Source organism: Arvicanthis niloticus, chromosome 1 (assembly GCF_011762505.2).
Source record: "Arvicanthis niloticus isolate mArvNil1 chromosome 1, mArvNil1.pat.X, whole genome shotgun sequence".
Lineage (NCBI taxonomy): Eukaryota > Metazoa > Chordata > Mammalia > Rodentia > Muridae > Arvicanthis > Arvicanthis niloticus.
The window spans coordinates 106956060-107096602 of NC_047658.1; the positions used below are offsets into that span (position 1 = coordinate 106956060).

A 140543-nucleotide genomic window follows, 5' to 3' on the forward strand; every position below is an offset into this window, starting at 1 on the left:
ACCACCTCCCTACTTACCCAACTTTATGTTCCCTCTTTCTTAAAGAAAAACAAACAAACCCACAAACACCTTGACAAACAATGGCTTGTAGTGGCTCATCATCAGGTAGGCAGAGGAACTGTGATCTTAATGGTGATGTGTCCTCTTGTCTACACATTTGCTAGTGTACCTTCCAATCTCTTGATGTGAACTTGCTTGTGTGGTCATTTCTTAGGTAGGCATGTTACCACAGGGAGGCATACCCCTCTGGCATCTGGGGACAGGGAAAACATGTTTTTAAGTACTTTGATCAAATTGCCAAGCCTGGCTACTGACAATAAACTGATCTAGGAAGGTCTCAGCTCTTCATCCAGATCTTCTGTGTGAGGCAGAGAAAGGCCCTTGATGTCCTTCCTTGGCAGCTATAGCCATTCAGACCTTGCTGGGAGGAGACTCCTTGTCCTCATATCTTGGATTGTTCGGATACCAGCTACAGGAAGCCCCACAGTATTGGTGCTCTCTGGGCTTTGGCACAGTGGGTAAGTGCTTGCTCTGGGTGCCAGATGACAGCTCTGATGTGGGGGGAGTATCTCAGGTTGCTTGAAGGCTCTGGCCTCAGAACAGTGTCACCCTGAGTTAGAATCCACAAGAAGCCTGAAGGCAGAGACAGGTACTCTGCCTGCTCTGGTATCGTCAGCCTGGGGAACTGTACTCCCAAGGAGATCTGGCATGGAACTGTCCTCTCTTGGGCTGTGGCCCCTGATGCTAACCTGTTGGAGCCTCCTTCTTGGTGAGTGTGTGCTGGCCTTGGGTGTCAGGGACACACAGGAATATGAAACATAGGTGACAAGCGTTCAGGAATGGCACAGGCTGGTGATGACTAAAGTGCATTTGTTTGAGTGTGCGTGTGTTTGTGTTCATTTCTTCACTTTTATTTAAGCAAAGTGACTGATGTTATTGCAGTGCAATGTTAATGGTACAGAAATTTGAGGAAAAAGAAGAATTTGGATGAATGGTAAAGATGAACTTTACAAAAATGGAAGACTCTCAATGAAAACCTCAAACATTTGCTCCCTGTGTTGTGTTCTTGCCCCTGAAGGTACATCTGCAGAGGATTCTGTGAGTCTCATTGGGAGTTTAAATTCCTGTAGTGGTAACTTGCATGTGCAGTATGGTGGACACCAAGGCCTGGTGTGTGGGGACCCAAGTTGGGGCCTGAAGGAAGCTTTAGTGATCTGCAGACAGCTCGGCTGTGGCCGTGCACAGTATACCTACCAGCATATTTTGAGACCCGAAGAGACAGAGGCCCCTAGGCTTTATGGTATCCAGTGCCATGGTGAGGAAGCCACAATTTGGGAATGCTCCCCAGGGTCCTGGGGACCCTCTGATGGCTGTGAATGCCAGTGTATAGTGTCAGTTTCTTGTTCAGGTGAGTCAGCTAAGGACTGGTAAGATCTTGGTCTCTAGGACCTCCTTCTGTGCTTTGGAACTAAAGGAATTGAGACAAGTGTCCAAGGGAGGAGGGCAGGTGTGGCCCGGTGTGAGTACCTCTCCCTACAGATTCTCGGGTGAGAGATTAGGTGAGAGCTTCCATTCTCTGTCCTGAGAGAGCTCAGCTCCCATCCTCTCTGGACCCTCTCTCAGCGTCTGTTTCTGAAGGCTACTGCTTTCCTAGCTCAGCTACAAAGCTCTATTTTTTTTTGTCTGTCTTGGAGCACTTCAGGGAGCACCTTAGGGCTTGTATATACCCTCTTGGTATTTGGGTTACAACTCTAACTAGGGAGAATTACCTAATGCTTGAGACAGGTGTCCTGACCAGGCTCCTTTGGCACCCACTCTATCTACTGTGTGTACTCATATCATGACACTAATCCCAGGAGGATGATAGTGTCACCTCTGTCATGCCAGGGAACAGCAAAGGGTGGTGCCAGCACCAGGAGTTCTTTGTATGCTACTTCAAGATGAGGATGTTAGTCTGTATATCTTGGTCACTTTACCATGTGAACAGGCTTCCAGGACCATTTTTTCCCTTTTGTTCTACTAGAGGGTATCGTACTAGAAGCCAGGCTGGGCAGCGGTGGCAGTCTCTGTACTGGGACTCCAGAGGTGCTGAGTAAAAACGTCCTGCTCCAGAAGTGAGTTGATGAAGGAGGAAGCCAATGTCCTGTGCAGGCAGTTGGAGTGTGGCACTGCTCTGTAGTGGTCCAGAGCTTACCATGGAGTAGACACTGGGAATCAGGAAAAGAAATTTGTGGCATGCCGGGGAGTGGAGTCTGACATTTTTCATTGCAAGTTCAATACAAATTTCCTAGAGCAGTGTGACCGTCCAGCTTACACCCAGGTTGTATGCACATGTAGGAACATCATTTGCTGATAACTGTTTATATCCAGGTGTTGGATGTCTGTATATAAAGAATGGACTCACCATCTACCCCTCAGGAAGAGTCAATGGAATCCTGTCCTGTTCATCATGGATGACATTAGTCCACGTTATCACTGAGAAGTGGTTCCAGGAGGCCTGGGGTTACCCCAGTGGGCATTTATCTAGCTTGGTCTTCTGCATTCATGGTTCCTGTCCGGTCTGTGACTTGAGTAAAGGGAATTGAGAACAGTATCTATTATTCTCTGTATATGGGGAACAAGAGTCCTCATAACCCCAGAAACCAAGTGCAGAGGCGTGTTTATGCTCAGAATATGTGTGGAGTCAAAGGCTCAAGGGCAGACATGCAGGAAATCAGGTTCTTTGATCTGTAGACCCTTGCACTTGCCCTGTGATCCCTTATGTCAGGGCTAATGAGAGTGGTCCTGTATCTGTCCACACCATTCCTTTTAGGGTAGATGACGACAGTCATCAGGTCATATCATCCAGAGACTGCCATGACCTTAGTTGCTTCAGTCCAGCATTTGTCCAAGGACACATGGAGGTCTGGTTGGTGGGTTGTGAGCATCCCTGTGAGAGTTCCCTGGAGGCTCAGTGAGGACCGACCTGGGGCACCATCTGCAGGCTGACTTGGACTTGCTCGCAGCTCACATGGTTTTCCAGGCGCTGGTATGGTGTGGCTGTATCCATATCTGGGAATTTCCAGTTTGGCTTGGCTCTGTAGAAGATGGCTTTCCACTGTGTAGACAATGAATCACCAATGTCTGTGGGGACAGCTACATGGGTGACACACAAGGCCTGTGTTCTCTCTCTCATTTTCCTCTCTAGTCTCTTATGTATTTTTCACCTCAGTCTTTTGGATAAGTGTCTGTTCAGCTCTGGCATCAACTTGAGAGACAGGCTGCCTGTCATTTGGGATATCAGTTGTTTTGCATACTCTGCATGCTCATCTTTTGTTTTCACATGCCTCACAGCCCCATCTTGACCCTTATTATTTCCATCTGTAAAATGACAGCTTCAACTTCCTTGATTAGGTGTTTGCTATCTGTTTACTTCCTTGTGCTTTGGTGTCACATCTAAAGCTTGACTTTGAAAGTCCAAAGTCCTGCAGCATCACCTCCTGCTTTTGGTCATTCAGCACAGTGTTCAGGGATATGGTGGGTGTTGAGTTAACTTTTGTTCCTGGTGTCTAGAGGACCAGTTCTACACATTCCATGTTCATACTCAGTTTCTCCAGAACCTAACTCAGGACATTGGGCTTTCTGAACAAATGGCCATGGGCCACTTTCAGAAACTTGATGACTGTGTGTGAGACGATTTTTGCACTTCGGTTTTGGTCCACAGATCTCTGTGTCTACCCTCAATATGTATTACACTGCTTAGTTTCCTGTAGCTTTGTGGTAAGGTTGGAAATAAAGGAGGATATGTCTAGCTGTTCATATGGCTTACGTTTCTGGGAATCCTTCATAATCACACGAATACTAGGATTAACTTTATAAATGTCCGAAGTGATGCTTGGATCTTTCATTGGTTTAAAATGGTGTATGTATGTGTTATGAATTATTAATGTAGGTGCACATGGGCCACAGCATGTGTGGAAAAGTCAGAGCACATCTTTTCAGTAGTGGGGTTTCCCCCTCTACTTTGTTTTGAGGCAGTGGCCCTCTTGTAGTGACTGCACTTCTGATGTGTGCTCCATGCTGGTTCCTATAGACGTATCTGCACATCCATGTCCATTGCTGCTCTGTTCACAATAGCCAGAAAGTAGAACCTGTCTAGAGGTCCTTCCGTGGATGAATGGATAATTGAAAATGTAGTTCATATACACAATGAGGCATTATCCAGTTGCAAAGAAAAATGAAATTTAGAGGCAAATGGATGGAGCTAGAAGCAGTCATTCTTAAAGATCAAAGACAACAAGCAGCACATGGTCTCTCTCATGTATAGATACTAGTTTTGAGTCTTTGACATGTTTAAATTGGAATACTCACAGAAAACAGAACACTAGTAAGGGGCCAAAGAGTGAGGCTTCTAATAAAAAGATAGAATGCAGATGATAATCATGGGAAAGGGGAATAATAGAACAGGAAGTGATTGGGAGGACGTGGTAGAATATATATGTATATGCATATGTATATGTGTGTGTGGTTATGTATCATATCTACATATATTATATATACACATCTGTATATATGACTATACATGTATATATAATAAGATATATATCTTTTCTTATATAAAGATATATATCTTTTTTATATATAACCCCATATATATATGGGGTTAACCATATATATAACCATATATATATATAAAACCATATATATATAAAAAACCATATATATATAAAAAACCATATATATATATAAACCATATATATATATGGTTATAATGGAGTTACCCTACTACAGGAGGATAATGCCTCATCCAGACATCATTTTCTAGCAAAGAAAAAGCCTTGCCCCAGATATAGGATATCCTCTTTCTAGTTATTGATTCCTGGGGTCCCATAGGCCCATCCAAACACTATAGTCTATTGCTATTGCTCTTGGTTACCCTACAGAACTTGAGGATAAGACACTGTTTCTGAAGGCACCACGTACAGGTCATTGAAAAGTCAGTCTGGTATCAACCAGGAAGCTTCATTTTTTTCTAGCTAGCTTTCACAGACCTTAAGTGTTTTGTAACTTTTAACAATGCCACTTTCCCTGCAGTGATCACAGAGCACAGTACTTATTCTCTCTTTATTATTATTATGTTTTTCGTCTAACAGTGGATATGGCTTATTCTTTCTTTTCTAGATCCTTGAGTCTTATGCTTAGGTTGTTTGGGATTTTTTGCTGTAAGGCTTCCTTGTTAGATTGTTTCATGGTATCTACTGGTGTTGGTATTTTCTTTTGTGTTTAAGAAGTTATTTATTTTACCTTATGTGCACAAGTGTTTTGCCTGTTATGAGTGTATATGTATTATATGCATGCCTGATGTCCATGAGTTCAGAAAGGGGGCGCTGAGTCCCCTGGAGCAGATGTGTGTGAACCACCATGTGGGTGCTGGGAACATAACCTGTGTTCTCTGCAAGAGCAACAAGTGATCTTTATTGATAACTTTTTTTTTCTCAACCCAGTACTTACTTCTTATTTGTTTCTGTTTTGAAGAGGGATTAAAACCCAGGGCATTAAGCTGAAAACATACCCTAACCCTGAGCCACATCCCAGCCCACCACAGGCTGCCTGTAAAGTGTCTCCTGTAGTTTTAGTATTTGTACAGTGTGCTATGTTGTTGATTCCTACTTTTATTCCACGAAGTCCACTGAAGAGATTGGTAAGAATTTTCACCGTTAGGATTTGTGGTCTCAACCCTGGTGGTCTTTCCTGTTGTCTACCCTGGACTACATCCTGTGTATGACAAGAAGAAATGTTTTGTGAAGCTGTTGAATAAATTTGTCTGTAAATGCACAACAGTACCATTGATCTATCTTTTACATTTATCTAAAGGCTTCCTATGATATCTGAATCATCTGTTTCTTATAAAAGTAGAATGCTGACATTCACATTACAATTATATTGAATTCAATTTCTGCCTTTAGATTTTGTAGTGGCCCCCTTTTAGAGTCAGGTCATCTTGTATTGGGTGTGCACACATTTGCAATGGTTAGAACTTATTGTTGGGCTTTTTTCATAATTTTTGTTTCATTTTTTATGCTTTTAGTCTAATGCCTACTTTATCCAGTATAAATTCAGTGATGACTGCACACCTTTGTTAAGTTTCTTTAAAATAGTTTCCTGAATTCTTTGTCAGGGAGTTTACAGGTTTCCTCACATTAGGGTAGATGTGTTTCCTTGGTGATGTCATGTTAGTTAGCCTTTTGTGACCTCATGATGATATTTCTGCATCTGATGGGTTATTCATCTCTACCCTTTTTATTGGGTGTTTTCACAGTAATCAAGATGTTGTCCTTGTTAGCATTCTGTCTAAACTCCACCCCAACAGTTACCTGGCAACAACCAGGTAGGCCTGTCCCACTATAAAAGGGGATGCTTGACCCCTCCTCTCTCTCTTGCTCTTGCTTTCTTGATCTCTTGATCCCTCTGTCCCCTTGCTCCTTCCCCGTTCCCTTCCCCCTCTCCACATGCTCATGGTCAGCCTCTACTTCTCTTCTTCTTCTTCTTCTTCTTCTTCTTCTTCTTCTTCTTCTTCTTCTTCTTCTTCTTCTTCTTCTTCTTCTTCTCTCTCTCTCTCTCTCTCTCTCTCTCTCTCTCTCTCTCTCTCTCTCTCTCTCCCTCTCTCTCTCTCTGCCTCTACTACCCTCTTAACTCCCCTCCCCATGCCCTGAATAAACTCTATTCTATACTATACTGGTGTGTGGCTGGTCCCTCAGGAGGAAGAGATGCCTTGACATGGGCCCGCTGAGACACCCTTCCCTCATACCTCGCCGCACACACCTCCACAGAACATACTCTCTTTCTTTTTTAATAAACACATCAATCCTGGCAGAGTTTTCTATTTTTGTTGGTTAAGGTGTACTGGCTACAGGTGAGTACTTTAAACTCAGGGCATGTCTATGGGTATAAAATGTCAGTGTTTGGGAGTTATAGTCACTGTGTGACTCCCTCAGGCAGGTTTGGATGCACCTCTGGATGTGGTGCATCTGCCTGAGGCTATTCAATCTTCAGACTTTCTGAAGCTCTTTGAGGACATGGACATTTCTACGAGGTAGCTGGTTGTGGCATAACACATCCAGTCGTGGATGGAGATTACTGTCAATGTCTGATGGTTCAGGTTTTAGGCTTCACTGATTGATTGTTTCTAAATGGGCACCTGTTAGATTCTGAGGACTGCACCTGCTCATTACTGCAGTCTTAGTGTGACGTGCCCCCATACGCTCATGTGTTTGAATACTTAGTACTCAACTAGCAACACCGCTATAGATTATTTAGAATATGGAGCCTGACTGGATAAGATGGATTACAAGGGGAAGGTGGATCATGAGGTTTTAGAGCCCAGACTCACATCCTCTTTTCTCTGCTTCCTTCTACTTTAGGATGCAATGAGATCTCCTGTCTCACATTCCTGCTGCCTTCCTTCCCCTCTATGGGAGACTGTATCTCCTTGAACTTATACCCAAATACATCATTTCTCCCTTTATCATCCTTAGAGACTTGCTCACAGCGAGAAGGGAAACGATGAATAGTCACACAGTGCCTAACCAGTGCCCCAGTGTTGAAGGTTGGGTGGGTGTACACAAATGCTTGCTTCTCAGGCACCGTGAAAGAAGATTCTGAAAACAGGTCCTCAACTGCTTCTTATCACATGCTTCCTTCCCAGGAACCTGTGGGAAGTCTGTTGTGTCTCAGGGTGTCACAGGTGTCCCGTGGTTTGCTCCTTTCTCTCTCTCCCTTGATTTAGTCTTTTGGGCGGGGCTTCTTAAGCTGAATTTCCTGGCTGGGCTCTAGATTTATTTAATTTTGTAAAGCAAAGTTTTTTTTTTTTTTCCCAAGGGACAGCATCTGCTTTATTGCATATAAACAACGACATATATAGTGGAAGCATATCAACTGTGATTGGTTAGCACACTACCTCAGATTGGATATTGAACATTTATACCACTATGGTCTCTACATGGAGACATGGAGACATGGAGACATGGAGAGTGGTGATTCGCCCACAGGCAAGCCACTGGTTTTTCATGCTACTTCAGAATTCTGTGTTCTGACATCTTGAGCATAGTGTGCCATGCATCTGATCTAGAAGCACAGTGTGCCAAGTAGGCTGGCTTCCGGGTCATACCTGCATTTTTCTCCTACAAGTTGTAATCTTTCATTGCCTTTGCTCCTATTCCTGCATTCAGGTTCCTGCCCCGGTTTTCCTTAGTAATGAGCTTATAAAATGTAAGGTGAAGTAAATCCTTGCCTTCTCTAGTTAGTTTTGGTCATGGTGTTTTATCACAGTAATAGAAACTTAATAATGATACTTTTCTACATACTTGATATATAATAATTCACTTACAACACCACAAATTTCATAAAATAGATAATATTTCTATTAGAACAATTAATAGAATTTATAACAATTTACATTTTGAAAATTCATAGTATAACAATGTAATACTATACAAAGAAGTTAAATGATATTTCAATGTCACATAACTAGTAATGGATCAAACCAAGTTCCAGATCCCAACAGGATGGTATGCAAGATGCAAATTCACTTTCATTATATCTAAGAGATTAGTATTATAGGCAAGAAAATCATAGAAAATGATATGTGCTTTTTAATGGTATTATAACATACCCAAGATGCTTTGGAAACTCTTTTGAGAAATTATCATTAGAACCACTGGTTTGTAGGCACATCTTTTTTTTTTCTTTTTTTTTTCTTTTTTTAATTAGATATTTTATTTACACTTCAGATGGCATCCCCTTTCCCCATTCCCCCCCGCACCCCCCTTAGGAAACCCCTATCCCATGCCCCCTTTTCCTTTTTGCATTTATACACTTTTTAAAAATAATGTTAATCATAGGCTTTATAAGTTTGGAATTGTTCAATCAGAGGTGTAACCCACTGACCAACCTAGATATAACATCTATCTTTGACTGGTGGAGATACTTGAACCTCTGCCTCCCTGTCTCCCCCCTCTTTCTCTCTTTCTTCACCTAGCTTCTCCTCTCTTCTTCTCCTCTTCTTACTCCTTTTCTTCCTCTCAGTACTCCTCCTACCTTAGCTCCTCCTACACATCACCCTTCCTGTTAAAATGAAACTTTTCTCTCAAAATACAATTAGAACATAATTATGCCAATTTGTACCAGTGAGGTACAGGATAGTTCTAATACCCAGTCCATCCTTTTGTTGACTAACCAGCTCCTCTGTCATCTATTCTAACTAAAACATGTAGTTCTGAACCTGGCTTTAGGATGAATGTAAGCTGACGACCATCCACTCAAGTCTTTTCTCTTAAGGTCAATAGCTATATGTTTTCAACCCCATCAGAAATCCAGAATGACTGAGTTAACTATAATTGTGGGAAGCACAAATCATAGTTTCTAAGACTTAGCCAATTTATAGAGACCTCTGAACACCTGGACACTCGCTCTACTTCAAAACGTTGGAGCATCTGTTCTTCTGCCTTCTGGCCCAGGATCATCTGACAGACCTTAGTGCTGCAGAAGTATTAAGGGCTGATTACTCTGTCTAGGCAGATATAATCAGTCGACTATTCTGCAAGTGTGTCCTTTTCTGGACAGTAATTTGTCTGTAGAAGGAAACTGGCAATTCTTGCCTAGTGGCTGTCTCACCACAACTGGAGTAACTCCAAGGATGCTCAATTTCTTCTTAGAATTCAATATAGGAAGCTGTCCGGAGCAGACAGGTCTCTAATGAAAATGAACATCAATACTGAAATGTTTGTCATGTCAATTCTAAGGATTTCTGATGTTTTGAAAACCAGCTATCCATGTAAGATAATCTGGACTGTTGCCTGTTAACTCCACTCAGCTATTTCTAAATAAAACATAGAGAACACCCTTATAATAAACTCCAAGCCATGAATTTACTATAGTCCCTTAACTCACAGGCTGATCATCTCAAATCAGTTAAAAAAGTTAAAGAAGGACTGGGTCTAAGCTTTGTATTCCTAAGTGTGTTATACTGGTACAATGCCTATGAGAGTAACAATATTCATCTCACTCTTATATCACTAAGAAGCTCATGCCAATGAAAATCTTAAAATTTGTAAACAAAATAAATTGGTGCCATTTAAGAATTTATATCTTCATCTTGATATTAATTATACAGATTTCTACTAATAGGTTATGGCTATGCAATAAACCCTAGCTAATCCTCTCTATTCTGACAAAACCACTACTTTTCCCTAGAGAGACAGCCCAACATTTACCACCTTAGTCCCCAAGCCCAGGGAATAGGGGCGCTGACTCATCATTAGCTTCTTCAAGCTGATTATGGGCGTTGAGATATTAGAAGAGGAGTGGGGGGGGGGGCGGAGAGCAAGTTGACAATCCTCTGATGCTGTGTCTTCGCTGCCTCCAGATGGAATTCCCGGACCTCAGAGGTTTGAGCAGGTCTGCCGAGCTTGCTTGTTGAGTAGATACACCAAGGCTGATCATTCTGCAATATACAATTCTCAAAACAACTTTTAGTATCAAGATAGTTTTTTTTTTTAAAGAGGGCTGACATTTTATTAAGAATGTTGGTTCTAACCGCTTTTCTATTTTTTCCCCTCTTTTATTGGATATAATATTTACATTTCAAATTTTATCCCCTTACCATATTTCCCCCACCACCCAGGAACCCCGTATCCCATCCCCCCTCCTCCTGCCTCTATGAAGGTGTTTACCCACGTACTCCCAGCCCCCCTCCCCACCCTCAGATTCCCCCCCCCCAGTGCTCAGCCTTCAGGGTACCAATGATCTTGTCTCCCACCTACGCCCTACAAGGCCATCCTCCCCTACATATACAGCTGGAGTCATATTTCTCCATATTTGGGTGGAATGTATTGCTAGATTTTAAATATGTAATGGAGTTTTTAATCTCATTTTTGACTGTTCAGTGCTAGTATACGAGATAATTGTTATCTAAATAATTTACATGTCTGTGTTTATACGTATCCCAAAACTTTGTAAGGTAGTGTGTTACCTCTGTTACTCTTTGTGAAGGCCTCTGGATTTTCTACATTTGCGTTCTGCTCATCTCCGAATAGATTTTTGCTCTGTCTAGCCTGGGCAACCATCTTCTTTTGGTTTCTTTTGAATTGCTCCCAGTGTTCAGTGGGTACTGTGAACACAGGCAAGCTTCTCATGTCCCTGATCTTAAGACCAAGGCTTCCAGTCTTAGTCTTGGATGCTTGAGCACAGGCTAGCTGCAGTGCTTTCTAAACACACTTTAGTGACACATTCTGTTTTGTTCCATGTTTTTGAATAATTTAAGGATATCAACTATGTTAAGTACACAACTTGAGATAATCATTGCCTTTCCCTTTGATGTATTAATGCTTTGTATTATGGTGGTTGTTTTTATGTATTGAATCCTTTGCCCTTCTGAGATAAATCTTTATTATTAGTTAATTAATTAACTTTTAAAAAAGGATTTTATTTATTTTACATATATGAGTACACTGTAGTTGTCTTCAGGCAAGCCAGAAGAGGGCATCAGATCTAATTGCAGATGGTTGTGAGCTACCATGTGGTTGCTGGGAATTGAACTCAGGACCTCTGGAACAGCAGTCAGTGCTCTTAACCACTGAGCCATCTCTCCAGCCCCAATTAATTAACTTTACATCCCACTTATTGCCCCCTCCTGGTCATCCCCTCACACAATCCTTCCCCCTCCCCATTCCATTTTCCTCTGAGAGGATGGGGCCCCCTGGGAATCCTCCACTCTGGTACTCTGTGGGGTTAGGTGCATCCTCTCCCACTAAGATCAGACAAGGCTGTCCAGCTAAAAGAACATATCCCATGGACAGGTAATAGCTTTTGGGATAACCTCCATTTATTTGGGACCAACATGAAGATCAGGCTATACATCTGCTACACATGTGCAGGAGGCCTAGGTTCAACCTGTGCATGCTCTTTAGTTGGTGGTTTGGACTCTAAGAGGCCCAAGGCTCCAGGCGAGTTGACTCTGTTGGCCATCCTGTGAAGTTTCTATTCTGTTCAGGACCTGCAATCTTTCCCCCTACTTTTCCATAAGAATCTCCAAGCTCCGTTCACTGGCTGTGGATATCTGTATCTGTCTGAGCCAGCTGCTGTGTGGAGCCTCTCAGAGGACAGCCATGCTAGACTTCTGTCTTTAAGCATAACAAAGTATCATTAGTAGTGTCAGGGATTGGTGCTTGCTGATGGGAGGGGTCTCAAGTTGGTCTGGTTATTGGCTGGTCATTTCCTCAGTTTCTGCTCCATCCACCATCTCTACATTTCTGGTAGACAGGATAAATTTTAGGTTAGAAGCTTTGTGGGTGAATTGGTGTCCCTATTGCTCCACGGGGGTTCCTGCCTGGCTACAGGAGGTAGCCTCTTCAGGTTCCATATCCCCAATGCTGTGACTCAGGGCTAAGGTCATCCCCATTGATTCTCGGTGCCTTCCTTATCACAGGCCTCTGTCTCATGTCCCCACCTCTCTACCCCTGTCAGCTGCAGACTTCCATTCATCTGAGATAAATTGTAATTGGTCCTGGTACGCCATCTTCTTTGCAGTTGATTTCTGTTTTCTTCAATGTCATTGGGATTTTTGCATCAGGATCTTTAGGATGCTAGTCTGTAATTTCTTATTAATTTAGGATCTGTAATTTCTTATTATTGTGATGTCTTTGCCTGACTTTTCTAGCAGGATAATGCTGATGCATATACAGAGTCCGAGAGCCATTTCTTATACATATGTTTAAAGTTTGAAAACTGTTGATATTAATTTTCCTTTAAGAACACAGTAGAATTCATCCACGAAATCGTCCTGCTCTTGCTTGTCTTTGTGGGGAGAGTTTAGTATCAATTTTCCTACCAATGACAAATCTTTTCACACTTTGATTTCCTATTGGGTCAGTTTTCATTTGTGGGTGTTTTTTTTTTTTTTTTTTTAAATTTGGAATTATGGTTTTTGTTTACATAATCTCTCTTCTTAGTGAAATGCTCTTCAAAATAGCTTCACACTATTATCATGATTTTTTTTTAACAATACCAGCTATAAATCACTTGCTGTTTAGTGGGCTTAAAGTTCAGTTAGACATCTGTTGGTTACCCTCAAGATGAGTGTGTCGGTTTCACCTTTTGGCTGACTTGCAGGGCTGTTCATTTTGTAATTCACAGGCTTTGCTGCTTACAATCAGGACTATTGATTGCTTTTGTCTCTTGACAGCTTGAAAAGCACCTTCTGATAGTATGAGAGCCAATTCTCAAGGAAGGGGATTCTGGGTCAGATCCAGCTCAGTTCCTCTAGGTTCTACGTCTGAAGTGTGTAATGCTTTTAGCAATAAAGGTCTTATTTTCAATTTCTGGGAGGCAACCAAGGCCAACAGCAAATATTGTTTGGGGGAGTAGCTTGGACTTTCCTGACCAGATTTCCCATGAGTGCAACTGGGGGTTTTGTTAGATATTCTATGGCTCTCAAGGGCGGAATTTTGTATTTATTTTGTATGTATTTTGCCCACTTTTGATTTTGATAATGTGGGTTTTTAAATCTCTATTTTTTATTAGTCTAACTAAAGTATCATGTAAATGCTTTTGATGTTAAAAACTTTGTTGGTTTCACTAGTTCTGTGATTGTTTTGGTCTCCATATTACTTGTTTCATCCATAATTCTTATAGTTTCTTGTTTCTAGTAGCTTTGGGTTTAGTTGGTTTTTCTTTATTCTAGTTTTTTGCATTTGTTAATGGTGTTTATTTATTTTTTATTATTTATTAAATGATTTTATTTATATTCCAAATGTTGTCCCCTTCCTGGTTCCCTCTCCCAGAGTTCTTCATCCCAACCCACCTCCCCTGTTTCTGAAAGGGTGCTTCCTTAACCTCTCAACTCCCCCTCACACCCCCAGCATTCCCCTTTCCTAAGGTATTAAGTCTCTATAGGACTAGGTGCATCCTCTCCCACTGAGGGCAGATAATGCAGTTCTTTGCTACATATGTGCTCAGATCTTCTGGATGTGGAGTTGCAGGTGGTTATGAGCTGTCTGATGTGGGTGCTGGGAACTTAAGTCAAGTCTCCGTAAGAACAGTTAAGTGCTTTTAGCCACAGTTATCTTTCCAGTCCCATGATTTGATTTTTTTGTCTCATTAATTGTCTGAATTATTTTAAAATGTATATATTTTGTCTCATGTATCTCTCTGCTATCAATTCCTTTTTTTCATTATGTTTAACATAGGTAGTTTTCATTTAAACCATATTTTAATTTTATTCATGTGTCATGTGGTCTAGCATGTGATGCATGCTGGGAAGTCTTCTGTGTGCCAATCAGCCTCAGATGCTTGTGAGGGTTGCTGCTGTTCTTTACCTCCTGACCAAGTTGCCTGTGGTTGTTCTGTCTACTGAGCTAGCAGCTCTCTATGTCTGCAGTTGTTATTGCAGAACTGTATGCACCTCTTACTTTCCCCAACAAATCCTGTCTCTATTTCCCAAAGTTCTGTGGTTTATGTGCTGAACGTTGTTATTTATCATTGGTGAACTGACACATTGATCAGTTCATAATGGTACTTTTAGTCTCATACCACAGTGTTTTCCTTACAGTCTTTCTGGTCTGGTGTCACTCAGTACTCTGTCCTTTCACTATCAACTTATTTGTGTGTGAATATAACATGAATCTGTTGTAGATAATATATAATATTTTTGTAACATCCTGGGATTCTTTTCCTTTGATAATTGATTTAATTAATTTTCATCCAAAGAATTGCTCCCTAGACATTGATATGTCTAGTGCCATTTTGTTGTCTGTTCCTGCATATCTTACAAGTTTTAAACCCTTTTTATTTCTTCTATGATTGCATTTTGTGTTTATTGAGTTTTTTGAATGCTAGATAGTTTCAGAAATTTACCTTTCATCATATTCCATTTTATTTTTTTATTATTTAAAAGTTATTTCATTGGCAATCAACATTATATGTATTTTTGGTATACTATGTAGTTTTAAAATACATATGTGATGTTCTGTTCAAATTTGGTAATCATATGTATCTAATCAGAAATATACCATTTTCTTTTGGTGAATGCATTCAAAATTGTCCCTATGGCTTCTTTGGAAATGTATGACACATTATATATGGTATCCTTATTGTTCAGTAGAATAGCAGAACTTCTTTTTCTTCATTAAATTCAACTTAGTGCCCATTGATCAACTTTTCTACGTCTATTCTTTCCTGACTTTTCCAGCCTTTGGCACATACAATGCTAACATAAAGTTCTATGAGATAATTTCTCATACTCTATGTGTGAATTATACCAGCAGTGTTTGCCTTTCTCTGCACGTTTTTTTTTTTTTTTTCACTTAACATAATGATCACCAGTTCCTGACATTCTGGAAATGACATGATTTCATGATCTCATGGCAGAATAGTGTTTGTATGCATTTATCTATTTATCAGATGATAGATGGTTAGGTTGGTTAACTAGCTTGGATCTTACTGATAACATTGTAATAAACAATCGAGAGTAGATTCAATATATTTGAAAATTGTTTTCCTAGAGTTATTTTACTACTACAGTTTATGCTTTTAATTTATATGATACACTCGGAGTTAACATCAACTTGACTTCCATAATTTTACAATATATGTTTTATTTATATATATCATATATATTCTGTTCCTGTATTATTTATTTTCCCATTATTTGTTTAAGTCATTTTCATAAATTATAAGTTCATATTTTACATCTTTAAATTAGGGTTTATGCATTAATCTTTTATATCATATAGGAGAAAAAAAAGTTGCATTCTAAAATCACAGAAATAATAGCACCTGTGCTTTCTTATGCACATATATGCCAGTGTTCTCTTTTTTTTTTTTTCACGTAACTTCAGGATGTTCCCCAGGACCCTTTACTTGGAGGAGGAGTATTGCTAGTGATAAAAGAAGAAAATAGTTGTTTGACTTTTCCAGTTCTTTGGATTTCTTTCCCTACCTCTGTTTTTTGCCTTCTTGATTTTGATGATACATTGGCTGTTAGTCTTTCTGTGAATCTGGAATACATGAACAGCAACTTCTCTGTTGCTGCATCAGGACTTTCTGTTTTTCAATAGTTTAAAATATAACATCTGTAACATCTGTAGCAGTATCCAATTAAGTACTCAAATTGACCCTGGCAGCTACAGCAGTGCATTCCTTGATACCCACCCAGATGTTCTGAGTTCCTGAACAGAACACACACACACACACACACACACACACACACACACACACACACACACACCCTTTATATTTTGATATGTCTAAAACAGCTCAGTGGTTGGGCTGCTCCATAATCTACATGTGACTAATCCATTTCCCTCTGATATTCCCGAGTTATTACTCACTAAATCCTATATTCCATCTTTGTTGCCTTGGACCCAGACATGCAGCCCTCTTGGGTGGTGATCCCTGGCTCCTGCACAGTGGCTATGCTCTCTGTCCCACACCTTCTTAGGTATGGCATCTTTCCTCTTCTACTCCTGGCATGGCGGATCTCCTTCTCCTCCTTTCTTGGTTCCTTGCCCAGGAATCCTTAAAATCCTGCCTCTGTGAGCCCTGCCCAGCCATTGGCTGCTGGCAACTTTAATTATCAATCAGAACTAACTGGGGACAGGTCCCCCAGTGTCTTATGTGCAGATGTGTGGATTCTTGCACGAAACAAGAAACAATTTTGGAGACCCAAATTAACATATTAGCAGCATTAGACCAAATCCAGAGGATGAGCACATTGAAGTTGTTTTCATGGAAGAGAGAAGGGCCTCCAGAATTCCAAGAGCCCGATACATAAAGGGGACCATGACAATGTGGGAGAGTCTGAAAAAAGCCTGGAAAGGAAGTGAAAGATTCCTGATTCTGGAAAGTGTGTCTGTTTCTTTGGATCCATTCCACTATTCTGGATGTATTGATACTAATAGATTCTTCATAATGACCAGCACCTACACTTTACAGACCCAATTGCCAATTCTCTGTGTCCCTGACTGATAACATACATCTCTAGGCTTTGACACTGGGTTGTATATCATTCCTTTCAAGGCTGGTTCTTAGACGGGAGTCAACTAAGTAGGCAAAGCATTACATTACATCCTTGCTCTTCCTTGGGTCCTTCTGAGGTGTGTACACAATCCTTTTAATTCCTGATTCCTTAATGGCTATCATTGTTAGTCCTTTTCAGAAACTCTTGATTTCAACCATGGCTCTTGTTCTAGGTCTCTCTTCTCTTCCTGACCTGAAACATTTGCTCTCACTTGTGAGCAAGGGTTTTGGGTTACCCACACATCCTTCTCTTTACAGTCCTTTTGTGAGTAGAAGTTGACTCCTGATGAGGGATAGTGCTGATCTTCCTGTCTCCTCCAGGCATGGCTTTCCCTAGTGCAGTGACCTATTGATGCAGTTGAGGCTTTGCCATTTATGCCTTCCTTGTCTTTTGCACAGCACACACTGGAAGATTAATTTTGACCAATAGGATCAATCTCCTTCAGATAAATTGCAATCATACTTACTCAAGATCACATTCTCTATGTCCAGAGTAGTTTTAGACCAAATTGTCATGAGACCAAGCCATGGTCACACCTTGTCTTCATGTCTCCATAGTCTTCCTACTGATGACTACTGTGTGTGATCTTCTTATTGAATGACAGCTTTATGAAAAACACATCTACATTCCTCCCCAACTCAATTATCCTCTCTGGGAAGTATGTTTCCTGGTGTTCTCTCCCTGTGCCTTGTGGGCCAGGTTGCACATTTGTGTTAGTATCTGTTGTCTTAGAAGCATGGGTCACATTAAGTTCTGGCAAACTTTGTATTCTACTGGCGCTCAGATTGTAACAGTGACTCTCATATTGTTGCAGTAGCAAATAGAACCTTTTGGTGTTTTGGGTGAATAGACTGCCTGGTTCTTCTGAGAATCTTGGTCCCAGTTTTCATACACTGTTAGGTACTGTCAAATGTGATGTTAGGACAATGGCAATAGCATGGGAGTTGGTGACCAAGTTATGGCAGCTCAGTCAAAAGCCTGAGGTTTCACTGAGGAGTCCCAGTTAGAAGGGGATATGCCTTCACTATCTGCCTTCACTACCTGCCTTCACCATGGCTGGGTCTTGTCTCCTTCCTAGGGGTGGATAGCAGATTTCTCTTCTCCCATTTGTCTCCCTGGCTATACTTCTCATTCTTTCCCACCTAGAAGCCCCATAACCTCCCTGAACACCTTACTGGGAGTTGATCCAGCTTCTTTTCAGTTGGAAAGTTTACAAATATCTCTCCTTTGTTAGCTGTATTTGTGGGAATTCCTGTGGACCTCTGGTGGGGTGAACTGGCAGGAATCCTATGAAAAACTTTCAGAAAATAAGAAAAAGGTAAAATGATAAAAAATTTTAAGTCTATTTACTAATGACTAACAAATCTTGGAAAGATCCTGGTCCTTAGCGAGATCTTCTATTTGAGGGAGAGAACAATACTTGCTGTCATATGTTACCATGGTTTCATGGGGCACAGCCATTGAAGCCTTGCTGTATGGCTTCTTGTCCTCCTTACACCTGGTGTCGCACTGGGTACCAGCTGCAGGAAGCTCCACACCACTGATGCTTTCTGGGCTCTGGCACAGTGAGCGAAAGCCTTTTTGAGTTACAGATGATGTAACTGATGCTCTGATGTAGGGGAGGCTCCCACAGTGCTTACAGGCACTGCCCCTAGAACAGCATCACTCTAAAGTAGAGCCCGCCTTTTGCCTGGAGACAAAACAAGTTCCTGAATTGAGACTATCAGTTTGGAGAGCTGATGCTGCAGCAAGATCCAGAATGACGCTATGCTCTCTGGCTCTGTGGCTTCTACTGCTAACCTGCTGGACCCTCCCTTCTGGTGAGTGTGCACTGCTGTTTATAGATCCTGTATGTGAGGGACACAGGTGTGCAAATATTGCCAACCAAGGTCAGTGACAGAATAGCCCTGCTGACATCAGATGCCTTATTTCTTTATGCTTGTTTCGGCTAACTAAGGTTTCACTAAAGCAGCCATTTTGATTCTGTGATAGCTCAGAATATTCATAGTGAAGGAATCTGAGAAAAAGGAGTAACCGTGACAGACAGCAAACACGAGCTTTCTCACTAAGAAGTGTTTTGAACGAAATTCTCAGCATCTTCTCCATCTAACTCCTGTCTCATCTCAGAAGGACTGGTTGGGGAGAATTCCCTGAATCTCATAGATGGTACAAACCAGTGTGATGGTCGTCTGCAAGTAGAGCACAGTGGGCAGCAAGGCCTTGTGTGTGGTGACCGCTGGGGCATGCAGGAAGCTTCGGTGACCTGCAGACATCTTGGCTGTAGCCATGCACGTTCAACCTTCCAGTATATTTTGAGGCCTGAAGAAATGAATTCACCCTGGCTGTATGGTACCAAGTGTAGCGGTGAGGAGGCCACCCTCTGGAAGTGTTCTCTAGGGACCTGGGGACCCCTCAGTGACTGCAAGTGCCAGTGTGTGGTGTCAATAATCTGCTCAGGTGAGTCAGATGAGGGCTGCTCAAATCCCTAGTCCTACCCCCTCATTCTTTTTTGCCTTGTAAGTAGAGGCATTGAGACAAGTGTCCAGGGGAGGTGGGGTATGGTCAGCTGTGAGCACCTTGTCCCCAAAGAGTCCCAAGGAGAGAGACCATGGGGGATGCTTACCTTCTCTGTTCTAAAGAAAATCAGGTCTCACTTTCCTTGTTCCTCTCCTCAACAACTTTTCCTGTATTTTTTTTAAAGTCAGCTATCAGGCTTGTATATCACTGCTTTACTTATATCACCTCATGGAACATCTTGAGGTCCTCACACACTGTCACTGTGCACTAGGCATAGCTCAAGTCAGGGAGACTCACACATTAGTTTTTGAGGAAAGAGTCCCCGTCCCATGCGATCCTTTGAGTTGCTGCCTTTGATGTGCACACCCGGTCCATGAGTGCATCCTGGGAGGATGGGCTTCCATTTGCCTGTTATTTCAGGGTAGTACTGAAGGCTGGCGAGCCCTCCAGGGATCCTGTGCGTATTGCTTCAGACTAAAAAGTCACTCTGCAGATCCTGATCATGTACCTTTGGCAGAAGCTTCTAGGAGTTGGTTTTTCCCCTGTGCCACCAGGTGCTAACTCCCAACAAGTCAGGCTGGCCGGAGGTGCCAGTCCATGTGCTGGGTCTCCTGAGTTGTTGAGTGGGTCTTCCCTAGTCCTGAAGTGTGACCTACAGAAGGAAGAGGCAAGTATGTTGTGCAGACAGCTGGAGTGTGGCACCGCTCTGCAGTGGTCCAAAACTCACCATGGAAGTCAAGAACAGAAATTCGTGTCTTGCCAAGGAACAGAGACTGACATTTTCCACTGCAAGATCAATGTGAACTTTGCAGAGCAGTGTGACCTTCTAACCTACACCCACGTGGTATGTACAGGTAGGAATGTCCTATGATGAGTTTGTTAGTGTGGATATTGGGTATCTGATTATGAAGAAAGGGGATCAGGCCTCTGCTTCACAGTACAAGGTCAAAAGAATCCCTGTTCATCATGGTTGACACCATAATGGTGTACATTGCTACTGGGAGGCATTGAGAGACCCCTGGCTGTAGATGGTTTTGTTCTGCCCAGGGTTTCTTTCCAGTCTGGACCTTGAAGTTGAGGGGCTGTTAGATCTGTGACCATCTATCCTGCCTACTGAAACATAGTTGCCCATTTCTTCCTTGAAGTAAAGAGAGAACATGCGTGGTCAGAATCTGCATGGAGTTCACTCATGATTTGAAGGACAGCAAGAAGATAGATCCTTGGTCTGCAGACCTGAGTACTTTTTCCATTTTGGTCTCTGTGCCAGGCCTGGCCAGATTGTTCTGTGTTCTACATCATTCCCCTCTGGGTACTGGATACCAGCCAGCAGTTGACTTCACCTCAGTGGCCTGCAGGGAGCCTGCCTGACCTCCGTTCTTGCTGTTCAGAATCTTTCCCAAGAATACATGGAATCCATTTAATGGGATGTGAGCACATCCCACCCATCATGTAAACTAAATCTGCTCATGGCTTGCCTGCTCTTCTGGGAGCTGAGTTTTGAGGTGGCCACACTCACATTCAGAAGTCCCTACTTTGGCCTGTATGGCGAGGCCTTCCACTGTTTTGTTACTGACTTGCTAATGTTGCCTTGTCTGAGAGAATGCGGAACTATTGTGACCATAACCATAATTCTGTATTCACCTTCTCCAAGGCCTGAGTCAGCTTACAGTCTGGTGGGCTAGAGTATGGTGTTGGTTAAGTCCAGGGTCTGGTTGATGGACTTTGTTGTCATAGACAACTGAACAGTCAGCCAGGGAGAACATTCTCTGTTCTGGAAGGTTTCTTTTGACCTCCCACTCCCTTCTTTTCTAGCCTTTCATGTTTGCCCACTTTCGGACACATTTGGAAAACTATCTGCTCATCTCTGTCACAGATTTCAGAATAGGGGTTAGGGTTTTTGGGTATTATTGATGGCTTGGAATATCCTACATGGCAGACCTTGTTAGCACATGCCTCACAGCCTCACCATGTACATTCTTTCCCTTGGCCTGAGGTCCTTTTGTTTACATAGCTCAACTTCACTTCATTCCAAACAGTTTTCTGCCTTGTGCTTGTGCTTTGATGTCAAATCTAAAGCTTGACTTTGCAAATCCAAAGTCCTGTGGAATCACCGCCTGTTTTCTGTCAAGACTGTTGCCCTTAAGCACCAAGTCCGGGGCTATTATAGGTCTCAGATTCACATTGTTTCTGATGTGTGGCATACCGACTACATGAAACCTATATGGACGCCCTGCTTTCCCAGCACACTGGAACATCATTCTTCCTCCACGAGTAGCCACTGCCTCTTCTTAAAAATGGATAGCCCATGAGCATGGGAAATGGTTTCTGCACCTTTGACTCTACTCCATTGATCTCAATATCTAGCCTCATGCCATACCACAGTGCTTTGCTTCATGTAGCCCTGCTATAAGTTTAAAACAAGGAAGCAAGTGTCTGGTCATATATATGGTTGTAGGTCTTTGGGAATCCTCATCTCTATGAGAATGTTAGGATTTGCATTCTAACTTTCCAAGCACCTGCTCTGGTTTTGATAGGGATGACACTGCATCTGCAGACTTTTAAGACCATGTCCCCAGCTCTTGATATGAGGCCCGTGCCCCTCTATGTAGGTTTTGTGTGGTTTTCTCTAAGAAGTGTATTCTGTAACTTAATTAACATATATTGAGTGTCTGTATTTAAGGGGTACAGTCTGACATGGCTAACCACATTCTAATGTGTGCTGGTCAGGTCAGGGTAACTGGCATATCTGTCACTTCACACACAACTTTTTTTGTTCAAAACATTTAACACCTTATCCACTGGGTATTTTGAAGTCTTTCACTAGTTGTGGTCAATTATGGTTGTCCTACTATTTTAGTCCAGCTGTTTTCTGATATCTTTAACCATTCATTCATTTCCACAATTCACAAGTTCCCCACCCCCACTACTACTTATTTCTATCTGTTCTCTTGGCCCTCTGGTAGCTACTATGTGATTCTATCCTGCTGTTTGATCCACAGTTCAGCTTTCTATGTAGATGAATTTACAGTCTTTGTTTCTCAGTGACTGGCATATTTTACTTCCTTAGCTTCATACATATTACATCAAATGGCAGAATTTTAATCTTTTCAGTGGGAGGTCTCTCTCTCTCTCTCTCTCTCTCTATATATATATATATATATATATATATATATATATATATATATATATATCACATATTCTTTATGTTGCTGTCCTTCAAGAGACAGCTAGGTTGACCATCTTCTGGCTACTATAAATTTTGTTGAGATAAACATGTGATAACTCTTCCATATGCCAATTTTAGTACCTACTCATTGTCAACCACAGGGGTTTCACTGAGTCTAGTATAATTTTATTTCCCATCTTCTTAGGAAGTCCCTCCCTGTCTTCTATGTGGCTATACTAATTTTAATTCCTGTCACTATCTGAGAGTTCTCAACTTCCACATACTAACCAGTACCTGAATAATTTTTTTAGTCATTGTTCACTTTATATGCTTTAATTAATCATTTTATTTGTTTATGTTTCAAATGTTATCCCCTTCCTGGTCTCCCCTCCATGAACCTCCTCTCCATCCACCTCCACTTTGCCTCTAAGAGGGTGCTCCCCCACACACCCGCCCACTCCTACCTCACCACTCTAGCATCCCGATTCTTTGGGGGCATCAAGCTTCCACAGGACCAAGTGCCTCCCCTACCACTTTTGCCAGACGAAGCAGTACTCTGCTACATATGTAGCAGGAGCCATAGACTGGCCTATATATACTCTTTGGTTGGTGGTTTAGTTCCTGGGAACTCTGAGGGGTCCTGTTAGTTGATACTGTTGTTCTTCCTATGGGGTTGCAATCCCCTTCTGTTCCTTTAGTTCTTCCCCTAACTCTTCCATTGTGGTCCTTAGGCTCAGTCCAATGGTTGGCTGTGAGTATCTGCATATGTCTTAGTCAGTGCTGGCAGAGCTCTCAGAGGACAGCCATGTCAGGCTTCTGTCTGCAAGCATGTCTTGACATCAGCAATAGTGCTGCAGTTTGGTGTCTATGGATGCAATGGATTGCATGGTGGGTGGTCTCTGAATAGCCTTTCCTTTGTCCCCTGCTCCATTTTTGTCTCTTCATTTCCTTTAGATAGGGACAACTCTGGGTTAAAAATTTTGAGATGGGTGGCCCTATCCCTCCACTGAGGGCCATGTTTATCTACTGGAGGTAGTCTCTTCAGGTTTCATCTTTCCACTGTTGGGTATTTCAGCTAATGCCATCCCCATTGGGTTCTGAGGCTTTCTAGTGGTTCTCTAAGTTGCCCACCCCCCACTACTACTTATTTCTATTTGTTCTCTTGGCCCTCTGGACTTCTTTCCTGTCTCTTCCCATACCTGGTCCTGCCCCACGTTTTATCCTCTCCATCCCCTCTTCCATCCAGGTCTCTCCCTCCCTCTCCCTCCTGTGATTATTTTGTTCCATCTTCTGAGTGGATTGAAGCATTCATACTTTGACCTTATTTCTTGTTAAGTTTCATATGGTCTATGAGTTGTATCATGGGTATTTTGAGCTTCTGGGATAATATCCACTTATCGGTGAGTACATACCATGTATGTCCTTTTGAGTCTGGGTTACTTCACTCAGGATGATATTTTCTAGTTCCAGCCATTTGCCTGCAAGTTTGTGAAGTCCTCATTTTTAATAGCTGAGTAGTATTCTATTGTGCAAATGTACCACATTTTCTGTATCTATTCTTCCATTGAGGGACATCTGGGTTGTTTCCAGCTTTTGTTTATTATAAATAAAGCTGCTATGAACATAGTTGAGCATGTGTCCTTGTTATATGTTGGAGCATCTTTTGGGTATATGCCCAGGAGTGGTATAGCTGGGTCTTCAGGTAGAACTATTTCCAATTTTCTGAGGAACAACCAGATTGATTTCCAAAGTGGTTGTATCAGCTTGCAATTCCACCAGCAATGGAGGAGTGTTCCTCTTTCTCTACATCCTCACCAGCATCTGATGTCACTGGAGTTTTTGATTTTAGCCATTCTGATTGGTATGAGGTGAAATCTCAGGGTCATTTTGATTTGCATTTCCCTGATGACTAAGGATGTTGAACATTTTTTTTTAGGTGCTTCACAGCCATTCAAGATTCTTTAGTTGAGAATTCCTTGTTTCACTCTGTACCCCATTATTTGATTGGGTTTTTTTTTTTGTTTTGTTTTTTGGAGTCTTAACTTCTTGAGTTCTTTCTACATTTTGGATATTGGCCCTCTATCGGATATATAGTTGGTAAAGATCTTTTTCTAATCCGTAGGTTGTTGTTTTGTCTAATTGATAGTGTCCTTTGCCTTGTAAAAGCTTTTCAGTTTCATGAGGTCCCATTTGTCAGATGTTGATCTTAGAGCCTGAGCCACTGGTGTTCTGTTCAGAAAATTTCCTCCAGTGCCAATGTGTTCTAGGCTCTTTCCTATTTTCTCTTCTATTAAATTCAGTGTATCTAGTTTTATGTGGAGGCCCTTGGTCCACTTGGACTTGAGCTTTGTGCAAGAAGATAAAATGTATTAATTTGCATTCACCTACATGCAGACTTCCAGTTAGACCAGCACCATTTGTTGAAAATATTTTCTTTTTCCCACTGTATGGTTTTGGCTTCTTTGGTCATAGATCAAATGACCATAAGTATGTGGGTTCATTTCTGGGTCTTCAATTCTATTCCATCGATCTGCCTGTCTGTCTCTATACCAATACTATGCAGTTTTTAAAATTACTATAGCCCCATAGTGCAGCTTGAGGTCAAGGATGCTGATTCCCCGAGAAGTTTTCTTATTGTTGAGAACAATTTTCACTTTCCTTGTTTTTTTGTTGTTCAAGATGAATTTGAGAATTGCTCTTTCTATCTCTGTAAAGAATTGAGTTGGAACTTTGATGGGGATTGCATTGAATTTGTAGATCATCACCCACCAAAACCCTGCCCTCCCAAATATTACTCCCCTTCTGCCCACCCCTAAATCCCCTTTTAAATGAACTGTAAACTAGTCCTTGTTTAGTAAAATTAGCCCATCATTCTTTGTCTTGGAATAGGACAGTGTGAAAATTTGCTTCTTTACAGTTAGCATGTCAATTGATAGTGACATTGTTCAGGTCTTGTTTATGCAAGGTCTTGTTTATTCCAAGAAAGGCAGTGATACAGGAGACTTCCAGGTATTCTGGCTCATACAATTGTCTGTCTGCTCTTCCTTGATGTTCACTGAGTCATAGATGTAGGAGCTGAGCTGCTGATGTATATACTGGCGCTGGACTTCCCACAATCCATTAGTCTTTGTAATGTGTTCAATTGTGGTTTTTCATAATGGTCTTTATTTTCTGTAGTGAAACTTTTTTCAATGATTGGGTGTAGCTACACTCATCGGTGGTTTTAAGAATAAGATTTAGTATGTACTCAAGAAATTATAAACTAACAAAGTGGCAGCAGTAGATTTCCTTCTAAGATCCATGACTTCACTAGCCATAAATAGTTAGCTAGGTTTCTCCTACTATGTATGATTTTTCTCTTGTTGAGTGGGCCATACATCCAATTAGACACCTGCTACTTACTACTGATATTCAAGTGCCACCTCTCACACCTTTACAGACATCTTGCCACGCTGGTCATTGGTATAGTCATGTGTCACATATGGGTTGGACATTAGTTGCTTCCTTCCCTTGGCAGCTTTTATAATACTTTGTAGTATTATGGATTCTAGACCACAGGAAGGGGACATTCAGTTTAGATACAGCTCAATTAATCTGAGTTTCTGTGCTCTAAATATGGGGTGTCATTAGCAATATAGGCTATCTTCAACTTCTGAGAGGTGTCAAGGACAATAGCAGCAGGCTATTGTTTTGGGAGTAATTTGAAGAGTAATTTTGCTATTGTTTTGGGAGTAATTTGAAGAACCTTGACAAATTACCTGAAAGGGTGTGTGTGTGTGTGTGTGTGTGTGTGTGTGTGTACCTGGTACAGTTCTTGTGGGGAGTATAACTTTGCTTAAGATACCTGTATCATCTTCAAATCTTTATCTATCTATCTATCTATCTATCTATCTATCTATCTATCTATCTATCTATCTTCATCTCCCTTTTTCTGTATTGACCTACCTCCCTTCTCCCCAGTTAGGACCTATCTTCCTCCGACTTTTTTTTTTTTAATTTTCCCTTTCTCTAGGTTTTATATGTGTGTGTGGTTGGGAGGTATGTTTGCCTGGTTTTAGTAGAATAATACTGACTTCATAGGATGAATTTGGGAGTGATCCTTTTATTTCTATTTTTGAATAACTTAAGACATATTTTGTTGTACTTGACTATCTGGTAGAATTCTACTGTGAATTCATCTGGGATCTGCTTTTTTTTGAGGGAAAGCTTCTTTGTGTAGCCCTGGATGTTCTGGAACTCACTCTGTAGTTCAGGCTGGTTCGGAAGGACTCAGAGATCACCTGCCTCTGCCTCCTGAGTGCTGAGATTGAAGGTGTGCATCACCACTGCCTGGCTTTTGAGTCTTTTTAAAAAACTAACTAGTTTTTTTTTTTTTTTTTTTTTTTTTTTGGTCATGTTTCTTATTTCTGTTTCAATCTCCTCCCTTGTCTCCCTTGTTATGGATTTGTTTAGACTATGATCTTTTCTTGCTTTAATATTGGTAATTTGAATGAAGCAAGAGATTCATTATTTCATTATGATTTTCTAACTTATTGGAGCTCAGATTTTTAAAAAAGTACATTATAATATTCTGAATTTCTTTGGTGTCTGTTGTGATGTTTACTTGTTCATTCCTGGTTCTGTGACTGGTTGTCTTATACTCTTGACATCATGGCTTGCCCACGTGATGGACTGTATTACTTCTTATAGTGCAAGCCACACTCAACCTTTTTAAAGAAAGGGTTGCTTTTGATGGATATTTTTATTATATTGTATTTATTAAAAATCTTCTTTTCACACAATATATAGATCATATTTTTCTCTTTTTCAGAGTTTCTCCTTCTTCTAGATCCCCCTGACTTTCCTACCCACCTAACTTCATGTTTTTTCTGTCACTGCATCCATCTCCAACAACACTAAACCAAACTATAAAATATTCAAATAAAAACCTAATAAGACAAAACTACCAAAACCAAACAAAATGAAACAAAGAACCAACAAGCCCCCAAGGGAGTCTATTTTATGTTGGCCAACTACTTTTGGGCTTGGGGCCTGTCCTAGAATGTGCTAGGTGTATCCAGTGATACTCTGTTAGAGAAAACTGATTTCCCCTTTCTCAGCAGATATTAATTCCAAATAGCTTCTTGTTAAGGTAGGATGCTATGTGTGCTTCCCCTTCTCAGTGTTGAGACTTTGCTTGGTTTGAACCTGTGCAGGTCCCGTACATGCTGTCAGAGTCTCTGTTCATGTGTACATCAGTTGTGCTGTCTGAAAGACACTGTTTCCTTGGAGTCAACTACCACCACTGGCTTCTACAGTCTTTCTTCCTTATCCATATGGATCCCTGAGCCTCAGGGGAGGGATTTGATGAAGATGTACCATCAAAATTCTCAAAAGTCTGTTATTCCTTCTATATTTTCAGTTGTAGGTCTCTGAGTTACTTACTGAGGGGAGACGATTCTCTAATGAGTGTTGAACAATGCACTAATCTATGGAAATAGCAGTATGTTATTTAGAGTCATTCTATTGATGTTTCATAGTAGAATAATAGTAATAGGTTTTCTTCTAGGCACAGGTCTTATCTAGTTGATGCTTCTTAGCCACTTTGGCAGTGTGGCATGGATCTATCTCATGCAGTGATTCTTCGATCCAATCAAATAGTGGTTGGTTAATCCTAGGACATCTATGCCATTATTGCACCAGTACATCTTGCAGATAGGCTGCTGTTGTACATCACAAGATTGGTAGCTAGGTGGAATTGCTGATTACATTTGTTCTCTGGAAGCAAGCAGAGTACTTTTTAGTACTGTGAATACTTGTCAGTGGGGGGTGAAGCTTCTAGGTGGGCATCAGCTCGATTCCTCTGTTTAAAGGCATAAGAAAGCAGTGTCTTCAGCAATATATCCTTACCATTGGTTGTGGAAAGTAACCAAGAGTCTTGGCAATAGCCTGTGTTGTTTGGGGGTGTCAGTGGGATCCCTTTGATTAAGTGTTCAACATGATACAACCCATTTCTGGCACTGGGGATTTTACTTGGTAGCATACAATATTTCATTAGGTCATTTGCCATTATAACGGTGAATTCATTTAGATTATTTTTAAAAGAAATATATATATATATATATATATATATATATATATATATATATATATATGACTACACTGTAGTTGTCTTCAGATGCACCAGAAGATGGTATTGAATCCCATTACAGATGATTGTGAGCCACCATGTGGTTGCTGGGATATATATATCAGATTCAGGGTACCTTATCTTATTTAAGAATCCTTGATATATTTGGAGTTAATATTGTGTAGGGTAATAAATATGCAATTGTTTGAAGTTTTCTACGTGAAGACATCCAGTTTGACCAGAACTAATATTTGAAGATGCTGTCTTTTCTCTGGTGTGTATTTTTGGTTTTGTTGTAAAAAAAACAGGTGTCCATAGGTATGCAGAATTATGTCTAGGTCTTCAATTCAATCCCATTGAACAATGTGTCTGATTTATGACAATATCATGCTGTTTTTGTTAGCATTGCTCTGTAGCACAACGTGAAATTAGGAATGCTGATATCTCCATCAGTTCTTTTATTATTTAATATTTTTAAAGCTCTTCTATTTTTCTTAAATTTGTGTGTGTTTCCATATGAATTTGAATATTTTTTTCAAGTTCTGTGAAGAATTGTGTTGGAATTTTGATGGAGGTTGCTTTGAGTTTGTAGATTGCTTTTGGTAATATATATATATATATATATATATATATATATCATATTAAACCTTCTGAGCCATGATCTGATTCTTTAATTTCTTTTTCAATGTACTAAAAAGTTTTTATTTTACAAGTCTTTCACTTTTCATTCACTTGGTTGGAGTTATCCCAAAATATTTAATTTTTTAGGTCATTGTGTAAGGTTCTGTTTTCCTGTTTTTTTTTGTTTTTTTTTTTCAGTTTATATGTCATTTGTATATGGAAGGGCTACAGAATTTTGTGTGTTAATTTTATATCTTACTATTTTGCTGAAAGTGTTTATGAACTGTAGAAGTTTCCTGGTGGGTTTTTAAAGACTCTTTCATGTGTAAAATTACATCATGTGCTAACAGTATATTGTGACTCCTTCCCATCCTATTTATGTTCTTCCTGATCACCTTCAGTTGTGTTATTACTCTAGCTTAGACTTCAAGTATAATAGTATTATACTTGTAGAGAAAGTAGACATCCTTGTTTTGTTTTTGATTTTAGGAGAAACATTTTGAGTTTTTTTTTTCCCATTAGGATGATGGTGGCTATTTGCATACTAAATTGCTTTTATTTTGTTTAAGTTTTTCCAGGACTTTTATCATGAAGAGATTTAGATTTTGTCAAAGTTTTTTTTTTTTTGTTTTTGTTTTTTTTTTTTGTTTTTTGTTTTTTTTTTTGGAATGGAAAGAGATGATCATGTGATTTTTGACATTTAGTCTTTTTATGTGATAGATTATGTTTATGATTTATGTATGTTGAATTATCCCTGCATCTTGAAGATAAAACCAACTTGATAATCTTATTGTGTTCTTGAATTTGGCTTGCAAGTATTTTATTGAAATTTTGCATCTATGTTCATAAGGGATATTGATCTATAGTTTTCTTTTTTGTTGTTGAGTCTTGGTGTGGTGTTGATCAGTGTAATAATGACATCAGAATTAGGAGACATTCCTTTAGTGTCTATTTTGTGGAATCATTTGAGGAGTATTGGCAGTAGTTCTTCAAAGATCCATTTGTTTGCTTTTTACTTTTCCTTTGCTTGGAAAGATTTTTAATTACTGATTTTGTTTCCCTAGGGGTTATGGGTCTGTTTATTGACCGTGACTTAAATTTGATGAATCATATATTTCAAGAAATTAATCCATTGTTTTTAGGTTTCAGTTTGTTTAAGCACAGAGCGTTTGAAGTATCCCCTTATGACTCTGGATTCCTCAATATCTACTGTAGTATTTCCCATTTCATCTCTGATTTTACTAATTTTGATCTTCTTTGTTTCTTATAGTTAATTTGGCTAATGATTTGCCAATCTTATTCATTTTCTCAAAGTACCAACTTTTTATTTCATTGATTCTTTGTAATGTTTTGTTTGTTTGTTTGTTTGTTTGTTTGTATTTAAATCATTTTCACCCTGAGTTTGGTTATTTTTTCCCATCTACTCTTTTTTTTAATCTTTTATTTTTTTATAGTCCAGTCGTTGACCCCTCCTAGTCTGCCCTCCCACAGTTCCTCATCCCATTTCTCCTCCACATCTCTAAGAGGATGTTATCACCCAGGCCTCTCTACTCCTGGGGCCTCAAGTCTCTCGAGGGTTAGGTGCATCTTCTCCCACTGAGGCCAGACCAGGCAGTCCTGTATATGTGTTGGTGGCCTCGGACAAATTCCTGTATACTGCCTGATTGGTCATTCAATGTCTGAGAGATTTCAGGGGTCCAGGTTAGTTGAACACCATTTATTGAAGATGTTTTCTTTTTTCCATTGTATATTTTTGGCTTTGTTAAAGATCAAGTGTCCATAATTGTGTGGTTTTATTTCTGGGTCTTCAATTCTATTTCATTGATTAACATGTCTGTCTCTGTACCAATACCATGCAGATTTTATTATTATTGCTCTGTAGCACAGCTTGAGGTCAGGGATGGTGATTCCCCCAGAGTTCTTTTATTGTTAAGAATTGTTTTTGCTATCCTGTTTTTTTTTTTGTTTTTCTATATGAAATTGAGAATTGCTCTTTTCATGTCTGTGAAGAATTGTGTTGGAATTTTGATAAGTATTCTGTTGAATCTGTAGATTGCTTTTGGTAAGATGGCCATTTTTACTATATTAATCCTACCAATCCAAGAGCATGGGAGATCTCTCCATTTTCTGAGATCTTCTTTGATTTCTTTCCCGAGAGACTTGAAGTTATTGTCATACCGATATTTCACTTGTTTGGTTGGAGTTATCCCAAGATATTTTTTATTATTTGTGGCTATTGTGAAGGGAGTTGTTTCCCTAATTTCTTTCTCAGCCTGCTTATCATTTGTATAAAGAAAGGCTACTGATTTATTTGAGTTAATTTTATATCCAGCCACTTTACTAAAGTTGTTTATCAGCTGGAGAAATTCTCTGGTAGACAAGCAGACAAGCTGATAATCTGATCATCTGCCACGTTGGAAAGTGTAGGCTGGAAAGCCTTTAAAAAAAATCATTTTATTTGTTTACATTTCAAATGTTATCCCCCTTCCTGGTCTTCCTTCCAAAAACCGTCCACCCTATTCCCCTCCCCTTTGCCTCTAAGAGGGTTCTCTAGATCCTGCAACTTATTAAGAAGGTTCTTGATATATCTTTATATTAGCTCAGACTTCTGTCAGCACAACTGAAGTTCATTATTCTTTGCATATGAAACAATTTAGAAGAAGTAAACGAAAAGCAATGCATACGCCACCTCTTAGAAACAAATGCTTGAAACCATATGGTGTAGATTTATTGAGAAGTTTCTTCACAAAAAAGCAGACATGAGCTCACAGGACAATGTCCATCAGTGCATATTGTGTTTTCCCCTGACATTCAATTGCTCATAATGGCTCATCAGTAAGTAGACATATTTGCTATGTGAGAAATGTTGGCTTTATACCCACTCAGTTGCTCCTTAGTTTTTATACCCACCTCATAGTATGGACTTTCTTATGTGGCTGCCTTGTAGGCAGGCATGTTTTCATAGTGAGTCATGCATCTCTGATGGCTGTGCCCAGGACAAATATGTTTTCAAATTTGGGGATGAAATGGCTAAGATCTTCCAAGATCATGATATACTGATCTTAGAAGAACTTGGGTATTCAGATAGAATTTCTGTTTGAGGCAGAGAAGGTTCTTGATGTCCTGCTTGGTTATGGACTTAGCTGAAGCCATTGTGACCTTGTTAGGTGGAGGATCTCAGATCTCTTTACATCTGCAATGGCATTGGGTACTGCTGGAAGCCCCAGGCTGCTAGTGCTGTCTGAGCCTTGACACAATGGGTGAATTCCTGCTCTGAGTAACAGATGGCTGTTCTGATGTGGGGGAGGCTCAGGGGTGCTTATGATCTCTGGCCCCAGAATAGTATCACCTGAATTAGAGCCCAAGTTCTTCCAGGAGGCAGAAACAGGTATCTGCTCTAAAAATATAACTCTGTGGAGCTATAGTTACAATGGGGCCTAGCATAGCACTATCTTCTCGTAGCTGTGGACCTTATTGCTGTCCCACTGGACTGTTTGTCTGTTGAATACCTACAAGTGTCTTCAGGCTCTGAGTATAAAGAACACAGGTGTATAGAACACTGGGCCTATGTTCAAGGATGGCATAGTGCTGGTGACACATGATCCCTCATTTCTGCTAACTTTTGTTTCCTTAACACAACTACATTTTTTACATGCATATGTGTGCACGGTACACATTCATGTATATATGCATGTTTGTATGTGCATGAGCGTGTGTGTGTGTGTGTGTGTAGGCTAGAAGTTATATTGTGTGTCTTCCTCAGTTGCTTTCTACCTTATTTTGGTGACAAGATCTCTGACTGAACTTGGAACTGAGTAATTGTATAAGCAAGTTAGCTAGCAGGCCCCAGGGAATATTTCCACCTTCACTTCCCCAGTATGTATCACTGTGACTGACATTTTATGAAGTTGCTGGGGATCTGAACTTGGATCCTTGTACTTGTACAACAAACACTTTATTCACTAAGCTATCTAAACTAAACTAAACTAAACGAAACTAAAACACAACTGTTTTAATGTCATCACGATGTACAATACTAATGGTAGAGAAATTTGTGAAAGCAAGGACTTGGAATTTTCAATGAGAACAATATTTTTAGCCATTGAACATTCTTAATGAAATCTTTAGTCTTTTCCTGAGTTCTAATCCTTGACTCCGAAAGACCAGATGGAATTGATTCCCTGAGTCACTTGTGTGTTACAAATCAGTATGAGAGACACTTTCAGGTAAAGTATAATGGACAGCACAGACAGCAATGGAGCCTTCAAGAGGCTTTAGTGACTTGAAGACAATTATGCCTTCTAGAATATTATAAGGCCCAATAAGGTAGAGGTATCTTGCCTATATGGTACCCAGTGCCATAGTCAAGAGGCCACTCTCTGGGAGTACTCCATGGAGGCCTGACAATAGCTGTGAATGCCAGTGTGGTGGTGATGGTGGTGATGGTGGTGATCTGTTGAGATGAATCAAATGGAGACCATGAGCTCCTTATTTCCTGGAACTCACTCTTTGCCTTGGCACCAGGGTCACCGAGGCAAATGCCCATGTGTTTGGAGGGAGGGTCCGGCCATGAGTGAGCATCTCCTCCTCCTGGAAGCCCTTGGTGAGAAACCAGTGTATAAGGAACTTTGCTCTCCTGATGTAATTGTCATCTCTGAGGCTTACTGCTTCAGCTTTCTAACTTAGGCCTTGTGGAAACTTCTAGCCTTTGTACAATCTTCTTTAGGCCTAGAATGTTTTCAGCCTCTGAGATTCCTGCTGAGGAAGCTTATCCTTTTTGTTCTTTCCGAGCTCTGGCTGGCTGGTTAGCTCATCTGTTCTGTCTCAAACTCCTCTCCAAGTTGACTGATTCAATCTGCGTTTTCTCTCTCTGCCTCTCCTGAATTGATCTGCTTGGCCTCATATAAACTAGTCTTCTGGCTCCTTCTCATTCTCCGGCTTGTTCTGTCTTCACCTGTGTCTAGCTTGTTCTCTCTCTGCATCCCGTCTCTGTAAAACTCTCCTGGTAAAACTGCCTCCTCTTTTCTCTCTTCACTGCTCTCTTAAGTAGCTTCCCTTTCCTCTCTCTCCTCATGAGAGTTGGGCATATCCTATACAGTTAAATCTTTCTCTGATTCATCACTTTGCCACTCAATTAGACAGCACTTTCAAACATGAGTGCTTCCTTCTACAAACTAACGTTACCTTCATTGTTTGAGATTCAAGGTGTATGCTAAGGGCTGAGCCACACCACAAGTAGAAACTTTTTTTTCCAGTAAATAACACAATCTCGGAGGTCACATTGTGACCAAACATCCTGCAACAGATGAGGTGGGAGTTTTCCTTCTCTGCCCAAAAGGAGTTCCACTCTCATTCTCGTCTTCACTGAACCCACTCTTGCTAACTTTTCATAGGCTTTGTAGTTTCTAAAGTCTACCACCAAGCATACATCTTACTGTTGCTATCATAACTTCAGGGAACACTTGGGGTTTCTACACTGTCACTCTCCACAGTGCGCATCAATGGTCAGGGAGAATTAGCCAAATGGGTGGTTGAGCCAGTATCCTGAACTAGGCTGCCCTGGCCATTGCCCTCCCTGCTCAGACCATACATATCCACTATGAGAAGGTTGACTGCATTGCCTCTAATGCTCAGGAATACAGAAAGAGTGAGCTCTGTCCATGTTTCATACAGCTGGAGAAGTTAACAGCTGACCCTGGGCATGCACCTGAGTCAGAGCTGTCAGGATTTGTTTTTCATCCTGTGTCACCAGATGGTACCTGTCTGGGTGGCTGGAGGGGTCAGTCCCTGTGTTGGGTCTGCACATGGGTTACACATGGCTCAGTTCTGAAGTGTCACTTGCATAAGGAGTGAGGGGGGGCAAATGTTCTGTGCAAACAGCTGGAATGTGCAACCGCTCTGTAACATTTCGGGCCCACCATGTCACAGGCACCGGAAGGCAGGAATGGAAAATCATGAGCTGCTTGGGAACAAATCTGACACTCTGCAGTGCAAATTCAATGTGAGCTTCCAAAAGCAGTGTTACTTTCCAATCAATACCCAGGTGGTGTGCAGAGGCACCGATGCTCTACCCTGAGCTCTTTAGAGGTTAGATATTTTGAGACGCAGAAAGAGTATCTATCTGCTTCCAGACAAAGAACCAATGGAATGGTTTTGCTTACCATGTGGTTGACACCATTGCTACTGGAAAGTGGTCCAGGGTGGCTCTGAGACGTCTTTGAATAGTGTCATTGTGGTGGGTGCTCTGCCCATAGCTCATCTACTCTGGGGTTGAGGGGTTAGGGCAGTGCTCATTTGCCTTGCCCATGATGACATGGGGGCTCATGTCTCTCTAGAAACAAAAATACTAGGAGACCTATGTGAGGGGTGAGGAACTTCAAGGTCTTTAGTCTGTAAAACTCAGAACTTGCCTTGTGGGCTTGCCTGGATCAAGGCAGGTTGCCCCTGTCCTCCTAGACCATTCCTCACTGGGGTATTAGGTGGCAGCCATCAGGTTATTTCTTTCCAGTGGCCTGACCTCAGTTGCTTCACCCAGTGTCTATCCTCAGGTCATGTGGAGGCCCGGCTGCTAGGTGGTACACACCCCTGTGAAGGACGCCTGGAGGTTCTTCGAGGACTTACATGGGGCACTGTCTGCCATGATGACCTGGATCTGCCCATGGCCCACGTGGTTTGTAGGGAGCTGGGGTGTGGCACTGCTGTATCCATACTCAGGAGTTCCCACTTTGGCTATGGATCAGGGCCTGTGTGGACAGAGGCCTTTCGCTGTGTGGGCAATGAATCACTGCTGTTCCATTGTCTGAGGGAGCCTGGACACCAGTGTGGCCATGATCAGAATGCTGCACTAACCTGCTCAGGGGAAAGTGAGTCAGGTCACAGCCTAGAAGGGTGTGCTGATGTGGGGTAAGCAGGGCCAATAGTCTGAGTGATGGGCTGTCATGACGGTGGATGAACAGCTCTGGGTGGGTGCTCAAGACTTGTGTCCTCTGTCCCAGAAGTTCCGTGACCTCTTTTTGATGTTTCTCTTCTCTCCTGTGTTTGCTTTTCTTTTCCAGCCTTGGGGAAAGGACTGCTCAGGTGTACCAAAGATTTCTATATACTTGGGCCCCACGCTTTCTTTTGGTTCATTTCCTCATTCCCATCAGTTTGTTGAGATTCAGGGACAGTATCCATTGTCCTGACATTTCTTAGGTTTTCTCATGGTCTCTATTAGTTCTGAACAGACTGAAGATAATAAGTTTAGGATTGTAGAGATCCTTTTTATGTGGTATATGCCTTTTGGAATTTCTTTTCATAGGTAAATAGTTATTGAGGTAACAGAGAGATTTTCTTTAGTTACCAGAAAAGAAACCACAAAACAATTCTTTTGTAGGTTAATTCTATATTGTATTCCACTGACTGGAAAACAGGGCACTTGATTGCCTAATGCTCATGCCTGCTTGTGTGGAGCCAACATTGAAGGCGTGCATCTCACTAGAGATGTCCTGTATGCAGTTCAAAAAAATTTGGTATTTCCAATTTTCCCAGCATGATCCTTGGGTTAGGGAAAGTAGAGGTGTGAGGGTTTGGGGAAGAAGAGATGGAGTTATTTAGGCCAGGACACTGGAGCTGCCTAGCTTAGCTTTCAATACTTGCAGTGTGCAAAGCCACTGTCCTGCTAGTTTGTGTGTGCCCAGCTTGCATATATCCTGTCTATAAGGAACTCACTGTGTGTGGGTGTCTGCAGCTCGGGTTGTGGAGGGGGCTCTGATTCTAACTCTCCCTTAGAGTTTCGACTGGTCAATGGCAGCAACCGCTGTGAGGGCCGCGTGGAGCTTTTGGTACAGGATGCCTGGCAACCCCTCTGTGCTGCCGACTGGGACTTAGCAGATGCCACGGTGCTCTGCCACCAGCTCAACTGTGGCTATGCAGTGGCCACACCCCAAGGAGGCCACTTTGGAAATGTGAAAGCTCCCATCAGGACAGATGTGTTTCACTGTCTGGGGACAGAGCCCCACTTACTGAGCTGCCCAACAAGCACCTTAGGGGCCCAAGCATGCGCAATGGGGAATTCAGCCTCGGTTCTCTGCTCAGGTGAGTGTGGGCAGCCTTGGGAAGGAGAAGTTACCAGGACTGGTGGATAAAGGTGTGAGAGGTTCAGGAGGGTGAGAGGTAGGTGGGGATGTTTGGTGCGATGGTCCTCTACCCTCCAGAGTTTCTCCTTGTCAGGTCTCCAGGATGCCCTGAGGTTGAGGGATGGACAGAGCCACTGTGATGGCCGAGTAGAGGTCTTTCTGGACGGCGCGTGGGGGCGTGTGCTGGACAATGCCTGGGACCTGCGTGATGCTGCTGTGGTATGCAGGCAGCTCGGGTGCGGAGAGGCACAGCTAGCTTATGACGCTCCAGCACCAAGCCATAAGACAATTCCTGTGGGGCTGAGCCTGGTGCACTGCTTGGGCTCTGAGACCCACCTGATCCAGTGCAAAGTGTCTGTTTCTATGCTGGTTCATGCAGGGACTTTGCGGGATGCAGGCGTGGTATGCTCGGGTGAGTGTGGGATGTCCACTTGCCTCCATCCCCTACCCTGTTCATGTAGTCCAGTGTATTCTGACTGGGTCTCTCCACAGGGAGCTTGCACATACGATTGGCAGCGGGTAAGAGCCGCTGTGCTGGGCGTGTTGAAGTGTTCTATCAGGGAGCATGGGGCACCGTATGTGATGATGCCTGGGACCTGCAGGACGCCCATGTCGTCTGCAGGCAGCTGGGTTGTGGCCACGCCCTCAGTGCCCCTGGGGCTGCCCATTTTGGAGCAGGAACTGGGCACATCTGGATGGATGAACTGGGCTGCCTGGGTGAGGAGGCTGCTCTGTGGGAGTGCCAGTCAGGAGGCTGGGGCCAACAAGACTGTGGTCACAAGGAGGATGCAGGCGTGGTCTGTTCAGGTAGGTGCCACAGGTCTCATTTGACATGACCAGCTGTCCCTAACTGTGCCTGTCTGACTGGCCCCTCTGTCTGCAGAATTCATTGATGTGAGGTTGCAAGAACACAGTCAGCCATGCACAGGACGCCTGGAAGTTTTCTACAATGGGACTTGGGGTGGTGTCTGCCAGTCTCTGGATGCTGCCTCCCTGAGAGTTCTGTGTGAACACCTGGGCTGTGGGTCCCAAGGGCAGCTACTGGCCAGGCCAAGGAGCTCATCTACGATTGAGACAATCTGGTTAAAATCCATTCAGTGCAGGGACAAGCATGACAGGTCCTTGTGGCAATGCCCCTCAGCACCGTGGAATAGTCATTCTTGCCTCAGAGGAGAGGAAGCCTGGTTGATGTGTGCAGGTGGGCTGTGCTGTGGGGTCCACTGGTGCTCTGGGCTGGGTATGGCTCATATGGAACTACCTCAGGCGCCAGTTGCTTCCTGCTTCCCTTAAAGACACAGGGAAACAGTGTGGAATTCTCAGGGTTTATGGATATCCCTTGAAACATAGATTCTCTTCCTTTAGTCACGGGGAGACAGAAAGCACATGGGAAAGAAAGAATTTCTTAGATTTTAGGTTCCTGAGCTTGTGACATTGGTATGATTCTTAATTTTCCACACAGAAAAGGCAGAAGTTTCTCAGGATATGGAGCAGATTTCCAACTGTTCATCAACTCTTAGCTGCCCAGGTAACTCTCCCTCCATAAGTTTCCCAAGAACCTATCAGCCAGAAAGCACCATGCACTGATTGTTGACCCCCTTTCCAGAGGAAGGTGCACTTCGTGTGTTTGGGGGTGAGGATGGCTGCTCTGGACGAGTGGAGCTTTGGCATGGAGGTTCATGGGGCACGGTGTGCGATGACTCCTGGGACCTAGCCGATGCAGAGGTTGTATGCAGGCAGCTGGGCTGTGGCCCAGCCATAGCCGCCTTGCAGAATGCTGCCTTTGGCCCTGGTTCAGGGCCTGTATGGCTGGATGAAGTGGGATGCCGAGGCAGTGAGCTGTCTCTGGGAGCCTGCCAGGCAGAACCGTGGGGAGACGGAGACTGCTCTCACAAGGAGGATGCTGGTGTGCGGTGCCTAGGTGAGTGAGGCAGCCAGCAGGGGTGGGAGGAGGGGTGCCAGATTGGTTTTTTTATTTGTTTTTTTTTCACCTTTGTTCTGCTCAGACAAATTCTTGAGCACAGGACCCCAGTGTTCAGAGTCCCACTGGTGTTCCAGGGACAGCTGCCACCCTCAGCTCTGCACAGCTCCTGCTGACCTATCGGCTGCCACCCACAAAGGATGGGCCGATCTGTGCTGTTGAGGGTGGTTGATACTTCCCTGACCTGTATTTCTTTTGCAGGTACCCCTGGAACCATGGCATCGGGTAAGTGGCTCTTTGTTAATCCTTCTTCTTATCCTTTATTACCTGGACAGCCTGCAGCGACACTCTTTTCTGACCTTTCCTGAGAACCTCTGAGACTACATGCCGTGGGCACATCCTCTGTATCAAGTATAAGCCTATGGGGTTGAACTTCTAGTCTGTGAGAGAACTGCTTATCTCTACCATGCCTGCTGGATGGGAAAACATGGTGGACCAAACTCCCAGGTCATGAACAGCTGCTTCTAAGAGCTTTTAACTTGGGAACTGTGTGATGTTACTGGAGTATGCTGTATCCCTTTGGATAGCATGCCCAGAGAAGAGCAGAAGGAACACTGAGAACACCACATGGACTTTCTGGGCCTGAGCACTTGGGCTCTTTCTCCTGAAGCATCTTTCCCAGTAAACACAGATCATCTCAGAGCAGCTACTTGTCAGTGTAACACTGATGCCAAGCTGTCCTCAGTTGCTCTGATGTCTTCCAGGCTCAGTGCCAGCCTGTCCCAGGCAGCCCAAAACTTAGTAGATAGTTCTCTACCTGTTTCTGCACTCCACAGGCAATTCTTCTGCTACTCCACCTGTTGCTGAGGTCTGGACCATGCCTGAGATTGCCTGTCTGGTCCTTGGCTGCCTCTTGGGCATAGTCTTTCTGGTACTGGCTGCTCAATGGTGTCACAGCAGAGCCATTGGCATGGGTAAGAAACATCCTGGTTATGGTTCACAATAGTGGTGGAACAGGAGTCTGGGGGAAGCTCTGAGAGACTCAAGCCACTTCAGGCCCTCTCTGTTCTAATTACCATCTTGAATGCTGGCAGACCTCCATGATAGCCAATGTTGAGTTAGTATCTGGAGATCCACGAGTTATTACGTTCTGGAGGAGCCTGGACTTGTCTACTGTGCTGAGGACATTCTGCATATACAGGGCCCCATTGTGTCGCCCAGCATTACCTGTACTATGCTGAAGTGAGATCTTTCAGAGATGAGATGTGAACCTAAGACCCACAAGCCTTACACTAGACCTTTGAGCATGTGTCCTGAGCAGTGGTGTCCCAGTAAGGACACTTGTGCTCAGGGGCTTTTTCCTGTACACTGGTCCTCAGCATACATGAGGGTCACAGGAACCAGAAAGGATAGATGGCTGGGTCTACAGTTGTGCTTAATTTGAAAAGTTCTGGTGTGATCTCTGCAGGTTCTGAAGCAATGGGGGAGCTTCCCTCAGAGGCTGTCTATGAATACATTGAAACAGTCCCTATGGATGAAAAAGAGGAGCCAGTAGCATCCCAGAGTCCGGTGCAGGATGAGGATTATGATGATGCAGAAGAGCCCCTGCACAGCCCTGGGGAAGATATGGAGGCTAGGCACTGTTGAGCCTGACTGGTGTGTGCCTCTGTTCCTTAAGGTCTGGGGCACCTTTCCTGCTGTTCTGCTCTTATAAAGAGGTTCTATTGAGCTAGCATTTAAAGGATCTGGGATCTAGTTCTCTGAGTCCTAGACCATCACTTCTGCATTTACTTTAAATTGTTGTCCCTTTAAGGATGGTCTTTAGAGCCTTCTGCTGAGTAGACATGTAATCAGTTTGGACTTTGCTCTTCCTTTGGGTCCTTTCTGACTTGTGCACAGTGTCCTTTTAGCACTTGACCTGGTGTCTGCCAGAGATAGATAGATAGATAGATAGATAGATAGATAGATAGATAGATGATAGATGATAGATAGATAGATAGATAGATAGATAGATGATAGATAGATAGATAGATAGATAGATGATAGATAGATGATAGATAGATAGATAGATAGATAGATAGAGATCCCGATGGGCAGGGAGTGTAGATTTAGTGTGTGAATCAATCTTACTGTTGCACAGTCCACTTTCTAGCTCACCCTACTGTGTCTGTATTCTGCCACAGAGAATCAGGTGCTGAAGGTGCCTGGTACTTAGAATTAATTCCCAAGGCCACAAATGGGAGTCTCTCTCTTTAAATATAGATGGGACTGTTTGCTGCCTGAGTGCTGATGTTGATGCTGAAGTTGAAATGGAAGACCGTGCTGACTCCTTTCCCAGCACTAGATGATCTTGAGGTCATAAATATGTCCAAAGTATGGTATAATCCTGAGAGACTATAGTCTTCCCTGTCCCCATTTACCAAACTGATGTCATTAAACTTCTTTAAACTTAAAATTAATTGTCAGTCTTGCCTAGAACTGTTATCACATTTAACCATAAAACTTGTTCTCTTCTGAGCCTCAGTCACTGCCTGACTTTATTATTATTTTTAAATTCATATCGATTTTATTTCGTCTCCACGCAGTGAGCTAGTGAAGGGCATGTGGAAAAAGACTATACAGATACCTATTTGAAACACAAGAGTGGCTTCAGGTTTGTCCAATTAGTTTCTCTCGTTTGGGTTGTTCTAGCTATATTCTCCACTACCTGATCCTGCAGATCTTCGCATCTATGGCTTTTCTAAAAGGCTGGAACTTTATAAGGGAACGACTCTATGTTACTCATTGTAGCACCTAGCGTAGTACTGGAGCCAGCCAAATGTCATGCCAGGACAATACTGCAGTGGCTTGGATAACCCCAAGGACATGTGCTAGAGTCTGATTTCTCCATACTTTTGGGAGGTAGTGGAGCTTCTAGGATGGGAGGACTTGTAGGAAGATGTGAAGCCATTGGAGTGTGCCTGTGAAAGGAATATGGAGGCTCCAGAGTCTTCCTCTCTTTTTGCTTTCTTTGTAGCTATCATTAAGTGGGCAGCTGTCTTCTACTAGGCATGATGCTTTGCCTCATCAAAGGATCAGAGGCAATGGGGCCTAGTAATTATGGGCTAAGTCCTTCAACACCACGAGCTCATATAAATGTCATTCTTTGATGTCTATCATCTCAGTGATTTTCACACCGACAGAAAACCAAGCATATCACGAATTGAACAGTCTTCTAAGAGAGATGCTATCTGCTTTCTTCTTTGGCCATTGCCTGTGTCAGATAATAGTGTGAGCTACATCACAGAGACATGCACAAGAAAGTAGGATCCAGTAGCAGACAAGTGTGTTGCAAGTATCAGCAGTGTTCCCGAGTTTCTCAATAGCCATATACATCATTGCAATAAGCAGCAGGAGCTTCAGATACAAGCCAATCACCTTCTGAGTGGACTGACATTGACTGTGGGACTTAGCTCTGTGAGGGGCTGTCTATTTTTCTTGAAACAAGGCATGCAAAGCATAGAGAAGTTGACTCAGTCCTCTTAGCCTAGGACCACTGGCAGCTCTGGGCTCCAAAGTTATAAACACCCAGTGCAATGAAGACACATATTCAGGCTCCTAAGGCTGCAGCAGTGCCCACCTCCTTCTTGTCTTGGCTTAGGAGACTGCAAACTTGGCCTTTTCCTGTGGTAACTAGCTCAGAAAAAAACACATCTAAAAGATTCAGAAGGCAAAAGAAAAATACCAACTAAGACTTTCCTGTGTTCCCAAGCAGTGGCTGTAGAACTGCCTGACTTTATATTTCACTCATGTGAGCAAGCTTTCAGTGTTCCCCACCTCTCTTTTTATTACAGTTCTTGTGAGTGAGTTCTCTTTTATTACAGTTCCTTCTGAGGAAGCACAGATGGTAATCTTCTGTTGCTGCAGGCTTTGCTTGCTCCCAGCATATGCTGGGTGGAACACTCATGCTGTGGCATAAGCCTTTATGACTATATTTTTACAGACAATGTCTTAGTCAGTGTCCTGTTGCTATGAAGAGATGCCATGACCATAACAGTTCTCATAAAAGACAGAAGAAAGAGGATCCAAATTAATAAGATTGGAAGTGCAAAGGAGAACAAAACAATAGATACCAAGGAAAGCTAGTAGTCCACCAAGCTGAGGGAACTTTCTGATCTTTACAACCTACCAAAGTTAAATTAAGTTCAATAAGCAATTTAAACAGACCCAGATCATTAGTGAAATAAAATCATTAATTTAAAGACTCACAATTTAAAAAGGTCAGGGCCAGATGGATTCAGAGCAGAATGATACCAAACCTTCATAGAAAAATGAATGGCAGTACACCTCGAATTATTCTTCAAAATAGAAACTGAAAGAATATTTTCTGATTCTTTTTACAAAGCCATATTTACTATGTATCAAAACCACAGAAAGACCTGACAAAATAGAATATTATAGGCCAATTTCCTTTATAACCATAGATGGAAAAATTCTCTTTTAAATATTTGCAAAATAAATTTAAGGACACATCAAAAAGATTATCATGATAAAGTTGGTTTCATCTAAGACAGTTGTGGTCAACTTTTCTAGTGTTGTAACTGTTTTTTTTTTTTTAATTATTTTAATTATTTATGTTTCAAATGTTGTCCCCCTTCCTGGTTTCCCCCTCCACAAACCCTGAAACCCACCCCCTTCCCCTTTGCCTCTAAAAAGGTGCTTCTCCACCCACTCACTCACCCATTCCCACCTCACCCCTCTAGCGTGTGCCTTCTCTGGGCATCAAGCCTACACAGGACCAAACATATCTCCTCCCACTGATGCCAGATAAGGCAGTCCTCTGCTATATATGTATGCTCTACATATGCCCATGTATGCTCGTTGGTTGGTGGCTTAGTCCCTGGGAGTTCTGAGAGTTCTGGTTCGTTCATACTGTTGTTCTTCCTATGGGGTTGCAATCCCCTTCAGCTCCTTCAGTCCTTCCCCTAACTCTTCCATTGGGGTCCCTGTGCTTAGACCAATGGTTGGCTGTGAGTATTTGCATCTGTCTTAGTCAGGTGCTGGCAGAGCCTCTCAGAGGACAGCCATGTCAGGCTCCTGTCTGCAAGTGTATCTTGGCCCCAGCAATAGTGTCAGAATTGAGTGTTTGCAAATGGGATGGATTCCAATGTAGGGCAATCTCTGGATGGCCTTTTCTTCAGTCTACTCCATTTTTGTCCCTGCATTTCCTTTAGACAGAAATAATTCTGGGTTCTAAATTTTGAGATAGGTGGGTGGCCCTATTCCTTAACTGGGGGCCATGTCTACCTACTGGAGGTGGTCTCTTCAGGTTCTATCTCCCCGTTGTTGGGCATTTGGGCTACTGTCATCCCTATTAGGTCCTGGGAGCCTCTTGCATCACTGGTGTCTGGGACTTTCTAGTAGTTTTCCCTATTCCCCACTCCACACTGCTGAATATTTCTATTTATTTTCCTGGCCCTCAGGAATTCTTTTCTGTCTTCCCCCGCAATATATGATCATGCCCTCCTTTCCCCTTTCCCACCCAGACTCCTCCCTCCCTCTGCGTCCTGTGATTATTTTGTTCTCCCTTCTAAGTAGGTTTGAAGATTCCACACTTTGGCCTTCCTCTTGTTAAGCTTTGTATAGTCTGTGAGTTTTATTGTGGGTATTCTGAGCCTTTTGGATAATATCCCCTTATCAGTGAGTACATATTTATCTCCTTATACAAAGCTCAAGTCCAAGTGGATCAAAGTCCTACACATAAAACCAGATACACTGGATCTAATAGAAGAGAAAGAAGGCAATAGCCTTGAACACATTGGCATGGAAAATTTTCCTGAACAGAACACCAATGGCTCAGGCCTTGAGATCAACAGTTGACAAATGGGACCTCATGAAACTGAAAAGCTTCTGTCAGGCAAAGGACACTGTCAATAGGACAAAATGTCAACCTATAGATTGGGTAAAGATCTTTACTAACCCTACATTCAATAAAGAGTTAATATCCAAAATATACCAGGAACTCAAGAAGTTAGACTCAAGAAAACCAAACAACCCTATTCAAAATGAGGTACAGAGTTAAACAAAGAATTCTCCACCAAGGAATTTTGAATGGCTAAGAAGCACCTAAAGAAATGTTCAACATCCTTAGTCATCATGGAAATGCAAATCAAAATGATCCTGAGACTCCACCTTACACCAATCAGAACGGCTAACATCAAAAACTCAGGCAACAGCAGATGCTGGTGAGGATGTGAAGAAGGAGAAACACTCCTCCACTTCTGGTGGGATTGCAAGCTGGTACAACCACTTTGAAAATCAACCTGGCAGTTCCTCAGAAAATTGGAAATAGTTCTACCTGAAGACCCAGCTATATACTCCTGGGCATATGCCCAAAAGATGCCCCACAAGAGCATGTGCTCCACTATGTTCATAGCAAGCAGCCTTATTTATAATAGCCAGAAGCTGGAAACAACCCAAATGTCCCTACACAGAAGAATGGGTACAGAAAATGTGGTACATTTACATAATGGAATACTACTCAGCTATTAAAAACATGGACTTAATGAATTTTGCAAGCAAATGGATGGAACTGGGAAATATCATCCCTAGTGAGGTAACCCAGACCCAAAAGGACATACATGGCATGCACCCACTGATAAGTGGTTATTAGCCAAAAAGTGTTGCAACTCTTTAACAGTTCTCCAGGTTTTGGTGACCCCTGCCATAAAATTATTTTATTGGTACTTAATAAGTGTAACCCTGCTACTATTATGAGTCATAACAGAAATATCTTATATGCAGCATATCTGATATGTGACCTTGTGTGTTTAGCAACACACAGGTTGAGTACCAATGATCTAAGAGACCCACGTATGGTTCACCATACATAAATCAATAAATGTAATCAACCACATAAACAGACTGAAAGACAAGAACCAATAGATCATTTATTTAGATGAATAAAAGGATTTGTGACATCATCCAACACCCTTTCATAATAAAAGTCCTAGGTAGACTAGGAATTCAAGGGACATACTTTACCATAATAAAGGTGATTTACAATAAGAACACAGCCAACATTAGTATAAATGGAGAGAAACACAAAGCAGTTTCACTAAAACCAGGAATAAGACCAGAATGTCTGCTCTTTCCAATATCATACTTGAAGTCTTAGCTACAGCAGTCAGATAATTGAAGGAGATCAAGGGAGATACAAATACGAAAGGCAGAAGTCAAAGCATCTTTATTTGCCAATAATATAGTTCTATACATAAAGACGCTAAAACTCTACAAGCAAACTTTACAACCAATAAACACTTTCAGCAAACTAGCAGGATATAAAATTAACACACTAAAATTAGTAATCTCCTATATGCAAATCACAAACACACTAAGAAAGACGTTAGAGGATTAACATGGTGTTTTGAACAGGAATGGCCCCAGTGGGCTAATGTATTTGAATGTTTATTTATTGGGGTTGCATTATTTGAAGAGATTAGAAAGATTAGGAGGTGTGGACTTGGTGGAAGAAATGTGTCACTTGGAGGTGGCTTTGAGGTTTCAAAAGTCCATGCCAAGTCAAGCCTCCTTCTTTCTGCTTACATGTCAGGATGTAGCTCTCAGCTACTGCTTCAGCATCTGCCCACATGCTACTATGCTCCCCATCATGATAAAATGGACTAAACCTCTGAAACTATAAGCAAGTGCTCAATTAAATGCTGTCTTTTATAAGAGTTGCCTTGGTTATGGTGTGTCTACCCAGCAATAGACCAGCAACTATGACACAGTACCTTTCATAATTGCCTCAAAAGAGAAGAAAGAAAGAAAGAAAGAAAGAAAGAAAGAAAGAAAGAAAGAAAGGAAAAAGGAAGGAAATCTCTTTGTAGACAAGTAAGTGGAAGACATGTGTAATAAAAACCTTTAAGAAACTGAAGAAAGAAATTGAAGATTGATTATGCTTATGTATCATTAGGATTACAGTTATGAAAATGGCCACCTTACCAAAAATGATCTATAAGTTGACTGCATTCTCCATCAATGCAGTTCTTAAAGAAATTGAAAGAACCTGAGCCTAGATAGGCCAGGAGACTAGGGAAAACCAAATACTATTGTTCTGCTTAAGGAACTTCACAATAAATGACTCCTGAGGGCATTCTGCTCTACCCATAGGTCAGCATATTACACAGCCACCATCAGAGAGGCATCCTCTCGCAGCAGATGGGAACTAACACAGAGACCCACCACTGGATTGTGCAGAAAATGGGAGACCTTTGAACACTCAGGGCCCAGGGAGTTATGCTGAAGAGGAAATGGACAGTTTTGACTTGAGGGTTGCAACAGAGAACACTCAGACACAGCCTAAGAGCCAATTGAAAGTCAGATAGCTGGTGGCAACACGTGGGTATTTGGGGCCCAAGCATAGACCAGAGCTTTTCTCAGGGTCAATATTTAATCAAGTAAACCATGTTCTAGCTGGAGAGCTCCAAGGTTCCTTTCCCAGCACTGCAAACTAAGCTGATAGTTACAAAAGCAATATGCAATTGGCAAAAGTAGGTCAGGCCAATCTTTGCTAAAAGACCACATCCTTGAGTTGTCTTTCTTCCTGGAACTGTCTTTCAGTCCCCCCCCCACCTTACTGGCACTTTTCTTGGCAAGATAAAATTCACCTAAGGTACCAAAAATGGAGTCACCATAGTCAACTTATACCTCTTGTCACAGTTTGTAAGAGTCAGAGGTGGTGGATGACTCCAAGGAGACATTGCTTCGCAGACAGAGCAAGGCTGAAGCACAGATGAACTCAAACTGTGACAGCACACTCAGGTCCTGGTCAAGCCAAATGGAGTCCCACTCTGCAATGGGCAAGTGGACAAGGGCTCCCAGTCCTAAGCAAGAAGCTACATGCAATTCCTACTTGCTGGGGGTTTTCTCCTATGGAGTATCACCGGGTGTATTAACCACACTCCTGGTAAGCCCCATGCCCAGGATCGTTAACCAACACAAATGGAACTCAGTGGTAGTTTTATAGCCCTTTTTTCTCATGTTGCTTTGTCTTAGTGTTCTTTTGCTTGTATATTCTAGGTGCCATTTTTTTGTAGTTTTTTCACTAATTGATTAATTAACTAATTAATTGACTTTACATTCCAACCACAGCTTTCCCTTTTTCCTCTCTGCCCTTTCTCCTCAGAGAAGTGGAGGCCTCCCATGGATAGCAACCCTCTTTGGCCTATCAAGTTGCAGAAGGACTAGGCATATCTTCCACTGAGGCTAGACAAGGCAGCCCACTTAGGGGAAAGGGATCTAAAGCAGGCAAGAGAATCAGTCAGCTCCTGCTATTAGGGGTCCCACATGAAGACCATACTACAGATGTGTTACATATGTGTAGACGGCCTACGTCCATCCCATACATGAACTCTGGTTGGTGTTTCAGTCTCTGTAAGCTCCTATGGGCCCAGGTTAGTTGATTCTGTAGTATTTTGTGGGATTTTGTGTGTGTGTGTGGGGGGGGGGGTATGTTTCTTGTTTTTGTTTTTGCTTTTACATATTTGCTTTTTAAAGAGAGAAAGAAAAGGGGCACAGATTTGGGTCAGTTGGGAAAGGAGAAAATGTGATCAAGATATATTGTATAAAAATGTATATTGTGCATCTTCTCTGACTAAACCCAGACCCAGCAGTCCTCTGCAGTATATGTGTTGGGGGCCTCATATCAGCTGGTCCATGCTGCCTGGTTGGTGGTCCAGGGGCAGGGAAGAGGTACGGGATGTGGAATAGTAAGAGGGTAGACAGGAAAGGGAAGAAAATTTGGAGTTTAAAATAAATAAATTTATTAGTTAAAATTTTATATTGTATAAAAAAGATTTTTTTCAATAAAAAATCACATAAGAGATTTTTAAAGTTTGCAGTGACCACTCGTATAACAGTGTGGGGATGCTGCTCTTTCTGAAGTCAAAACTCAGACAAAGCTTTAGTTTCTGTGATGAGGACAGGACCATTCAGGCTTATATTTATCCAGAAGTTCAGTCCATTGACATCTGCATTGTGTCCAGTTGTGGTTTTCTGTGATGATCTCCATTTGCTGTGAAACGAGAAGTTTCTTTGGTGAGGGGTCATAGCTACATTGATCTGTTGGTATAAGGGTAAGAATTTGAATGTAGTAGAGAGTCAGCTTGTCTAGCAAGGTGGCACTAGTACAGTCTTTTCTCAGACTTATAATCTCACTAGTCCCAAGAACCTGGTTATGTTTCCAGTTCCAGGTGACTAAGTCAGGGTGTCTATTGCTGTGAATAAACACCATGACCAAGGCAACTCGTATAAAGGAAAACATTTAATTATGGACTTACTGACAGTTTCAGAGGCTTAGTCCATTATCATCATGACAGAGAGCACGGTGGGAGCATGGCAGCACACATGGCATTGCAGTGGCAACTGAGAGCTACATCCTGATACAGAGAGAGAGAGAGAGAGAGAGAGAGAGAGAGAGAGAGAGAGAGAACCAGGGAACCAGGTATGGACTTTTTGAAACCTCTAAGCCCACTACCGTGACACACTTCCTTCAACAAGGCCACACCTTCTTATCCTTCTCAAATAGGGCCACTGATATGTGGCCTACTTAAAGCCTTAAATCATGGTATTAGAAGATACATTGCACACTGCCAAAGGAGAAAAGTAAGCACCAGTCCAGGTTCAAACTCTTTGATCTAAAAGAATAACCTGCCTGCAAAAGCAATAGTGGCCCTCGGCTTGTGGGAGTAACCAGCCAATACCAGGCTTAAGGCCTACTCCATGAGATGAAACCTTTACTCAATGCTGCTTGGCTGGCTAAGAACCTGACACTTGATAGGCAGGGACCGAGGGGAAAAATAAAATACACTGTTTTACTAAAGGAACTTAGTTATAAATGACTCCTAACAATGGTCTACTATACTCATAGATCAGTGCCTTGCTCAGCCATCATCAGAGAAGCTTTCTCCTTTAGCAAATGGGACCCACAGCCAGACAATATACAGAGAAAGAGATCTTGGAACACCCAGCTCTAAAAAGAATGTCTCCATCAAGTCTCTCTCCTCAGAGCTCAGGGAACTCTGTGTGGGAGGAGGTGGTAAGATTGTAAGAGCCAGAGGGGATGGAGGCCACCAAGACAACAGGGCTGGCACACATACAAACTCACAGAGACTGAGGCAGCACACACAGGGCCTACATGTGACTGTACCAGATGGAGTCCTAGAGCTGAAAGGAGAAGTGGACACAAGCCCCCATCCCTAACACAGAAGCTATGTGCAATTGATAGACAATCTCAAATGAAAGATTAGTTTTCTCCAAGGGAGTTTCACCAAGGAAACAAACACATGAATGGGTCCCACAACCAATAGGAAATGAACTCACAGTCTGGTGCTCACCAGGAAAAGTTAGCCACAAGAGGATCGTTGGAAACAAAGGATTGAAGATTGACCTCAGGAGAAGGATCCCAGGGAAGCCAGCCCAGGCTATGCCATTATTACATGGAGCTTGGTTTGCTGGATGGGACTGGGAACAGACAGCACAGCATAATCACCTACACCCCTCTTCCTGAAAACCCCTCTGGAGCACTGTGGGATGGAGTAATGGAGGTGGTACATAGTGTGTTTTGAGTGCCAGTAAATGTTCGTCCTGGACTATTTTCTGTTTTAGAACATTCTTCTCTGGAAATATGTAAAATTCAGAAACCTGAAATGTCTTTTCATGCTGCCTTGAAAGCTGGATGAGAGCAGTCTGATCATACTGTGTGCCCTTCATGTGGCACTCCTCATTGGAAGGTCCTGTCCCATCACCATCAGCCTGGCCTTAGCTTCTGATTCATAACTCATACTCAGGGACTCCTTCACCACACACTAACTGGTAGAGTCTAGAGTGGGAAGTGACAAGAGCTCAGTACACAGTCGGGATGGCCTCAACCTTAGTGACCACAGCTCCATCTCCTATCAACAGGAGGCTGCTTTCTCAGCATTTAGGGTCTGGGGTACTTACACTGGTATGGAGGAGGGGTTACTTACAGGAATGTGGAGGAGTGGTTACTTACAGGAGCTGAAATTTTGAAAAAGGCTGCATCACCAAAGGTCACCACAGGTTGGTTGACAGCTCACAAAATTTTGGAACCTGGAGAACACTCCAAGCATCTCAGGAGGTTGGAAAGTGTTCTTTCCAATAAGTCAGTAGGTCTAAACCTATTCCAGGTACCTAAGCTGGTTGCATCTTCTTCCAGCCAGCTGGTCTGGTCTCAGAGTCTTCTTTACAGCTTTGCTTGTGTGATGGTGACTCTCAGCAGAATTTATTACCTATTAATGGACAGGAGGGGCCTTGTGAATCTGATTAGTTTTGGGAATTTACTGAAGATATTTCGATTTTGCCCATTAATTTATTTATTCACTTTAAATCCCAGACATTGCCCCCAACCCACACCTTGAGAAGGAAACTGCAACCATGACATCAGCCCACTATGGCTCCAAGTAAGAATGACTTGTGTTTACATAGACAGTGGTGACTCTCGTTATTGGCAGTGATGCTCCTGGACTGACAGGAAGCATGTCCTACATTGTGAAGGAAAATGTTTGCAGATAGACAGATGGGAACAGGCACAGTGAACAGGGTTCATGGGTAAGACTGAGCCAGTGGGGAGCATTGCTGCGTTCTATGCAGGCAAGGGAAACATTGTTGAGGTCTGGATTTTTACCAAATAGTACATGCTGCTCCATTCTCCAATGGTGAGCGTTTGCCCGCCTGTCATGATTAGACACCATGACAAAGGGAGTTCACAGCAGGGTCTCTTTGGGTTGACAGTTCCGGAAAAATAAGAGTCAATGTATTCTTGATGCAGAACAGCAAGGAGCAGGCATGGAGGATGGAGCAGGCAGCTGAGAGATTACATCATCAACCATGAACACAATGCAAAGAAAGGAAACTGGAGGCATGGCAAGGCTATAAAACACTAGAGCTCACCTTCAGTGATGTAGACCCACACATCCTAAACCTCCCCAAACAGTGGTGTCATCTGGCAGCCAGCTGTTCAAATACCTGAGCTTATGGGAGTCATTTGTTGTTCAAATCAACACATCATCTGCCCCTGCCTGATCCCCAGGCCAGGAAAGACCTTCTTTCTCTAGGTTTCAAGGTTGCAGTTGACACTCCTAGGCTTTAGTGGTTTCCTTGAAGTGACATTTGGGTTTTTGTTTCCCAGAAAGCTCTACCAGAAACAGTTGGCCTCAGTGATGCAGATGAAGGAGAGATGATTAGTTTTATTTATTTTTGACAAAATGCTACTGTTTTATTTTGTAACACTAAATATTTTAAAGTAAAATTATAGACACACGTCTTGTTGACTTGGTTGCAAGTCTTGCCACCAGCATTAGATATCCTAAGTTCCAGGTCTTGCTCACAGAGCACCCTATCCTATCACTGGGTCCTGAGTTCCTTTTGGAAACCAAGACAAGTAGTTTCCCTCAGTACTAATAAATAGATGATGAAGTATGCACATGTCCTTAATACTTTATTACCATAATGTAAATTTAGCAAGCCCACAGTCACTCTCCCTGCAATTAGTAAACCCCTTGTTTGTATTTTTCATTCAATATATATGTATATGTATGCATTTATGTATATATGTATGCATATATGTATTTATGTACATATGTATTTATGTAAATATGTATATGGGTAAATATTTTGCATGTATATATGATGTACATATATACATATATATTCATATATATGTATACATGTATGTGTATATATATGTATATATGAACATATGTATATATGAATATATGTATGTATATATGTATATATGAATATATGTATGCATATACATATGTACATTTGTATATTTGTATATATGTACTTATACATATGTACATACACACAGACACATACATATATATTTGTTTCAAGTGCCAGAGACCAAGCATCACAACAGCTGAGATACAGACATGGAGTATTGCAACCTCAGCTCTGATTCAATGATAAACCTATATAGGAATTCCTCCTGGGGGGGGTAGGATTCAAGATGGTTCTTTTCCTTGAGGATTAAAAAAGTCTCTAAACTCACATGCATACCTTCATGAAGGTATACTGAGGTCTCAGCCATTTTCCCGAAACAGTTGAGCTGTCCTGATTTATGGGTCTCACAAGGAAATAGTCAGATTATCTCTCTGGCATTGGTGATGTAAACTAGATGCTCTTGCTGGAAACTCAGGCCAGTGAAGAAAAGATACTAAAACTAGCACAGTTCACAGGTGAGAAGCCATAAAGGAATTAGGCATTTATATTAAATGATTGTGTGAGCCAAACACACATTGCATGGAAGCTAGTAATTTTGTAACACACTTACTCTTGTGATGTCTTTGTTGATGTTTTCCCTAGCTTCCAGCAAATACAAACTTATGGATAAATCAGGTCCCATGGGGGCACACCAATAATCCCAGGACTATAGAGGCTATAATAAGGGGATCTGGGGTTAAAGACCAACCTGAACTATACAGTAAGGCTCTGTCTCAATAAAAGCAAGACAAACACAAAAACAAGTCTACAACTAGAATCACAGAGAGTATCTGGGGCTGAGTGGAGCCTGGCTAGACCCAGAGGAAGAAACAAGGTTTTACTGGAGAGGGATCTTATGGAAGGGAGGCTAGGATTTTGTCCATGTGGGACAACCAACCAACCCTTTGATTCAGGTTGGCAAGCTATTGGAGTGGCACACAATGCGTTTTCCTGCACTGGATGCCAAGCTTTGGACGCTCCAGTAAATTGTAAGATAGGATTGGCTCTGGAGACAGCCATGCATGTGTGTGGGGTTGCCTTTCTACTTTTCAAGAGTTACTATGATCCAAATCTGATGCCTACTCCTCTGGAGCTCAAGGAGTGAGCCTAGTCTATGTAACTTTGTATCTTTATAGGTGTTTCAAACTATTGACTATTGATGTATTAGCCTTCAGAGATTATAACTAAATGTGGTCCCAAGAGTTCTTTATGTCCAAACTGCTGGAAGAGACAGCACCTCTACAAAGAGAACAAATTGGCCCCCAGAGACTGAAACCTGGCATTGAACAGCCCCGTGTGTACCAGCCCTCGGCAGCTCCAGGACATCAACAAGTGGAGCTCCTGTACGTCACAGCAACGGGATGATCCAAACCTGAGCATCCCATCCCACTGAACAAGGACGGCCCAAGGTCATCCTCAGATCAGTTCTAGTTTAATTCTCATAAGAAGGCAGTCAGATGTAGCCCAGACAGGCCTACTTAACTCCATGACAGATGTGTATACTCCCCTGACGCAGAGGGATGGAGAGCAGGAACTCCTCCATCAGTGTGTGCAATGTCAGTCCTTTTACTGTGTGTTACGGATAAGGACAGGCTGCTGTGTCTTCTGCAGGAGTCCATTGAATGTCATCAGACTTGCTTTCATAGAGCCTTCATGACCAGTGACCCCTAGATTTCCTCTTCTGGGACCACTTTCCTATTTGGGGTTGGCGAGGAGATAGTCCCACAGTTGCTTCATAAATAAAAATGAAAAATGTAGCTCACTGTGCCTTCTCGAGGAGTCAAAGTATTCTGTGATGTCATACCTGAGATGAAGTGATGGTGGTGGTGGTGCTCTTGCTTCAAGGTGACATAGGACAGGCCAACGCATGTCTATGAATAAGGTCTGTCTTGAATAAGGTCTTGAATAAGGTCTGTGCACCTTATTCAAGTTCTTGACTATACAGCCCCTCCCTGCTGATTAGCTGTTGCTGTTAACGACCTTCACTGCATGTGACCATCACAGCAGCCAAACCTCCACATGCCTTTTCACAGGCAGAAGACAGTGTCCTCACCAGCCCCACTGGCAGTTAGGTCCATGGCCACACTACCACCTCTCACTGCTGGGCTGTCTGGGTACCGTGCTCTGTGGATGACTGCTGCTCCTGTCAGTGAGGGGCAGATGACCAGTTTTCCACAAACTAATTAGCCCCAGTTTTGGGGCTTACACACTACAAACATGGTTAATTATTTTGGATCATGCATTATCCCTAAACCAGGTTTACAGCCTTTGATTACTTATTAGTTTTATAACTCAATTTCATCTCTTTATGGAAAATTGGCTAGAAAGATCAAATTGAAGCTCTTATATCATCTTAATTGCTCACATCTTGAGTTGTGCTACAAGTGTTGAGTTTGTTGTTCTGTTAAATGGGTGACGGTTTGGGAGAGATTGAGAGTGTGTATATTGAGGACTTTGAAAAATCTGGAACTTAAGGTGGCCTGTGGTCATTTGGTTTGTGGAGTTTGGATTATTTTAGCTCCTTTGGTCTTTGTAATGACTGATTCTGAATGGGTTACTTTCTACACTCTTTTGTGACTGCAAAGGATAGTTCACTTCTGTGGTGCATCTTCTGGCTATGAAGGGAAGTCAATCTGCTGCTAAGGTCTCATGCCACAGAACATAGTGGAGTTCAAGTCCTGTACACTGTTGCTGACCTTCACTTCTACAGTCTTCACACAATCTCTCCTCATGGGAAGACTTGGACACTGCAGTGAAAAGTTGCATCCATTCAGGGTCAACCTCAACCGTGATTTACCACAGTGACTATGCACTCCCCAGGCAATGCATGAGAGTGGCCCACTCTCTCTGACCTCACACCATGATGAACTAACTGGTCATTCAGTGTTGGTTTATTAATAGGACTATGTCACAGCAAGATGATGTAATGATCTAATGATGTAATGATAAAATGAGGTGAGGGAAACCTATAGGCTATGCTGAGGAACAGTTTGTTAACAGGAAATACATCTTCCTACATGGATCAAGGGTACATAACTCTCAGTCAAGCTGTCTTGAGGGCATCCCGAGAGTCGAAATCACCTTGGGGTCAGTGTCCTAGGGCTGTGCACATGACCTCAGGCATCTGCTTTCTCTATGCCTTAGAGTCCTGGTGTCTCAGCTTGGGGACTATGGCCTGTAGGGACTCCTGTTTACCTCACTGTGGGTAATTGCTCTCTGAGGGCCACTCCCTAGCAATCTCAGTGTCCACCCCTTGGGGCAGATCCCACTTTAAGGTCAATAGAAAACAAAGGAGTCACAGGGCTCTAACTTTGTGGCCACACTGTATGTTCTCCATGACATGTAGACATCGTGGGTTTAGATGGGTAGCCACAGACAGCTTCTCCTTCCATGTGAGTTGCTCCTTCCTCTATTCACATCTTCCCTTTGGGTACCCATCTTCTCTCCTACTCTTTCCTTCCTTCCTCCCTCCCTCCCTCCCTCCCTTTCTTCCTTCCTTCCTTCCTTCCTTCCTCCCTCCCTCCCTCCCTCCCTCCCTTCCTCCCTTCCTTCATTCCTCCCTTTCTCCCTTCCTTTCCTCCTCTCTTCCTTTCTTTCTTTCTTTCTTTCTTTCTTTCTTTCTTTCTTTCTTTCTTTCATTCCTTCCTTTCTGTGTCTTCTGCAAGGGAGGGATGATTCTCAAAAGAGATTTGGTTTTGTTTTGATCTATTTTAATATATAAAAATGAAAAAAAAAAACCCTGTTACCAGAATCACTTTGATTCATAGTTACAGTTTGAAACTTTAAATGCATGGCCCTGTACGGCTGTTTTATGACCTATCTGGGCTGTTGATCAGTGAACAGAAATCTTACTCTGTGGCTTGGCTCTGAGGCAGATCTGGGTCTTTAGAGAGACATGGTGGTTTCCTGTGGATCTGGTACAGAGTTCAGGGCTCAGAGCCACCTGTGGCCTGAATAGTTATAAGCAGACAGGTACTGAGGCTGAGATGTAGACAGAGAGGATTTGGGGGTTTAGTTGAGAAGCCCTGCCTTCTGTATAAGGCCCCTGGGTATCTGCATGGAATGGTGACAGATTACCCTTTGCTTTTTGAAGGACAATATGGGTTCTGAAGCGTCTATGGGTAGCTTAGCTCTTCAGCAGAAGGAGATGGGTTATCAAAAGCTCAGGCTCTGCTCTCAAGCTCACCCTGTAGGAGAAAGGCTTTGATCTGTGCACTCACAGGGAAAGAATGTCTTCCTTGTTCAGCACACACCATGTGAGTTCTTTGTTTTCATGTAGCCAACATCCCACTCATGGCATCCCCAGGATGGGTCTGGGCCTGCTCATCCCCATCAGATAGAAAGGGGCCGAGCTCTGTCTGCATGCTGATCAGTCCACATCCTTCTGTGCCTGAGAGGCACATATTCAGGAGCGTCCTGGATGACTAGAGACAGATATGTGTATGAGGTGAAGGGAAGACAGACTTGAAGCTGGGTAGGAGTGATAGCCTGGAAATTTGGGGCCTGGCTTAAGGTCAGGTCCATGCCTTTCTAGCTGTGTTTTGGTACTGGCATACCCAGGCACCTTCTCTGGCAGGCACAAGCCTTTCCAGATAAGTGAATGATACATGTTGTCCTCACTGGGTTTATCATCCTCAAGGGAGTGACTTAGAGTGGCCATGTAGACATAGACAGTTGTGGTGTTTACAAAAGGGATGTAATCATTTCCCAAGAGCTAGGGTTATATGTACCACCTGCATGCCATTCTGTAACAGCTTTGTGTTCTAAACCTATCCAGACGCCCACTCCCTCCCTCCCTCCCCCAAGCATGCTTCCCAGAACTGTTTTTCTGCCAGCCTCTGAGAATCATGATAAGAATCCTTGTTAAGGCTGGTCTTCTTTAAGTCCAAAAAAAAATCTTTTCTGAGGAAATGATTGCCCTTTGGTACACCTTAACAGGCCAGCATACATGCTTAGAAGAGCTCCAGTTCTCAGAGCATCATAGGATATGATCTATGTCAAAGCAAACAGAGGCTGTAGAAGGATACTGCCCATCACAGGCAGGGGTTCCTTCTGTTCTGGGTCTACTGTGTACAGAGTGGAGAGTTCATACACTGTCACACTGTGTTGATAGATGATGCCATCACTTGTACAGCAACAGCGCCCATGAGAAGCACTCCTACTCACAGCTGGCTGGATCCTGTGTGAAATGATGGCTGCCCCACACCCCGTGTCTCCTTGACCATCCATTGCTGTGTAACGCCCAGTAACTCCCAGGACTCACTGTCAAATGGCAATAAACAACTACACAACTGTGGTAGAGTTTGTCCTGCAGGGACTCTCTGGGGATCCTGGGCTTCAGGCTCTCTTCTTGGCCTTTTTCTTGCTTCTTTACATCCTGGCTCTTTCAGGAAACACCCTCATCATCATAGCCATCAGCCTCAACCCAAGTCTTCACACCCCCATGTATTTCTTCCTTGCAAACCTGGCCCTGTTGGATATCGTCTGCACATCCACTGTTCTTCCCAAGCTGCTGGAGGGTCTGGTGGGTAAGAGCACCCACATCTCTTACAAGGGATGCATGACCCAACTCTTCTTCCTGACCTGGTTTCTAGGGGCTGAGCTGCTGCTGCTCACTGCCATGGCCTATGACCGCTATGTGGCCATCTGCCGCCCGCTGCACTACAGCATGCTGATGAGCTGGCCCGTCTGTGTCCTGCTCGCAGGCAGTGTGTGGGTGATCAGTGCAGCCAGCACATCTGTGCACACTGGCCTGATGGCACGACTCAATTTTTGTGGCCCCAATCAAATTCGTCACTTTTTATGTGAAGTCCCAACACTGCTGCTTCTGTCTTGCAGCCCAACCACCCTCAACAACATCATGATTGTCATTGCAGATGTGTATTTTGGTGTGGTCAACTTTCTGTTGACTATGATATCCTACAGCTTTATCATCTCCAGCATTCTGCGCATCCGCTCCACAGAGGGCAAGAAGCGTGCCTTCTCCACCTGCTCTGCCCACCTAGTGGTGGTCATCCTGTACTACTCCACTGTCATCTACACCTATTTGCAGCCCGGCTCTGGATCCTCCTTGGAGAATGGCAAGGTTGTTGCCTTACTGTACACAGCAGTCAGCCCTACGCTGAACCCCATCATTTATTCTCTGAGGAACAAGGATGTCAAAGTAGCCCTCAGAAAGTTATTTCCCTGTCTCCATTGAGGAGGCAGAGGCACCCATGTGACTTGATCGAGCTGTTGATGAACTATTTGGGGTCCATGACTAAAAATCTGATGTCATGTCAGAGAACAGAAAGGCAATTTATGTGGCAGATGTACATGTACTGTGCTCCCTTGGGCGATCCACTGGTAATTTCCTTTTGGAAGTGTGGACATCCAGGTTTGAGGCAGGCCGTGTGTTTATATCCTGGGTAGATATCTCTTATGTAGAGCCTTTTGGTATCATGCATTGGAGAAAATCACCCAGACCCCCGATATTGGACTAACTCCTCTTAGTTTGAACTTGAGAACTGTGTCTGGAGGTACCATGGTCCTTACCCCTCTGAGAGGAGAGAGAACAAGCAATCTGCTTCTCATACCAGCAACACCCAGGAAGGTGTGGGTTGACTCATCAGTTCCTCTTTAGCTGGGATGCTTTGCCATCATAGTAGAGGATGCCAACTGTTTCATGGTTTGGACAGAAGCTTTTGCAGACTGAGTAGGTATTCAGTCTCCCTCTGGCCTCTGAATGCTACTGTCCACAGCATCCTCCTAGACTCTCTTCTCTCCTCCACACAGTTTCCTCAAAGCTATGATCAACCCTGTGTTGTCTGATGCTGTTGCTAGCAGTACCCAAGTGTACAGCTGCCTCTGAATCCATTGGTATAGATGGTTTTTAAGACCTTGATTTCCTTGCTAACTGCTTCTTCCAAAACACTTGTTTATTGACCAACTGCAGGGCATGTCATGATTGCTTTCTCACTGTAAGGGCATTCTCATGATCCTGGAAAGCCTCCATGAATGGACCAATACCCTCCACTCAGCCTACAAGCACACATGCATAACAGCACCTGTCAATGTCATGCTGTTCATGTTCATCAGAGAGCAGGCTACAGGATCCAACTCTTCTTTTTTCTATCAAGTAGGCTCTTAGAATTATACGCAGGTTATCAGGCTTAGCAGTAAGCACCTCTACTGGCTGAGACATCTCATTGGTCCTACACATTTAGTCTTGAAATGTGTTTTCTAGCCTGTATCCAGGGTTTTAATGTTCTCAGTGCCTTACTGAAAGAGCTCAAGCACAGTGAATTGGACAGGATTTAGCCGGACAGCTGTGATGTTGTCCCCATGGCTCTGCTGTTGAGTTCTTGCTCTATATCCACTTCCTAATTTATTTATCCAAGTGCTCTTCTTTTTTACTCATTTCAAAGCACGTTGCAAATATCAATTCACTCTTCCTTACATATTTTTAGATGCATATTAGAGACAATAATTTGTTTATAGGTTTTCCTGGCTTGGGGCTCTTAAATTAAAAATTTTCAGACAGTGAAATGGGTGAATCAGAGTATCTTTTACTGAGTTTTGGCAAATATACACAGCTATGTAATGCAAGAGTGGCAATGGTAGCCTTCAATGTAGGACATTTTACCCAGGGCTGGTCAACCTGTCAGACCTGAGGTCATCAGTGCCCTTTGTGGTAGTCATTGTTGTCATGATATTTCAGCTGCAGGTCAGTTTTGTGTGTTGTAGAACTTTGTACAAATGGCATCATGCAACACACATTCTTTGACATGTGTGCTCTTTCATAGCATAGTGTTTTTTATTTTTAAATTTTATTTATACGTATGAATGTTTTTGACTGAATGTATGTATGTATACTACAAGCATGCCTGGTGCCCTTGGAGGTCAGGAGAGGGTGTTGGATCCCCTGGAATGAAGTGACAGATGGCTCTAATCCAACATGTGGGTGTGGGACTAGAACCCAGTTCATCTTCGTGAGCAATAAGTGTTCTTAACTGCTGAGCCATCTTTCCCTCTCACAACAGTATTTTAAAGATTCATTCTTGTTCTCATGCATGTTTAACAGGTACTGTGTTCTTTTCTATTTTGGTGAGCACTAGGTTCTAAGGCTATAACACATCTTATTATCCAGCTTCCATAGATAATCATACAAATCCTCTCCATGCTTTTCTTTCTCCCTAGTCTACATCCATGCACAACAGCATGAGTGACTGTGAATGGTTTTGCAAGGTGTCAGTGTGTGGCTTGCTGAGTCTTGTAACAAAGTCTTCATCGGGGTTGTACTCATCACACTCTCAACAACAATGAATGGGATTCTACTGCTTTTACCAGCACCTGCATTCACTGATAGAAAGAGGCTCAGAATTGAAGGCGACTCAATCCTAACTTCTGCTCAGCTCCTGAGAGGCTCTCTGCTGCTCTAGGACTGACACTGGCATTGAGGATGGCCTGCACTATTTTTCTTTACTGCAGAGGATCAGTCCTTCCTACAAACTACCCCAACTACTGCTTCACACATCTGTTCTGCCCCCATGCTCATTAACACCCCTGTTGATTTATTTGATGTGTAACTTAGGGAGGCGTTACTTAAATTCTAAATATTTAGGCATTTCCCAGTCAGCACTGTTACTTGCAAGGAGTCATGGATTTGACTTGGTCTAGCTTCCTTCCAGTCAGTTGCTCCTTGAGAACCCTGTGCCTTTCAGTTCCTGATAAACTGAGGCACTTCCCCAGGTGTGAAACATTCAGGCTCTGTGTTCCCTAGAAGTCAGTGAAGCTGGACGGGACAATTTGTCTGAGACAACAATGTCATATACCCTGTAAAGCTTGCAATCACTATATCCTGGCAACTACAGTTGTATTCTTCTTGGAAACTGCCACTATATTCTGTTTCAGATAAGGGTATACAAAATCTGATTGTTTGTAGTAAACTTGTCTCATCATCAGTTTTGCTGAGACTCCTCCATCTTGGTCTGGTTTTTATCTCTCTCTGACCATATCAGGAGATCCTGGCTCAGTTAAGTGCTGGTAAGTACAGTTGGCATTAAACCTGCAACCCTATCTATCTATCTATCTATCTATCTATCTATCTATCTATCTATCTATTTTATCAGTATACCCTTTTAATTGTGTTGAGACTTGTTTTATGGCTGAGTATGGGGTAAAAGTTCAGAGAAACCTCATAAAGTTCCTGTATCCTGTCATTGTGTGTGGCACTCATGTACTGATAGTTCTTGCTGATGTCTGTCTTCTTGTTCTGTTCATTACTGAGATGACTGAGATACTCCACTGTAATAAACCAGTTTAATTTGCCTTGAACTTATATCAGTTTCTCTTCCAGTGTCTAATGGTTCTGTTGCTAGGTGCAGAAGTGTTTTTGGGTTCTTCTGTCACAATGATTGTTTCTAACTCCATGTTAATACTTTTCATCAAGAAATAAGTTCCTTTATTCACGCTACTAACTTCTGCTCTGAGATTAACACTGTTATTAATGCAGTTAGTTGCTCCAACCTTCATTTAACTGGTAGTGTGATGTATTTTTCATTATTTTACTTCCAGACTAATTTATTTCTATATTTTAAGTATATATTTTATAGACATCATATAATATGGTTATGCTTTATTCTACAACTTGAAAAACATGCAATAGTTGATTTAGATACTCTGACTGTATTTAATGTAGTTATTTCATTTATAAAAGCTAACTTCAATGTGTATAGACATCTTAGTGACTGTTTTTTCAGGACTCAAAAGTTGTTGCTCTTTTTCATAATAAGAAGCATGTCTTTCTTTTTCTGTATATGACATGCAATATAATTATCTTTTCTTGAAAGCTTGTATTCTTTTGAGTTCACATCGTGCACCCCAGTCTGACTCATCTCCTCATCCCTCTGTATCTGCCCTCTGTCCTTGCAACATCTCTCCCTGCTTGTTCTTCCTATGGGGTTGCAGACCCCTTCAGCTCCTTCAGTCCTTTCTCTAACTTCTCCATTGGGGTCCCTGTGCTCAGTCAGATGCTTGACTGCAAGCATTTGCCTCTGTGTTTGTCAGACTCTGGCAGAGCCTCTCAGGAGACAGCTGTATCAGGCTCTTGTCAGCAAACACTTCTTGGCATCTGCACTAGTGTCTGGGTTTGGTGTCTGTATATGGGATGGATCCTAGGTGAGGCAGTCTCTGGATGGCTTTTCCTTCAGTCTCTGCTCTACACTTTGTCCCCATATTTCCTTTAGACAGGAGAAATTCTGGGTTAAAAATTTGGAGATGAGTACATGGCCCCATTCCCCAGCCAGGGGCCTTGCCTAACCTCTGGATATTGTCTCTACAGGTTCTCCCTCCCCTTTGTTGGTCATTTCAGCTAATCTCATCCCCATTGGGTCCTGGAAGACTCTTGCTTTCTTGGCATATGGGACTTGCTGGTAGCTACTCCCAGTTCCCCATCCGCCATTGCTACACACCTTTGTTTAAATTCTTGACCCTCTGTATATCATCCTGTCTCCTCCCATACTTGATCCTAGCCCCCTCCTCCCCGTCCCCACAGTATACACTATTGTTCAAATATATTTATTTGCAAATTTTCATTGCAATGAGTCATTGTTCTGGTCAAGACCTCTGGCTTCTGTTATGCCGTCAGTACTGGATCCTCACTGGGACGCCTCTCAGATACCCTGCTGTTGCCCTGTGTCATGGATCTGCTGGAACAATCCATTTACATGCTCCAGCAGTTTATAGATGGGGTTGATGGTGGGGTGGGACAACTCAAAGCCTTGGATCTGGGCCTGAGTGGCAGCTGAGTTGGGCTCTCCCACACCTATACCACCAAGACCAGCTCTCCAGCACTATCTTCCCTGGCTCACTCAGGAAGGGGGTGGGGCCATTTTTCCTGCTTTCATGACCTCAGGGCCAGGTGTCCTGCCTGTCAGAGGTGGCAAGATGCCAGGGATTAGGAGGGCATCTTTCTCTATCCCACAACACCACACAGCAGACATCAAGAGGCATGGGCACCTCTCCCATGCTTATGTACTCAGGGCAAGCTCACTTGTACCCCTGCCAGCAGGACCAGCTCTACTCTGCTGCCCAGGCAAGGTTGGGAAATGGAAAGAGGGACTGCTCTCTGGAGTGCTGCAGCCAGTGGGGCATGCGGGCAGCTCTGCATAGCCCTTGGACGTGAATATGGTCCTAGGCAGCAGCCCAGATCAGGGCCATGGCCTTTGGTGGTAATATGGGTCCTTGATATTAGTAGAGACACCCTGCTGCTACATAGCCACAGACCCAGACATGGACTTCACCATGGCCTCAGGTGGTAGAGCAGATGACACACATCAGACTTTTCCTCACTACCCTCTCATCTCCAGTTCTGCCTCTCCTCATAGTGCTCAAACCATTCTGTTTCTCTTTCTCTCCCATCTCTCCACTACACCCTTACACATTATAGTGGCTCCCACTGTGGGTGGGCCATACAGTGGCTGGGCCTCTGGGTGTCTTCCTGAAGTGTAACAATCTTAAGGGAAGCAGTTCCTTGATTCCAAAGGTGTTGTTCAGTATATATGTTCTCCCATGTTGAGTACTAATCAGGCCTGATCTTTTAGCATCTGAGACCAGACAAGTTTGAAAGCATTGAGGGCACTATGACAGTAGACCGGACTGAATATATGCTACAGGAGACATGTCATAACAGAAGGGACTGTTAAAGCATCATCTACTTACTCCAAATACTCAAGGGATTGACAGACCAAAGAAAGATTCTGTCAAGACAAGCGTGGTGAATAAATGGTTTTATGGGCAGCTGCATTAATCAAAAGTCCCACATCTAGCTAATTTTGGCATCTGTACACCTTAGCATCTCTAAGATTTGTATAGATAGACAGGAAAGACTGGTGATTGGATTCCCAGGAGAGCACCCTGTGACCTTTTCCAATGGAGCATGACAACAACCGCATTACCATCACCCCAGATCTAGCTCCATGCTCTATCACTTTGCTCAGTTCATTGCCATTGCTGTAGACCAAGCTCTCCTATGGGCCATTGAAGCCACTGTGCTTCAGGGTGGCAATAGATGTGTCAAGCTGTACAAGAGGAGGCCATATTGCTTTCTCTCACATGGCATCTCCAACTACAGCAATTGTGATGGGATTCAGAGGCTAAGCAATGGCCTTTACCATCTCATTGGGTTAGGTGAGGATTGCATTCAAGAAGCAAAGTATATTCTAGATAAATAAAATGTTTAAGAAGAGGATATTGTGAATTTTGGGAGTGTTACTAAACTAAAGTTCGGGTTCTAAAGTGTATGAAAGGCTTGATGCCTTCTGGGGTACAGGAATGGACTCATTTTCTCTGCTGAGTAAATCATTAAAGGTCAGGAAAGAAGTGATACTGGAAATCACGGGGAGTCTGAGTGGAGCCATCATATTATATAGGGAAAGTTGGGGTTTCTTCTTGGGTTCTAAGTCTTATTAATGCATTAACTTAAGAAACAACTCACATGAAAGTGCAAGGGCAACTTGTTACAGATGAAAAGAAAGACTTGGGTTCAGGTGAGCTTGCAGCTTCCCAGAGGAGGAGACCGGAGATGGGAAGGTGGGATTGGGGTCATCCTGTCTGAAATAAAACATCCAACCAAATAAGCAAATAAACACCTATGGAGGCCAGCCACATGGCTGGAGGAATTGCGTTAGAAAAAAGTAAGAAGGCCTAAAGTGTTAGGGAATTAAAAAAGAAAAATCCAGGGTAAGCAAGCTGTACACTTTGCAACTGCCTTGGAAGAAAAGAATGAAAAAAAGAAGGGGGGATCCATGTATAAAAATCAGCCTGAGGAGGGTCTGTCACATGACAGCAGAGAGCTAGGGGTGCAGAGGAGAGAGAGAGAGAGAGAGAGAGAGAGAGAGAGAGAGAGAGAGAGAGAGAGAGAAAGAGAGCCTGCCTGACAGTTAGGGAACTCAGAGTCATACTTATGCTCTGTCCAGCATCTGAAAGAAAAAAACATAGTCCTGTCACTCCTAGCCAGGACTCAGAAGAGCTGAAGCCTCATGGCAGCTTCCATGGACTTTGTAAGAGGAGAGAATTCTAGATAGGAAAAGTATTTTATCTTAAGATTAACCCACATTTCTAAGGGTGACACTCCCCCCAATTCTCTCTACTTCCCCTTCCCTACATCCTCTCCCAGTCAATTATCCCCTTTTCCCATTTCCCTCCCACCCAGAAACCCCCTATCCCACCCCTTCCTCCTGCTTCTATAAGGATGTGCCCCCACCCACCTACCCACTCCCTCCTCCCCACTTTCAAATTCTTCCACACTGGGGAACCCAGCTTTCATGGAACCAAGGACTTCCTCTCCCACCTATGCCCAACAAGGCCAACCTCTCCTACATATACAGCTGGAGCCACCTCTTGCCCAACTTGTCTTAACACTCAAGGGAGGTGACAAGGGCATGGCTCCACCTAGAGGTAGACTTCATTTTTCACTGTACCTGGCTTTATTTGCGCTGTGGATTTGAAAGCATCTGCAGCCACTCCAGGACAGTGCACCCCAGGCCCAGAGAGCTGAGGAGAATAGGGCAGGCTGATTTCTGAGTCGTCTCCTCACATTGATTAAGGCTAACTCAGAACACTTCATCTCATGTCTTTTCTCTCCTTAATATTGCCATGCCATGAAAGGTCAGTGCCTGTCTGATGTCCTCTAAATAGAATGGACAGAGAAAGACAAGGCTATGACTTGAATAAAAAAACTTTCCCATGGGCTTATGCACTGGGGTTTTACTACCAGCTTACAGATGCTTGTGAAGTGACTAGATCTGATATTGCATCTTTGTCTCAGTGATATGGTATTGGGAGTTGAAGGTCTACTCTTGATCACAGATATAGGAGGAAGCTGAGCATTTGGAAGGAATGGCTAAAGCTCTTGAACCACTAATGCAGCCTGTCCCACACTGTGCTGGCCATGCCTCATGCTCGTTTGTAGGGTAGGGAGGATCCTAGGGAGGCAATCCCAGCACTGTTCCCAGATTGGAACCTGCCCATGGCTGTGACCAGAAAATTGTGATTAACCACATAGATGGCTGGACCACAGGCTGGAATCATGTGCACTGGGGCACAGGATTCAATGTCTACATGTCAGCGATTGTTGGTTGTGTGGAGAATGTGGAGTAGACAGGAGCAGGGAAGGGCTGGAGGAAGATGGTGGACTAATACACCAGTCCTTATTCCTGTAAGCAGTTCAGTGAGATGTGATTGAGCTTCTGAGTCCAGGAAGACAATTAAGGCATGAACCTGATTACTGAGGCAAGGAGAGTTTATGTCAAAGTCCAGGCCCAGCCTGGAGAGGTGCCCTGGCCAGGGCCCAGGTGTCAGACAAGGCCTGTAGTTTGCCCTGACTATAGAAGAATCACCTAGCCATGTTCCAACATAAAATGGTTCCTGCCCTTGAAGGCCACATCGGTCATGTGACCCTTCTGGGGAGAGAGCAGCTTCCGGACCCAGACCTGCACTAGCCTAGCACCGTTTGCTAAGGGAGGGTCACTTCAGGTCTGGGATGGGATGTTCGTGCTTAGGCGAAGTTTGCTCTTGCTCACTGGGTGAGGAAAGTGGACATGAAGGAGCAGAACTCTGACAACTGCACAGCCCGAGGACATTATCCACTTAGAGGAGATGAAACTGCATTGTGACCAGTGACTGTGCCAGAGGGCAGCAGAGAGGGCTGGGGAAAGTGCTCTGACGTTGGCCTCTCAAGTGTTTCTATCTGGAACGAGGGGCTCTTTGAGATTGAAAGATTGTGTTTTGGGGAGTTAATTGGCTCAAGCCACAAACATCATCCCTGATCTGCCTGAGTGCTCCCTCTACCCTCTGCTGCCACCGGTGATATTGGTAGACAGCCAGACCCTGGGTAGCAGGACAGACAAGCTGCTCTTGGGTCACCAGTCCTACAAGTGTGTGTTGTGTTGTCTGAAAAGAGGCTTGGCCATCTCCTCTGCCAGTCCTGCTGATAAATCCAGTGTGGTTCTGCCTAATTGGTCCTTCAGGGACTGGTTCCTCCCTGTGAGCACTTGTCTCTTCTATAATAAAGGATGCAGGGCCCCTGGTCCTCACACCAGCATCCTAATATTTACTTTGCACTTAGAGATGTCGACACACTCTTTAAATGCTTTCAATGTAATCTGGTTCTAATGAAAATTGATGTGTGTGTGTGTGTGTGTGTGTGTGTGTGTGTGTGTGTGTGTGTGTGTATGTGTGTGTGTGTGTGTGATGCTGAGAAGAAAATTTCTGGAGAGGACGCCTGGGAAGATTCTTGCTGTAGGCTTACCATGTGAGTTTCATGTTGCATTTGAATATTAATGACCATGTTTTGATAATAAGTGTGGGTTATGAGGTCATTTAAGCTGTCATTTTCAAGACAGTTCTGAAAGCAACTGAAAAAAATGAACTACTTGGACACATCATATCATCATGCCCTTTTAGAGCCTACCTGTATCTCTGTCTCTGCCTCTCTTTCTCTCTCACTCTCGTTTGTTTTGTGTGTTTATTTTTCCTTGCTTTGTTAGCACCTCTATGTATTCCTCCAACTCTATCTTTATATCTGTCTCTATATCTGCCCTTCCCTTTTTCCTCCACAGCTTTGTGTGTGTGACAGAGAAAATCTATTTCTGTCTCTCCTCATCTTTGCCTCGCCAACTTTCTCTCTCCATGCTTATGTCTCTCTCTAATTTACTTTCTTTTCCCACCCCTTCTTTCTTTCCTTGTACCCTTTCTCAGATCTCATGTTGAGATGTATAGCATCTCTTCTGTCAGGGAGCTCATTCCACAGGGAATGGGGTCTGGCATCTTCTAACCACACCTATGTGACACAGCCTTGTAATATTCAGAGAACTGTATCTACCTTCCAGACATTGCCTGAGGTAGGTATGAGAGTTAAAGTCTAAGCCCAAACAAGGAAATTGTTTGATATAAAATGATGGCTGTATATAGGTACGTGAAAATAATAATGATGATAATCTTTAAAATGAATATAATCTAGTGAACTATTTGCAAATGTAAACTCTGTGCTCCAGTGCTTTCTAAATTTAAACAATAGTTTATATGAGAGGCTTCACAGTCTACTCGTACTCTTGCTTGGAAGTTGGCACACTCTGTTTAAAGCTTTTGCACTCAGCTGTAGAGTTTTAGCTCTGAGACAACATGTGACTGTCAGGATATAGGGGTGAGACATGGCTCAGTCCCGGGTAGTGCCCTTCTTCAGTGCCCTACTTTAAAGCCTTTGATCTCCAGCCCTAGTGACATACACATGGATAACCATGGTTTGTATGAGTGCACCAGTCACCCCTGCCCTGCCCTGGGGAAAACCTGGCTGGTGTTTTACATGGCCAGATGAGGAACATTTTCTTATCTTACATGGCCAGGAGAGAGATATTTTGTCATATTCCTTATTCCTTCTCTGTTCCCACCCATTGTCTGAGAGTTCTTGAATACAAGGTAACCACACCTCTCCCATGTTACCAGGACAGACTGATTTCCACCCCACAGAACATTCCTGCTTCTGCTCCATATGCCCTTAAATCTGTGGAGAGAACATTCCCAATGGAGAAAGGTCCTGAATCTCTAAGGTTTATGAGTGGCCACATTAGTCTCCTAGAATCTAGAATGTTGCCCTCAGCCTTGGCTGGCACAGATTTCTATTCTCATCCCATGAAATACTGAGATTTAGGCTCTGGGTGGGTTTCGCCTCATCTGAGTAGTTAGTACAAATTGGAACTAGACCATGTCTTTCATCTTTAGATACTATCAGAGCTGTCACAGAAAACCCACTGCCCCTGGATCCTGAGGCCTCTCCAGCTTTATGATGAATAGGACACTGGTCACTGAGTTCCTCATCTTGGGATTCTCAGAAATGCCTCACCTTTGGATACCACTTCTCCTCAGCTTCCTCTGCCTATACATGGCTGCAATCTCAGGAAACCTGCTCATTACGGTGACAATCAGTGCCAGCCCAGCCCTGCATACCCCCATGTACTTCTTTCTGGTCAACTTGGCCATGGTGGACATCCTCTGCACCTCCACCATTCTACCCAAGCTACTGGACACCATGGTAGGGGGAAGGACCATCTCTTATGGGGGCTGCATGGCTCAGCTCTTCTTCTTCACATGGTCCCTAGGGGCAGAGCTTCTGCTTTTCTCAGCTATGGCCTATGACCGCTTTGTGGCCATCTGCTGTCCCCTGCACTACAGTGCTTGGATGGGCCCCAGGGTGTGTGCATTCCTGGCTGGCCTTGTCTGGACCATCAGCCTGACTAACACCAGTGTGCACACAGGCCTGATGCTGCGACTACCATTCTGCAGCTCCAATGTGATAGAACACTTCTTCTGTGAGATTCCCCCGCTGTTGAAGCTTTCCTGTGCTCCAACACAATTGAATGAGGCCATGGCCTTTGCTGCGGATGTGTTCCTGGCTGTAGGGAATTTCTCTGTGATCATCCTCTCCTATGGCTTCATTGTGGCCAGCATCCTGAAGATACGCTCAGCTGAGGGCAAGCAACGGGCCTTTTCCACCTGCTCTGCACACCTCATTGTGGTCAGCATGTACTACTCCACTGTCATCTACACTTACATTCGCCCTTCATCCAGCTACTCACTGAACAAGGACAAGGTGGTGTCCATCATCTACACCTCGGTGGCACCCACCTTGAACCCCCTCATCTACACTCTGAGGAACAAGGATGTCAAAGTTGCACTCCAGAGACTTCTGTCTTGCTCCTGAGCCTGTGCCAGCATCACTGTCTTCAGCCTTGCTGGAATTGGGGGCATCACAAGTTTGGCAGAGATCTCTGTTCCTTTCCTGAGGACACATTTTCTTGAACCACAAGGGACAAGTGTTCAACTGCTTCCCTTCAGGGAGGAGAAGCCCTGAAGAAGCACTTGATACCTTGCAGATCATGGAGTATCTAGGAGGTTGTGGATCTCAGTGGTTAAATGACTTCTCCCAAACATGCTAGCCTTCTCTGCTTACAGCAGTCACAGGAGTCATGAGCTCTGGGTAGACACTGCCTTGTGCCTGTGTTCTCTTTTTACCTATAAAGGTTACTCAGCCTTGATTGTGGCTGGCATGTAGGTAGGGGACCTGAGGTTATAATGAATTCTGGGAGTTTAGAATAATTGGTATTATCACAAGTGAAATATCTGATTTTTTTTTTATTTCCTTTCACTTTTTAGTATATCTCTGAAAGAGATTTTTGGGGAAGATGCTTGCCATGCTGTGGGCATACTGTGGGCATGCTGTGGGCATGCTGTGGCAGTGTGTGATAAGGCCTGCCTTTGCCTTCCATGCTGTCCAGTATGAACTATCAATGCTTTGAAGCAGCTTCCCCGACAAAACTGGCTCTCAGCCAGCAGGGCATCAGCAGAAGTTTACTAGATGCTTGAGTGTTCTTGGTGCCAGGGCATTACAATTTCCACTGTGAGGTAATGCAGCAGGGGTGCTGTGTGCTTGGGGCATGTTGTTTCAGAGGATGTAGCCAGAAAGGGAACTGTGAGAGGGAACACGGCTGCTGTCCTCCAGGAGCTCTTCACTTCTTGGAACATTCAAAAACCTTCAATGACCCATCCAAATCCACACTTCTGCTCTGGCTGTCTTAAGGTCATGGGCTAAACTACGGTTGGGTTGGTTTGTTTTTGTTTTTGTTTTTTGTTTTTTTTTGTCTCCTTTCAATATTGGTTGAATTAACTAAATATTGCTTTTAAAATTATTTTTAATTTTATATATGTGCATAGTATTTTCATCATGCCCCTTCTTCCTTTCAACCCTTCCTATGACCTTTCATTTCCATGGCTTCTTTTTCTTTACTAGTGCTGCCTTTACATATATACAAATAAATATGCAAATAAAACCTGCTAAATCCATTTAGAGTTATTCATATTTATATGCATTTAGAGTTGACCACTTGGCACTAGATGACCAGTTAGGGGGCTAGTCCATGGGTAAGACTGATTCTCTTTGTCTGTAGTCATTAATTGTCTATAGCTACTCAGATTTCCACCATCCACGTTAGCACGCCAACTGGAGTTGCAATTGTTCAAGTCTGTTTAAGTGATCATATTATTGAAGTTTCATGGATACAGCTTCCTCAACTTATGTTAAAGACACAATGTTGCAGCAGACATCTTGGTCCTCTGGGTCATAGTTTTGCCAGTCCTTCTCTGATGTTCCTTGAGACTTAAATATGAAGGTTGTGTTGTAGACAAATACATTAGGGCTAGCAACTTACAGTCAGTTGATTTCTGTATTTTGACAAGTTGTGGCTTTATTATTGGTCTCTATCTGCTGCAAAAAAATCTTCCCCGATGAGGAATGAGAGTGACACCTATCTGTGTATATAAGAATAGGATGACTACAGTAAGAGATCATATTGGTTTGGGAAAGTAGCATTAGTAGGTTCTGCTCTATGCCTGTGACCTGTCTAACCAGATGTAGTTGGTTAAATTTATAGTACCAGGCATTCTGTCCTACTGACTGGTCCTTTAGTCCAATTAGACAGCTGTTAGTTATGGCAGAGATATAAGTGCTACTGTTGTATCCTTAAGAACACCTTATTATGCTGTTACTTGCTGTGGTTCACATGTGTCACAGGAGCAAAGATATTGATTTTCTTCTTTAGCAGCCTCTATATCACCTACAAAAAGATGCTTCTCTGATGAGAGTTGAAGTATGTTCTAATCTATGCACATAAAACTAAGAACTTGGGGGCAGCTTATTACTGTGTATATTTAGTACAATAATAATATTAAATTTTCTTCCAAGACGGGGTTTTGGTCCAGTTGACAGTGTCAGCTATGACTTTCATCTTGTGGAGTGGGTCTTAAATCCAATCCTAAAGTGGTTGGTTACTCCTATAACATTCATGCCATTTTTTTTTTTTACCAGTGGATATCTTGTCTGTACATTCATTATTGTAGATCACAGGGTTCACAGCTAGGTAAACCCTTTGGTTGCTTTTCTTCTCTAACAGTGTCATATAACCTTTTAGCATCATAAAAGCTACCCAGTAAGGATAAAGTTTCTAGGTCAATACATATTGATTTCTTCATGCCCAATGACTCAAGTATATTATATTTTTGGTAATAGGGGCCACCAAGTTCTGGATGATAAACAAGATCAATAACAATATCCTATGGTATGGGAATTTATGGGACACCATTGACCAATAACACAAAAAGAGGGTATTTATGTCTGGCACTGGGCTTTTTTATTTGAAAAGCTATGGTATCTGGGAAAAGCATTGTCTCTCTATTATAGAGTAACTCCATTTGAGCACCTTTGTTGTGTGTATATGTCTATATTTTAGGATATTTCTGAAGTAGTTAGTTTACATATGGCTTTTCAAATATCTTTATTGTTACATATCCCTCCTCATTGTAGGCTTAGATTTTTTAAAACTTATTTTAATTATGGTTCTTTAATGCTTCAACCTCCCATCTAACTCACCACCCATCAGAGGCAGGGAAATAGAAAGGTTAATAGGAAATGGGGGTTGTGAACCTGTTTAGAAATAGTTCTTTGTGGAGATTCCAATGTTTGTTGTCAGCAGTCCAGTTCATTAGCAAAATACCAAACACAAGTCAGCAGTGGCAGTCCAATTTACTTGGCAAACACCAAACATAATCCAGAAAAACCAATGAGACTCAGCCAATTGACTGTGTCTGTAGAGGTGGCAAGAAGCAGCCAGAATAACACCAGATGTACTTTGGTGTGTTTTTCTGTACAAAGTCATGACAAGCGAAGTTCACTGGAGAAAGCAAGGTGAACCAATGCAAGAGCATCCTCAGTGAAGATCAGCCTCAGTGAAGCCTAATGAACAACAGCAAAGATTTGCAAGGTGAACCAATGCAAGAGTGTTGGGTTATACTTATAGTCTTTCCAAATATCACATGTCCTCTCAAGCATCTGCTCCAGCAAAACATCACATGCTCTTTCACCAGGCAGCTTCCAGAAAAACACTATACATCTATTCTCAGCACAACATCCTCTCACATGTCTGCTTCAGCAAAATATCTTCTCATAAGGCAGTTTCCAGAAAAAACATCACATGACATAGCTGAGTCTCCATCGAAACCAGAAATTTCCATTTCACCCCATACTCCCTCTTCTATTTGGTCTTCTCATGTCCCATCCTGTTTAAGCTTCCTCTTCCATTATTTCCCTTCCCCCTTCATATTATCTTCATTCTTATCCCCCTTTACATGAGATCATTTTCATGGCCTCTAATTGGTTCCCTGACTTTTTTGAGCATTCCAATTTAACAATACACACACACACACACACACACACACACATACACACACACACACACCCCTCTGACATCCACATATGAGAAGGAATATGTGGTAGTCATATTTCTTGGTCTTTATCACCTTAACTAAAATTATTATTGCCAGCCAATCTTTTTTCTTGAAAATATCATAATTTTATTTTTATTTCTAGTTTAATAATATTTTATTGTGTATATTTACCACATCTTTACTATTTATTGGCCAATTTATAGATACCTGGGATGTTTGAATATCTTGGCCATTTGTATTTCTTTATTTGAGAATTTACAATTTAGTTACATACCCTATTTGTTTTCTTTTTAGGATTACATATAATTACATTTCTTCCTTTCCTTTCCTCCCCTAAACTCTATCACAGACCAGACCCCCATTACTCTCCTTCAAATTAATGGCCTCTTTTTCTATTAATTGTTATTACAACACACACATGCACACACACACACATCCTGTTCAGTCTGTATAATGCCACTTGTATATATGTTTTCAAGATTGTCTTTTGGCACTGGATAACCAATTGGTATGGTCTTGCTGGTCCCAGCATCTTGGGCAGCACAGAGGAGATGCAGACAACGTTCATGGAGGCCAGATCACAAAGAAAAGCGAACAAGTGTCTATGAAGCCTCATGTTTGAGTTGTGTAAAACAGCAGTTCCCTTGAGTGCCACAGTGTACAAGAATAAGAAATAGTTGGTCAGGAGACGTGACAGGGTGGGGAGCTCTGAGAATCCCTGTAGCAGGAACTCAGTCACCAGTGTCTGGGTAGAGCGCAATATCAATTTGAACTGTACCCAATTGCAAAAATCTGAGAAAAGATAACAGGTCATTATTTCAAAGTTTGGTTTTCATACCTGATCACTTTGAAACTTGCACTGCTGTCAGAAATACAAGGAGTGCATGTGTTTCTCTCATTAGAGATTATTTATCCTTACGGTCTGCACCACATCATTTTGACAACCACAAATACTTAATATATTTTCCATTTTTCTACCCTGAACCTTTCCTTCTATAGATTTAGGTTCAGAGAGACATGTTTTTCATAGAGTATATGGTGATCAAGGTTTCCCCTCCCTCATATCCTCTCAGATGTTTCTCACCTCCCCACCATCCAACTCCATGCCTTCTTCTTCCCTTTCCTTAGAAAACTAATAGGCCAATAAAAATCAGACAAACCAGTGCGGAGAGCACTTTCAGAGTTAACTTTGACTTCTTGCTTATGATTAATCATGAATTAGTCTGCTAACATCTGTCTTTGTTTTTAATTAAGATGTGCGTTATAACCTTACAGGTTCCCCTGCTCACACATACATCCTTGAGAGACTGTCCAAGCCTGAAGAAAATGACATTAGTCAAATATAGATACTGTGCACCATAAACTTGCCATGTAAGGATATGTGATCACTGTGTATCTTCCTGAAATTGGTTATGCTTTGTGTTGCTTACCTTTAAAAGACACTGAGAAAGTAACTTGCTCATTGGCATGGTATTGACCATCAGCCTTCCCATCCTTGTCTCTTGTATCTTCTTTCTGCCTTTCCTATAATCATCTTCACTTCCCCAGTAATAGTTCCTACTGTGATTGACCTGCTGGCTCTGGCAAACAGAATAAAGGCAAACAGATAAGCAGGCACACACACACACACACACACACACACACACACACACACACACACAAACCAAAGAAAAGATACACATATAGAGACACACACTCACATGTACACAAAACCCATAAAAACACAAAATCAGAAACTACAGCAGAGATGCAAAAGATATTAAGGCTAAAAGAAACAAACAAAAATACCCCAAATGCCCAAACAAAGCATCGTGAGAAAAACTAACTCCAATAAATGTCATTGAGTTTGCTTTTGGAGGCACATTGTTTACTCTTGCCCATGGGGTCTCTCTTAATTGTAGTTTGTATGACCATTGAAACCCTCTTGGAGGAACTAATTTTCATTTGCAAACAGTTGTCAATTGGAGATAGCTTTCGGGTTAGTGATGGGAGCTCATGTTGACTTCCCTTTTCAGTTCTGGGACCCCATCTGTGGGACCTGCATCTGTGCAGGCCTTGTGTAGGCTGTGATGCTACCACAGTTGTTGTAAGTTTATATGTGCATTAGTCCTGTTGTGTCTGGAAGGAACTGTTTTCCTTTTGTCTTCCATTCTCAGAGGTTTTTATAATCGTTTCACCTTTTCAGTATTGTTCCCTGAGCCCTCGGGACAGGGATTTGATGAAGACATTCCACTTAGAACTGAGTATTCCAAGGTCTCTTGCTCTCTGCTCATTGTCCGGTTTTGGTCCTCTATTGGTTTCTCTCTCCTGCAATAGGAAGTGGCTTTGATTCTGGCTGAATAAAACATTGATCTGTGGATATAGCAAAATGTCCTCAAGAATCATTTTAATGCTATGTTTTAGCATAGTGGTTCTCAACCTTCCTAATCCTGTGACTGTTTAATACAAATTCTCATGTTGTGGTGACACCAATCATATTAATTTCCTGCTATTTCATAACTGTAATTTTGCTACTGTTAAGAATTGCAATATGAATATCTGATATGCTATATCTGAACTGTGATCCTTGTAGAGTTCCTGACCCACAGACTGAGAACCACTGTTTTAGCAGAATAGTGTTTGGTTTTCTCTAGGCACATGGCCTGTTTAGTCTCAGGCTTTTGGCTGTCTTAGAAGACTTAGGCATGGGTTCTATCTCATAGAATGAGCTTTAAATACAATCGGATAGCAGTTGGTTTACCTACAACTTCTGTGCCACTATTGCACCAGTTTTGACATCCTGTTTTAATCCATGGAAGTCAGCTGTTACCTCAGTTTCCCTGTATCTACTGAGGCTTGCTTTGTGTCTAAATATGAGGTCAGTTTTGGAGAAAGTTCCATGAGCTGCTGAGAAGAATGTATTATTATTTTTCTTGTTTGGGTGAAATGTTGGTAAATATCTTCTAGGTCCATTTGATTGATTATATCATTTAGCCACAACATTTCTCCCCCCACCCCTTTTTTTTTAGTCTTTGTTTGGATGACCACTCTTTTGGTGAGAATGAGGTATTTTAACTACCAACTATCACTGTGTGAAGGCCAATATGTGATTTTAGCTGTAGTAGTGTTACCTTGATGAAGTTGGGTGCTCTTGGTTTTGGTGCATAAATGTTTAGAATTGCAATATCCTGTTGGTGGGCTTTTCATTTGATGGGTATGTAGTGTTCTTCCCTATCTCTTCTGATTAGTTTTGGTTTGAAGTCTGGCTTGCTTCTCTGGCTTGCTTCTTTGGTCCATTTTCTTGAAATATCTTTTTTTCATCCTTTTACTATGACATGATATCTATCCTTAATAATGTGTGTTTCTTTGTTACAGCAAATGGGTAAATCCTTTTTTGTAATACAATATGTTACTCTGTGTGTGTGTGTGTGTGTGTGTGTGTGTGTGTGTGTGTGTGTGTGTGTGTGTGACCTGTTTCTTGTTTCTTGCTGGTATGATGTTAGCAACCCCTACCTTGATTTGCTGGTATGGGATAATTTGTTTCTTGAATTTTCTTGAGTATGGTTAACTTTTTTACACTAAAGTTTTCTTACTAATACATTCTGTAGAGATGGATTGGTACTTAAATTCAGTTTTATTATGGAATGCCTTTCCTTCTCCATTTATTGTGATTGAAAGTTTTGCTGGGTATAGTAGTGTGGGATGGCATCTGTGGGCTCACAGAGTTTGTAGAACAACCGTCCAGTGATTTTTTAGAGTCTTCATTGAGAAGTCAGGTGTTATTTTAATAGGTCTGTCTTTATATATCACTTGATCTTTTTTCTTCACAGCTTTTAATAGTCTTTCTTTGCTTTGTACATTTAAGGTTTTAACTATTATGTGTCGTGGGGAATTCCCTTTCCTGCTCCATTCTATTTGGTGTTCTGTATGCTTCTTATACCTTGTACCTTGATAAGCACCTTCTTCATTAGATTGGAAATTTTTTTTTGTCAATGATTTTGTTGAAAATATTTTCTGTGTTTTTTAAGTGGGTTTTCTTCTTTTTCCTCTATTCTTATTGTTCATAGAATTGGTCTTTTCATAGTGTCCCAAGTTACCTGGATTTTTAAACACTCAATATTTTCTTTGACCAAGGTATCTATTTCTTTTATCTTATCTTCAATTTCTGAGAGTCTCTCTTCCATCTTTTATACTTCATTAGTGAGACTTACCTTTGAGCATTTTTTTGGCTTGTTTTATTGACTTCCCAAATTTTTTATTTCCAGTTTGCCTCAGTTTGAGTTTTCTTTAGTAATTATATTCCTATGTCTTGAATTGTTTTTATCATTTTATTCTATTACTTGTTTGTGTTTTTATAGAGTCATTAAAGGATTTATTCATATCCCCTTATGGACATTGAACATATCATAAAACCTTTTTTGATGTCCTCATCTTCTGCTCCAACTATATTACATTTCTTAGGGTCTAATAGGATTGCTGGGTTCTGGTGGTGACATATTGTCTCTTATGTTAATGATTGTGCTATTGGGCAAGTATCTAGGCATCTATATTTGGGATGGTTGAGATTCTAGATGTTTATGTCTTGTCTTGCCTTCTCTTTGCTAGTTGGGTTTCTGGTGCCTTTCTAGGTCTTAGGAACATGTTGTGGCTGTGGGTGGCCTGCTCTTGAGTTGCTGCCAAGTATGGCCACTGGGGGTCATGAATAGAGCATGTTTATAGGTATTAGGGACTAACAGGAAAGAATAGGGATGGGCTGGAAGAGAGGGCTGGAAGAGTCCAGTGGGAGGAGTAAAGCTTGGTCTACTGTGAAGTTCGGTGCAGTGCCTAAGGAATTCAGTCTGAGAGGGAAGACAGAATTCTGCAAATGGTCTGCTACAGGGCTAAGGGCAACATTGAGGAATTTGCAAAAGAATGCAGGAGGGAATATGAAAATCATCTATCTGATTCCCAGGCCAGTGTGGCCAGTGGGTTTGCAGTTACAGAGTGCCTCCAGGTATTGGAGGGTGACCCATAGGGATGGTATAAGAAAAAAAGGCTGGGTCTCTGTCAAAGATTTTTGACGTCTCCAGGAAATGGAGGCAGAGGATGGAGAAGCTCCTACAAATGGTTCCTAGGTAGAGGTGCTGAGTTTTGTTTCTATTGTTGCTATCTCTACATGGTCAGCTCACTGGGCATGGCCATCTATGTCTGCATGTGGGGTGGCATTTGATGAATATAGCAATTTGCTCATGGACTTGACACACAATGACAAACCATGTTTATAGACTATTTTTCATGGGCATATCCCTGACATGTCTTTCATTCAAATTGTGAGACAAGAGAATAGAAACTAAAGGGAAGGTTCACATACAACTGCCACACTCTTGTGTATTTCTCTTACTTCAACCTCTCTCTGCTGGATGAGACCTGCACGGCAACCATCCTACCCATAGTCTTAAAGAGCCTTGTAGCCAGGACTGCCTCACCCAAGTGATTGTCTTTACTTGGGTCTGGAGTACTGAGCTATTGTTTCTCTTTGCATGGCCTATAACCTGGCCATCTGCCAGCTTTGTACTAGGGCACCACTATGAATGCAGGTCCTGTGTGGCCTTGGAAACTTTTGTGTAGTTCATAGGTGCTGTAAACTATTTAGTGCTCACATGTCTCATGTTGCCACTGTCCTTTTGTGGCTCCAATATTATATCATAGTTCTTATGTAAGATTCCATCAACATTGTTGCTATACTGTAGTCCCACCTTCATCAATAATATCATAAGAGTCCTTGTAGACATGTTCCTGAGTGGCCTACACTTCCTATTGACCATGCTTTCCTCTGGCTTCATCACTGCCAGCATCCTGCTTATCTGTTCTGTTGAGGGAAAGAATGCCCATTCTCCATCTGTTCTGCTCACCCCATAGTGGTCATCCTATATTTCTCCACAGTGATCTACACCTATGTCCAGCCTACTGTGGGATCTGCTGGGCTCCTGGAAAAGGCCATAACCATTTTGTATAGCACTATGATCCCATCTCTCAACCCCTCATTTATACTACAAAAAACAAAGGATTCAAAGCATCCCTCAAAAAAATTATTTTCCGTTTGAAGACTCTAGCATTAGAGATGAATTCTGTAAGATCAGAGAAGAAGCAGCAGAAAGAAGACTTCATGTATGCATCCCCTGACTATTGAGAACATAGGCTAAGATGTTACCATTTTCACATACTTAATACATTCAAATGTGTTTGAGAGTAAGTACAGTGCTCTTAAACATTAAGCTACTTTGGCAACTTACCAAACCTGTAAGTTTTATTTGCCAAAAATGTAACTTTTATTTGCCAGATGCAATTGTCATTTTAGAGGCTTACTGCTGAGTAAGATACTTTCTAGTTCTTTCTGAACTCTAGCTGGCTGGTTCAACTCAGTTGTTCTGTCTTAAACTCCTATACAAGTGTAAGACCCACCCCCACCCCCCCCCCCCGCCATGAAGGGAGGACATCCCTCAAGCATCAGGAATTTGTGGCCACCCAATAACTCATGAGACACCATTCTTGATGCAACAGAAAGAGGTATATTTCAGGATCAGTCGACTGATGGTCAATTTGTAACCTATGTAACCCATGCAGGGGCAGAGGAATTGACAAGACTGCCTGGTCAGGGGTGGTCTTATATAGGGGAACCTACAAATGGGGGGGGGAGGGGGTGAAGGGGTAACCAAGGAAACATAACATAAAAACAGTGGAAAGTCAGCTAACTCCTGGAACCACCCAGATGACTTGCATCTTTCTTTGTGGTCAGGAATGTGTCTTCCTGCCTTGGTCCTTCCCCACCAGCAGGTGGGTTCTCTTCTCTGAGATCTGAGGAATGTTAATTAGCCCTTCCCTTCCTTTCTTGAATGTTAATCCAGCGAGTGTCCTCTGACTCAGAGATAGTGTACCCCTCCCGGAATGTGGAATGTATCCCAGAGCAGTGAAGGCCTAAAATCTTACATTTAGTTCTGCTTAGTTCTGCTTTTTGGACCTAGTGAATCTGCATTCTTTTGCTCAGGTCTAGGGGTCATAAAAACTTTCTATACTTTTCATAAGTTTTCTATATCTTTCACAAGCTGATTCTATCTCTCTTCTCTTGGTTTCTTACTGAATTGTTCTGTGTGGCTTCAAACTAACTCTAGCAATCTGTTCTAATCTTCTGGCTTCTTCTTATTCTCTGGCTTCAACTGCTTCTGCTGACCCGCACTGAACTGCACAAACTCATCTGAATTCAACTGCATTCAACTGAACTGCACCAAAGTGCCCTGAACTGAACTTAACTGAATTCTACTGTATTGTCTGAACTCAACTGAACTGCACTTACTGAACTGCTTTTCACCTAGATGTCATTGTTTGGAATTAAAGGTGTGTTCTAATGTAGTCCAGCTAGAGGAATTAAAGGTGTATGGCATTCCAGCTGGATCACACAGGACTAGAAGGTCTTTGGATATGATCCCTTGCCAGAGCAAGCATGTTGCTGGATTAAAATTCCTTTACATGAATCAAACCTCACTGCTAATTAATTCGAGAGTATAAGTTCTTTAGTGAGCCATAATTAAATTCCTTGAATGTGTGTTTCAACAGTCCCTATGATATTGTTATGGAGATAAGAAATTTCTACTCTCAGTGCATGCCTCCTGTAGGCTCTTGCAGCCCTGGTTTGATTTTTTTTTTTACTTCTTTCCTATTATCATTTCATAACATTCATTAAAGCACAGCTTGTATCTCAGGTTAAGGGAAGAACACTGAAGACCCCCAAACTCAGGAGACCCTTACTCAAGTCTCGGGAAGTCACGGCACCCAAAAATCGCAAGACACCATACCTGGATGCAATCAGCAGAGGTTTATTAGGGAGAGTTGGCCGACCAAGGTCAATTAGTTTGCTCATGCAGGAGCTGAATTGACAAAAGACAAGCAAGCTGAGAGGCTTTTTAAAAGGGAAAACCACAAACCAGGGGAGTGGGGAGAGGGGTGAGGGGTTGTCAAGGATACATAACATAAAAATAGCAGAGAATTCCAGAGGAACGCAACCTAAGTGAATCAGGGTCATGTGGAAAACACTCTGTATACCCATTCCTCTAAAAAATGTGGTCTTGTCATGTCACTTGCTCAACTATGTCTCAGTTATTGCCCTGTCACTTGCTCAACTATGTCTCAGTTGTTGCCCTGTCACTTGCCCAACAATTTCTCAGTTGTTGCCCTGTTACTTGCCCAACTATTTCTCAGTCTCACCTATATGACTTGCATTTTTCTTTGTGGTCAGGAATGTGTCTTCCTGCTTTGGGCCTTCCCCACCCACAGGTGGGTTCTCTTCCCTGAGGCTTGAGGAATGTTAATCCAGCAAGTGTCCTCTGACTCAGGGATAATGTATTCCTCCCAGAATGTATCCCAGGGCAGTGAAGGCCTGAAATCTTACATTCAGTTCTGCTTTCTGGAACTAGTGAACCTGCATTCTTTTGCTCAGGTCTAGGGGTAAAGAAAAAACCTGTATATATTTAATAAAATGATCTTTATAATTTTTCACTCTACAGACACCATTACAGAAGAGTAGATGAGAGAAGAACACCCATTACAGAAAAGTAGATAAGAGAAGGACACCCATTACAGAAGAGTAGGTAAGAGAAGGACATCCATTACAGAAGAGTAGGTAAGAGAAGGACACCCATTACAGAAAAGTAGATAATGATAGGATATTGGGCTTGACAACCTCTGATGCCTACTGAACTTCCCCTGATTTCAACAATCTGAGAGGTAAGATACCAGCAAAGTAGACCTTTTCTAGACACACTGCCATATCAGAGGTCACAGTTCTGACTTAGGCCCTGGTGTCTGTTGTGTTTTATGTCACCTGACTTCTCCTGGAATAGTATGTTCCAGTACATAATGCTAACATGCCATAAGGTATCCTCCATCAAAGAATCTCCAAATTATATATTTATGAGATGTGTGCATATGTATGTGTTTGGAAGCATTTGTAAAAACTCAGTGTTTGTGTGATTATCAGTTGTTACAGCTTAAATATCAGTCACAAAACTAATGACAGAAGAAATGGCACAAAATATGACTTAAAGATGAGGCAAACAATGTGAAAGTACCTAACAGGCAAAACATGTCAGGCCAATGATTTACAGTTGTTAACATTTATTGTCACTTTAACTGAGTGCAGAGTCATGTAGGAGATCATCGAGGGACACTTCTGTCCATGCAGATGACAATGCTTCCAGAAATGATTCATTGATGCAGGGATCCATTCTCCATGGAGGCAGCACCATCCCAGTAACTGGGGACTGGAAATCATGGCTAAAGGGAGAGGGAAAAAGCCACCTGAGCACAGGTGTTTTTTGTCTGTCTGTTCTGGGCTGCCATGATGGGCGGGAGTATCTCTACCACATCAGCCCACTGCCTTGAGATCCTGTCTGGCCATAAACCAAAACAAAAAGCCAAATGGCCATGGTCGAAGCTTCTGAAACCATGAGACAAAATAAATGTTTTGGAAAAGTATTTTAGTCACAAGGATGAAGAAAGAGAGTGAGAGAGAAGGAGAGAGAGAGAAAAAGAGAGAGAGAGAATAACATTGGATGGGTAAGGAGGTAGGGAGATGCTAGGAGGAATAGGGAAAGGAGAACAAATATGATTAACATATATTGGATGAAAAAAAAGAGTTTAGCATTTGCTTCTTTACTTGTGATCATTGTTGATTTTTATTTATGGCATTCTGGGAGCATCCACTCTATGATCTGTGTGCAGTCAGTTATCTACTTCTCCCCAAACTGTTAAAAATAGTCTTTCCCTCAGTTTAATTGTCTCATCCTTGTAAAAAAAATCAGCAGGACCAATACATGTGAGTTCACTTTTGAAGCTTACTCTCCATCTCTGCTCCATCAATTAGCTCTCTCTCCATGCCATTATCACCAACTTTGACTACCATAGCTAAGAAGGAAGAAATCCCATTTCTCTCAACATTGGTCTTCCCGAGACACTGTGGCCATGCTGGCCTGTCAAGCTTCCTTATGAAATTTAGATTCATTAGCTGTAGTTTGGAAACAAGGTTCATTGATGTTTAAAGGAAGGCACTGGGTGACAGAGCTTTATTTTATGACAAATATCACTGTTACCCACTGAAAATCTTCTAGTTCAGGAACATGAAATCTCCATTTATATAAACTTTAATTATTTTTAAAATTATGTGTATTTATCAGGAAATAAAGCTTGAGTGTTTGGTTATATTGCCTCTAAGAATTCTGTTGTTTTGGAAGTTACAGTAAGTGGAATTGTCCGGTACATACATCAGAAAAAGGTTTTCTGAAGCAGCGCTAGGTACACTTTGCCTCATGAAGCTGCTCTCAGGAAAGCATGTTTAGGAACAGCCCAGGGCAGAATATTCTACCCATCTCCACTTAATGTGAGAAAGAGGGTAAGAGCCTGCCCAGGGCTAGCTTGACATCCTTGTTCCTCAGTGTATAGATGAGGGGGTTCAGGGTTGGGCTGAGGAGTGAGTACAGCACCGAGGTAACTTTGCTTCTTTCTGGGCTGTAGCTGGAAGCAGGACTGACATAGGCACAGAACACAGATGAATAGTACACAGAAACCACGATGAGGTGAGATGAGCAGGTAGAAAAGGCCTTCTTCTTGCCCTCAGCAGAATGCATGCGCAGGATGCTGGCAATGATGCAGCCATAGGATAACAGGGTAAGCACAAAATTGATACCTCCATAAAAGACATCTGCCATAAGAGTCATAATGCTATTTATATATGTGGGGCTACAAGAGAGCAGGAGGAGTGGGGGGATCTCACAGAAGAAGTGGGTGATGACCTTGGGTCCACAGAATGACAGCCGTGTCATCAGACCAGTGTTGATAGACGCATTTAGTGCACAGATGGACCACACACTCATGGCCAGGGCCCCACATAGCTGTGGACTCATTCTAGAGCTGTAGTGGAGGGGACAACAGATGGCCACATAACGGTCATAGGCCATGACTGTGAGCAGCAGCAGCTCTGAAGACAAGGACCACACAAGGAAGAAGAGCTGGGCCATGCACCCCTTGAAGGAGATGGTGTTTTCCTCAGACACTAGACCAACCAGTGCCTTGGGCAGCACAGAGGAGGTGCAGATAATGTCCATGGCTGCTAAGTTACACAGGAAAAAGTACATGGGACTGTGGAGGCCAGTGCTGGAGGTGACCAGAGCAATGATCACAGTGTTGCCCATTAGAGCCATCGTGTAGAGGGACAGGAAGCAGCCTGTCAGGAGCAGTCTTAGACTAGGGTGCTCTGAGAACCCTTGCAGCACAAACTCTGTCACTATTGTCTGGTTGGGCCTTGACATCATGATGGAATGTATCAGGTTCACTGCTGTGTTTATCAGCTTCTCAGAAAATATCACAATTTACCACCACTAATCTGATTTTCAAACTTGATCACCTTAAAATTTTCTGCTGTCAGAAAGAAGAGGAGTAAATGTATTTCCCACAGAAAAACTTTTGTCTTGCATTTGTACCACACTTTTTGGAAACCACATATATTTCAATTACTTTTAATTTTTTATCTAAAATCTCCTACTCTACTGATTTGGATCAAGCGAGGTGTCTTTCCCCGTCTTCTTGAACACTTAGATTGAATGGAGCATCTCTCACTCAGAGCCTGCCTATCCTTTACTTCTCCATCACTACCAAGCACTGTGATCATCTGACAGTGATTGGAGAAAAAGCTATTTACTCCTCCCATCCACAGCAGGTATTCTCCACACAATGACATCGTTTGGGTGGATACACACTGATACGTTTCTTATATCTTGTTTTATCACCTGACCTCTTGATTCCCAGTCACTTTGTCTTCTCTGATATTTGGAATGGGAGCTCTACTACCCACTACTCAACATTATAATTGGCATCCCCCATAGGCAAGTAGCCATGCATTTTCTGAGTTTAAATTACTGTGATCTGTGACTTTTTTTTGTTGATGATATGGTTCTGACTCTAACTCACCTCAAATCTACTGCCCCAGAGACCATTTGTCAAAACCCAAGCCTGTACATTCAAAGTACTTCTGTGGCTTTTATGTCTCTGTGAACCACAGTCTCATCAAAGACATCATTCCAACTGTTGAATTGTTGTCATTCTCCACAGCTTTTCCTGTGTGGTGTTAATGACCTTTCCAGGAAGCTTACCCTCATCAGTTTAGTGTTTCAAGACACATGTTCTGTGGAGCACAGCTCCCTCTCTCTGACTCACTGTCTTACTTTAAATATATGCACTTGATAGATAATTAGAAGATTCTTGTTCTACAAAACAAGAATGGTGTTCTACATCCTCTTACCTGTCTCATTCAACTGGTCCTCCAAGCCTGCAACTATAGATTTCCGAACATTATAACTCATGTTCCCAGTGTCTTTAGTTGTTGCCCAGTTTATGACTCCTTGTCATTTCCAACACATTCAGGTTCTCCCTCTATCATCCAAGGAGTGAAGAGTGTGAACCTTAAGTTATCTGTCTCTTTTGCCCTGAGTCCAAATCCACCACAACTCTCATAATCCTTCAGCTTGTTAAGATATAGAGATATCCATCAGATATCATCCACCTGTTTTATCTGTAGGTTTCTTCATAAGTTCATATGTGAGCACACTCTACCCATATATATAAGCCTGTATGTGACAATCTTATGCAGTGATATTTATGTGGAAATATTATTTGCTTTGCACTTCTCCTTCAGTGCTCAAGGTTAAAATAAAGATATTGTACCTAATATAGCAGTGCTCACCATTTCCTCACTTTTTCCTGTACCAGTAGCATAACACTTCATTTTCTTTGATCATATTTTATCTCACAAATCTTTTTCACAATTCACAAGCTATTTTCTCCACAACTTAGTAGTAAGTATTGAATTTTAAACATAACTATCTCTATTTCAAACTAGAGATGCTCATATACTATATTTATATTTATATAGTATATAAATGTAGTATATAACAGCATTATATCCCTGTGACAGCATTATATCAGACCATGTTTCTCCCCATTCTGCATCCCCCTTCTCTTTCTCTATTCTACTAGTGAATCTAATGAATAGTTGGCAAATTAAGTAGCTATACAGAAACAGAATTACAAAAGTGAATTCTTTTAATGGTCTTGGCAGCTTTTCTATCTGGCTAGCTAATTAAACCACACTTGAAATTTGAATTACTCTCTTGATAGTACTAATAACCCATAGGTGGTAATAAATCCCACATCCAGGGCTCACCTGCTTTTTAATACAGGAATTGTTGATGAATATTGAATCTAGACTGAGCTGGAAAATTTGAAACCTGTCAAAAATGTTTGCTATTTGATAGAATTATCACCATACCAACAGCAAATCTATACAACTCTAATTACATGGAAAAAATAGGTTTACATTTTAAAATGACACATCTCAAAAGAAATGACAGAGAAATATATTAAATCTTATGACTTAAGGACCCATAAATATGTCCACACAGGTACATACACACGGTCTATTGCAAAGAAAAAAAGAGGCAATCCAGGAGAGGCAGCATCTCTGCTGGCTAGTCTTATGCCGACTTGACTCAAGCTGTAGTCATTTGAAATGAGAAAATCTCAATTGAAAAAATGCCTTTATAAGATCCAGGTGTAGTCTCTATCATAATTGTGCTCTGAAAGATTTCACATAGTAGCTGATAGAAACATGCAGAGACCCACAGCCAAGCATCAGGCAGAGAATGGGGTATCTTGTGGAAGAGGAAAGACTGAAGGAGCCAAAGAGGTCAAGGATACCACAAGAAAACCTACAGAATTAACTAACCTGGACTCATAGGGGTTCACAGAGACCAAACTTCCAACCAGATAGCATTCATGGAATGGAACTAGGACTCCTACACATATGTAGCAGATGTACAGCCTAGTCTTCACATGGGACAACTGGAGCAGGGCTGTTTCTGACTCTGTTGCCTGCCTTTAGATCCCCTTTCCCTAACTGGACTGCTTTGTCTAGTCTCAAGAGGAGATGTGCCTAGTCATACTGTAACTTGATATGCCAAGGTAGGTGGCTATCCATGGGAAGCTTTCCTTTTCTGATGAGAAAGGGAGGGGGATATGGGGAGAGGTGAGGTGAGGTGAGACTGAGGGACTGGGATGAGAGGGGGGAAGCTGAGATTGGGATGTAAATTTTAAAACTTCTTAAGAAGCTAAGGCACCCAGCTCCAACAATGCTGTCCATCCAAAAGTGGCAGTTCTCAATGGGTGCAATTAAAGAAGAAGGAGTTGCACAAGATAGTATTTGACCTATGTAGTATTGAGCCTATTAAAGCAGAAAAGCGGAAGAGAGATGATAATAAAGACATTGATTCAGAGAAAGAAGCTGCCATGGAAGCTGAAATTAAAGCTGCCCGAGAAAGGGCCATTGTCCCTCTGGAGGCTCGAATGAAGCAGTTCAAGGACATGCTCCTAGAGAGAGGGGTGTCTGCCTTTTCAACATGGAAGAAGGAGTTGCACAAGATAGTATTTGACCCTCGGTACTTGCTTCTCAATCCTAAAGAAAGAAAACAGGTGTTTGATTAGTATGTCAGGACCAGAGCAGAGGAAGAATGCAGGGAAAAGAAAAACAAAATAATGCAAGCCAAGGAAGAGTTTTAAAAAATGATGGAAGAAGCAAAGTTTAATCCAAGAGCTACTTTTAGTGAATTTGCTGCCAAACATGCTAAAGATTCAAGATTCAAAGCAATTGAAAAGATGAAAGATAGAGAAGCATTATTTAATGAATTTGTGGTGGCTGCAGGGAAGAAAGAAAAAGAAGATTCGAAGACGAGAGGTGAGAAGATTAAATCAGATTTCTTTGAACTGTTATCTAATCATCACTTGGATAGTCAGTCTCTATGGAACAAAGTAAAAGACAAAGTAGAAAGTGACCCACGATATAAAGCGGTGGATAGTTCATCAATGAGAGGAGACCTTTTCAAACAGTACATAGAGAAAATAGCTAAGAATTTAGACTCAGAAAAAAAAAAAAAAAGAGCTGAAAAGGCAAGCCCGCATTGAGGCAAGCCTTCGAGAATGTGAAAGAGAAGTTCAAAAGGCACGTTCTGAACAAACTAAAGAAATTGATCAGGAGAGAGAGCAGCACAAATGAGAAGAAGCTATCCAGAATTTCAAGGCTCTTCTGTCTGACATGGTATGTTCTTCAGATGTGTCCTGGTCTGATACTAGGAGGACCCTCTGGAAAGACCACCGCAGGGAATCTGGGTCCTTATTGGAAAGAGGAGAAAGAGAAACTCTTTAATGAACATATTGAAGCACTTACCAAAAAGAAAAGGAAGCACTTTAGACAGCTTCTGGATGAAACTTCTGAGATTACCTTAACATCTACATGGAAAGAAGTGAAAAAAATAATTAAGGAAGACCCTCGGTGCATTAAGTTCTCCTCCAGTGACAGGAAAAAACAAAGGGAGTTTGAAGAATACATCAGAGACAAATACATCACTGCCAAAGCTGGCTTCAGGACACTTTTGAAAGAGACCAAATTCATCACATATAGATCCAAAAAGCTAATCCAAGAATCTGATCAGCACCTGAAAGATGTAGAAAAAAAATTGCAGAATGACAAACGGTATCTAGTACTGGACTGTGTACCAGAGAGGAGGAAACTAATCGTGGCGTATATTGATGACCTGGATCGCCGAGGTCCATCTCCACCTCCCACAGCATCAGAGCCCACGAGACGATCAACAAAATAATTCTAAATACCCTCCACAGGCTCGCTGTTAATTGAAAATGCTTGCATGAGCCATATTTTCAGGTTTTTACATATATGTGCATTAGTCAACTTATTGCAAAACCACCTTACTAACAGAAGAAGCAATTGTGGGCAGTCTCTGAACAGAACACTTTGAAAATATTTAATGCTTTTCTTTGTGTGGCGTGGCTGTCATACATACTCAAATATAGGCTGTCTCTAGTAAATTTAAAATCTTGAAGCTAAAAATCATTCTTTTATAAGGTGTGGAAGCCAGTGACTTGGTGATGATCTTACTAGCAGTGTTACTCAGCAAGACAGGAGAATCTGTGGTAGGAGCTTGGATATACCACAGACTCCAGGAAAGCTGAAGTTGGAGTTTGGTTTTGATTTTGTTTTTAAGCGGGTAAAAGAGAAAACTCTGAATTCAATTCTTCCAGAGACTATGAATATTATAACAGACATGTGTTTATCCTTTGTCTCTAAAGAACAGTTTAGTTGTATTTGTTCACATACGTGCTTTGATTCTTCCCCCTTGAGTTATAAGCCAAGTCTTGTTTACCCCAGGAGAAGATGTATTTAGTAATTTCTTCTCAGGTATGAACTACATTCATAACTCATGTGTTGGCCAGAATGGAATCCTGGTTTAAACATTCTTTATTCTCCACTGAATGATCTCTACCAATGTTCTCAATTAGACAACAAAACTCCCTTTCTGGGTGTCCCTGTAAACTACTCCTGTTTGAATGTTTGAACTTTTGTTTCTAAAAAGTTTAATTTTAAGATTTTTGAATGTTGAATTCATGTATTTGAACTACAATAAACCAACCCTTTTATATATGTGGATTGTAAATGATTATTGTTACACAATATATTTTTTAAAAACTCTTAACAAAAAAAAGACCCAACACCCTGAAACGATAGAGAAGAAAATATGGAATGTGTTTTAATTAATTGTCAAAGGAAAGGACTTTCTGGAAGGGGCCATGATATCACAAGCATTAAGACCAATAATTGACAAATGGGCTCACATACGAGTATAAGATGTCTGTACAACAAGGAACACCATTTGAGTTAAGAGCAGCCTACAGAATGGCCAAAAGTCATTTCCAATTATACATTCTACAAAGGGTTAATATCTAGAATATATAAATTTTAAAATTAAACAATAAGAAAGCAAACACCCCAACAAAAATGAGGAATGGAACTAAACAGAGAGTTTTCAAAAGATGAAATATAAATAGCTAAAAAAAAAAAAAAAAACTATTTCTTTAAATACTCAATATCCTAGCCAGCCAAGAAATAGAAATAAAAACTTCTTTGAGATTTGATCTTGCCTTAGAATGGCCAAGAAAAAAACAAAACAAAACAAAACAAAGCCAACAACAACAATGAAAGCAGATGCTGGCAAAGGTGCAGGGAAACGGGACACTTGTTAACTGATAGTGGGGGTGCAAACTGATACAACCACTTTGCAAATTAGTATGGAGTTTCATAAAAAAGATGGAAATAGATCTACCACATGCTCCAGCTATAGCACTCTTAGGCATTTATCCAAAGGACTATATATCTTCCTAAAAAGATACTTGCTGTTTCATGAACATTGCTGATCTATTCACAATAGCTAGGAAATGGAAACAAAATAAATGTTCATAAAATGATGAATGGATAGTGAAATCATGGTACTTAAGTAATGGAACATACTTGGCTTTTAAGGAGAATGAAATTATAAAGTTTGCAGGAAAATAGAACTGGAAGCAATTATGAACAAAGTAACCCAGACCTAAAAAGACAAATATCACCCAACTTCTCTCACGTGTGGATATTATTCTTTCAGCATTAGTTATGTGTATTTCCTTTAGAATGCTCATAGAAATTAGAATCTAGTAAGACACCATGGGGGAGAATGGATCTTTTAAGCAAGAGAAGTTGCAATACAGTGTATAAACAGGAGAAGAGGAAATTTAAATAAGAATTATAAAAGGGGGTTGGAGGTTGGGAGAAAAGGTAGAGGAAGAAATGTAGGAAAGGATAAGTAGAATTAAAAATCTTTTGGAAAGTTCACATGGAAACCTACTACAGTAGAATATATATGTACATATATATAATATATATCTATTAAATGTATACACATAATGTAAAAAAGGATTTAAAAGGAGTTACCATATAGTGGGGTACCCCAACTAGACACTACATGCTATCAAATAAATTTCCAGCACCAGAAAATGGCTACCTTCTTCTGAGATATTAATTACTTGGTCCTAAAGAGCCTCAGACATAACCTGCCATTGCTGTTGCTCTTGGTAATTCTCTGGTAAGATTCTATTGCTGGAGACAACACCAACTTGAACAACAAACATGAAATCAAGTGGATACTGATGTGAAGATGCTTTGCACATTACTTGAAAAGAAAAAAATCATCATAAATCTCACCCAGGTCTGGACCTCATGAGCTACCACAACAGCCTGTCTGGCAAGAGATGCCTGCTGATACAATAGTGGCTCAAATGTTATGGGGGAAATCAACCACATTATGACTAAATTTAAGGTCCACTGCACAAGATGGAACCCACACTTGCCACTATGAACAAGGCCAGCAACCTTTGATAGATAGGTTATAGGCTGTAGGGGAAAATCTACTACTGTTATTCTACTAAATAAACTAGCATTAAAATGAATTCTAATAATTTATAACCATAGGTCAGTGCATCACCAAACACTTATCAGAGAAGCTGCTGCTGCTGCTACTCCTTTCTCTGGATCTTCTAACTATTCCTCTTTTTTATTGTTTTGAATTTCTCGTTTATAATTGAAGGTAATTTTTCATATAATGTATCCTAATCCCCCTCCTATCTTCCCCCAGATAGTCCACAACTCCCTGTCCATCCAACTCCATGCCTTATCTCTCTCTCTCTCTCTCTCTTTAGAAAATAAACAGGCAAATAAAAACAAATAAACCAGAATTTTTAAAAATCACAAGAAATGTACATACACATACAAAATCAGAACCCATGAAAACACAAGATTAAAAACTATAATATATAAGCAAAAGACTATTAAGATTAAAAATACCCAAATAAAAAATAAGACAAAAATCTACAGGAACGTCATTGATTCATTTCATATTGGCCATCTACTGTACATGGAACCTACCCTTAAGTGTGGTTGATATACCCAGTGAGAATCCATTGAAGAAAACTAAGTTTTCTATTGCAGGAAGATGTCAAGGCGATCACTTCTTAGGAATGGGAGCTTGTGTCCACTTTCCTGTCTCAGCACTGAGACTCCCTCTTGCTTGGAACTGCACAAACCCTGTACCTGTGCATGCTTTCAAGTCTCTGAGTTCATATGTACATCAATCCTGTTGTGTCTTGAACACTGTTTTCTTAGTGTCATCTACCTCCTCTGGCTCTTAGTCTTTCTGCCTACTCTTCTGCATAGATTCGTGTACCCTAAGGGAGAGAGGTTTGCTGAAGGTATCTCATGTAAAAGTTGTAGTAGATGGTGATTAATACAAAGACCTGCGAGCTAGCTATGGGAACACTGGTCACAGTGCTCAGGCCTAAAAGGGAGACCACACCCTTTCCTCAAGACTCAGGGATCTTCATGAAAGAGGGCAAGAAAAGAAGATTATAAGTGCTAGAGGTGGTATATGACTTAAAACAAATAATGTTTTCTGGAAACAATGGGCAGATGTACATGCCATGGTGATCTTGTAGCATACACTAGATCTGCGCAAGCTCAAGCCAGACAAAATCCCAGCATGAGGAAGAGGTGGGCACATAGTCCCACCCTTCACTAAGGAACTATTGGCAACTGATACCTGCTAGGAACGACAGTCAGTTTTATTTAATTGATGTAATTCTGGTATATAGGCCACATTCCAACATAGTTCACACACCTAAGAGTTGCTGGCCAACACAAACTGAACTCAGTGAGTTTTGAGAGAGAGAAAAAGAGAGAGAGAGAGAGAGAGAGAGAGAGAGAGAGAGAGAGAGAGAGATCAAAAGTTAGAGTAAGGAGGTGGGATGTATCTGGGAAGTGTTAGGAGGGAGCATGGACATGATAAAAATACATTGTATGAAACTATCAAAGAATTAATAAAATATTATTTTAAAAATTATAACACCCCAGCACTTGGGAGGCAGAAGCAGGTGGATTTCTGAGTTCGAGGCCAGCCTGGTCTACAGAGTGAGTTCCAGGTTTCTATACAGAGAAACCCTGTCTCAAAAAAAAAATTATAACACTTCAAAATTGGTGGAAATCTGGGTATGATGGTAATACATTTTAAATCTCAGCTGTTGGAAGACAGGAAATTCAAAGCCAGTCTGGTCTAGATAGTTCCAGATTTGTCAGATCTACATATTGTTTTAAAAAATAATAACCAAAGGAAATAATAATCAATGGAAAGAAATGCTTAGATACAAGTTTATGGACATGATGTCTATCGAAAACAAATTTATCCAAAAGGATAAGAAAGATTATAGATCAATGATTTATGTTTCCATATTAAGGAACAGTAACAGACAATTAAATCCAAAGTGGTACAAGGAAGAAAATGATGAACTAGAAAGCAAACAGTGGAGAAAATACATTGCTCTTTTAGAAAGTTTGCAATGCTGATAGTGGTCTGGGAAATTAATCAAAATTAAAATAAGAGAAATGATCATAAATAAGATTAGAAGAAAGGTTTAAATATCTAGTAGGGCTTCAAGAGATTAAAAGTAAAGGTGTTGAAAAATATGACAATTATATTTGAAGATACAAAAATGGTAGAGACTAATTGAAAACAGCTACCATTGGGAAAAAGCAACAAAAAATCAAAACCATTTCTATCCATAAGAAATTAATTGTTACTTTAGAAATGCACCCAGTGGTTACACTGGAGAGACTTAATGGAGAATTATATGGTAATGAACAAACCCAGGGCTGTGTAGTTCTGCTCAGCTGAGTTTCACTGAGGTTTAAACAGTAGAAAACCAACATTTCATGAGACCAGCACAAGTTACTAAAAACATGAAAACGAGTAACAGGAGAGCATAATATAAATACTGAAGATGGACCAAAACAGCAAACTATATGAAATAATAATAAGCCTTTCTGATTACAAAGGTTTTTTATCCCAGGAGTTCAAATCTCATTTAGCAAGGTGATGGCTAAGGTTCACCAATTATAATCTACCATAGATGTACAAATTGTGAAAGCTGTTTATTCACTAACTTAATTATACAAGAAGTAAGGAATCTGGAGAGATGCCATAGATATTAGTACAGTATAACACATTACAGACTGAAGATGGCATAGAGGAAAGAGCTCCCCATTACCAGTGAGAGGACTCATATTTGAGAGACAGAGAAATCAAGCCCTTAGGCTTGAGCTCAGTACCAGTTTGAAATCTATTACAGATCAGATCTATATGACTCCTTTCCTCAGCCAGTACCTAAAAGCTAAACACTTGGACCACTAGATAGGGAACTAAGATTCCACCACTAATACATCTTCTTAAACATGGGGCAACATAATGTAGAAGACAGTTGCACTGATGGGGGAGCAAGACAGGGAAGCAAGCACAGACAGATCTTTGCTTTATGTCTCATTTAGGGTTTCTTTTTTATTTTTATTATTGGATATTATATTTACATTTCAGATTTTATCCCCTTACCCCATTCCCCCCACCACACAGGAACTCCCATAGGGGGTTCATTTAGGGTTTCTATTGTGATAAAACACCATGACCAAAAGCAACCTGGGAACAAAGGGTTTATTTGATACACACACTCTTCCCAGACTCCTATACATCATCAAGGCAAGTTAGGACAGGAGCCCAAGGAAGGAACCTGAAGGCAGAAACTGAAGCAGAGAACATGGAAGAACCCTGCCCACTGGCTTGCTCAACCTTTTGAAAAAAATTCCATTTATTAAAAACAGGGTTTTCTTGCATTATATAACTTGATTACAGCTGCTCCTCTCACTAATTCTCCCAGTGTCTTCCCACATCCCCTACTATCTGGATCCACTCCCTTTCTGTCTCTCATTAGAAAACAGATCTCTAAGAGATTATAATAAAATAAGATAAAACAAAACTAACACACTGAATTTGGACAAGACAAACAACAAGAAGAAAAAGAATCCAAGAGATAAAAATCAGAGACTCACCCACTCATTCCCACACTCAGGAATGAAATGAAAACACTAAGTTGGAAGTCATGATGCATGTGCAGAGGACATGGTGCAGACCTGTGCAGGCCCTATGTAAAGCTACCTCAGTCTCTGTGAGTTCACACAAGCTTTCATCATGCTGATACAGAGGGCCTATTTTCTTGGTGTTTCTCATCATTTTCAGCTCTTATACTCTTTTTTCATTCTCTTTTATGAGGTTCTCTGAGCCCTGAGACATTCCATGTAGGACTGAAAGTTCCAAGTTCTATCACATTCTGCATGATATCTGGTTATGGGTTGCTGTATATACTACAGGAAAGAGCTTTTCTGGAGATGACTGAGCAAGACACTGATCCATGAATATAATGGAATGTCATTATCAGTCTCCTTTCTTATAGCACCCAGGACCACTAACCCTGCTGTGGCACTGCCCATGGTGAGCTGAGCCCTTCCACATAAATCCTTTATTAGGCAGATGCACTCCAGACTTGCCTACAGGCAATTATAGAAGCATTTTCTCAGTCAAGAGTTCTTCCAAAATGACTCTACTTTGTGTCAAGTTGACATAAAACTAGCCAACACACCTTGGAACTCAATGCCAGGTCTTCTGAGTTGAGACCTAGCATCAGGAAGAAACCAAAGTCTTCATACCTAGGCCACAGATACTACACACAACTTCTGGTCTTGTCTAAGCATCAGGTGGAGACATTTACACAGTAGGGCAGGCTAATGTTTTACCCTGTATCACTGCCAGCTATTTTCAAATGGTAAAGCTATATAAAAAATAGGTCAAGTCACAGAAAAACTACTAAATGAAATAATACTCATAAAGCCTTGATGTTGGAAGAGACAGATATCTCGGTGCAGCACGACTGCATCATGGGAAAGTCACCTCACTAGGCACCTCATACATAAGCTGTAAAGACCCTAAAACACCAAGAGAATTCTAAAATCATCAGAAGAAAGCCAAATTAGATTTAAGGGAATTAAACTAGACTAAAAGTAAAACTTCCAATGAAGAATATGTCCAAAAAATGTCATTAAGAAATAGATATATAGACTTCCCAAGGCAAGCAAACCTGAAAGAATTCACAACCACCAGAGAAATCTACAAAATATTTTTAAGGTAGCCTCAAATCTTGAGATGAAGAAAAATAATATCTATGAAAAAAGTGTAAAATACAGTAAAGGACAGATATACAAGAGGAAATAAAAAGAATAAAATCTTGTCAGCCAATACACTAAGTCACAGTGGTGAATGGCAGAGAGGAAGAAAATAAGAGAAAGAGATATTCAAAACCAACAGAGAAAAATGAAACAACACAGAAGACACTGATAATGACAACCTTGACCATAAACAGAGTAAAGGGAATAGATGGACAAAAACCCCCAATAACAAAAAACAAAGCAAAGCAACAACAAACCACATCACAAAAAAAGCAGAAAATAGGTTAAGGACACAAGATCAGCTCAAGAAACGAGTCACATTTTCATATACCAATGGATGTTATTGCTGGCAACAAAGTTGCAAAGGAATCTTTTTCACAATAGGTAGAAAAACCCCTAATATATTAGGAATAGATTTAGCTAGGATGTGAGTAACTCTTTAATGAAAATTACAAAACAAATTGGGCTGTGGTGGCATATGTCTTTAATCCAAGCACTCAGAGGCAGAGACAATCAGATGGATTTCTCTGAGTCTGGGGTCAGCCTGATCTATGGAGTGAGTTCCAGGACAGCCAGAGCTATGTAGCAAGACCCTAACTTAAACTGAGTCTGGAGACCCCACTGAAAGAGTTAGTGGAAGGATTGAAGGAGCTGATGGGGATCAAAACCCCATAGGAAGACAGACGTATTAACTAATCAAATCCCTCGGAGCTCCCAAGGAATAAGCCAGCAACTAAAGAGCATTCATGGGCCAGTCCATGGCTCCTGCTAGATAAGTAACAGAGGACTGCCTTATCTGACCTCAGCGGGAGGGGATGTGCCTGTTCCTATGGAGGCTGGATGACTCATCAAAGGGGGGTACTAGAGGGGTGAGGTGAGAGTGGGTGGGAGGGTGGGGGAGCACCTTCTTAGTGTCTAGGGGGGGAGGAGGAATGGGGTGGGGAGGCTTGTAGAGGGGGAACCAGGAAGAGAGACATCATTTGAAATGTAAATAAATAAAATAATTATTAAAAAGAAGGAAATAGGTGGAAAGAATTAATATTGTTAAAATTTGTGTATTATCCAAATTATTTTTTTAGCATCAATGCAATAATATTCATTATAACACTAGAAAATTGCAATCTCAAAATTCATATGAAAACATAGAAGACCTGAAGTCAGGGCTTAATGTAGCAGTCTTGAGCAAAAGAACAATGTATGAGCATTTCTATGCATGGTTTCTAGACACCCACCATGTTGTCCTGACCAAGAGAACTTGATCTCATCTTGAAAGAGAGAGTAGACCATGGGGAAGATCAGAGAACCAAAGAATGATTACAGGAACCTGCTACCAACCGTTTTCACATAGGTACCATGAACAACATACAGGAGAGAAGGGACGACCTCTTCAATATGTATGCTGGTAAAACTGGATGTTCACATGCCAAAGAATGAAACAAGATCTTTCCCTTGCTCTCTTCATGAACCAATCCAAAAGGATCAAAGATCAAAGCTAATGCCTGAAAGAAAAGAAGGAACATTTCAAACCATCTGAATAAGCAGCATTCTTTCAGATAAAACTCTCAAAGCACAACAGAAGCAAAAATAGACAAGTGAGATTATATCAGCCTAGGAAATGTTAACATAGCAAATAAAAATTAACAAATATTTTCAAAGTAATCATCTGACAGGAGATTCATATCCAGAATAAAGACTTCAAAGTAAAAAATGAAAAATAATCCAGTTTAATAAATGAACACATAATTTGATTTTGTATTTCTAAAATTTGCAATCTGTTACAGAATATATGAAAATAGGTTCACTAGTCATTGGTGGAATGCCAATCAAACAACAAGGAGATGTCATCTCACTAGCACAATGGCCATTAGGAAAACAAAGACAACAAATGTTAGTTAAAAAACATCAAACTTACACCGATATAAATTAGTGTAGCCATTGGGGAAACTGTATGACTGTTCCTTAATAAACTAGAGTTAAAGCTTGCAAACCCACCAGAACTTCACTGCTGGGTATGTAACTGAAAGAAATGAAATCAGCACAGTAGAGAGACACCAACACTCCCTTGTGGAGAAGTGGTCAGAATAACAAATAATGAGCATCAGCATCCATCTGTGATGAGGGATAAAGAAAAGGTAGTATGCACACGCAGTGGAACGTTACTTAACCAGAAAAGCATGGTCCACTGTGCATGTACATGGATAGACCACATTCACTGCTCACATGTGGAAACTAGAAAAGTCTGTTTTAATAGGAAATTTATCAATAGACATAGTAATAGCAAAGATGAGAGAGTGTTAAGGAAGATGGGACAATAAGAACTAAGCACATTAAAACAGAAAAGTAAGTTCTAGGGCTCTGCATAGAGGAGTGACTACACTCCACAATCATCTTATGTATTACCAAATAACAAGAAGAGAGGGGCTCAAAACTTGAAAAGACAGAGACGATAAAGTCACAGAAACATGAACATTTACTTTGAATATGTGTATATTGAATTATTAGCCTATGTCCCATCAACATATGCAGTGACCTTCCGTTACAAATAACAGCATGACTGATGACCTTCATGGCAGATTTATTCATATATCAATTCAGAAGAATATATCACAAAAAAGACAAATGGAAACAGACAACTTAAGATTTGTAGAATAGGAAAGAAAGGAAAAAAGAAGAAAAAAGAAAATAAAGGCAAAATCCCAAAACACCCAGCAAGTCCAATTTGCGGACCCTGTATACTCACAGGAGCATGCCAAACTCTCAGTGACCGGTCCCTTAAGAAAATTGAGTCCTTTCTCACCCCCTAACCCTCCAGGCAGAATCCACCAACTGTGAAGAGCTACACTTTTGGGGGGAGGGGCAAGGGTGGGAGGGTGAACCTGGGAGGAATGGGAAGCAAATATGATCAGGCACATTGTATAAAATTCCTAAATAATTAATAAAAATATTTATGTTAGGGGAAAAAGATGTGTAAAATAACCCTGCAATGGAGTTACATGTTTTCACGTGGAAGAAAATGCACCCAAACCCAGATCTGTAGCAGATCTGTGCTACCTCTTAATTATTGAGACCTGAACAAGACAGTGGTGAGAAGACTTCAGGGATCATGAAAATGTCCTGCATCTTCATGGAACTGGGCTACCTGAAAGAAAGCATTCTGTAAAACCGTAAAATGGTTTAAAAACTGTAATTCTCTTCCGCGAGTGTACCTTGAAAACTATAAAGGAAGATTGCTTTCACTTGTTAAGTTTACTTTGATCAAAGTTCTCAAAATGTTGTTCATTAGAGCAGGTGGGAATGATATTAAGGACAACGGGGGCCTCATTTCTTAAAGTGGAGAGGAGTAAACAATCAGAAAGGGGAGTGTGACCTTTGTGGAATAGGATTGTTACTGGAGAGGTCTGATGGAGACTTGCCATTTGACCAGCATAACTCAATATCTTTGCAAATGGTGCAGTCTCATGGCCAAACCTACACCCATGCATTCACATGATATCAGAGGGGGGAGAGTGTAAGTGTGCACACAGCAGGTGACAGGTCTGTGTCAAACACAGGAAAACACTAGTGATTCCGTAGCATGTGTGCTGAATTTTCTGATCATAGCTAAAGAGCCACATTGAAAACTAACACATTCCACCTGTGTCCACTGACAACACTTAGAAATAAAAACAGAACAGTTAAAACAAGTAGCTGAAGCCTGAAAAACAGGGCCTCTCAGTAAAGGGAATTAGGCTTGGTCAGGCCAAGGCATGGGTGTGTGGGGAACCTGATGTGATCAAAGGAGGAACGGAGTAAGAAGTAGGTGTCACTGTGAAGGGCTCCTCCTGTTTGTGCCTCTTGAAGTACCTAGAATAGGAACAACTAATGACATCAGATGGGTGGGATTCTGGGATTCCCTGCTTTACATTGAGACTGCATAGTGAACTAGAGGAGGCTTTGTTCTTAAAGAATAAACAGTGTAAAGGAGATTAGATCAGAAAGATCATGAATCCGTGGATGGGAAAAGGCTGGATTAGACACAGGACTTCAGAAAGCCTAAGCTCCACAAAGAATATGTGCTATCTTCACAAGAAAAGTACTAACTTCACCCTGTATCAGTTGTGGCTTCTCATATGGATCAAACCAGGCATCCCCTGTAGAGTGTCTTGGAGGAGCCTCAGTATTTGTACCATCACAGAAGATAAACTACAGAGAAAAGAGGTCTATGAGACTTTGGTGGACAATGACTGCCATTTTTCCTTGACTGGACCTGGGGCATGCCATACACCTGTGCATCCAATAGTCAAATGCAGAGGTTTTCTGTGGAATATTTTTCATACATGACAGAGAGGAGAATGGTACCTGTGGAAAGCCATAAATAGTCTTTTCATACACACTAGGTTTAGCAAGCCATATTTTGATGTTTGTCATTCCTATAGACATGTCAGATAGTAGTATCTTACTCAAATGGGATACTGCTATACAGAGGGGAAAATTATCAATGTTTTCCAATTGCTCAACCAGACACAATGTGATGCACAGAGATAAGCTGGGTCCACCCAAGTCCCCCTTCCATAATTCCATCTGGTTCTTTTGGGAATTTAGTTTTGATTACTAGTGTTGCCATTTGTGCCTAAGAGGACAATGGAGAATCTGGTCTCTAAGTGGAGAGATTGAGGGGAGCAAATTCTCAACAAGCACACATGGCTACATGTAACGCAGATCTCAGAAAGGCTGACTTGAAAACCTTCAGAAGCTGAGCCACAACCAGGAGCAAAGCATCTGAGGATTTGCACCAAGGACACAAACTGGAGTGTCTGCAGATGCCATGGTTTGTCCAAAACCAAACCAAACCAAACCAAACAAAAACAAAACACCTAAACAAACAAACAAAAACCAAAACAAAACTGATAGAGAAAGCATCTATCCCTCCATCCCTGTTATCACATCCCTACTCCTCTTTATTTAGCCATTTCCCTGATACTTAAAGTCAGACAGCAGAAATTGTTTCTCTAGGTGATTCCCAGTCATCCTGGCTCTCATCTGCAGCAAACAGGACATGGCTAAAACTAGCAGGGCTGGGCTGATGGGTTGTTTGTTTGTTTGTTTGTTTGTATTATAGTTTCCCCTCTCTCAGGTCTTCCTGCCTGCCCCTGGCCTCTCTTCTTTGCTAGATCCATTGCTCCTCTGTTTCCCTTCAGAAAGGAGGGGGCCTCCCAGGGATATCAACTGAATATGACATAACAAGATACAGTAAGACTAGGCACAAGTTCTCATACCAAGGTTGGGCAAGGCAACCCTGTAGGAAGAAAAGCATCCTAAGAACAGTCAAAAGAGTCAGACACCCTCAGTCCCTATGTTGAGAGTTCCACAAGAACACCAAGCTTACACAACCCTAACATAGATGCAAAGGACCTAGTGCAGACCCATGCAGACCCAGGTGCTGTCATTGACGCTTCAGTCTCTGTGAGCTCCTAGGAGCCCTGTTCACTTGATTCTGGTGGCTGTGTTCTCCTGGTCCTCTACCCCTCTGGAAGGTGAAATTCATATTCTGCCCCTCAACAGTGGGACAGCAGGGGAACAGACTTTCTTCTGCAGCATTTTCTCACCATCCTCTGTAAATACCACAGCCCAACAAGACAAAATTCAAGTCCTAGATAGTCATATATAGATTGTAGATTAACCCAAATCTGCTGTTTTCATTTCAAAATTAGTGTGAGTACTGTGGGTGATGAATGAAGAAGTCAGGTTTTAAACATAGGGGCAGGGGAAAACCCAGAAGGTAGACATTCTGCTGTTTATACAATGGGATATAAAGCCAAATCTTTCTATCATAATCTGTTCTCTGACCCATTGCTCTTCCTCAACCTCAGGCCTCGCTGAGAGCATGACTATGCTCTTTCTTTCTCTGTGTTGACATCCAAACACTGGGACAAATGTCACTTTTATAGTGAGACTCCTGCTTCAGAGCTCCCAGTTAGCCAGAAAAGTCACAGTGCAAGATTAGCTTTCACTGACCTTTCCATGTCACAGTGAATTCAGGTGACAGATGGCTTCCACAAAAGTGCACACTGTACTGAGCACACACTCTCCTATCCTGCAAACAGCAAGTCTTTAGTGTTCCTCTGAAGCTCTGTCTTTCTTTGTGTAGAGGTCATTGACTTTCACAAATACCTGTCATTGTTGTGTCCAGGGGCAGGTACTTGTCCTGGTGCCTCTTGGGATAGGAACTCAAGGAGAAAGCTCTTAGGATCAATTAAGGGAGACTCATGGATGCATGACCCAAGCTCCCTGCAGACTGATGTGAAGGACAATGGTCAGGGGAGTCGCATACTGTGGGCAGGAGAAGTTCCTCTATTTACACGTCCTCTGCTTAAATCTCCTAAGATGTCGTGGAATTCTCATTTCCTGTGTGGAAGGTCTCACCATGGTATACATTGATGCCTCTGTGTTCTGCTGAGAGTACTTCATCTGAAGTCTTTGTTATTAGGGGCTAGGCTGGAGTGGAGATTGCACAAAGACTCTGATGATAGCATGTGGGCATTTTGCCCCTCACCTATCCAGGGTCATGTCAGGCAATGCCAGTTATGAACTGGTGCCAGGGCCTCTGGGACTGTAGTCTGGGAACTGGCCCTTGACACCATCCCCTTGTGAATGTGGTTCAGTGTTCCTGACCCTGAGATATGAAATGCTTTGCTTGCCATACCATAATCTATCTTACTAAGGGGAACCTGAGATATCTTAGCTCCCTGTAATTCTGCCTGATTAATCTCCCTGTAAATCTGTCTGATGCTTTTCACTGACTTGTTTTCTGTCCCCTACCCCTAACCCCAAGAGCTAGAATGAGCTGTGCTGCTAATAAACTTTCTGGCCTGGGTCGTTAGCCACTGTAGCCTCCCTGACCCCAGCCTTTGACTCTTTCCTTTCTTATCTCTTTATTTTTCTTCCCTTTTCCACTCCCTTGGAACCCTGCTAGAGACCCTGTTAAGTCTGTTGTAAGTCTCTTTGTTTTTCAAGTTCTTTATAAGTTCTGGACATTAATTCTGTTTACCTGGTTGATTCTTTCTTTGGCTGTGCAGAAGCATTTTAGTTTTATAAAATCTCTCTTGTCATGTGTTGGCCTCCATTTTGGGGCAAATGGAGTTCTCTTCAGAAACTTCCTTCATACTTCTGTACTATATGCCTGTGCTTTCTTCTAGCATTTAAGCTTTCAGGTTTAGGTCTCTGATCTATTTGGAGTTAATTTTTTTAGGGTGATAAACCTCTAATAGTGAGTGCATGAATCCTATATCCACTTGGAAATACCCAGTCCAAAGACTATGGAAGTTAATACTGTGGGGGCTACCATGAAGTCTGCGACTGACTGGATATTGAGGTAGACATGCATCCCTCATTCATGGGGTCCTCCAGAAAATGGTCTAAGAATATTTGCCTGATCTATTTTAAATTAAGTTACTTAATACAGGATTGTAATCACAATAGTTGTGAGTCTGAGGCAGGAAAACCATAAGTGTTAGGTCAGTTTAGCCTACATAGTGAGACCTTGTTCCAAACAAATATGAAATACACAGATAGCACACAGTTTCCAAATGACTAAGTATAAAAACCAAACTTGGAAATCACAATCTATGATCTGTGCTCAGATTTCTGAAGACATTACAGTGTGTTGGGTTCATACTGAGGATGAGTTCCAACTAGATACTGGTAATTGACTTCATGCCTCAGGGCTTCTCGTCGTACCATGTCTATAACTGTTCCTGACCAGCTACTTCTTATCCCTGTATAACATGATGTTCATAGAAAACACTTGAATTATTCCTTTGGTAAGTTCCTGCACAGGACTTCATAGCCCCATGTACTTTTTTTCAGTGCAATTTGGCCATCATGGTCATTATCTGCATGTCTGTTTTGCTGCCTAAGGTGCTGGTTGATCTAATTTCTAAGGAAAACACCATGTTTTTTCAACAGGAACTTGGCCAATCTCTTTTTTCTGTATTTCTTATCTTATGAGCTGCTGATACACATGTGTGGGGCAAGCAGAACTGTGTCACTAGACAAAAACTTGGTAAGGTCAAGTGGATTCAGAAACCCCAGTACCCTCATACCTGAGGATGGCAGGAGTTTTATCTACTTCTGACCAGGTTCCTGTCCTGGAACACGTGACCACCACGACATCCCATGAACAGGACTGTGACAATCAGTCATGTAACACCTGAAGCCCCTCCACGTGTAGATGAGGCATTCCTAACATCTCAGACCAAGCCAATAGAAAGCATCTGCTCTTAGACCCCCCCCCCAATCAACCCCAAAATGTATGTAAGATCCTGTCCACAAGGAATAACACACACACACACACACACACACACACACACACACACACACAAGTTATTTCATCAACAACCTAACAGTATTTGTTGCATAGAGCTATAGCACTTTGGGGAAAAGAAGTTCTCTCTCAAAACTTTTGTGGAAGCTGCTTGAGCCTAGCAGCATCCCTCTGTGCCACAAGATTCTAGAGCAGCGGAGGCTGCAACAGAAAGCCCAGCAGCTAGCCTTGATCCGACTCCTTCTCCCCTTCAGAGAGTGCAACTCTTTGGCTGCTGCAGCCAGGCCAGAGCCCCACAGATCTCCTTGGACAGTGTATGGTACACAGACCAGCACACATGGTCATGGTCTATGATCACTACACAGCCAGTTGATTTCTTTGGCACTATATAGAGCTCTAGGATAAATCCATATGTATGTGGAGATCTGACTATGGGCATGTGGTCCCATCAGTGCTGGTGTGATGACATGGTTGGCTGTCATTCTGTGGATCCAAGGTCATCACCCACTGCTTATATGAGACTGAGATCCTTCTGTTACTGCTGCTCTTTGGAAGCCTCTCAAGTGTGAACAGCATCATGACTCTTGTGTGGATGACTACTGCAGAGGCATCAACTTCCTGCTTCTCTGCTATGCTATGGCTGTATCAGCAGCAGTAGCATTCAGCACATGTGCTGAGCTGAGGGAAGCAGAAGGCCTTCACCTACACGTTCCACCTTATTGGGCTCTATATTACCCATCCAAGTTCTGTGCCTGTTTCCAAGTATATCCAGAGAGAACTTAATTGTACTAGGTTCTGAGACACATCCTGAACATCCTTACCTATACACAGAGGAATAAGAATGTCAGGACAGCTCTGAAGAGACTCTTGTATTCTTCTCAATGTTAGGTGAAAACATGCAGGCCATTCTGCAAGTGTAAGACCATCTCCTGCCTTGCCTAGAACATCTTCCCAGCCTTGTGCTTTGACCTTGGCTATTATAGAAAAGTGCCTTTAAACTTAGAACCTGTACATGTGCTTGTTGTTCTGTGCTGGTTGGTTTGCTCAGCCCATGCTTATCTATGTGCACCAAATAAAAGTTTAGTCCACATCACCACTACCCCAAGTCCTGACAGGTGCTCTTCTTTTAGAGAGAAAGTCAAGTTGCCTTCCCAAAGGGACACAAAAGAGCCTTGCTTCTCTGACCTAAGTTCTTGCTTAAGTCAGCTACTACTGCCTATGTGCTATATCATGATCTCAATATGAACATTGGTAAATAAACGATCAATTCTCAACATATCCTCCCTACTTTACGTGTGGCCAAGCACTATTCTTCAGTTGTCCATATGCTACCCCTTACTCTTCTTTTACTAGTCAAAAGTGACATGTCACTGTGGGCTCATTGGGTGCAGAGCCTCACGGCAGTAGAATGTGTGGTGGAGATTCTTCTTTATATTGTAGCAGCTAAGAACAGAGAAACTTAAACTTAGAACCTGTACGTGTGGTTTCTCCATTTGCTTATCCTATCCCCAGTGCATGTGAAGGTACAACCCACATTAAAGACAAGGCACAGCTGCTCAGTAAATACTCACTGGAAACAGTTTACAGATAATCATGGAGGTCTCTCTCAGCTATTTCCTATGAGATATTACTCCAGTTAAAGTAACCATGAACATTAATAATCATAACCATGAGTCATTGACATGGTTCTGTCTCGCCTGTTGTTTTCCTCCATCCTGTTTACCTACTCTCTTATGGTTTTGGCCATATCTTCTGTACAAGTCACATGACACTATGTAAGCTTAGAGCTGATAACCACTCAAACACTACAGTGTGTGAAATGCTTCAAGTATGCTCATACCAGCATGAATACATCTTATAAGCTCTTTAATTCTGAGTTCCTGTCACAGCGGAACTGAACGCATGTCAGGTTAGCATTACATGTTTTACAACATTCAGTGTTGGATAATAGTAACCCTTGATGATGGACAGATCACAGAAAACTCGTCCAGGCAGGAAATATGTTGAAGTACAAGTTAGAGTTACGATTTAGCAAACCTTTACAATGACATGGGGTTTGAGAAGAGGCCACCACACCAGTGTCTGGCTCTTATCTAATATCTTTGGATTCTGGAATCAGGGAAAGTCTCATAGGAATTAGAGGCTCCTGGACTCAGCCCCTAACTCCTCAGGTCATCTATAAGGATTTTCTTCCCTGAATCTGGTGGATGAACTAAGTACCAGAAGAAATTGAGATAAGAATACGACAAATGGGCTTCACATGGTCTGTGAGTTGTGTCTTGGGTATTTCAAGTTTTTGGGCTAATATCCACTTATCAGTGAGTGCATACCATGTGTGTTCATGAAGAAAGAAGAGCAAAGTGTGGGTGCTTTGGTCCTTCTTAGAAGGAGTAACAAAGTACTCATGGGAACAAATACAGAGACAAGGTGTGAGACAGAAACTGAAGAAGGGGTCGTCTGGAGACTGTTCCACCTGGGTATCCATCCCATGTGCAGTCACCAAGACAGACACTGATGTGGATGCCAGGAAGTGCATGCTGACAGGAACCTGATATAGCTGTCTCCTTAGAGGTCTGCCAGAGCCTGACATATTCAGAGGTAGATGCTCACAGCTAACCACAGAACTGATTATTGGGTTCCCAATGGATATGTTACAGAGAAGACTGAAGGAGCTGAAAGGGTTTGAGGTCCCATGAGGAGAGCAACAATACCAACCAACCAGAGCTCCCAGGGTCTAAACTACCAGCCTGGGAGCGCACAGGGAGGGACCCATGGCTCCAGCTGTATATGTAGGGGAGGATGACCTTGCTGGGCATAGGTGGGAGAGGAGATCCTTGGTCCCATGAAGGCTGGAAGCCGAGTGTGGGGGAATTTGAGGGTGGGGAGGTAAGAGTGTGGGGGTAGGTGGGGGCACATCCTCATAGAAATAAGAGGAGGGAAATGGGATAGGGGGTTCCTGGGTGGGGAGATAATGGGGGTAAGGGAATAACATCTGAAATGTAAATAAAATATCCAATAAAAAATTAATCTAAAAATATTTTTTAAAAGAATATGACAAACGAGAACAGTTAAATCAGGTCAGTAAATGACTACACAATATGTGGGCAGGATTCATTATTCTTTATCTCTGTAATCATTCACTCTTGGCTTTTGTTGTAGAGGATCAAAGATTTTTAAAGAGAGTTCACTAAAAGGACTACACTCAAGATTTAAGTAGATTTAAGTAGACCTGATTCAGTATGTCATAGAAATATTTTTAACATTTAACAACATTGAATTATAAGCATACATTTTTATGTATGAGATAGGAATGGCTAAAGCTATCTAAAACATTCAAAAGAGTAGAAGACTAGTATTATTTGTTAGACAGTCCGATTTTCCTCATAAAAACTGGACAGCCAGCCCAGGCTATAACTTAGCCTGTGTTCTCCAGAGTCAGAACATACAAAAAGAAGGCTTGAGTGATCTTCTTAGCTCCTTGCCCACTGCTTCCAGAGCTCTTCTCCAAGCTCAAAGTCATCAATGAGGAAATAAGAGTTTTTTAAAGGATGTTTTGAATTCCTTGTTTCTCAGGGTATAGATAAGGGGGTTCAGAGATGGGGTCACAGTGGTGTACAGAACAGCAATAGCCTTGTCCAGGAGCCCAGCAGTTCCCAGGGCTGGCCGGACATAAGTGTATAGAACAGTGGAATAATAAAGGGTGACCACAACCAGGTGGGCAGAGCAGGTGGAGAAGGCACGCTTCTTGCCCTCAGCTGAGCGGATGCGTAGGATGCTGGTGATGATGAAGACATAGGATGTCATGGTCAATAGGAAGTTCAGGCCTGTCAGGAACATGTCTGTAATGACAGTCATGATGTCATTGATAAAAGTGGGGCTGCAGGACAGCATCAACACAGAAGGGATCTCACAGAAGAAGTGTGTGATGAGATTGGGACCACAGAAGGACAGTGGCAACACCAGACAAGTGAGCACCAAGGAATTGAGAGCTCCAGTGAACCACGCAAAGGTTGCAAGGGCCACACAGGCTCTGCCACTCATGAGGGTACCATAGTGCAATGGCCGGCAGATTGCAAGGTAGCGGTCATAGGCCATGGCAGAGAAAAGCAGAAGCTCAGAGCCCAGGACCCAGGAGAAGATGAACATCTGTGTGAGGCATCCCCCATAAGAAATGCTGTTCTCTGCCACCAGGCTCTGCAGGACTTTGGGCAAGACTGTCACAGTGCATATCACATCCATCAGGGCAAGGTTGGCTAGGAAGAAGTACATGGGCGTGTGGAGGTTGGGACTTCTGTGGATGGTTGTGATAATCAGGCCGTTGCCAGCTATGGCCATCACAAACAAGGTAAAGAAGAGGCAGAAGAGGGTATCCTCGACCAACGGGTCATCAACAAAGCTTTGCAGGATGAACATGGTCACAGCCGACTGGTTTACCGGAGCCATGGGAAGCACTGTATAGATTCAGGATAAGAGCTGTAGCTTGGGCCTCTGATAAAAGAAGTACTGAGATTTATTCTGATTAATTAGCAATTGTTTTAAAACTCAGGTAACAATTCTGTGTAATGAGCAATTTGTTCTAGTATGAAAATAATATTTTAGTTTTATTCTCTTGTGTCATGGTTAAAAGAAAGAACAAGCCAATGACAGACCCCATGCAGATTCTATGAACTTGTGAACATGAGTTCACCCTGAATATGAGGTCCCTGAGTACTTTGTTCTATACATACAACATATCATCCCACATAGAGGGAAAGAGTTTACTCTATTGCCAGCTGCTAGTCCCAGAGTTTGGGGTATGACATGTAAAACCTTAAAGTAATGACAGACTCTCCAGAGATAGGACCAAGTGTGGTCTCTGTGACAATGTGACTTCTCATCCAGGTGACAGCAATGAACCTAGAATTTCCTTTCTTGGAATTATATTCTAACCAGGACAGGAAGCCAAGGAATAGAATTAGACTTATACACAACACAAAAGAGAAATCAGGATTCCCTGAGGGGCCTAGGATGTCTCAAGTTAGTCAACACCTTCAGTAACAAGAACTCAGCTGTTCCCAAGCCCAACTCGTGGAAGATTTCCAGAGTGCCGTTTAAGGGACTGGAACATTCCTCATAGGACTTCACATTGCTAGTCACTGTCCAGCAAGCACTGAGAACACACATAACCCTGTATGTTGAGAAAGCAGGCCTCTGTCAGGAAGACGACAGGATATGGGGTGACCAGATTGAGGCCAGCTGTGCTGTGTGTAGTGCATTTGCCACTTCTGACTACTAGACTCTGCCCATTAGGGTGTATTGAAGGATTGGTCATTGGGTGTGAGTTAAGAGTCAGATTGTAAGGGCAGACTGACAGGGACAAGTGACAGGACTTTCCAGTGTGGCCTGTCACATGTAGGGTATGTTATGACCAAGCTGCTTTCATCCAACTCTCAAATCTAGCATGAAATGACATTTCAGGTTTCAGAGTAAATCGTTTTACACGTCTCCAGAGTAAACTGTTCTAAAACTGAAAATGGGCCAGGAGAGTCATTTACCAGAGCTCCTAATACAATATGCATCACCCCCATTACTCTATGCCACAATGCTCCACAGGGGTTTGGAGAAGGGGGTAGGGTGTGGCTGACTACTGTGCTGTGCTGGCTCTGTTCCCATCTTCCACCCAGCAAACTAAGCTCAATGTAATGATGGTATATCCTGGGCTGGCAGGGCCTCTCCTGCCAGGAGGTTGATCTTCATTCCATGTTTTCAAAGGGCCTCAGACAAGGCTACGCACAACCAATAGTTTCTCTGTTTCACAAAGAGCTCTACTAGTCACTGGGCAATGGCTAGGGCAAGCACACAATGTCCCTGAACACCAAGGATAACAGACCCAGTTGTCAGTTTTCGCAGACAAAATACAAGAAGCTGAGATAAATGAGAACACCCTTACAAAAAGATGTTTCAACTCCTGACTAGGAAATCTTGGCTCTAAATAGTACTTTTTACTGATCTAAAATGCAATTTTGTTTGGACTTCTCTATTTTTTTCTGGCCACTGAAGTCCACCCAAGTCCATGCATCTTTCTTTTAATATATCTTTGAGCCCAGCAACAACTGAGAATGCCCCTGTGTCAGGACATATCTGAGAGATGAACCACCATGTGGACTGCCCTGAGAATATGCTCCCTGCCCACACTTACCTCCAATACTTGCCTTACAGTTACCTGTACAGAGGGGTGGGGAGCAGGTTTCTGTCTGTGCTGTTTAAGCTGCTTGGCAAGATAAGAAGAGTATGGAGTCCAGGGTCATTCCTCCTCCTGGGGAAAGTGACCTCTGAATGCTGTTCCCACTGGGATCAGGATGAAATGTTCATGGTACCACAGAGCAGCAAAGGAGCTGGGTACAGGAATTGTCAGTAGGTTTTACCCCCAACACTCTCCATCACCCGTTCACTTCCTGTGTGAGAGATTGAACCTTACCGGCTCCCTAATCACATAGCACATGTTCACTATGTCTTTGTGTAGTTGTGAGCAAGACACATGATCCATCTATATGGGGAGAAAATATCTTCATTTCAAATGTCTAGAAAAGTCAAAAGAAACTTACCTGTATGGCCACAGGCATGAGGTTGGGTGTCCAACAAAGTAACCTGTGGAAAGAAACCTGACAGAGAGAGGACTGGGTGACTGCACTATTACCTGTTTCTCCAGCCCTTCAGCCCTTCATCCCATTTCTCTGTGATAGCTCTTGGACCTGTTGATCCTTCTTTGTGATACAAAAACATCCACAGAAATACATCTTTGTTCTTTTGACATTGGATACCCTGTGGCCCTAAAACATCACAGACACTATAAATAAATCTCTTGATTTAACAGCTGACAGGAAGGAAAAGACACAGCCAACTTAAGCAGCAAAACACATTAAGAAGTTTTGGAACTAGCAATATTTTCCAGACAAGTCCAGACAAGACATAGAGTTGGTTATTTCTGCCTAGAGACATGCATCTGGACCCTATAAAGGAGGGGCATCTAGGTCATGTCCTCACCACACCATTTGGACTGCAGGGATGTCTTAGTCCTGAGTGGTACAGAGATGTCTGCTTGCTTCAGGTAATCCTGGTTTAAATCTAGATAGCTTTGGCTATATGATGCAACCCAAGGAAGCCATGGCCCCCCGGGGATGCCTGCCCCAGGGTCCTGGCTGAGGTGGCTTTGCCACTATCTATCAAGTCTAGAAAGAGAAAGTGAGGAGCTGGGTCCCAAGGGCAGATGGGAAGGGCACAGGTGTCTTGCTGAGTTTCTGCTTCCTGTGGCAGAAAGTCAGGCGCTTTCCCAGCAGGATTTCTTTCTTCCCATTCAAATCTCATTTGGAAAGAATAAGGGAAGGAACAGGGTCAGGTCTTTATTAGCTAAAGTTCACCAGGAAAGGTCAACATACTCACTGCATCCTGGCCTTGGCAGACAGGGATTGAGTGCCAGTGTAGGCTAGAAGAGGTCAGAATCCAAGATGACTGGCTGCCCTGTTGAGAACCTTGGCTCCCCAGGAGCTGTGGGGTATTGGGCACTCATTCAGACTCTTGCTATAAAAGACTAGCTACTCCTAAATGCACTAGCTATGTACCTTCAAATAGACTCATCTCTCCAATTTAGGGTCTCACATTTGTTTTGTTTTGAGGAGCCCACCGGAGTTGGCCACTCAGACACAGTGGATAGCCAACTGAATGTCTTTATTCCTGCTGGCTATGAGTACATTCAGGTCTTTGGGACCCAAGTGTAACATAGAGTGTTTAGAATAAGGGGTACTTGAAGGCAAAAACCACATCCTGATATCTCACTCAGCAGATGGGGGGGGGGGGAGGGGGCTTGCACAGGCAAGTAGTTTAACAGAAGTCAAAATAACTTAGTTGAGTCATCTTCATCTTGTGTTCTTGTGTTCCTAGAACAGAGGTGGGTAATGTTTCACAGGGCTTCCCACCAAGAAGATCAAATTCTAGTCAAACCTTTGCTAAGGCTTCTAGTCAAATGGCCTTAGCAAAAATATAAGATGGAGGATCTTCTGCATTGCCATGCATCTTGCCCTGCCACATTCCCCACTGATGCTACGGGCATGAGTTAAATTGTTGACTCATCCTGTTCTGCGGTGTGGGCCATAGGTCCTAAGGGCCAGTAGCTTATCTGAGTTTATTCTCTGGTTTATGTAGTTATCCATGCAGTTGAGGATGCAGGATCCCACTGTTAGCCTGATCAGGATAAGAATCAGTGTTCTGGCTAATGCTGACAGTACGGTGGTCAGCCATGGGAACTAGATAAACAGAGATTGACAACTATTTGACCTATACCCCCTTTCTTCCCTTTCTTTGAGGTTTTTCTTGACAATGGCAAGGTTTTCCCTAATTACCCCTGATTGGCTGGCATAGAAACAGCAGGTTTCTCCCAAAGCTACGCATAATCTTCTTTATTTTAATGAGATCTAAGCTCTTCAGTTTAGCACAATGACTGCTGCTAAAGAATCCACTTATTTTTCTAGTCTGAATGTAGCCCACTGGTTTACTTAGTTCTCCAATGTTTTGATCACCAACTATGAGTGTCAGTGTTTCTATGGCTTTTGACCTAGCAAAATACTAGGGCATGGTTCCAACCAGGATTGGAACAAGGATAGATGTGCAGGATGGGCAAGAATAAATGTCCCATTGCAGCCTGGAGTCTATGTTAAAAGTGTGCTCTCCCAGGTATATAAGTATGCCTGGGACAAGCTATCCACTAAGATACGTAAGGGGCTTATTGTTTTAGAATGCCTTAGAAGAGGCCCATTTATGTAAGCCATTTGTACATGCTCATCAAATGGTCTCAGGGGCCATAAACTGTTCCTGATTATAGGAATTGCCCTGAAGAGAGGAATAGCAAACATCAGAGTAACATAAGAATTCTAGGTCAAAAGTTCTGGATATCAGACAGGTTTTAGCTCCCTGTAAGTTGCTCAGTGTTAGCTTAAGGTGTTCCCAGTTACAATTGGTTTTACTTGCTGGTGGACGGGTGATCTGATTGGTCCCTAACTCTATGTAGTACGGGAATTGAGAGTTCGAGCACAGCCAGCAATTCTGACCAGCTCCTGTCTGGGAGTGACTAAGTAGATGATGAATCTTGTCAAAGGTAGAGACCCCAGCGTGGTATGGTATGTTTTTAGTCCTGGTTGGAGCTATTTTGTAAGGAAGCATTGTTTAGGGTTGAGTCTTTCCTCTTGGGATGGATAGGGGGACTCTCTTGGGGCCTTTTGTCTGGAGGCCTAGAGTTACGGTAGCCTACTCTGAATGGTAAACTTATACCCTGGATCTCATTTGGTAGTATAATAGTGTGGGTATCCTGTACTTTATGGCTAATATCCACTTCTTAGTGAGTATATATGATGTATGTCCTTTTGGGTCTGGGTTACTTCACTCTGGATGATATATTCTAGTTCCATCTATTTGCCTGCAACTTTCATGATGTCTTTGTTTTTCATACCTGAATGGTATTTCATTGTGTAATTGATACATTTTGGGTATCAGTTCTTCAGTCGAGGGACATCTGGGTTGTTTACAGTTTCTGACTATTATGAACAAAGCTGCTATGAACATAGTACGGTAAGTGTCCTGGTATGAAGGAGTGTATTTTGAGTATATGCCAAGGAGTGGTATATTTGGGTCATGAGGTAGAAGTATACCCAATTTTCTGAGAAAATGCCAGATTGATTTCCAGAGTAGTTGTACAAGTTTATACTCCCATGAGCGATGGAGGAACATTCCCCTTGTTCTACATCCTTACCAGCATGATCTGTTAGTTGAGTTTTTCAGTCATTAGAGATTTGAGATTCCTCTGTTGAGAATTCTCTAGCTCTGTACCCCATTTTAAAATTTGGTTATTTGATTCATTGGTGTCTAACTTCTTGAGTTCTTTATACATTTTGGATGTAAGTCTTATTGCCCCGGCCCGTGGGGATTCGACGAGACCTTAGGGAAGGGGGCGAACGAATGAAAAGACAAGAGACACAAAGAATGAGAGCAAGTCTGGGTTCTGATCAAGCTCTGAAACTTTAATTTTGGGGGCAGGTTATAAAGACACAGCAAACCGGGAAGTTTGGGCGAGGGTCATTGTTTAGGGCTATCTTACTATGGAATCCTTACTGTCCAAGACCTTCCCAGTGTCATAATCTTATCACCCTAGACCATCCCACTGTCATAATCAGCTCCAAGGAAATGCCAGACGTTCTTTAAGTTCCTGGGACCTGAGACCTGTGAATGTCCTTTCTTAACCTTGTACTGACTAGACTTTCTAAAACAGCAGGTAATTTCCTGGGCTTGGCTCCCGGCACTTATGTTGCAAATAAGGTCGGTGAACATCTTATCCCATTCTGGAGGCTGCCATTTGGTCCTTTTGAAAGTGTCCTTTGCCTTACAGAAGCTTTTCAGTTTCATGAAGTCATATCTGTAAATCGTCTTAGTACCTATGCTATTCATTCAAGTTTATTCCCTACTTTTTTTTTATTCTACTAGATTTAGTGTATCTGTTTTGTTGTAGTAGTAGTAGTTGTTGTTGTTGTTGAGGTCTTTGATCCACTTGGACTCGAGTTTTGTGGGGGGTAATAAATATGTATCTATTTGCATTCTTCTATATGCAGCCATCCAATTAGACCAGTACCATTTGTCGAGAATGCTTTCTTTTTTCCATGCTATGGTTTTGTTTGTCAAAAATCGAGTGTCCATAAGTATGTGGGTTTCTTTCTGGGTCTTTGAGTGGATTTCAGTAACCAACCTGTCTGTTTCTACAGCAATACCATGCAGGTTTTATTACTATTGCTCTGAAGTATAGCTTGAAGTCATGGATTGTGATACTTTCAGAAGTTCTTTTATTGTACAGTATTACTTTGGTTATCCTTGGTTTGTTGTTTTTTCCATATGAAGTTGATAATTGTTCTTTAAAGGTCTATAAAGAATTGTGTTGGGATTTTGATGGGAACTGCATTGAATATGTAGATTGCTTTTGGTAGGGTGGCCATTTTCACTATGATAATCCTACTGAAGACCCCCATACTCGGGAGACCCTTCCTCAAGCCTCCGGATTGCGACCACCCCAAAATCACAAGAAACCATACCTGGATGCAATCAGCAGAGGTTTATTAGGGGAGGAGCCGGCGGTCAAAAACGACAAGCTCTTATGCTCCAAGAGCAGGGTTTTTGGCCCTGAGTGATGGGTACCAGGGTCTTTTAAAGAGCAAAACCACAAACCAGGGGAGTGGGGAGGGGGTAAGAGGTTGCCAAGGATACATAACATGAGAATAGTGATACATTCCAAAGAAACCCACCCTAAAAGGTTAATGGCCATGGAAATTACCCAGTACAATCATTTTCTCAAAAATGTGGTTTCACCAAGTCACTGCCCTACCTTGTCATTTATCAACTATTTATTCTCACTAGCTCCAGCTGTAAAGCCACAGTCCTGTCATTGTGTTTTTACCACCTGAATGACTTTCACTCCTTACAGCCAGTTCCTGGAACTGGCCTGGCTTGTTTCAGAGAAAATTTTCCATGTCCCTAAAAGAACTTGAAAGGCATCTATATATGTATATATTCTATAAAAATGATTTTTATAATTTTTCATTCTTCACTACCATTGGGAGATCTTTCGATTTTCTGGTACCTTATTCGATTTCTTTCTTCTAAGACTTGAAGTTTTGTCATACAGGTCGTTCACTTGCTTGGTTATAGTTACACCAAGATATTTTATATTATTTGTGGCTATTGTGAAAGGTGTTGTTTTCCTGATTTCTTTCTCAGCCAGTTTATCATTTGTGTAAAAGAGTGTTGAGGCCCACACTCTGCCTCAACACTTTTCCTCAACACTTTTGGGGCTAAGTGCTCTGGTTAAGAGAGAGTGTGGCTCTTGGGGCAATAGACGCGAAGAATGGAGACAAGACAGGGTGTGATTCAGTCTCTTCTATTTTCTCAAGTCTCCCTTATTGAAGGGAATTCTGAGGTATTTATATACACAAGCAGGAGAACACAGGTGAAAACATTTTACCACGTGCACCATACAGCTGAGGTCACTAAACAGCAAAACAAGCTATGTGGGATAAACAATATATTTATCATAATATAATATGATAAATATATATTTATAGTGATACATATAAATGTATCACTATTCTCATGATAATATGATAATATAAATATAAACAATATATTTATCAGAGTGTGCTTCAGCTGTTATAGGCTTTTGCCAACCAAGTCTTTCATCAGGGTATATGGTTCCAGATGGCTGCAAAGTTGATCTGGCCGCTTACTACTAAAGTCGGCTCCCAACAAAAGAGGGCTACTGATTATTTTTATTTAATATTTTTCTATCCAGCCACTTTGCTAAAGGTATTTACCTGCTGTAGAAGTTTTATGGTAGACATTTGGGAGTCACTTAATGTATACTAGCATATCATCTGCAAATAGTGATACTTTGACTTCTTTTCTAATTTGTTTCTCTTTGATCTCCTTTAGTTGTCTTATTGCTCTAACTAGAACTTCAAGTACTAACTATACTGAAGCAACATAGAGACAGGGGACAGTCTTGTCTTGTCCCCAATTTTAGTGGAAGTGCTTAAGTGTTTTTTCATTTAGTTTGATGTTGGCAATTGGCTTGCTGTATACTGTTTTTATTGTGTTTATGTATGTGACTTTTAACTAACATAAATGGGTGTTGGATTTTGTCAAAAGCCTTTTCAGCATCTAATGAGATAATCATGTATTTTTTTTCTTTCAGTTTGTTTATATGGTGGATTATGCTGATTGATTTTTGTATATGGAAACAAGCTGGAGTAGCCATTCTGATAGCTAATAAAATAGGCTTTCAACCAAAACTAATGGAAAAAGATGTGAAAGGGCTTCATATTCATGAAAGGAAAAATCCACCAAAAGAATGCCTAAATTCTGAATATCTATGTCCCAAATGCAAGTGCACCCACATTCATAAAAGAAAGCTTACTAAAGCCTAAATCACAAACTGAACTCCATACATTAAGAGTGGGAGACTTTAACACCCTACTTTCACCAATGGACAGATCTATCAAGACAAAAACTAAACAGAAAAATAATAAAACTAACAGGGGTTTTGAATCAAATGGACCTAACAGATATCTATAGAACCTTTCACTCAAACACAAAAGAATATATACATACATACAGCACTGTATGGAACCTCTCCAAAAGTTAACCATATATATTCAGTCACAAAGAAAGCCTCAACAGATAAAGAAGATTGAAATAACCTCTTTCATCTTTATGGGTTAATGATTTGGGGTTTCAAAGTCCAGATGATGGTCCATCTGTAATCATCCTCCCTTAATTGGGAATGATGACTCCAGCAGATATCACCAGCCATTTTCAGAGCAGCTGGGATGGTAAGGATAACTTAGCAGGATCCCTTCCATCAAAGTTCCAGAATCTAGATATGGATCCTCTTTATCCAAACCAAGTTTCTTGTCTGGAACTTTTGGGTAGGTTTGGAGGTAGAAAATAGCACAATTCCATTCTCAGTAAGGTCAATAGCCTGATGAGCTTCCTGCAAAGTCTGCAAGAACCTGACAAAGGAGTGGTTAGACATTTCTGCCAGGGGAGAATGAAAGGTGGTCCATAAAACATAACTTAAATCCAGTAAACAGCACCCTTTACCACCATGGTCTCTGTATCAGCTCCTACCTCCAGGTTCCTGCCATGCTTGAGTTCTGTCCTGATTTCTTTCCATGATGGACTACAATATAGAAGTGTAAGTCAAATAAATCCTTTTCTCCCTAAACTTGTTTTTGGTTTGGTTTCACCACAACAATAGAAACCCTAACCAAAATAATTGGTATTATAATACCGACTGGATTGGGTGGATGGGAAGGACCACTCTATTTGAACCTCTGCCTCTAGTAATGTCCTACTGTCCAGCTCCAGAGACAACTTCCTATTTTCCAGCCATCTGTCTTGGTCATCAGCTGTACACAGAGTGGCTCCAACTGCTGGCAATCATCTCAAGTCAGCTGGTATGTACAAAATAGTTTCCAACAGGCAGATAAGAACCTGTAGCTTCTCTGAAAAAGAAGGGTTTTAGGTCTTCCAATTATATAAATCACTGGTGAGAAGGGGGTATACATCAAAAAATGGGATGAGGGCTCTTTTCTCTCCCTCTTCTTTCTGTTGTCTGTAATGGGATCCCAGCACTACCCTCAAAGGAAAAATAGATGATGGTCCTGCAACCTCAGAGAAAGCCTTTCTGACCTCTCCTTAGGAAGATCATAACAGCTTCTATGCCCAACGAAAAGAAAAGGAATCCTTTAATAAGCTAAAGGGATTGACATTATGACACTTGTCTATGATCATTTTTTACACTATTTGCTCATGAGGCTTTTGCACTTCTAGGATATGCTGATGTAACTGGGCCACATCCATACTGCTGTTATTGTGTTCCAAACACCCAGGAGAGGGGCCCCAATTAATTTCCAATTATATCTGCTCTCATAAAGAGTTGCTTTCACACATCTGTGCTGATAGCCCATGTAACATTAAATCTTGCCTAAATAGCTGGGAGATGTGGACTTCCATGAATATTGAGCAGAGACAATTGACCTGGAAGTCATAGGAGTAGACTGTCTCCTCCTCCCGTGGCAGAACTTTAGCAGAACCATTGTATCTGGCAAGAATTCTGGAGTGATGGCATCTGGGCTTTGAAGTAGCCTTTTTGTTGGTGATTGTTATCTGAGATTTCATGGGCTCCTTCCTTTGAAGGATTCTCAGAGCCTTTGCATAAGTTAGTCATGAGACATGCCTAAGGGAATGTGAGGCAGAAAGAAACAGGAGTCTGACCTTTAACAGATAGGGCTGTGTTTATTAACACAGAGCAAGAGGAAGCCTCTCTCTCATGGGAAGTTGAAGGGTCTGCCAGGGGAATAAGCTAGCTGTGAACCTTTAAAGCATCAGAGCGAGGAGCTTGAGAGTGAACATACTGTTGAAGCCATCGCTTATATTTCCCTCTTATACTTTCTCTTTCCTGAAGTTGTTCACCTAAGGTGAGACAGGCTGTCTCAGCAGACTTTCCTTCCCAGGATGATCAAGCAAGGTTAGCTGTAATTTTGTAGGAATCTTGTTTTAAGTCTGAGGAACTCTATTATCCCAAGCCCTAAAAGGGTATAAAAATGGGGCTAAGGTTGAAGATCCTTTCTTAGGCGTTTCCTCCTGGGGAAGGTCTTGTTCAGCTGCAGTAGTCCAGGGTCCATTGAAGAGGGGCTCCTCTGGTCACAGAGCTGAAGGGTTACAACTTGATCGTCTGTGATGGATTTTGTGGTTGCTACCCTTTTTTTTCTTGAAGGGATTTTGGAAAAAAATAATCATTAGAAAGCTATAATCAGATGATTTGGTTACAGAGTAAAATTGAGAGATTAAAAAAAAATTGAGAGATTTCCCAGGAAGGTGGAGGAGGTAAGGGGAGTAGAGGTGGGAAAGACAAAGTGAGGTGGTAAGAGGAAGTGGATATAGAGGTGATTCAGGATGACAATGACTAATAACCACACTTCTGGAGCACTACACTAAAATGAACTAGCAGAAGCAACAGGTAGCAACAGAGCCCTGAGAGAAGGGAACAGGGGAAAATAAAGGACTAATGTAAAGGATTGTATCTGGCGTGGGATGAAAAGGATGAAGATCCCTTTGCTGCCAGAGTTTCTCCATGGTGTCTAAAAGGCCTTTCTGTAGATGGAACAAGGGCAAATGAAGCTGTTGTAGGGTGAAAGTCACTGGGAAAGCTTACATGGAACATTCTGAATGTAGGGTGAAGTTCAGTAAGTAAAACAGCTTTAAGACTGGGTAATGGCACACATGGAGATAATAACAGGGAGAGATGTGACCAGAGGCTGAAGCTAGAATGAGAGGGAAGCCCACACAGAGGGAAGCCCACAAGAGGAGGAGGCTTGGGCTCCAACTTTTGTCTGTGTCTTTGTACCCATATCAAACAAGTTAGAATTTGTTGGTGCTAAACAACATCTCTCATGCAGGAGGGTGCAAATCCCATCCTTGGCAATTGTCAGATCTAGTCATGGAGTACTGCAGCAGCTAAAGACTGGTTGTGAAAGATGTTAAGCTAATTTAAAATTTCTTTAAGGTTTTTTTGAGAGATAGTGAGACAAGGAAGTTAAATTATGCAAAGAAGGCTTCAGTTCAGGTGCTTTAGTTCTGAGTCCTGAAATCATTGCCTACTATGGCAAGGAAAAGAATGAATTGAATGACCCACGTCCCATTAGTCCTTCCCTTAGGGGTCACCTAAACTGCTTTTAGGAGTTTGGGGAAGCTGGTCTCTGTAACTACATCCAGCTGACAAAATGGACTATGTAGAAGGGGCAGCAATTGGATGCCTTAGACGACAGTCAATCCAAGAGATCAGAGTAAAACTTAGCAGGTAGCAGTGAACACAAACTGGGAGGTGATAACTGTACAACCCTGTGGGGAACATTAAGAGTCAAAGTTGACGAGGAGAAAACTTATATCAAGGTTAACATGGGTTGATATAAGGTTAATTATAAAGTTAATGTAAAATTTGTAAACAAAGTAAATTGGTGCCATTTAAGAATTTATATCTTCATCTTGATATTAATTATACAGATTTCTACTAATAGGTTATGGCTATGCAATAAACCCTAGCTAATCCTCTCTATTCCTACAAAACCACTACTTTTCCATAGAGAGACAGCCCAACATTTACCACCTTAGTCCCCATGCCCAGGGAATAGGGGCGCTGACTCATCATTAGCTTCTTCAAGCTGATTATGGGTGTTGAGATATTAGAAGAGGAGGGGGGGGGAGAGCAAATTGACAATCCTCTGATGCTGTGTCTTCGCTGCCTCCAGATGGAATTCATGGACCTCAGAGGTTTGAGCAGGTCTGCCCAGCTTGCTTGTTGAGTAGATACACCAAGGCTGATCATTCTGCAATATACAATTCTCAAAACAAATTTTAGTATCAAGATAGTTTTTTTTAAAGAGGGCTGACATAGTGATATAAGAGTGAGATGAATATTGTTACTCTCATAGGCATTGTACCAGTATAACACATTTAGGAATACAAAGCTTAGACCCAGTCCTTCTTTAACTTTTTTAACTGATTTGAGATGGTCAGCCTGTCAGTTAAGGGACTATAGCAAATTCATGACTTGGAGTTTATTATAAGGGTGTTCTCTATGTTTTATTTAGAAATAGCTGAGTGGAGTTAACAGGCAACAGTCCAGATTACCTTACATGGATAGCTGGTTTTCAAAACATCAGAAATCCTTAGAATTGACATGACAAACATTTCAGTATTAATGTTCATTTTCATTAGAGACCTGTCTGCTCCGGACAGCTTCCTATGTTAAATTCTAAGAAGAAATTGAGCATCCTTGGAGTTACTCCAGTTGTGGTGAGACAGCCACTAGGCAAGAATTGCCACTTTCCTTCTACAGACAAATTACTGTCCAGAAAAGGACACACTTGCAGAATAGTCGACTGATTATATCTGCCTAGACAGAGTAATCAGCCCTTAATAATTCTGCAGCACTAAGGTCTGTCAGATGATCCTGGGCCAGAAGGCAGAAGAACAGATGCTCCAACGTTTTGAAGTAGAGCGAGTGTCCAGGTGTTCAGAGGTCTCTATAAATTGGCTAAGTTTTAGAAGCTATGCTTTGTGCTTCCCACAATTATAGTTAACTCAGTCATTCTGGATTTCTGACGGGGTTGAAAACTTATAGCTATTTACCTTGAGAGAAAAGATTTGAGTGGATGGTCGTCAGCTGACATTCATCCTAAAGCCAAGGAAAAAGCCAGGTTCAGAACTAAGTGTTTTAGTTAGGATAGATGACAGAGGTGCTGGTTAGTCAACAAAAGGATGGACTGGGTATTAGGACTATCTTGTACCTCACTGGTACAAATTGGCATAATTATGCTCTAATTGTATTTTGAGAGAAAAGTTTCCTTTTAACAGGAAGGGTGATGTGTAGGAGGAGCTAAGGTGGGAGGAGTACTGAGAGGAAGAAAAGGAGTAAGAAGAGGAGAAGAAGAAGGAGAGGAGAAGCTAGGTGATGAAAGAGAGATAGAGGGGGGAGACAGGGAGGCAGATGTTCATGTATCTCCACCAGTCAAAGATAGTTGATATATCTAGGTTGGGTAGTGGGTTACACCTCTGATTGAACAATACCAAACTTATAAAGCCTATGATTAACATTTTTTAAAAAAATGTATAAATGCAAAAAGGAAAAGGGGGCATGGGATAGGGGTTTTCTAAGGAGGGGGGAATGGGGAAAGGGGATGGCATCTGAAGTGTAAATGAAAGATCTAATAAAAAAATAAAGTTAATGTAAAGTTAAATTCATCTGTACAACTGGCTGGACCATGTACTTGAGTTCTATAGAAGGGCAATGTAACTGTATTAGCTGTTTGTTACATCAGACTCCTGTATAAGAAACAAGCACCTGAAAGCTTTGTAAAATAAGTCAGTTAAATTCAATGTCTCTATCAGATGTAGGATTGGTAATGATCTTTTCCCAATCTGTTGGTTGCCGTTTTGTCCTACTGACAGTGTCCTTTGTCTTACAAAAGCTTTGCAATTTGATGAGGTCCCATTTGCCAATTCTTGATCTTAGAGCATAAGCCATTGGTGTTCTGTTCAAGAACTTTTCCTCTGCACCAAGGTATTTGAGGGTCTTCCCCACCTTCTCTTCTATTAGTTTCAGTGTATCTGGTTTTATGTGAAGGTCCTTTATCTACTTGGACTTGAGCTTTGTACAAGGGGATAAGAATGGATTGATTTGTATTCTTCTTCAATTCTATTCCATTGGTCTTCCTGCCTGTCTCTGTACCAATACCATGCAGTTTTTATCACTATTGCTCTGTAGTACAGTTTGAGGTCAGGGATGGTGATTCCCCCAGAAGTTCTTTTATTGTTGAGAATAGTTCTCGCTATCCTACGTCTGATATAGGGCTAATATCCAATATATACAAAGAACTCAAGAAATTATACTTTAGACAACCAAATAACTCTATTAAAAATGGGATACAGAGCTAAACAAAGAATTCTCAACTGAGGAAGCTCGAATGGCAAGAAGCACCTTAAGAAATGCTCAATATCCTTAGTCATCAGGGAAATGCAAATCAAAACAACACTGAGATTACCACCTCACATCAGTCAGAATGGCTAAAATCAAAAACTCAGGTGATAGTAGATGTGGAGAAAGAGGAACACTCCTCCATTGTTGGTGGGAATGCAAGCTGGAACAACCACTCTGGAAATCAGTCTGGTAGTGCCTCAGAAAATTGGACATAGCATTATCTGAGGATCCAGCTATACCACTCCTGGGCATATACCCAGAAGATGCTCCAACATATAACAAGGACATATGCTCCACTATGTTCATAGCAGCCTTATTTATAATAGGCAGAAGCTGGAAAGAACCCAGATGTCCTTCAACAGAGGAATGGATACAGAAAATGCGGTACATTTACACAGTGGAGTATTACTCAGCTATTAAAAATAATGAATTCGAGAAATTCTTAGATAAATGGATGGAACTAGAAACTATCATCCTGAGTGAGGTAACCCAATCACAAAAGAACACACATGGAATTTACTCACTGATAATTGAATATTAGCCCAAAAGCTTGAAATAGCCAAGATTCAACTCACAGACCACATGAAGCTCATGAAGAAAGAAGACCAACATGTGGGTGCTTTAGTCCTTCTTAGAAGGAGTAACAAAATACTCAAGGGAGCAAATATGGAGACAAAGTGTGGGACAGAAACTGAAGGTGAGGCCATCTGGAGACCATTCTACCTGGGCATCCATCCCATGTGCAGTCACCAAAGATGGATGCTGATATGGATGTCAGGAAGTGCATGCTGACAGGAGCCTGATATAGCTGTCTCTTTAGAGGTCTGCCAGAGTCTGACACATTCAGAGGCAGATGCTCACAGCTAACCACTGATCTGATCAAGGTTTTCTCAATGGAGAAGTTAGAGAGAAGACTGAAGGAGCTGAAAGGGTTTGTGGCCCCATGAGGAGAGTAATAATACCAACCAAATAGAGCTCCCAGGGTCTAAAGCACTAGCCTGGGAGCACATAGGGAGGGACCCATGACTCTATCTGTACATGTAGGGGAGGATGGCCTTGTCGAGCATAGGTGGGAGAGGAGATTCTTGGTCCCATGAAGGCTAAACACTGAGTGGGGGGAATTCGAGCGTGGGGAGGTAGGAGTGGGGGGGGTAGGTGGGGGCACATCCTCCTAGAAGCAGGAGGAGGGGGGATGGGATAGGAAGTTCCTGGGTGGTGGAGGGAATGGGGTAAGGGGATAAAATCGAAAATGTAAATATAATATCCAATTTAGAAACCTCAATATCTAAAGTCACAATTTAAAAGAGAAATGGGTTCATACTGAGTCATTTTATAGACTTGTCTAGCAAAGTTCCAAAGATACCACTTGGATATTTTGAATAATTTCAAATTTGATGACAAAGTATCTGGCAGCCTTCTTTAATCAGGGAACATGGGTAATTAGAATATGGACTCTGAAATTAGCTATTGCTGAGAGGAAGAATTAAAGGCCAGGGTAAAGGGCATAGCCAGTTGGAACTAGCATACAAATTCTAAACCAGTTGAATGGTAGCTTAAGTATAAGGTTCTCCTGTTCAGAACATGTTCATATATCAGTCTGGGAGATACTGGGTGGTAGAGTAGGTGCTCTTTGCCTCTGTGTTGTTTAGACACTTAGGATGTGGGTGCAGACTCTGAGCTCCTCCAGTGGACAAGAGAATCCACATCCCTGTCATGTGAGACTGGAAGAAAGTAATTCATCTTTCCTGTAGATAAGAAGGAGATTGTTGTGATTTGGCCTACACAGCTGGAGCTGGCTGTGCCTACAGCCAGAGACAGAAGAAGCAGATTTCTGGCAGGTCTTATTTCCCCAAACTTCTAACCCTGAAATGAGGCTATTATGTAACTTACTTTGTAGAATTGTTTTATCCAAGGGAACTACTAGGGCCGGAGGTCTTTCTGCCATGCAATTATATTGTAGATTTAACTTGTTTTACTTGAAGAATAAAATTTTTGTAACTAGCTTTTAAAAATATACACAATTTTGAATATTATCTGATATTAAATAACTTTCAGTTTACTTTGAACTTGTTTAGAGTTACTTGATTTAGACTTGACTTTGACGATACAGACAGAAGACTATATAATAAGGAATATAAATCGGTCTCTCCCTCTAAGCTTGTTTCTGTAAATAAACTACATGTCTACTGAACATGACTACAGATATAGTTGTGGGAACATTAAATAATTTGATCATTTATCTGACTGAAGTGGAAATTTCTAGATATGTCAGGTGATAGAGACTCACGTGGTGTTTTGCTGAGGCAAGACCCATGGAAGGACACATGATGTTTGGAGAGAGTATAAATAGGACTCAGTGGACAGTGACAGTGTGCTTGCATAGCTAGCTTTGCAATGCTTTGTTGGACATGTGTGTCATCATCTTCGCTGATCTTCACTTCATTGAGAGAGGCACAACAGAGAACTTTTCCTGGCATCTCAGCTGGTACTGGTTACTGCTGCTGACTTGTGCTGATTCAGTGATGGAGGCCTGCCAGTTTCTGCTAGATTTTGCCACTGCTGCTGCTAAGGTTATGGTTGCTCTCCACAAACTGATGACAAGGGTCTATTGCTGAAGAAAACAGCTATATAAGTCACTGAAGATGGAGAAGTCAAGCTGTCCCTATCTAGAGTCTTCACCCCTACTTGGCAGTAGCCTGAGTGGTGTGGGTGTGTGGGGGGGGATGGGGGTGAGTTCTATGGGTCACTCTTGGCCAACAACTCAGTCAGCTGTAACACATTCCTGGCACTGGAGGTTTAACTTGATAGGAAGACAGGACTAGTTGAGGCTTTTTCACCCTGTTATTTTGTGATTATTCTATTTAGATTTCTTCCATATATGTATTATTTCAAGAAGTTTCTACTGTAGTAGGTTTCCAGATGACCCTTCAAATCTTCCTCGGTATTAGCTATCATTCCTGATATTCCCCTCTCTCCGCCTTCCTGGTACTAGAAGGAACCCCACATGCCAGAGGAGAAATATAAACACCAAGTCAGCTCCAAATCTTTCAATCTACCATGGTGACCTTTGTGTATAGTAGACTGTTGCAAAAGCAGCATAAAAGTTGTGGAAGTAACCAGTCACTGCCTGCTTGGATTTAAGGTTCATTCCATGAGATGAAACCCATGCCCAGCATTGCTCAGGTGACCAAGAACCTGAGACTAGACAATCTGTAAACCCAGAGAAGACCAAATACTACTGTTCTGATAAAAATACATAGCAGTAAAATGATTCATGATGACATTATGCTATAACCATAGGCCAGTGTCTTGCTCAGCCAACATTAGAGAAAATTTCTCTTCCTCAAGATGGGAACTAATAGACCTACAACCAGATAATGTGCTGAGTAAGAAATCTTGGAACAGTCAATCTTATATGGGATGTCTCTACCAAATCCTTTCCACTAGGGCTCAGGGAACTATGGAAAAGGATGTGGAAAGGTGGTAAGAGTGACTATGGAAAAAAGACAGTAAGATAACAGTTACAATACAGATACAATAGGACTGGTACACATATGAATCCAGAGACTGTGGCAGCATGCACAGGCCTGTACAGGTGCAAACTAGGTAGGGACCCAGCACTGAGAGAAGTGAACATGAAACCCCATCCCTAAGCCAGAAGCTATTTTCAACCTGACAACTTGTCCAAGTGCTGACAACCACTTGAAAAGGAAGACTTCATTTTCTTCATTGGACTCTCAGTGAGTGTACAAACTAAACTTGAGGAAGGACCCATGGCCAGCAGTAAATGAGCAACACAACATAAATTTAATTATGATTTTAGACGTGATTTGCCTCATTGCTTTGTTTGAGCCTTAAGAGCAAACAACAAAAACTAACTTGTTCTTTACTTATCTATAACAGTCTAATTTTGTGTTTCTGTGGGTTTTGTGTAAGCATATGTATGTCTCTGGGTGAATATGTGCTTCTTGTGGTTTTAATAAAAGTTTATTTTCAAGAAAGAGAGAAAAAAGACAAAATGAATGATGAATGGAAGGGCAGAGAGAGAGAGAGAGAGAGAGAGAGAGAGAGAGAGAGAGAGAGAGAGAGTTTTTAGGGCTTGGTGACTCAAAGTATGGCATGCTCTACTATCTTATTTGGGTTCTCATATAAAGCCTTCTCCTTGAAGTTGGTAGGTAGTTGATTACTCTTCTATGGGTGAAGATGGGCTTCCAAAACATGAAGTAGTGCCCTGTGGCTGTGTGTGAAGCTCAAAGCTAGATACAGTCTTGAACCTACAGTTAGGCGTTCTAATCACCTTACATGATATAATGATTTCAAATATAGCTGGCAAAATGACTTGCTAGAAACAGCTGAAAAATCTACTAGCATCATACTGATTTGCTGACACATTGGTCTGCAAAGTACTGCTGTAGACTCTGCTTCAGGATGTAAACAGAACTAATCCTGATGTCCTGGTTTTGTTGATGTTCACAAAACAGAATCAGGAAGACTAGACCTCCCTTTCATCAGCACTGTTCTGTCTTTGGTTGCTGTTTTCCTGTAGAGAGAACAAGGTCCTTGTTCTTACAGATGGGCACTAGGGTAACACTCAGTGTTGTCTCAATGAGGGAAATGTAGACTTGTTTACTACCCATAATGCTGGGAATGGATGTGCTTGATAGCCTGGTGATTTGTGCTCTCTGTAGAACCAGGCCAAATCTGAGTTCCCCAGGCTCTTATGTTTATTCCAGACTCTTCTTTCCCAGACCTTTATCTTCAGCATTGTTTCACAGCCACTAGAACTCACCCATGTGGGAGATGTCACATGTACTCAGGTGACCTCTATAGGGCCATGCCACACCCCCCTAGACTTTGATGTTTATCTCAGTCATTCTCCCTAGTCCCTTATCTTGAGTACTGTTTCTCAGTCAACAGAACTCATCGTTATTGGAAGAGGCCATATGCACTTTGTCAAGAGTTTTAATGTAAACAAGCCTTAAGCTTTGTTGTACATGTGGATTGAGTTAATTATCATCAGAAAACTTTTTCCCCTAAATTGTGCTATGCTTAAATATGCCTACAATATCACTAACTGGTGTCAGACTGTAGAAGTTTGAAACCACACTGGCTACCAAGGTCTGTTGAATCACATTTCCTTCTTACTGTATACAGATCATTACTCTGCTGGCCTGGAGTTTGCAGAGATCCCACAGCTTGTTTAACAACTCTGTTGTCAATAACCTGTATTTATTGTTTATGCCTAGAAATGCAAAATAAATGTGTCTATTAATATTGACATGAAAAGATTTCATTTCAAAAATATCAGTAATATTAAAGATTAAACAAGTTTCTTCTCTAGAAAATATACCCACCCTGTAGAAATGTTTCTCAGTGAGAATTAGCTAGGTTCCTAGGACATAGATTTGAAAAATAAACAAATGAGCACAACACATAAAGGACTCAGACAAGACTGTCAGCAAGGGCTGCTTCTGGATGCAATCTATCACAGTCTAAATTCCCTCTTGTCTGTGTTTTCTACTTTCACTAGAATTCAACACATACTTATAATGAAAATTACCTCTTCAGGGGATGGAGAAGTGAAAGGCAATGGAAACCAGGTTAAAGGAACAGAGGCCTCTGCCAAACCTGTGATAACCCAGTCCAGCAGGGCTGAAAGCACTGGTGCTGGCACAGGCTCAAGAGCAAGACAGAAGTCTTCGGAGTGCAACTTTGACATCCTTGTTCCTCAGAGTGTAGATGAGGGGGTTCAAGGTGGGTGCCACCGAGGTGTAGATGATGGACACCACCTTGTCCTTGTTCAGTGAGTAGCTGGATGAAGGGCGAATGTAAGTGTAGATGACAGTGGAGTAGTACATGGTGACCACAATGAGGTGTGCAGAGCAGGTGGAAAAGGCCCGTTGCTTGCCCTCAGCTGAGCGTATCTTCAGGATGCTGGCCACAATGAAGCCATAGGAGAGGATGATCACAGAGAAATTCCCTACAGCCAGGAACACATCTGCAGCAAAAGCCATGGCCTCGTTCAGTTGTGTTGGAGCACAGGAGAGCTTCAACAGCGGGGGAATCTCACAGAAGAAGTGTTCTATCACATTGGAGCTGCAGAATGGTAGACACAGCACCAAGCTTGTGTTTATGCTGGTGTTAGTCAGGCTGATGGTCCAGACAATGCCAGCCAGGAATGCACACACCCTGGGGCCCATCCAGGTACTGTAGTGCAGGGGACAGCAGATGGCCACAAAGCGGTCATAGGCCATAGCTGAGAAGAGCAGCAGCTCTGCCCCCAGGGACCATGTGAAGAAGAAGAGCTGAGCCATGCAGCCCCCATAAGAGATGGTCCTTCCCCCTACCATGGTGTCCAGTAGCTTGGGTAGAATGGTGGAGGTGCAGAGGATGTCCACCATGGCCAAGTTGACCAGAAAGAAGTACATGGGGGTATGCAAGGCTGGGCTGGCACTGATTGTCACCATAATGAGCAGGTTTCCTGAGACTGCAGCCATGTATAGGCAGAGGAAGCTGAGGAGAAGTGGTATCCGAAGTTGAGGCATTTCTGAGAATCCCAGGATGAGGAACTCAGTGACCAGTGTCCTATTCATCACAGAGCTGGGGAGACCTCAGGATCCAGGGGCAGTGGGTTTTCTGTGGCAGCTCTGATAGGATCTGAAGAGGAAAGACATGGTCTAGTTCCAGTTTGTGCTAACAACCCAACCCAAATGTAGCGAAACTCACCTAGAGCCCAAAGCTCAGTATTACATGGGGTAAGAATAGAAATCTGTGCCAGCCAATGCTGTAGACATCATCCTAGATGCAAAACTTCTAGGAGACTGATGTAGCTACTCATAAACCTTAGAGATGCAGGATCTTTCTTCACTGGGAGGGTTCTTTCCCAAGACTTCAGGGAGTACGGAGTAGGAGCAGGAATATTCCACAGGGTGAAAATCTGTGTGTCCTGGTAACAGGGATAGGTGTGACTACTTTCTTTCTATTCAAGATCTCAGACAGTGGATGGGAACAGGGGAGAAATGAGGAAGAATGGCAAAATGTCCCTCACCTGGCTGTGTAAAATAGCATCAACCATGGTCTTTACAGGTGACTCACCTATACAAACTGTAGTCACTCATGTGTATGTCATTGAAGCTGGGGGATTGAAGGCTTTAAAGTAGGACACTTAAGTAGGGCATCAGTTTGTATCAGAGGTAAAAGTCTGCAGCTGAATTTAAAAAGCCTTAAACAGAGTATGCTAAGATACATAAGAGCCAACTTCCAAGAGTCAGGACAGACTATATAAACCATTGATTAGGTCTGTTTATGAAAGATTTTTATTGTTTTCATGCACCTGTATCAAGCTAACATCATACAAATAATTTACTGACTTGGGCTTGGGACTCAACACTCCTATCTGCCTCAGAATTCTGAGACATGAATGAATATTTCAAGGTTGTGTCCCTGTAGGAGTAGCCAGAAAGTAGTAGACCCCATTGCCCCATGGGGTGGCATAGGAGATGCTATATATTTCAATGTGAGTTCTGAGAATGGGGTACAAGGAAAGAAAGAAAAAGAGGTGAGGGTAGAAAGACACAGAGAGACAGGAGGACAAAGACAGAAGCACAGGGACAGGAAGGCAGGTGAGACAAAAGTAAGGAGTGACAGAAGTAGATATGTGCCACCCCCCCCACACACACACACACAGTGTAGTGATAGAGGAGCAAAGAAAGAGAAACAGGAAGACACAGAGAAACAAAGACTGCAAGACAAAAAATAGAAAACAGAGACAGAGTCAGAGAAACATACAGAAAGAGAGAGACAGACAGAGACAGGGAAAGGCAGAGAGAGACACAGAAGGGCGGAGAGACACAGAAGGGCAGAAGCACAGAAATTAAGGAGCTACAAGGAGGCTCTGAGAAGAGATCATGCTATGATTTTTCCAAGTTGTTCATTTTTTTCAGATGCTTACAGAATTTTCTTGAAAATGCCAGCTTAAATGATCCCATACACCTGGGATCACACAGTTAAACTCAGTAATCCAAACTTATTACAAAACTTTGTCATTAATAATTAACACATGTATATTCACAATCAATACAAAACTCACATGATAAGCCTATGGCAAGAATCTTCCAAGGTGTCCTCTCCAGAAACTTGTTTCTCAGCACCACACAGACAGTCAGATAGACAGACAGAGAAATCACATGTACACACATGTGCATGTGTGCACATACAAAGACACACAGAGAGGTAACCATCAGCATTCATTAGAAAACAGAATCAGATTAAATTAAAAACTTCTAAAGAGCAAATGGTGACATTTCTAAGTACAGAGGGGATATTAAGATGTCTGTGTGAGGACCAGGGGCCCGGCATCCTCTATTATAGAAGAGACAAGTACTCACAGGGACAAGCCAGGCCCTGAGAGACCAATTAGGCAGAACCACACTGGCTTCCTGAGCAGGACTGACTGGGGGGATGACCAAGCCTCTTCTCAGGCAATGCAACACACTTGTAGGACCCAAGAGCAGCTTGTCTGTCCTGCTATCCAGGGTCTGGCCGTCTACCAATATCACTGGTGGCAGCAGAGGGTAGAGGGAGCACTCAGGCAGATCAAGGACAATGTTTGTGACTTGGCCAATTAACTCCCCAAAACACAATCTTTCAATCTCAAAGAGCCCCTCGTTCCAGATAGAAACACTTGAGAGGCCAACGTCAGAGCACTTTCCCCAGCCCTCTATGCTGCCCTCTGGCACAGTCACTGGTCACAATGCAGTTTCATCTCCTCTAAGTGGATAATGTCCTCGGGCTGTGCAGTTGTCAGAACTCTGCTCCTTCATGTCCACTTTCCTCACCCAGTGAGCAAGAGCAAACTTCACCTGAGCACGAACATCCCATCCCAGACCTGAAGTGACCCGCCCCTAGCAAACGGTGCTAGACTAGTGCAGGTCTGGGTCCAGGAAGCTGCTCTCTCCCCAGAAAGGTCACGTGACTGCTGAGGCCTTATGTTGGAACATGGCTAGCTGATTCTTCTATAGTCAGGGCAAACTACAGGCCTTGTCTGACACCTGGGCCCTGGCCAGGGCACCTCTCCAGGCTGGGCCTGGACTTTGACATAAACTCTCCTTGCCTCAGTAATCAGGTTCATGCCTCAATTGTCTTCCTGGACTCAGAGGCCCAATCACATCTCACTGAACTGCTTACAGGAATAAGGACTGGTGTATTAGTCCACCATCTTCCTCCAGCCCTTCCCTGCTCCTGTCTACTCCACATTCTCCACACAACCAACAATCGCTGACATGTAGACATTGAATCCTGTGCCCTAGTGCACATGATTCCAGCCTGTGGTCCAGCCATCTATGTGGTTAATCACAATTTTCTGGCCACAGCCATGAATAGGTCCCAAAGCAATCTGGGAACAGTGCTGGTATTGCCTCCCTAGGACCCTCCCTACCCTACAAACGAGCATGAGGCATGGCCAGCACAGTGTGGGACAGGCTGCATTAGTGGTGCAAGAGCTTTAGCCATTCCTTCCAAATGCTCAGCTTCCTCCTATATCTGTGATCAAGAGTAGACCTTCAACTCCCAATATGACATAATGACATGTAGAGACAAGGGCATGTTCTCAGTATCTAACCACTCATAGAAGCCCATCAGCTGGTACCAAGACCCCAGTGCACAAGCCTCTGGGATGAACAATCTCTCTCTGTTCTGGTTAGAGAAAACACATTGGCTTTTCATGACATGGTTGTGTTCATGAAACAGAAGACATGAGACTGAAGTGTTCAGAGTTAGCCCTAATCAGTGTGAGGAGACAAATCAGAAATGAACCTGCCTCTTCTCAGCTCTGTGTCCTGGAATGGCTGGAGATTCTTTCAAATCCACAGTCCAAACAAAGCCAATTACAGTAAAAATGAAGTCTACCTCTAGGTAGAGCCATGCCCTTGTTGCCTCCCTTGAGTGGGCAAGAGGTCAAGGACTAGACTGAGTGGGGATGGGGGGAGAGGAAGTGGATCAGGTGGAGGTGTCAACCTTAAAAAGTTAGGTTAGCTTTAAGATAATATACTTTTCCTTCCTAGGACCCCTTCCCACTTGCACAGTCCATGGGAGCTGCCATGAGGTTTGGCTGGGTCTGCCAGCTTTCCTGAGTCCTGACTAGGAGGGATAGGACTATGTATTTTTTCTTTCAGGTGCTGGATAGAGCATTAAGTATGACTTTGGACTCCCTAGCACTGTCAGACTTCCCCACTCTTTCTCACACTCTGCTTCTCACTCCTGCTTATCTGTTACATATGACAGACCCTCCTTCAGGGTAATTTTCTTTTCTTTTCTTTTCTTTTCTTTTCTTTCTTTCTTTTCTTTTCTTTTTAACATTGGAGCATCTCTCTTCAGCCTTCTGGCTCACCTCAAGTCCACACCTCAAGTGTCACCTTCTGACAGACCTCAAGTGAGGCAGGAGTTATTATGAAGGAATGGCTTACTCTGTCTTGGCAGAACTAAGCTGTTCACTATTCAGGGTGATTTTCAAACATGGTTTCCCCTTCTTTTTTCATCCCTTTCCTTCAAGGCAGTTGCAAGATGTACAGCTTGCTTATCCTAGATTTTCTTAAAAGTTTCTAACACATTAGGCCTTCTTTCTTTTTTTTTCTAAAGCAATCCTTCCAGCCATGTGGCTGGCCTCCATGGTTGTTTGTTTGTTTACTTGCTTGTTTTATTTCAGACAGAATGTTTCCTGTCCTGCCTTCTATTCTCAATTATTTTACTCTGAGAGGCTGCAAGATTTACAGCTCATCTGAACCCAAGGCTTTTCCTTTAATCTGTAATAAGTTGCCATTGCACTTCAGTGTGAGTTGTTTCTTAAATTAACATATTCATAACACTTAAAACCCAAGAAGGGACCCTAACTTTCTTGATATTATATGATGGCTATACCTAAATTCTCCATGATTTCCAGTATCATGTCTTCCCTTCCTTTTAATTATTTAGTTAGTGGAGAGAATGAACCCATTGTTGTATACCCAGAAGGCATCAAGCCTTGCATACACTTTAGAACCTGAAGAATAGTAATACCCCCAAACTCACAATATCCTCTGCTTGAACATTTTATTTATCTAGAATATACTTTGCTTCTTGAATACAATCCTCACCTAACCCAATGAGATGGTAAAGGCCATTGCTTTGCCTCTGAATCCCATCACAATTGCTGTAGTTGGAGATGCCATGTGAAAGAAAGCAATATGGCCTCCTCTTGTACAGCTTGACACATCTATTGCCACCCTGAAGCACAGTGGCTTCAATGGCCCATAGGAGAGCTTGGTCTACAGCAATGGCAATGAACTGAGCAAAGTGATAGAGCATGGAGCTAGATCTGGGGTGATGGTAATGGGGTTGTTGTCATGCTCCATTGGAAAAGGTCACAGGGTGCTCTCCTGGGAATCCAATCACCAGTCTTTCCTGTCTATCTATACAAATCTTAGAGATGCTAAGGTGTACAGATGCCAAAATTAGCTAGATGTGGGACTTTTGATTAATGTAGCTGTCCATAAAACTATTTATTCACCACGCTTGTCTTAACAGAATCTTTCTTTGGTCTGTCAGCCTCTTGAGTATTTGGAGTAAGTAGATGATGCTTTAACAGTCCCTCCTGTTATGACATGTCTCCCTCAACATATATTCAGTCCAGCCTACTGTCATAGTGCCCTCAATGCACTCAAACTTGTCTGGTCTCAGATGCTAAAAGATCAGGCCTGGTTAGAACTCAATTCGGGAGAACTTAAGTTGAGCAACACCATAGTCAAGTAACTGCATATTTTAAGATTACTATGATGCAAGAAGATACCAAGAGGTCCAACCACTGTGTGGCCCATCCACATTAGGAGCTACTATAATGTATGTGGTGGAGAGATGGGAGAAAAGGGGAAGAAGAATGATTTGAGCACCATTAGGAGAGGCAGAACTGGAGATGTGAGGTTAGTGAGGAAAAAGTCTGATGTGCATAGCCTGCCCTACAACCTGAAGCCATGGTGAAGTTCAAGTCTGGGTCTGAGGCCATGCATCAGCAGGGGACCTATATTGATATCAGTGACCCATAGCAAAAGCCATGGCAATATCCTCGATCTGGGCAGCTGCCTGGGACCTTGCCTGGGAAGCACAGTAAATCTGGCCCTGCTGGCAGGCATACAAGTGAACTGACCTGGAGGATATGAGCATCAGGGAGTTGCACCTGCCTCTTGTCTGTGTACTGTGCAGTGGTATGGGCAAAAGAAAGATGCCCTCCTAATCCCTGGCTTCTTGCCACCTTTGGCAAACAGGAAAGCTAGCCCTAAAATCATGAAAACAGGAGAAATGGCCCCACCCCTTCTTAGGTGAGCCAGAGAAGATAGTGCCAGAGAGCTGGTCTTGGTGGTGTGGGTGTGGGAGAGTCTAACTCAGCTACCACCTGGACCCAGATCCAGGGCTTTAAGTTGGCCCACCACAGCATCTATGCCATCCATAAACTACTCTAAGGGATTGGTCCTGCAGATTGGTGACTAGGGCAACAACAGGATATCTGAGAAGAGTCTCAGTGAGGATCCAATATTGATAGTGTAACAGAAGCCAGAGCTCTCAAACGAGACCAATGACTCCTTGCAATGAACATTTGCAAATAAATACGTTTGTACAAAAGGGTGTACTATATGACACATTGTGACACATTGCAGCTTCCATGAAGACATTTTTCTCTTGTTTATTTTTATTTTTTATTTTCTCGGGGGGGGGGGCATGTTGCAAGGGCAGAGGGCAGATACAAATGGATGGAGAAATGAGTTGGACTGAGATGCATGATGTGAAATTCACAAAAAAAATCAATAAAAGTTTTTTTAAAAAGATTATTACATGCCATATGGAAGAACAAAGAAAAAGAAAAGTTTCTTACTATAACAAATGATAACAAGAAAAAGAACAACAACTTGTGAGTGCTGAAAAAAAAAATCCCTCAGTTTCTAAACATAGAAGTTACCTTTAATATATGATAGTGAAATAACCATATTAAATAAAAATATTCAGAATATCTAAATTAATTACTACATAGTTTTTATGTTGCAGAATAAAGCATAACCAGACTATCTGATGTCTACAAGAATATATACTTTAAATATGGAGAAAATAAAGAACTACAGAAAATACAATCAAACAGTTAGAGATCTTTAAAGAAGAAACAAATAAATCCCTTAATGATATGCAGCAAAATACAATAAAACAAGTGAAGGAAATAAATAAATCTGTGCAAGACTTGAAAGTAGAAATAGAAGCAATAAAGAAAACCAAACTGAGGGAATTCTGGAGATGGAAAACCTAGGAACAAAAACAGGAACAACAGACACAAGCATTGCCAACAGAAGACAAGAGATGGAAGACAGAATCTCATGTGTAGAAGATAAAATAGAAGAAATTGATAAATCAGTCAAAGAAAATGTTAAAGCTAAAAAATTCCTAATAAAGGAAATTGGGGATACCACGAAAAGACCTAACCTAAGAATAATAGGAATAGAAAAACAGATTGGGAAAAATCTCTACCAATTTTACATTCAATAGAGGGCTAATATCCAACATATACAAAGAACTCAAGAAATTAGACTCCAGACAACCAAATAGTCCTATTAAAAATGGAGCACAGAGCTAAACAAAGAATTCTCAACTGAGGAAACTCAAATGGCTGAGAAGCACCTTAAGAAATGCTCAATATCCTTAGTCATCAGGGAAATGCAAATCAAAACAACCCTGAGATACCATCTCAAATCAGTTAGAATGGCTAAGATCAAAAACTCAGGTGACAGCAGATGCTGGCGAGGATGTGGACAAAGAGGAACACTCCTCCATTGTTGGTGGGATTGAAAGCTGGTACAACCACTCTGGAAATCAGTCTGGTGGTTCCTCAGAAAATTGGACATAGCATTACCTGAGGATCCAACTATACCACTCCTGGGCATATACCCAGAAGATGCTCCAACATATAACAAGGACATATGCTCCACTATGTTCATAGCAGCCTTATTTATAATAGCCAGAAGCTGGAAAGAACCTAGATGTCCTTCAACAGAGAAATGGATACAAGAAATGTGGTACATTTACACAATGAATAATGAATTCAAGAAATTCTTAGGTAAATGGATGGAACTAGAAAATATCATCCTGAGTGAGTTAACCCAATCACAAAGGAACACACAGGGCATTTATTCAGTGATAAGCGGATATTAGCCCAAAAGCTTGGAAACCCAAGACTCAACTCACAGACCACATGAAGCTCATGGAGAAGGAAGACCAAGTGTGGATGCCTCGGTCCTACTTAGAAGGAGTAACAAAAATACTTAAGGGAGCAAATATGGAGACAAAGTGTGGGACAGAAACTGAAGGATGGGCTGTCTGGAGACCATTCCACCTGGGTATCCATCCCATGTACAGTCACCAAAGGTAGACACTGATGTGGATGGCAGGAAGTGCATGATGACAAAAGCCTGATATAGCTGTCTCTTTAGAGGTCTGCCAGAGTCTGACACATTCAGAGGTGGCTATTCACAGCTAACCATTGAACTGATCATGAGATTCCTAATGGAGGAGTGAGAGAGAAGACAGAAGGAGCTGAAAGGGTTTGTGGCCCCATGGGGAGAGCAACAATAAAAACCAACCAGAGCTCCCCAGTGTCTAAACCACCAGCCTGGGAGCACATAGGGAGGGACCCATGGCCCCAGCTGTGTATGTAGGGGAGAAGGGCCTTGTTGGACATAGGTGGGAGAGGAAGTCCTTGGTCCAGTGAAGGCTGGATGCTCCAATGTGGGGGATTTGTGGGTGGGGAGGTGGGAGTGAGAGGGTGGGTGGGGGCACATTCCCCATAAAAGTAGGAGGAGGGGTGAAAGGTTAGGGGTGGGAGGATGGGGAAAGGGGGTTACATATGAAATGTAAATAAAATATCCAATAAAAAAAAGAAGAGCACGTGGATAAATAAATTAGGAAGTGGATATAGAGCAAGAACTCAACAGCAGAGCCATGGAGACAACATCACAGCTGTCCGGCTAAATCCCATTCAATTCACTGTGCTTGAGCTCTTTCAGTAAGGCACTGTGGACATTAAAACCCTACATACAGGCTAGAAAACACATCTCAAGACTAAATGTGTAGGACCAATGAGATGTCTCAGCCAGTAGAGATGCTTACTGCCAAGCCTGATAGATAACCTGCGTATAATTCTAAGAGCCTGCTTGATAGAAAAAGAAGAGTTGGATCCTGTAGCCTGCTCTCTGATAAACATGAACAGCATGACATTGACAGGTACAGTTGTGCATGCGTGTGCTTGTAGGCTGAGTGGAGGGTATTGGGCCATTCATGGAGTCTTCCCAGGATCAAGAGAATGTCCTTGAGGAGAGAAAACAATCAACACATGCCAGGCAGTTGGTCAAAACAATAGACTTTAATAAGTGTCACGGAACAAGTAATTAGCAAAGAAATCAAGGTCTTCAAAAAGCAGCCACACCAATAGATTCAGAGGTGAAGAACCACAG

The 140543-nt window shown here is 42.0% G+C and overlaps 6 protein-coding genes and 2 pseudogenes across 27 annotated transcripts; 5 read left to right on the top strand and 3 right to left on the bottom strand.

The window, feature by feature from the left end:
- Window positions 1–18812: 18812 nt before the first annotated feature.
- On the top strand, window positions 18813–41922 carry LOC117716428 (scavenger receptor cysteine-rich domain-containing protein SCART1-like). Its single transcript, XM_076929292.1, has 13 exons — window positions 18813–18873; window positions 19181–19510; window positions 20125–20424; window positions 36015–36329; window positions 37234–37539; window positions 37675–37992; window positions 38073–38387; window positions 38464–38778; window positions 39040–39105; window positions 39184–39498; window positions 39760–39783; window positions 40335–40466; window positions 40967–41922. The coding sequence occupies exons 1-13, from the start codon at window positions 18813–18815 to the stop codon at window positions 41143–41145; spliced, it is 2976 nt and encodes a 991-aa protein (XP_076785407.1). The 3' UTR covers window positions 41146–41922.
- Window positions 41923–56540: 14618 nt separating this feature from the next.
- Window positions 56541–63839, top strand: LOC117717245 (olfactory receptor 13A1-like). Of its 3 annotated transcripts, none has more exons than XM_076912827.1 (2): window positions 56541–56657; window positions 58204–63839. In XM_076912827.1, the coding sequence occupies exon 2, from the start codon at window positions 58535–58537 to the stop codon at window positions 59462–59464; it is 930 nt and encodes a 309-aa protein (XP_076768942.1). In that variant the 5' UTR covers window positions 56541–56657; window positions 58204–58534; the 3' UTR covers window positions 59465–63839. The 3 variants fall into 3 exon arrangements, with proteins under 3 accessions (XP_076768942.1, XP_076768937.1, XP_076768944.1); XM_076912822.1 differs by having other exon boundaries at window positions 56554–56657; window positions 58379–63839; XM_076912829.1 differs by having other exon boundaries at window positions 56581–56657; window positions 58400–63839.
- Window positions 63840–68354: 4515 nt separating this feature from the next.
- Window positions 68355–73325, top strand: LOC117719372 (olfactory receptor 13A1-like). 2 transcript variants are annotated; one of them, XM_076912844.1, is made up of 2 exons: window positions 68355–68557; window positions 70024–73325. In XM_076912844.1, the coding sequence occupies exon 2, from the start codon at window positions 70085–70087 to the stop codon at window positions 71000–71002; it is 918 nt and encodes a 305-aa protein (XP_076768959.1). In that variant the 5' UTR covers window positions 68355–68557; window positions 70024–70084; the 3' UTR covers window positions 71003–73325. The 2 variants fall into 2 exon arrangements, with proteins under 2 accessions (XP_076768959.1, XP_076768965.1); XM_076912850.1 differs by lacking the exon at window positions 68355–68557 and adding an exon at window positions 68566–69146.
- Window positions 73326–79420: 6095 nt separating this feature from the next.
- LOC117719557 (olfactory receptor 13A1-like) lies at window positions 79421–80725 on the top strand (annotated as a pseudogene).
- Window positions 80726–83054: 2329 nt separating this feature from the next.
- Window positions 83055–104135, bottom strand: LOC117719006 (olfactory receptor 13A1-like). 9 transcript variants are annotated; one of them, XM_076912775.1, is made up of 3 exons: window positions 98982–99051; window positions 89858–89919; window positions 83055–86001 (listed from the first exon to the last, which is right to left on the bottom strand). In XM_076912775.1, exon 3 carries the CDS (start codon window positions 85893–85895, stop codon window positions 84960–84962), a length of 936 nt encoding a protein of 311 aa, XP_076768890.1. In that variant the 5' UTR covers window positions 85896–86001; window positions 89858–89919; window positions 98982–99051; the 3' UTR covers window positions 83055–84959. The 9 variants fall into 9 exon arrangements, with proteins under 9 accessions (XP_076768890.1, XP_076768900.1, XP_076768885.1 ...); XM_076912785.1 differs by having other exon boundaries at window positions 83055–85998; window positions 98982–99034; XM_076912770.1 differs by having other exon boundaries at window positions 98951–99026.
- On the top strand, window positions 88864–90290 carry LOC117719633 (transcription elongation regulator 1 pseudogene; annotated as a pseudogene).
- Window positions 104136–107766: 3631 nt separating the features above from the next.
- LOC117723516 (olfactory receptor 13A1-like) lies at window positions 107767–112996 on the bottom strand. 10 transcript variants are annotated; one of them, XM_076912924.1, is made up of 3 exons: window positions 112941–112996; window positions 112502–112558; window positions 107767–110405 (listed from the first exon to the last, which is right to left on the bottom strand). In XM_076912924.1, the coding sequence occupies exon 3, from the start codon at window positions 110358–110360 to the stop codon at window positions 109437–109439; it is 924 nt and encodes a 307-aa protein (XP_076769039.1). In that variant the 5' UTR covers window positions 110361–110405; window positions 112502–112558; window positions 112941–112996; the 3' UTR covers window positions 107767–109436. The 10 variants fall into 10 exon arrangements, with proteins under 10 accessions (XP_076769039.1, XP_076769017.1, XP_076769053.1 ...); XM_076912902.1 differs by having other exon boundaries at window positions 107767–110368; window positions 112941–112994; XM_076912938.1 differs by having other exon boundaries at window positions 107767–110368; window positions 112946–112977.
- Window positions 112997–129951: 16955 nt separating this feature from the next.
- On the bottom strand, window positions 129952–133356 carry LOC117722400 (olfactory receptor 13G1-like). Of its 2 annotated transcripts, XM_076912943.1 has the most exons (3): window positions 133115–133356; window positions 131752–131971; window positions 129952–131682 (listed from the first exon to the last, which is right to left on the bottom strand). In XM_076912943.1, the coding sequence occupies exon 3, from the start codon at window positions 131616–131618 to the stop codon at window positions 130704–130706; it is 915 nt and encodes a 304-aa protein (XP_076769058.1). In that variant the 5' UTR covers window positions 131619–131682; window positions 131752–131971; window positions 133115–133356; the 3' UTR covers window positions 129952–130703. The 2 variants fall into 2 exon arrangements, with proteins under 2 accessions (XP_076769058.1, XP_034377422.1); XM_034521531.2 differs by lacking the exon at window positions 131752–131971.
- Between the last annotated feature and the right edge of the window lie 7187 nt (window positions 133357–140543).

What these genes read in the sequence shown, in the direction of transcription:
- LOC117716428 (XM_076929292.1), top strand. Translation starts at nt 18,813, where the DNA reads ATGACGCTATGCTCTCTGGCTCTGTGGCTTCTACTGCTAACCTGCTGG. An exon ending in TGCAGGCGTGGTCTGTTCAG is followed by an intron (nt 38,388 to 38,463) that starts GTAGGTGCCACA and finishes CTCTGTCTGCAG; the next exon opens with AATTCATTGATGTGAGGTTG. An exon ending in GTGTCACAGCAGAGCCATTG is followed by an intron (nt 40,467 to 40,966) that starts GCATGGGTAAGA and finishes TGATCTCTGCAG; the next exon opens with GTTCTGAAGCAATGGGGGAG.
- LOC117719372 (XM_076912844.1), top strand. Translation starts at nt 70,085, where the DNA reads ATGATGAATAGGACACTGGTCACTGAGTTCCTCATCTTGGGATTCTCA.
- LOC117723516 (XM_076912924.1), bottom strand. Translation starts at nt 110,360, where the DNA reads ATGGCTCCGGTAAACCAGTCGGCTGTGACCATGTTCATCCTGCAAAGC.
- LOC117717245 (XM_076912827.1), top strand. Translation starts at nt 58,535, where the DNA reads ATGGCAATAAACAACTACACAACTGTGGTAGAGTTTGTCCTGCAGGGA.
- LOC117719006 (XM_076912797.1), bottom strand. Translation starts at nt 85,895, where the DNA reads ATGATGTCAAGGCCCAACCAGACAATAGTGACAGAGTTTGTGCTGCAA.
- LOC117722400 (XM_034521531.2), bottom strand. Translation starts at nt 131,618, where the DNA reads ATGAATAGGACACTGGTCACTGAGTTCCTCATCCTGGGATTCTCAGAA.